Source organism: Arachis hypogaea, chromosome 10 (assembly GCF_003086295.3).
Source record: "Arachis hypogaea cultivar Tifrunner chromosome 10, arahy.Tifrunner.gnm2.J5K5, whole genome shotgun sequence".
Classification (NCBI taxonomy): domain Eukaryota; kingdom Viridiplantae; phylum Streptophyta; class Magnoliopsida; order Fabales; family Fabaceae; genus Arachis; species Arachis hypogaea.
Genome location: NC_092045.1, coordinates 25,934,760 through 26,078,938, shown reverse-complemented (window position 1 = coordinate 26,078,938; position 144,179 = coordinate 25,934,760). Strand labels below are relative to the sequence as shown.

The 144,179-nt window shown below is 37.6% G+C and overlaps 3 protein-coding genes and 1 non-coding gene across 4 annotated transcripts; 2 read left to right on the top strand and 2 right to left on the bottom strand.

The window, feature by feature from the left end:
- The first annotated feature begins 3,624 nt into the window (after window positions 1-3,624).
- Window positions 3,625-9,331, top strand: LOC140175614 (uncharacterized). The gene is made up of 3 exons (XM_072204140.1): window positions 3,625-3,745; window positions 8,466-9,214; window positions 9,323-9,331. Exons 1-3 carry the CDS (start codon window positions 3,625-3,627, stop codon window positions 9,329-9,331), a joined length of 879 nt encoding a protein of 292 aa, XP_072060241.1.
- Window positions 9,332-10,134: 803 nt separating this feature from the next.
- On the bottom strand, window positions 10,135-14,170 carry LOC112715418 (probable aquaporin PIP-type 7a). Its single transcript, XM_025767186.2, has 4 exons — window positions 13,095-14,170; window positions 11,237-11,535; window positions 10,852-10,992; window positions 10,135-10,528 (listed from the first exon to the last, which is right to left on the bottom strand). The coding sequence occupies exons 1-4, from the start codon at window positions 13,429-13,431 to the stop codon at window positions 10,436-10,438; spliced, it is 870 nt and encodes a 289-aa protein (XP_025622971.1). The 5' UTR covers window positions 13,432-14,170; the 3' UTR covers window positions 10,135-10,435.
- A 57,605-nt stretch (window positions 14,171-71,775) lies between these two features.
- LOC140175613 (uncharacterized) lies at window positions 71,776-133,001 on the bottom strand. The gene is made up of 5 exons (XM_072204139.1): window positions 132,866-133,001; window positions 132,467-132,738; window positions 131,154-132,047; window positions 72,570-72,810; window positions 71,776-72,293 (listed from the first exon to the last, which is right to left on the bottom strand). The coding sequence occupies exons 1-5, from the start codon at window positions 132,999-133,001 to the stop codon at window positions 71,776-71,778; spliced, it is 2,061 nt and encodes a 686-aa protein (XP_072060240.1).
- Window positions 81,011-81,118, top strand: LOC112718593 (small nucleolar RNA R71). The gene has a single exon (XR_003160926.1). It is a non-coding gene; the product is annotated as a small nucleolar RNA R71 (small nucleolar RNA).
- Window positions 133,002-144,179: the final 11,178 nt, after the last annotated feature.

Genomic DNA, 144,179 nt, shown 5'->3' with positions numbered 1-144,179 from the left:
GGAGCGCCGTCACAAGCGCCAATTTAAATACCTCAAGGAGCTGATTATTGGCAACCACCCACCCACAGAAGAACCAGACTCTCAGGACTCCACTTCAACTACCAGCACCGGGAGCCCAGACGCACCCGACTGTGGAGATGCTATTATCAACCCCCCTTTGTTCCTGACTGATGGCACCGAGGACGGTGCCAAGCTTTAAGTGTAGGGAGATCGGTTAGTACTTGACTTTCGGAGGTAACTTCTCTTTCTCCTAGCATCAGTAGATAAATTTTTTTTTGTTTAGATAGAATAGACTGTATAGTAATAATTAGTTGCATGTATACTCTGCTTGGTTGAAAAATAATAAGTTCTTTTCAAAGACCCTATTTTTGAAAAATTTCACTATTTCAAACCAAAATTCTATGTTAAACTTGTTTGAAGATTGTAATTTGGAACATGGTTTTAGAGCTAGAATACACAACCCAGTGAGATTTTGAGCCTAATTGTATGGTTACATTATTTGACCATGATTTTTATTCTTGTGTGTTTTCTCTCCTCTATGATTGCAATCTATGGTTTGTTCCATTCTATATATCCATTATTTAATGTATTCATGCACATGTATGATTGATGCTATCATTTGTTATTAGCTCATTATCCTACATGGCCCACCATTCTAATTATCCCTTATTTGCCACTTTGAGCCTGTTAATCCCCATTTGTTCTATATTTTACCACATCACTAGTCTTAAACAGAAAAACAAATTAATTACCCCCAAGTTGAATCTTTGGTTAGCTTAAGATAGAGATTGTGTGAAAACTAAATGTGGGGAAACTATGAAAACTCGGGTTAATAAGAATGTATATTAATTGATAAATATCTAAGGTCTGAATGCTACTCATGTGAAATTATGAAAACCAAATGCATTGATGCTATGATGCTTTCAAAAAAAATATATTTTTGCATGTTTCAAGTTTAAGTTTAGGGGAATGAAAGCATCCCAAATGATAAGTTTAATAAAAAAAATCAATGCATATGAGGTGAAATAAAAAGAACATTTAAATACATGAGTAGGTGCAACATACAAAGTGAGATTATGAGTATTTAGGCATGATTTGAGAAGCATAGGGAACGTGTGTGTGTGTGTGTGTTAGGTGAGAACTTAGGATAATCAAGGATTCAATTTTCAGCTCACTTAGCCATATATGTGTCCTCACCCTTACCTAAGCCCCATTACAACCTTAAGAAAGACCTCATAATGTTTGCATGTGTGCATTAAATATTTGTTGATTGGTTAGATGAAGAACAAATTTTAGAAAGCATGAATGGAGGAGACTAGAGTGGATTACCCTATACACCTGAGTGACTAGAGTGCATACACGCTCCTAGTGAGGGTTCAAGCTTGACTCTATGTTCCCAGCTTTCATGAGCTATCTCCTTACAAGTTTACTATTCTCTTATTGTGTGATTTGAATTAGTGGAATTTGATTTCTGTTTGTCTTGAAGAACTTGTTTTGTTTCTTAACCAAGTAGGTATAGACATTTCCTCATATAGTTGCATTCATATGTATAGGTTACATTGCATTGCATGAGTCCTACTATCCCTATTTATTCATTTTGATCTCTTAGAGCTTAGCATGAGGACATGCTAATGTGTAAGTGTGGGGAGGTTGATAAACCGTTATTTTATGATTTATCTTGTGTTGAATTGAGTGGTTTTTATCACCTTTCTCTTACACCTGCTCATGTAATTAGTATGTTATACGTTTGCCTTCATGATTTAATACTATGATTAAAAACTTGCTTCCAGAGCCTTTAAATTGTAGATTTTTATCCATCTCAATACCATTCGATACCGTGATCTGTGTGTTAAGTGTTTTTAGGCTTTACAGGGCAGGAATGGCTTGGAGAATGGAAAGGAAGCTTGCAAAAATAGAAGGAACACAAAGACACGATGGAGCTGACTAGCAAGACATGACGAGCACGCATTGCCGACGCGTGCGCGTGAATTGGAGCATTTCATAGCGACATGCACGCGCACTTGACGCACACGCATGATTAGCACAGAGGACGAGCGATGCGTACGCTTAACTGACGCATACGCGTGACAAGGAGTTTTTGCAAACGACGTGCACGCGTGATTGATGCGTGACATGCGCAACGTACAGCAATTGCAGAAAATCATTGGGGGCAATTTTGGGCCAGTTTTAGACCCAGTTTTTGGCCTAGAAGCACAGACTAGAGCTAGGAATAGCAGAGACTCAAAGCACATTCTCATTCTGCATATTTTTAGTTTAGTTTTTGGAATCTAGAGAGAGATTGCCACTGCTTCCTCTAGGTTTTCTTCACATTCATAATTCTTAGAATTTTATTGCTTTTTGCTATTGATTGAGATATTGAGAAGAGTTGTTACCTCCATTGAAGTTTTATTTATTCTAGTTTGTTTTCTTTGTCCCTTACTCTTCCATATCCTTAATCCTTATTCAAAGTTACAATTGAATTGTTTTCGAAATTTATTAATGCAAAGAACTATTTTTACTTTTAATTGATTTTCAGTTATTGTTCATCATGTCTCACTTTTATTCCTCTCTTAATTCTGTGAAAATTATATTCATTTCAATGGAGTAGAACTCCTACTTGACTTGGTGGTGATTAAGAGAAGACCTTTGAGTTGGAATGCTCAAGCGATTAGTTAATTTGGAAGTTATTGGATAATTCTCTATTTACTAATGCTAATTCTTCCCAAGGGAGAGGATTAGGACTTACAAATAAGAATTAGCTCAATCACTTGACTTTCCTTTATTTAGTAAGGGTTAACTAAGTGAAAATAACAACCTCTTGAAACTACACTTGAGAAATTCCAACAAGGATAGAACTTCCAATTAATCTACCCCCGGTCAACGCTTTTTATTTGATTATATAAATTCTCAACCACTTATCTCTCTGTTCTTTAACTCTTAAAAATCCTTGGAAAACCTCTGATCAATAAAATAGCACTCTTTTGTCAGCTCATTGGGAGACAACCTGGGATTCATACTCCCAGTATTTTATTTCCAAATTTTGTGACAACTCTTTTAAATTGATACGCGGTATCTTCATTAGTTAAGAGCTATACTTGCAACGTTGTTCTCTTTATAAACTCTTGATCGGTGATTTTTCGTTCGTCAAGGCTACATTGCACTTAGCAGCTGAACCACGATACTTTTTGGTGTGATTCTCTCTTTCTCTTCTACTCCATTTCTGATTCTGTTGCACAGGAGACAAGATTGAAAATTATCTCCTCATTGGTTACGAGACAAAAAGAAAACGTCTCTTGACTAGTGACGAGACAAAAAGCAGAAATATCTCCTAAAGTATTCTAAATGGGCAAAAAGTGTTACTCAGAAAAAAGGGGCTAAGATTCAACCCCCCTTCTCTTAGCCACTGATAACCATCAGAAATCAAGAAGAAATTAAACTAACACGACATGAAAATTACATTGCAATAATGGAATTTTATTGTATCAAAAACTAGAAGAAAATATAGTAGAAAATTCAAATACTCACCATTGGTGTTGGTTTGAAGAGAAGAAAAAGTCACCGAAGAATGATTAGGGTTTGTACTCGTAAAAGAGTGGAAGAGAAAGGACGACACGAAAAACAGCAATGATTGATGACGACGAGAGTGATGAAAGTCCCAAAGGTGTTGATGATGGTAATTGTGGCAATGATGATTCAGATGAAGATTGGGGGAAGAATACGGTGGATGAAGGCACTGAGGAGAAAGGTTTAGAGTGTGAATAGAGCTAGACGTCGAGAAAGATGATTGTGAAGCTCGTTTGGAATGTGGAGCTCGAGAGGGTATGGGTAGAGTTAGGTTTAACTCAATATTTTTTATGGAATATTTTAAATTATAGACATATTTTTTGTCTGTAATAATTTAATAAAATGCAGCATTTTATTCATTTAATTACAAACGGATTTTTTGTTGGTAACTATTTCCTACGAAAAAATTAATTTTTCCGACTGAATTATCAACGAATTTTCTTTTCCATCTGCAATTTATTTTCATTCATTTTCTTACGTTTCTGACAAAAAATTCCTCGCAAATTCTGTCTGTATTTTTGTGGTAAAATCTGTCGAAAATATCCGTTTATAATAGCTAGTTTTCTAGTAGTGTAAATTTTCACGCAACATTTAATATTATCTACAAGAAACCAAAACTATACCTTGGCCGATTCTCCTCTAAGCCACAAAGCACTACAAAACCTCTTGTCCACAAGCTTCCAAGTCCCCAAATCAACTCAACAAGCTTCAACTACCAGAATTTTGTCCCAGTTCACCAATTTGACTCCAAAGCAATATGAAATTCAATCTAATTTCATACAATTTTACTATAATTTATACAAGGGTTCAACAGTTCACTAATTAACAAAAATTTAGTGGTTTCTTACCTTACCCACTGAACACTTAGATGAATAAGGAAAAAGAGAAGACTGAGTTAATCATATATATGTTGAGTCTTGGGCCGAATATGGATCTAGTTCAATCGATTCGGCCTGTTAACCTAATTTTAAACTAAAATTTTTAAAATTAGTATTTTAATACGCATTCTAAATATTTTACTTTTCTAAAATATAAAATTTAATTTTTAAATTTCTTTAGTTCATAATTAATTTATTAGTCCTATCCGTTTGGTTATCCATGTTTATCATAATAATTTATTCTGCTTTTCTTTTTAGTTTTTATTTTCCTACTGCAATGTAAGTAGAGAAAAATGTGACACAAAACAAATGTAACTATGCAAGTAGGTATTCCGCATGAGCAGTCACGCCACTACGTGCTATTTTTTTTTTTTACCAAAGATAGGAGATTCAAATCTGTAATTTTTTAATTAAATATGGAGAGATTATGTCATTTGAGCTATACTCATTGGGTACACCACTACTTACTATTTGATAATACTTATCCTTAATTTATTATTTATAAACTAGTGCATATTATTTTTATAAAAATAAATTAAAAAATCAGTTACCGATGATTTTGAACTCCAAATGTTATATACGCTTACAGAGTTACCAGCTGACCCACGCTGTTTATTATCCGAAGGTCTGATTTATTATTTAAAATAAAAAAGTAAAATAAAATTTATACAAAAAAATATATTAATCTACTTAATATACTAAAACTAAGTTTTTTCCCAATTACTAAAGGTGACGTGTCGATCTCTCATGCCTCCATTTTTCCTCCAAAACGAATAAATTTTTTTTCTATTCTAAATTATTTTATTGTAATTATATTATAATTAATACTAAATGAATAATATATAATTATACTAATTTAGTAACATATCTTCATTATAATTATATCAAATCAATATTTAATGCACTATTAAATTACTTATCAATTATCAATTAAAAATACTTTTAATAATTTTAATGATAATAATAATATCAATAATAGTAATAATAATAATAATAAATCTTTGTTACCTGATTCACGTATATAAAATAATTTTTCTAAATTATTTTATAAAAAATATCTTTAATATAATTATATTGTAATTAATATTTAATGAATAATATATAATTATACTAATTTAGAAACATATATTCATTATAATTGTATCAAATCAAAATTTAATGCATTATTAAAATATTACCTTAATAATAGGTAATTTACATATTTATTTTTGTTTTACTAAAGTCTATATATAGTGTTTTCCTGTGGTACATGAATCTAAATTTGAGAGTCAATTCATAATTTTATATTTAGTATTTTTTTACTACTTCATAGAATAAGAATGTATTCTTCGTTTTTTATTGAAGTTGGTCCTTTTAAGGTACAATTTATAATTTTTTTATAATATTTTTCATATACTCATTCTATTATATTATTCTTTTGATAATTTTTTATTTGTTGTTACTCTAAGTTATTCTTATCGTCTAATATTCCAGTTTGATTGTCTTTTGCCACAATCATTTACAATGCATCACATCCATAAAATACCTCATCGAGTTGTCTTCACTGATTCGGGTTCCAACTACATGGATGTAAGCGTTCAAAGAAGAGGCAATAGTCTCTACTTTACCGAAGGATGGTTGGATCTACTCACCTATTATGACCAACCCAATGGAATGTGGTTAAAGTTAGATTTCTTAGGAGGAGCTTGATTTTTGATTGAGGAATTGTATCCACGGAACTTTGTAGGGCAAGTTCAAGTTCCATCCCCTCCATACTTTTTACGTCTGCCCGAAAATCTTCGAAGTGGAGCACATAATGAAATTGTATTCCCTCAGTTTCAGTTCAGTTTTGCTAAATTCATGGCAAATTCAGATATGCAATTTCAACGATTGGTAATATATTTAAATTTTCTTAGTTTAAGCTGTTCATTATTAGAATAATTTTTTAACATATTTTGATTTTTTTTCAAAAATTACCAGTTTTCTTTTGCATGCATGCAATGCCATTGAGGGGAATAAGAGTTAGTTTGGTTTCTCGGTGTGGCAATTCTATACCTTGCCGCATTGCATGGATAGCGGATGATGAAGCTTATCTAACAAGAGATGGTCTGATTTTGCACGAATTCTAAATATTGAAACTTACGATGTTATTTCAGTTGGTTGTCGTTACAAGAATGATTCTATACTATACGTGACTAAGGACTAAAATAGGTTCAATATTGTTTAGGTAATTTAGTTTTACTATTAGTATTTGATTAAATTATAATTATAGAATTTTAAATTATTGCCTCAATTTATATATTACAATTATTTTTTTGTGGATGTGCTATTTTTAAATAATTTAATAAAATGAAGTAGTATCAGATATTATTAAGTTTATTTTTATCCTTTATTTCTTTATTTATATTTTCATTATATTTGACAAAAAATGAACCTACACATATATTAAATCGTTGACCTAAAGACAATTTATTTGCCAATAAAAACAGATTTTATTTATAATTGAAATAAAATTTATTTGCCAATAATCGATGGATAAAATTAAAATTACACCCGTGTCGTATAATTATAATTGATTAATTGGTATAAAATGAAATTATACCCGTGCCATGAGTAATAATCTAAATAATTATATCTTAACAAAATATAATTTGAAATAATTTATAAACAATTATCTTAACAAAAATAATTATTAATAATAGTATTATTAACTGGATAAATAATATAATTTCAAATTATTACTTGAAATATAAATAATATATGAAAATCTATTGAGTAAATCAATTATTTTGCACCTTAATAATTTGATAATTATTACTCAATTAACCAGTTAATTGAATTAGTAATAACAATTTTCAATTTCAAATTTTCTATATTAAGTAGTTATTAAAAACTGGGTAATAACGATTTACATGAAAAAATTATTGATAAATTTAATTAACCATATAGAAGATAATATACTAACAGTTTTAGTATATTATTTATGGCAAGCGAAATTATTTCCTCAGATTTTTTATTAAAATTGAAATTAGTAATAGTTTAAAAAAAGATTTATTAATAAAATTACTAATAGTCACATTTTTATACACATGATATATGTTTTCTATATATTATTTAAAAAATATAATAAAACATGAATAATGAATGAGTATGTTATTTCTTCGACTAGCTAATTAATGCAAAATTGAGTACCCTTTTTTATTCGATTGAGGTCATATTCTGTTTGTAAAAGTTTCAATCACCTTAATTAAATCCTGTATTTGTGTCTTAACTTATACAGGTAGTAATATGCTACATATTATTTAGTATATCTAAGTAGTTATTTCTCATAGCGGAGATGTAAAAAATCATATTAAGGTTTATTGCCAAATAATTAGTGGATAAATAATAGTAGATTATATTATTTTGGGAAAGTATTTTCATTATAATTATATCAAATCAATATTTAATTATGATAAAATATATTAATTATAATGATATCATAGAATTATAATAATTACGATATTTATGTTATATATTTTAATCATTTATATACGTAAATAATTAAAAATCAATCAAATCAAATTATCACGGTAAATAATATGTTGTATATTATTACGAGAAATAATCCGTAGATAAAATTGAAATTACACCCGTGTCATATAATTATAATTGATTAATTTGTATAAAATGAAATTATACTCGTATCATGAGTAATAATCTAAATAATTATATCTTAACAAAATATAATTTGAAATAATTTATAAACAATTATCTTAACAAAAATAATTATTTAATAATTAATTTAAAAATCAATGCAAAAAATAAATTTTAATAATAGTATTATTAACTAGGTAAATAATATAATTTCAAATTATTACTTGAAATATAAATAATATATGGAAATCAATTGAGTAAATCAATGATTTTGCACCTTAATAATTTGACAATTATTACTCAATTAATCAGTTAATTGAATTAGTAATAACAATTTCCAATTTCAAATTTTGTATATTAAGTAATGGCTACTCAAAATTTGTGATGGTTTGGCTGGTGATACAACAGATGGTGAATCGATCGTTCATATACAATATGATATTTTGATTAAGAACTCTGAGACAGCTTTGGATGACCTCATTGATTTCGTGTATCCAGATATGTTATCCAATTTATCCGTTGAAAATTATTTCAAGGATAGAGCAATTCTTGCACCAACTTTGGATTGTGTCACTGATGTCAACAACAAGATGACTGCAGGGTTACCTGGACAAGAAAGAGTCTACTTAAGTTCAGACCCTGTGTGTGCTGAAGAGGAAAATATGGAATTTGAGTTAGATGCTTTCTCGCCGAAGATTCTAAATGGAATAAATTGTTCAGGTCTACCACCACACAAGTTGGTTCTGAAGGTTGGCGCTCCTGTTATGTTGCTGCGGAATATAGATCAAACTAATAGTTTGTGTAATGGAACGAGGATGCAAGTTAGAAGAATGGGAAATCATGTGATAGAATGCAAGACTTTAACTGGTAACAAAGTTGGAAGTATTGTTCCTATCCCAAGACTGAATCTAATTCCAAATAATGAAACATTGTCGGTCAGGTTTCAAAGAAGACAATTCCCAATTATCATGTCATTTGCAATGACAATAAATAAGTTCCAGGGACAAACTCTATCGAAAGTTGGAATTTACCTTCCAAGGCCAGTTTTCACCCATGGTCAATTGTATGTTGCGTTATCAAGGGTAACGAGTAAAGATGGTCTGCGAGTGCTGTTGCAAGATCATGGACACTTAGAAGATAACTACACGATGAATGTGGTATATAGAGAAGTTTTTGAGAGTTTATAATAAAAAGGTAATAACAAAATGTCTTACTAAATCTATTTATTTATTAAAATTTATTACTATCACTTAAAAAAAATTTAGAAATTCTAGGAACTAATAGATGAATTATTATTCTACATTAATAGTTTGAGAATATTAAAATTATCATAAAAATTCGTATAATTTTATTCTATTGACAAATAATTTTATAATTACGTTAATCATATAATTTTATATACAAACATTGATACAATGTTGTTTCATGTATATATTTTGCAGGTATCAAAGAATAGCATTGAATTGTTATTCAGTAGGTTTAAATTATTTATTGTTTATTACAAAATTTTCTGTATTAGGATTCTTTATTATTTGTTCTTCATTTTGAGCTGATTTTGATATTTTTTTACTTTACAGTAAACCAACATATAAAACTTTGTTGGTAGATTTAAGTATTATTAGATTATTTATGGTCATATTGAGTATATATGTCTAATTTATTGAAAAAATAGATTAAATAACTATTTTATAGTTAATACAATTAACACTATATTAAGAAAAGAAAAATAACACATACAAATTATTTTTTTATTAATTAAATTATTATAATTAAAACGAAATTTAACATAACAACTTAAAATTATAATTTCAATCTTATCACATGCATGACACGGATGATTAAACTTGTTAATTATAATATTGGATTACACACCATTTTTTCCGTTACTAAAAAAATGAGCCGCTGGCCCAGCGTTACAATTCGTAAGTCCGAAGTCAGAAGTCCGAAGTCCGAAGTTCATCCCAAATTCCCAATAGAATATTCAATTAGATCACAGGCGTGCTAACCGTGGATATTCTTTTATATTGAATAGTCAAAAAATATAACAGTAAGGACAATGTTCTATATAAATTAAAGATTAAAGAGGGAAGCATACTATTTTTTTGATTTAATTTGATAAAGTAGTGCACACAGCGCAACCAAAGTCCAAAGGGATACATCACATGATGAGCTGGGTCATCTTCCAACTTAAAAGTATAGGAAAATTGGCCCCATTACACATAACACAACATGCAACAACCACCTCTAAATGATGATATTTCATTACATCATACATAATATACATACATTCAAAATAGAAACAGAAAAATAGAAAAATAGAAAAAGCTTAATTGAAAAGGAGGGAAAAAACGATGAGAGCCGTTGGATCCATTCAGTGCTTAGCTAGATTTGAAAGGCATGGCCCTGATCACAACTTGGTGATAGAGAGCCGCAAGAGCTGCTCCAATGAAAGGACCCACCCAGAAAATCCACTGCACATATATATATATATATATATATATATATATATATATATATATATATATATATATAATAAATTAAAAACTTTAATATTAATATACTCCTTTTTAAAAAAATTAACCGTTTGTTTTAATTTTTAGATTTATTAAAAATTAATGTTTCTAAATTATTTTTGAATAAATTAAAAATAGAAAAATTAATTTAAGTATTAGTTTTTTTTTGTAATTATGGGTTTAAATATTAGATGATTGTGTAAAATTTTGTTTGTAATAATAAGGTGGGGGAAGTTTTTAAATTAATTTAAAAATAAATTAATAATAATAAAAACACTTACATGGTCATTCCAACCGAGGTCTTTGTTGAAGATGATCGCAGCACCAAGACTCCGAGCAGGGTTGATACCGGTTCCGGTGATGGGAATAGTAGCCAAGTGAACCAAGAACACAGCGAACCCAATTGGCAATGGTGCCAAAAGCTAATCATTTTAATTTATACAAAAAAAAACAAAATTGACAATTAGTAATTACACAATTATATTATTAATTTTAATTTTTTAAAATTATTTATGTTATAAATTTATTTTTTAAAAAAATTTAAATTGATAAAAAAATTTTTAATAATATATCATAAAATTAATTTTTTCAAAAATTTAGGTTAATAAAAAAATCTCATAAATAATTATATACGTAAAGAGAGATATAAATAGATATATTGCTTACTGGAACGTGAGAATCTCGTGCGTTGCGCTTGGCATCGGTGGCAGAGAAGACGGTGTAGACAAGAATAAAGGTACCAACAATCTCAGCGCCAAGACCGTCGCCTTTGGTGTAACCAGGGGCGACGAAGTTGGCACCGCCATTGTGGCTGCCGTAGAAGGTTTTGCCCTCGAAGCCCTTAACAACTCCAGCACCGCAAATTGCTCCAAGGCACTGCATTACCATATAGAATACTGCCCTCGTCAAAGACAACTTCCTCGCCAAGAACAAACCAAATGTCACTGCCGGGTTAATATGACCACCTACATTCCACAAATTCAATTAAATTATTAAATAATAAATATCATGACCTTGTAACAAAATTATTACCCACATAAGGGTGATAATACTATCCGACCCACAAAAACTTCCAGGTATTCGCTCCTATTTAGTTAGGGAGGGTAATTATTTGATCTAGTGTGGAGGCAGATTTTGACAGAAGGGAGCAGAGTTGGGTTTAATATATGGTGTTTGCGCCTAAAAGATTGTCTAATTATTAAAATAGGTAAAATAATTAATTCTAAATTTAAAAGTATAAAAGTTAAAAAATTTTAAATATTTTAAAATTACTATTAAAGATAATTTAGACAAAAATTAAATATCAAACAAAAGGCATCATAGAATTGTCCTTAATATATATATATATATATAATTTTAACATATAATATATTTAATATATGTAAAAAATAATAAAATTATTAATAATATTATTTGATATTATATTATTTTTATTTTTTTGTTTAATTTATAATATATTAATTTTTTTGGATAATTATAATTATATATATAATTATAGTTATATAAATATTAAAATTTAATTTAATTTATTAAATTTAATAATGGACATAAATAAATTAAGGTATGAATTTTTACTATCTGCAAAAATAGAAGTAGAATAAGTTTTATACAGACTATTATAAGACAAGATAAGATCGGATAGTATAAAAACCCCTCTCTATCCACACCCATTATCACCCTTACACATATATGACCAAATTATTTCCTTTTCTTTTCGAAAGGAAAATTAAACTTGAATCACACCGATATGAGTACCTATTGAAATTCTAGTGGATTTTAATTTTAGTCAAGTTGAGAAGAGAACATAGTTCCATACAGTTTTGCTCTAATAATAGTAACATTAATTTTTCTACCAAAACCTTAAAATTAAAATCTGAGCTGAAAGTATTGAAACTCCTTAATAATCTTTTATATTTTTCTAGATCAAACTTCATAATCTAACCAAGCGTTAGAACTGGCTCTAACATAATTAAAGAGACGGACCATTATAGTAGTGATAACTCATCAAGATACTCGAGATAAGGTATTTATACATATCATGGCTATTAAAAATTAAAGATAACTATTATTTTTAACCATGAAAAAATTTGAACGAAGACAATTTTAACTAATAACCATAAAAAATATAAATTAATTTAATATCCAACAAAAATTAGATTAGTATGATAAATTATCTAAATGTTCAATAAAACTATCTAGTAAACTATTGAATTTAGATAATTTTATCGAACAAATCTAATTTTTATAAATATTATGTTAACTTACATATTTATAGCTAAAATTGCCAATATTTAAATTTTTTATAGTTAGAAATTAAATAGTAAGAAAAGGATACAAATATATAGAGTTTTAGGTAGCTATAAATAACGTTGAGAGAGAAAAACAAAATAATACAAATGTCTCCATCCATATATTACTAACTTAGCCTGTAATGAAGAAAAACATGGAAGATATAAAGTTTGTTAACGAAGAAAAATGAAGAATTATTATTATTATTATTATTATTATTATTATTATTATTTACCAGAAATGCCAGCGGTGCAGTAAACAAGGGCAAAGATCATGCCACCAAAGGACCAAGCAATTCCTTGAATACCAACAGTGGCGCACTTGGAAGAAGACCTATTCACTCCCATAACCGTCAAGATTGTGATATATAGAAAGAGGAAAGTGGCCACGAACTCCGCTATTCCGGCCCTGTAGAACGACCACGAGGTCAGTTCTGAAGGCTCAAATAGCGGAGCTGGTGGTGGCTCCTTGTAGTCCTTCCCATCGTCTTGGCTCTGCGCCGCCGTCCCGATCGGCTGTCTCTCTGGGAACTTGTTAGCTCCCAATGACACATCTTGTTCCTTTCCCTCCATTAATTATTTTTTTTTGTTATAATTTCTCTTTTAATTTGTTGAATGAAGTTCAATTCACACTCTCTTTAGAGTGGAGCTGAATGAATAATAATGAAGTGATGGTGATGAGAATGTGGTGAACTGGGGATTGGTTTATATAGACTTAGTTAAAAATGTAGAAAATAGGAGTTGTTGGGTCCTTTTAATATAACGGAAATGTTTGCTCCTCTTGTAATTGTATAGTTATGAACATTCATTTAAGATTTTGTCTATTTAAAATTTGGAAACAACATAACTAATGGTGTACTTTAATTTTGAATCCCCTAGTAAGCTAATGGAGTATTTATACAATATGTATAGTAAGTTATTTATTTGGTCTAATATAAATTAAAAAATGAATATTCAGAATAAAATATTACTAATTTTTTAAACACAATACATATTCTTAAACTTCTATTGTACATATTGTACAGATACTCCCAATACTTCCTCTAATTTATTACAAATAATCGAAAGTTATGTATCCATTCAATATATAAAAACAAAATATTTTGCACCATATACTAATTATTATTATTACTAAAGTGAATTCTAAGTTAAAGTGGAATATTTTTTATCATTAAATAATATAATTCTTTCATGAAAAATAACATTCTGATATAAGTTTTATTTAATTATAAAATAATACTTCCCTTATTATTTTTCTTTTTGATTAAGAACACCATCGTTAATCATACAACTTAAAATACCATTTCTGAATTGCAATTACCTATTATTGAACGCTTAATTAGTAGGTTGTATATGGTTTTTGTGGGGTATTGAATAATTTGTATGTTATTATCTTTCTGGCCGACCAATCATTTTTATGGTTCATTCATGAATCTGAATGACAGGCAAAGAGTTGGAAGGATGTGATTGGAACAACAAGAAATGGAACCCTAGTCCTATCTGGCATGGGTCTACACCACTCATTTGATTGGCCCACCATGTTCTGTGCGCACCACACTAATTAAACAAATATGAAATTATTGGAACACTAGCCATACATACTGAGATTATATTGGATTTGGTGAAGTACTGATCATGGTGTAAAATTCAATGTCTTAGATAAGTTACGTTACATAAATAAGTTCTATTTCATGAATAAGTTCTGTTAGGGAATAGGGATAACAGCGGCTATACGTGACTTATGGGCGGCGGTGCACATTGTCAACATAATCAGTAGTCTATATCATCAATGTATATTAAAATCGCGTTGAACTCGAGCCTTGGTAAACTTGACCCTGTGGGTGTCCTATTCTAGAAATTGCGTTAGCTAGCTATTTAATTTGGATTATGACTATCCTAATTATTAAAGTGTGCGATTGCTTGTTGGGGTTGAAGACTTAAAGTTAAAACCAAATTAGTTAAAGGTCTTAAAAGTAATTTCCTCATTTACGTATGCTATATATACAAACATTTTTTATATATAAGTTCATACAAGTTAACTCTAACTCAATAGAATTATTCACATACATAATACGCGCGTAAAATCACGTTATTTTTTCTCTAATGTTTGTATTCCGCATTCCTCCTCTTCCTTCTTCTTCTTCCTCTCCTTCTTCGAGTAAATATCCATAGTAGTCTTGAGATTCACGCAATTACTCATAGTAATCCCTAAAATCCCGATTTTCTTATTGTAGTCCTCCAGATAAAGCTCCGAACACTCAAACTAGTCCCTGGCCATATTTCAGGTGATGACTCATCACCGGAGCGCTGACGTGACCTCGGATTGTCACGCTGAAGGGCTCCTAACAGCTAGCTGAGCTGGCTAAGTTCTAATTTTTACCCAGATTGATCCCCCTATTATATGTAACCCTAAATCCCCAAATTTTCATACACTTTCCCTCTTCGTCTTGTTCATCTCTTCTTCTTCTTCTTCCATAACTTCTTCCTAAACACTGATGAAACATGATGTAGTAGCCCAAAAAAATACACATCATGTATCCAAGTACTTCCGAGTCTAAAAACACATGGATAAAACATGAGGATCAAAATTATGCCGTTGTTAAACACTAGCTCAGTGGGTTTCAATGAAATTTTTCCAGTTTCACTTCTAAAGATGTAAAATCAAAATTTAAAGCATTACAGCTAGGTGTTTCACTTCCAATGATCTTGTCTCCATCAACCAACTAGAAAAAATAATAAGAAAACAATAGCAATTGAAAAAGAAATCAATGGATACCTTTCATCTTTTTCCTTCATCATTTGTTGAGTGGCAATTGCAATTAATTGTGATATCCATTTATTCACTACATCAATTCAAATATCATAGTTTTCAAAATAATAAGAAAATAATAGCAGCGACAACAATGATAATTTAAATACATAAATTAAACCTTTTAAAAGAAGAAATTGAAGGTCAAGTATACATTTCTGAAATGAAAAATGGCTTCTAGGTCTAGAACATTGTTAAATCAAAAGAAATATTAAGCAAATAAATTAGAACAGATTTTCCGCTTAGGATTTAGGAAACAAACTCAGTTACTGATAACACTTATAATAAACAGGCCTTGTTATTCGGAGAATATATCATAATCCCTTCTGAATTTTTTTTGAAGTCACCCCCATAATGAAATATGATGTCTAACTTCTCCTCTATCTGCAAGAAATTTAAAATGTTTACAATATACATGGAGAATTTGAAAGTCTACTCATGCATTAAAAAGGAAAAATAATCACCACAAAAAACATATTTTTCCAAACCTCCATACATCTCCCTGTTTCATTCCTGTTTCATTCAGGTATTACACTAACCCCACAAACTCCAACCAAGATTCAAACCCTAGACACTACAATGACACCAAAACTCCAGAACTTCAACTACACTGACCAATGCTATCATCAACCAACACTGTATTCAAAATGCAGAGTAAAAAAAAATAAAGGTTACCTTGAGTCCGATCACAACATCAGAATCTCGTGTTTGTGGTGAAGGAAGGGAAGGGAAGAGCGATAACAACTTTTGATCAGATGAATTCTTCTCTCAAATTTTCGTAAACCCATCAAATACAACCCTAACGTTACGCCATTGATGGGGAGATGAAGAAGAAGTCAGAGGATGGAAGAAGAAGAGACGAAGTGTTTATGTTGGGGGAGAAAACTATTTTTCATACTAAGTAACAACTATATGGTGTTGTTTTTGGCTTTCAAGGGCACCAAATCCAAAACGACGTCGTTTTGGACACGTCCCACGTGGCAATCCGAGGCCACGTCAGCACTCTGGTGATGAGTCATCACCTGATATATGGTCAGGGACTAGTTTGAGTGCTCGGAGCTCTATCTGGAGGACTATAATAGGGAAATCGGGATCTTAGGGTTTACTATGGGTAATTGCGTGAATCTCAGAGACTACTATGGGTATTTACTCCTCCTTCTTCTTTACGTTTCTCTTCCTTTTCTTTGCGTGTTTCATCCTCTTCGTTGTTCTTTTTATTACTGTTGTTGTTATTACATTTTTTTCCTCCTCCTCTTTCTATTTTTTTTTGCAACATTATATAATTTTTTCTTCTCTATTTGATTTTTTCCTCCGAAGAAGAATTATAAGAATATGAAATAAGAAAATGACGAAGAAGCAGTTGTAGAAGATGACGAGGAGGAAGAGAAAGAGTTTTGAATTATGCAAAACTTATCAGAATAAAAATACACCAAAATATTTTCAAAATACACCGCAAGATTTTTAAAATACACTGAAATGAGAATATAACAGATTCATCACAATAATAATTCAGATTCAAAATTCCTACATCGAAATTTTGCTACAAATGTACAAAAATATTTTTCTTTAATGCATTTTTTGTCTTATTTTTGTCTTTATTTCTTTCTTTCTTTTAGTTGAATGAATGTGGGTTCATCCTCTTTCAAATAATTTTACAACACAATGTATTTCTTCTTCTTTTTTATTTGGTTTTTTTTTGTTTTTATTCTTGTTAAGAGAGTAAAATAAGAAGAAACTTGAGAAGGTAAAATAAGAAGAAAAAGATGAATAAGAAAAAATAAGACAAAGATGATGATGATGATAATGATAATAACGAAAAAGAAGAAACAACAGCAGTAAAAGATGAGGAGGAGGAAGAGAAAGAAGAAGAATTTTGAAATTTGTAGAACTTATCAGAATAAAAATATACCGAAATATTTATAAAATACACTGCAAGATTTTTAAAATACACCGCAAGTTTTTCAAAATATACCGAAACAAGAATGGAAGAAATTCATCACATATAATAACAACTCATATTTAGAATTCCTACATCAAAATTTAGCTGCAAATGCACAAAAATATTTTTAATGCATTTTTCTTCTTATTTTGTCTTATTTTTTTCTTTCTTTTAGTTGAATGAATGTAGTTTCATCCTCTTCCAAGTAATTTTATAGCATTATGTGTTTCTTCTTCTTCTTTGTTTGATTTTTTTTATTTTTGTTAAGAGAGTAAAATAAGAAGAAACTTGAGAAAGTAAAACAAGAAGTAAAAGATGAATAAGAAAAAAAAAAGAAGACGATGACGGTGAAAAAGAAGAAGAAGTAGAAACAGAAGATGAGGAAAAGGAAGAATTTTGAATTATGCAGAACTTATCAGAATTACAATACACCAAAAATAGTTTTAAAATATACTGAAAGTTTTTCAAAATACACCGAAACGAGAATGAAATAGATTCATCACAATAATAATTCAGATTTAGAACTCTTACATCAAAATTTTGCTACAAATGCACAAAAATATTTTTTTTCATAATTTTTTTTCTTTTTTTTTTCTTATTTCTTTCTTTCTTTTAGTTGAATGAATGTAGATTCATCCTTTTCCAAGTAATTTTGTAGTATTGTGTATTTTTTCTTCTTATTTGTTTAATTTTTTTATTTTTATCTTCTTAAGAGAGTAAAACAAGAAGAAACTTGAGAAGGTAAAACAAGAAAGAAAAGATGAATAAGAAAAAAAAGAAGAAGATGATGATGATGATGATGAAAAAGAAGAAGAAGTAGCAGCAGAAGATGAAAAGGAAGAAGAGAAAGAGTTTTGAAGTATGCAGAACTTATCAGAATAAAAATACACTGAAATAATTTTAAAATACACTGAAAGTTTTTCAAAATGCACTGAAACAAGAATGGAATATATTCATCACAATAACAATTCAGATTCAGAATTCTTACATCAAATTTTTGCTACAAATGTACAAAAATATTTTCTTTAATGGTTTTTTCTTTTTTTATTTCTTTCTTTCTTTTAGTTGAATAAATGTAGGTTCATCCTCTTCCAAATAATTTTGCAGCATGTGTTTTTTCTTCTTCTTTGTTTGATTTTTTCGTTTTTATTTTTGTTAAGAGAGTAAAATGAAAAAAAAAACTTGAGAAGGTAAAACAAGAAAAAAAATGAATAAGAAAAAAAAGAGTATATACCTATTTTGGTCTTCAAAAAATTTTAAATTGGACACTTTAGTCCTCAACTAAAATTAATTACTTGATTAGTCCCTAACAATTAATTCTGTCAGTCACTTAGGTCCTTTACTCTGTTAGCTCTAACGGAGGACAAAATAGTCCCTGACAACTCTAACAAGGGACAAAATGATCCCTAACCCCTTTATTCGAAAACGACACTGTTCTTCCCCAATTTTTATCATATCTCGCATAACCCTAACATTCATACTCTCCTTCTTCACCTTCATAGTCTTCTTTTCCATCTTTTCCTTCTTCCTCTTTAGCTCCAAAATTAAGTCATGGTGAAATTATCACACGTGTCGCACCTACCTCAACATGTCATGGACCACACACTTTCTAAATTTTTGTGACTGGTACATCTACCTCCTTTGCACTTCACCCACAAAAGCATCCACTTCCACCTCTTCGATAACATCACCTCCAACCCCAACACATCCACGACATCATCATGACCAAGTTCCACAACTACTCCAAGGGCACGCCGTTCTCCACTCTCCGGCAAGCAATATAGATTGTTGGACATTAGGATATCATGAGAAGATTCTCCTTCGATATCATATGCAAATTCTCATTTGAAATAGATACCGAGTGCTTCATTCCTTCTTTTTCAGAGTCCAAGTTGGCAGATAGCTTCGACCTCGCATCCAAGCTATCAGTACAACGAACAATGTCATTATTGCTGCTCATATAGAAACTGAAGCGACTACTGAATATTGGTTCAGAGAAGAAGCTGAAGGAAGTGATCGAAGTGGTGGACAATATGATCATGGAGATGATAGGGTATTAGAGGAGGAGGGAGATGGCAACGATGACGACGGATCTTAACAAATCAGACTTGCTGTCTAAATTCATGGGATCCATCGAAGGTAATAACTAGTTGAGACACATATGCATTAGTTTCCTGAGTATGAATTGGTTGAGAAAAAGTTGAAAATTTTTTTTCTTGTGAACATTAAATTTATAGAGTGTGCATTGTGTAGTTTGAAGTTATAGTGTTAGATTGCTAGCGTTATGCAAGATATGATGGAAATTGGGAGAGAATTGTGTTGTTTCTGAACAGAGAAGATCAGGGACCATTTTGTCCCCTGTTAGAGTTGTTAGGGACTATTTTGTCCTCCGTCAGAGTTAATGGAGTAAAGGACCTAAGTGACTAACAAAATTAATTGTTAAGGACCAATCGAGTAATTAATTTTAGTTAGGGACTAAAATGTCCAGTCTAAAATTCTTTGAGGACCAAAATGGGTATATACTCGAAAAAAAAAGATGATGATGATAATGAAAAAGAAAAAGTAGCAGCAGAAAATAAGGAGGAGGAAGAGAAAGAGTTTTGAATTATGCAGAACTTATCAGAATAAAAATACATTGAAATATTTCCAAAATACACCACAATATTTTCAAAAATACACTGCAAATTTTTCAAAATACATCGAAATGAGAATGGAACAGATTCATCACAATAACAATTCAGATTCAGAACTCCTACATCAAAATTTTGCTATAGATACAAAAAAATATTTTCTTTAATTTTGAATCAGGCAATGCCATCAATATGCTAAAAATTTTACGATAACGATAACGACGATACGTATAAGAAGAAGAAGACGACGATGATGATCATGATGATGAAGATGATGGAGGAGAAGGAGAAAAAGGAAAGAGGAGAAGAAATTCTAATAAAAAAAAGAAGAGAAGAAGGAGGAGGAGTTGGTGGTTGATGTGTGGAAAACGATCCAACACAAAACTCACCGGCAAGTGTACCGGGTCGCATCAAGTAATAATAACTCACATGAGTGAGGTCGATCCCACAGGGATTGAAGGATTGAGCAATTTTAGTTTAGTGGTTGATTTAGTCAAGCGAATCAAGTTTTGGTTGAGTGATTTGTGTTTAACAGGAAGTAAATGACAGTAAATGTAAAGGGGGAAGGGAAAAGTGCAGTAAAGTAAAGAACAGGAAAGTAAATTTGCAGAATCTTAAAGAACAAGAAAGTAAATGACTGAAACTTAAAGTGCAAGAAATGTAAATTGCAGTAACTTAAATGGCAAGAAAGATAAATGGCTTGAATATAAAAGGGAATTGAGGACTGGGATTGCACAACATAAACAAAGAAGAATTGAATTGACACAATTAACAGAACAGGAATTGAATTAGAAGCAATGAGAGCTTAAACAGAAATTAAAGTAAAATGCAGCAAGGTTCACAGAAGAACCCAAGTAAATTGTGATCTCAGGACTCAAGAGCTTAGGTAGCAGAGCCTAAAACCCAATTTCCTTCCCAGATCCAAGTTATCAAAGCAATTGACAGAAAATTTAAGAAGAAGTAGTAGAAGAACAGAAATCAAATTCAATTATGCAGAAAAGGGTTTAAAGAGACTTTAGATGGGAATTGAGACAGAATTTCCTCAATTTCACACACCCAAAACTCAGAAACAGAAGAGTAGAATTGCCCGAGTAAGAATGAGGAAGGAGATCAGTCAATTCTCCCTTAATCCTCTAAGCTCTCGGTCAAGTCTCTCAAGAACAATTACAAGAAATTCAAAGCTCAAAGAAATTGCAAAATTTAAAAGCAAAGCCAAAGGTAAGTCTAAAAGTTTCTTAATTACATCAAACTAGCTTCTATTTATACACTTTCTATTCTTGGATTTTGGGATTTGGATGGGCTTTTTATTTGGTGAAAAAATGAATTAAAATGGGATTTTAATTTGAATTTTTGGCCCATGAAAAGTTGCTTCCAGGAGGCTGCCCTGCCCTTGTGGAGGGCAGGGCAGGATTTGGTGCGTTGTGGTGCGGGCGTGGTGCAAGCTGGTGCGGCCTTGGTGCGTGAAATGCTGCCCTGCCCGCGCCAAGGGCAGGGCAGGAAAAGTTGGTGCGCCAGAACGTGCCACGGTGCTGCCAGAATCAAGAATTGGTGCGCCAGACTCAGAAATTGGTGCGCCAGAAATTTTTCTTGGTGCATGGGATGCTGCCCTGCCCTCGCGGAGGGCAGGGCAGGAAATTTTGGTGCTGCCAGGGTCGAGCTTCGATGCACGCTGGTGCTGCCAGGAGAGAATTGGTGCGCCAGATTTGTGTGTGGTGCGCCAGATTTGTGCACCAATCCAAATTCTGCCCTGCCCTCGCGGAGGGCAGGGCAGTGTTTCCACTTTGCTGTCCCGTGTTCGAAACACGGCTGTGGCACACGTTCTATTAATTTGCTTGGTTTCTTGGCATGGCACTCAACCTTAGTTCTTGGCTTCTTCCTTGGTCCGTGTTCGAGTCTTGTGGCATGCATGGGTGACATTTTTCCTTTGAATTTCTTCCTTGGTGAGCCCGATACTGCCCTTGTGGAGGGCAGGGCAAGGTTCTCTCCTTCTTGATTCCAAGGCACATTTTTGTGCTCTGCCCTTGTAGTGGGCAGGGCAGAGTTGCCTTCCTTGGTTGGTTCCTTTATGTTGCCCTCCTAGAGGGCAGTCTGCCCTTGTGGAGGGCAATGTTTGCCTCCCCCTTGCATGCGGCACGCTTCCTATTGCTTTGGCCACGCTTTCCTTTCCTTAGGCTACACTTCTTAGGCCACGCTTTTCCTTTTCTTTTCTTTTCTTCACCTACAATAAACCAAAACAACCACTCCAAGTATCACTAAATTCAAGAGGCTTATAAATCAATTAAAATTCAATTAAAATTAGCTTAAACCTCATGGATTAACATTAATTTCATGGTGGTTGCTTGATTTAAAGAAGTTATGCATTTTCACTCCAAATCACTTACTTAAGAAGCAAGAAAGTGCATAAATGCTAACAAAACAAATGAAATTAGCTTGAAAAATGGGTATATGATGACTTGTCATCACAACACCAAACTTAAATCTTGCTTGTCCCCAAGCAAGCATCAAAACCAAGAGAAATTGAAATGAATAAGAAAAGAATACATATCCTTATTATGCAGATAGCAGAACTTAATCTATGGGGTCATTATGCAGACAATGATAACTCAATTATTGTTGCTGTTACATGATATACATTTTGCATCAAAGGTTTGCTAAACTTGCTGTTATAAGACTCACTCTTTGATTCCTCCCTTGCTAACTTTTCTTGGCTTACAATGCTTAACAAGCTTATTATTCTTTTGGAGGTTTGGTGTCAAATGTTGCAGTAATAGCCTTTGGCTTTATTTGTTTCTTTCTTTTACTCAACATCTCTCCACCACAGACACTTGACTTACTAATTCTTCCTAGGATCATTGATGCCCAGCATCCCTTTGGATAACTAAATGTTCTGTATCTAAGTTGCTCTTTATTGTGGATTTTCAATTGGCCATCCCAAATCAGTTGATCTAAGTGACCGGGTTTTGAAATACCCCTTAGAATTTACTCATCCAAGCAGATCTTAGTACAAGAACATCACAGGCATATGTCCTAAGGTTCAAGCTATTGGTGTCCAACCTTTATTCTTTGTTTTTCTTGCCATTTTGGCTTTTTCTTTCCCTTTTCTTTCTGTTTTTGTTACCAAGGGCTTTTTCATTATTGATAAGAGTCTTTGTAACAGCAAGCTAACTCACAATTGGATGAGAATGATATTATGCAACAATTATTTCATGAGTCATGCATTTAATCAAACACATATACCACCACCAACTTCCATTCATACTTATGCAACATTGGATATTTCACTTTTCAATTCAAACCAAACTCTTTTATTTAAGCATATGGGAAACAAAGCAATTTTCAAGCTACGTGATGGATACAAGCATTGTGCAGACTTATCATTTTTAGCAAACAATTTCACTTGCAACTAGATAAACACTTTAGCAAGACATGCAATGGTTTCCAAATTCAAAATATCACACAGCAGCAAGGATTAAGTTCAGATACAGCCTTTGAAGTTGCAGCCCTTTGATTCTTCCTTCTGTTGTGTTCTCTTTGAGTTAAGATGCATAGTGTCTTCAATTGTTGACTCATGTCCTGCATAATCCTCAAAGTTGCTTGCTTCTCAAGCCCTTAATTATATGGTTAGTATGCATAGTGTGGCTCCTGGATTTACTTTGGTGTGGGAACACCAAACTTAATTGTTTGCCACTGCCTCAGATGCAACAAGTCAACCATATTTGAAACCATGTATCCTTGCTAAAGGTTAATGAAATTAAAGCTAGAAAACAATTCAACAGTTGAATAATGTGGTTGATTGCTTGGAGCTAGAATCATGCAAGAGGTGAGAGTGTGTTTCTAAATGATATTTTTGGTGGAACACCAAACTTAGAAGTTTTCATTCTCCCTCAAATTGTTTTAGTGTGCAACACCAAACTTAGCTCCCTGCAATCCACACCAATTACTCAACATTTTTATTGGAAAAGCTATGAAAAGAAACTACCTCAGGTTGGGTTGCCTCCCAACAAGCGCTCTTTTATTGTCACTAGCTTGACACTGACCTCCCTTTAGGGTGGTTGATGTTGGTGATGTCTCAACTTGTCACCTCTCACTGTCAGCTTTCTCTGTGTGCCTTGATGCTCAATTTCCATATGCTCAAGAGAAAGTATTTGGTTGACAGTGTAATAATCTTCTGCTCCTTGCTGTTGATACACTAGTTGCACCTTGTCACCTTTGGCAAATCCTTCTGTTGGGATTTTCTTATTCTTCCACCCTTTGTGAGCCTTTTTCTTGCTCTTCATCTTTTTCTTTCTTGTTGATCTTTCTTTCTTGACAGTTACTTGAGTTGTGATACCTTCCTTCTTGCTTATCACCCCTGCTTCCTTGTGAACCCCTTTTTCTTCTTGCATCTGTTTGTTTTTCTGTTCTACTTCCTTGTCAGTTGATTGCTTTGGAAGGAGATCATCACTCATTTTGCTTGTTTCTTCATCCCTTTGTAATTCTGGAAAGACTTTCAGGGTGATGCTCTCCTCATGCATCCTGAGGGTTAACTCTCCTTGCTCTACATCCACAATGGCTCTAGCAGTGGCCAAAAATGGTCGACCAAGTATTATGGAGTCATTTCCATGTTCTGAAGAATCCAGGATCACAAAATCTGCTGGATAGATAAACCTGTCAACCTTAACTAAAAGGTTCTCAATCAGCCCTTTAGGATATACTATTGATTGGTCCACCAATTCCAAGGACATCCGTGTTGGTATCACTTCCTCTATGCCAAGCTTTTTCACTAAAGAGTATGGGATTAGATTTATGCTTGCTCCTAAATCGCACATCCCCTTGTTGATGAATAGGTTTCCAATAGTGCATGGTAAGAAGAAACCTCCAGGGTCTTCAAGCTTGGGAGGGAGTCCCTTTTTAATGAGTGCACTGCATTCTTCACTGAGCATTACATTCTCCTTTTCATTCCACTGTCTCTTCTTATTAATGAGCTCCTTTAAGAACTTGGCATATAAAGGCATTTGCTCCAAAGCCTCTGCCAAAGGTATGTTGATTTCCAATTTCTTGAAAGTCTCAAGGAATTTGTGGAAGTGCTGATCCTTTGTTTCTTTGTGAAATCTCTGTGGATAAGGCAGTGGTGGTGTTGGGCTCTTCTCCACTTGATGTTGTCTTGGGGTTGGTTCTTCCATGATTTGCTTTCCTTTCTTCAAATTCTGTGGTTTGTTGTTCTCTTCTGTGAGTTCTCCTGGGACATTCTTGGTCATCATGTCCTTGTTGATGGATTCATCATTCTTTGTTGGCTCAGTGTCATTATGCTTGGTTGCTCCTTGGTTACCCTCTGTTAACACTTTTCCACTTCTTAGTTGCACGACTTTGCATTCTTCCTTTGGGTTGGGAATGGTATCACTAGGTAGTGAACTTGATGGCTTCTCAACAGAAATCTGTTTGGAGATTTATCCAATCTGCCTCTCTAGGTTCTTCATGGAGGCTTCTTGGTTCTTTGTTGTCAATTCTTGGTTCTTCATCAGTTTCTCCATGAGCAGCTCTAGATTGGTAATCCTCTGGGATTCTTGTGTAATTGGTTGATTTTGGGGTGTTGATGGATGATGATAGGTGTTTTGATTTGTTGGGTGGTTGTTGGGTGGATAATGGTTAGAGTTGGGGTAGTTATTTTGTGGTTTTCTATATGTATTTTGGTTAGTGTTTGGCTGGGGGTTATGGTTTGTGTTCTTCCAATTGTTCTGGCCTGTGTTTTTTTGCCATGGTTGTTGGTTTTGATTATGGTTGTCTCCCCATCTGAGGTTGGGATGGTTCTTCCAAGATGGATTGTAAGTATCCCCATAGACTTCATTTGTTCCAGGATTTTGGTTGTGCATGTATTGGACTTGCTCTTGCTGTTGCTCCTCTTGAGTTTCTTCATTTTGCACCCAAGTGGTTGGTGGTTGGCTTGTGGTGCTCACTGCTGCCACTTGCAAGCCATCAATTCTTTTGGCCATTTGCTCAAACTGTTGTTGAATCTGCTGCTGCATCATCTTGTTTTGAGCTAAAATTGAATCCACTCCTTCCAACTCCATTACTCCTCTTCTCTGTGATGGTTGGCGTTGTCTTTGATGAGCAAAGAAATATTGGTTGTTGGCCACCATATCAATGAGGTTTTGAGCTTCCTCTGTGGTCTTCATGAGTTGTAATGAGCCTCCGGCAGAATGATCAAGAGCTTCTTGAGCTTTAAGAGTGAGTCCCTCATAGAAGTTCTATAACTTGTCCCACTCAGTGAACATCTCTGGTGGACATTTCCTCAATAAAGCCTTATATCTTTCCCATGCTTCATATAAGTTCTCAGCCTCCAATTGAGTGAACGTTTGAACATCAGTCTTCAACCTTAGGATTCTTTGAGGGGGATAAAATTTGGCAAGAAACTTGCTCACCAAGTCATCCCAAGTGTTGATGCTTTCTTTTGGAAAGGTCTCTAGCCATTGAGTGGCTTTATCTCTAAGAGAAAATGGGAAGAGCAGCAACTTGTAGCTATCAGGAGGTACACCATTGGTTTTCACCGTGTCACAGATTCTCAAGAAGGTGGACAGATGTTGATTTGGATCCTCCAAAGGCCCTCCTCCAAAAGAACAATTGTTTTGAACCAGAGTGATGAGTTGTGGCTTGAGTTCAAAATTGTTTGCATTGACATTGGGAGGAAGAATGCTACTCCCACAATGCCTAGCATTTGCAAACGTGTATGAAGCCAAGACTCTTCTCTGTTGTTGATTATTGTTGGCTCCTTCTCCTGGTTGATTGGTATCTCCTTCCATCTCTTGGAATTCCTCCTCAGATTCTTCTTCTCCAACAACGTTCTTCCCTCTTTCAGCTCTTCTTATTCTCCGAAGAGTCCTTTGATCAATTTCAGAGATGATAGGGGAAGATCTTCCTGTACCTGACATACAAACACACAACAATAAACACACAAACTCAGAAAGCCAATGAAACTTCAATCTATAGCTAGAATGAAGTTTTAGTTATTTTAAGCAAAAATTCAAACAGTTAGTGTGTTAGTAGGAATTAGAATAACAGAAAAGAAAAAGTGCTTAATCTAGACCTCCACTTCACTTAATCATTGTCAATCTATTTCAATCCCCGGCAACGGCGCCAAAAACTTGATGTGTGGAAAACGATCCAACACAAAACTCACCGGCAAGTGTACCGGGTCGCATCAAGTAATAATAACTCACATGAGTGAGGTCGATCCCACAGGGATTGAAGGATTGAGCAATTTTAGTTTAGTGGTTGATTTAGTCAAGCGAATCAAGTTTTGGTTGAGTGATTTGTGTTTAACAGGAAGTAAATGACAGTAAATGTAAAGGGGGAAGGGAAAAGTGCAGTAAAGTAAAGAACAGGAAAGTAAATTTGCAGAATCTTAAAGAACAAGAAAGCAAATGACTGAAACTTAAAGTGCAAGAAATGTAAATTGCAGTAACTTAAATGGCAAGAAAGATAAATGGCTTGAATATAAAAGGGAATTGAGGACTGGGATTGCACAACATAAACAAAGAAGAATTGAATTGACATAATTAACAGAACAGGAATTGAATTAGAAGCAATGAGAGCTTAAACAGAAATTAAAGTAAAATGCAGCAAGGTTCACAGAAGAACCCAAGTAAATTGTGATCTCAGGACTCAAGAGCTTAGGTAGCAGAGCCTAAAACCCAATTTCCTTCCCAGATCCAAGTTATCAAAGCAATTGACAGAAAATTTAAGAAGAAGCAGTAGAAGAACAGAAATCAAATTCAATTATGCAGAAAAGGGTTTAAAGAGACTTTAGATGGGAATTGAGACAGAATTTCCTCAATTTCACACACCCAAAACTCAGAAACAGAAGAGTAGAATTGCCCGAGTAAGAATGAGGAAGGAGATCAGTCAATTCTCCCTTAATCCTCTAAGCTCTCGGTCAAGTCTCTCAAGAACAATTACAAGAAATTCAAAGCTCAAAGAAAGTGCAAAATTTAAAAGCAAAGCCAAAGGTAAGTCTAAAAGTTTCTTAATTACATCAAACTAGCTTCTATTTATACACTTTCTATTCTTGGATTTTGGGATTTGGATGGGCTTTTTATTTGGTGAAAAAATGAATTAAAATGGGGTTTTAATTTGAATTTTTGGCCCATGAAAAGTTGCTTCCAGGAGGCTGCCCTGCCCTTGTGGAGGGCAGGGCAGGATTTGGTGCGTTGTGGTGCGGGCGTGGTGCAAGCTGGTGCGGCCTTGGTGTGTGAAATGCTGCCCTGCCCGCGCCAAGGGCAGGGCAGGAAAAGTTGGTGCGCCAGAACGTGCCACGGTGCTGCCAGAATCAAGAATTGGTGCGCCAGACTCAGAAATTGGTGCGCCAGAAATTTTCCTTGGTGCATGGGATGCTGCCCTGCCCTCGCGGAGGGCAGGGCAGGAAATTTTGGTGCTGCCAGGGTCGAGCTTCGATGCACGCTGGTGCTGCCAGGAGAGAATTGGTGCGCCAGATTTGTGTGTGGTGCGCCAGATTTGTGCACCAATCCAAATTCTGCCCTGCCCTCGCGGAGGGCAGGGCAGTGTTTCCACTTTGCTGTCCCGTGTTCGAAACACGGCTGTGGCACACGTTCTATTAATTTGCTTGGTTTCTTGGCATGGCACTCAACCTTAGTTCTTGGCTTCTTCCTTGGTCCGTGTTCGAGTCTTGTGGCATGCATGGGTGACATTTTTCCTTTGAATTTCTTCCTTGGTGAGCCCGATACTGCCCTTGTGGAGGGCAGGGCAAGGTTCTCTCCTTCTTGATTCCAAGGCACATTTTTGTGCTCTGCCCTTGTAGTGGGCAGGGCAGAGTTGCCTTCCTTGGTTGGTTCCTTTATGTTGCCCTCCTAGAGGGCAGTCTGCCCTTGTGGAGGGCAATGTTTGCCTCCCCCTTGCATGCGGCACGCTTCCTATTGCTTTGGCCACGCTTTCCTTTCCTTGAGCTACACTTCTTAGGCCACGCTTTTCCTTTTCTTTTCTTTTCTTCACCTACAATCAACCAAAACAACCACTCCAAGTATCACTAAATTCAAGAGGCTTATAAATCAATTAAAATTCAATTAAAATTAGCTTAAACCTCATGGATTAACATTAATTTCATGGTGGTTGCTTGATTTAAAGAAGTTATGCATTTTCACTCCAAATCACTTACTTAAGAAGCAAGAAAGTGCATAAATGCTAACAAAACAAATGAAATTAGCTTGAAAAATGGGTATATGATGACTTGTCATCAGTGGTGTTGATGACGATGACAACGAAATAGAAAAATAACGAAAAACATGCAGCAGTGGTAAAAAAAGAATGTACGCGCGTAATGTAAATGATTTATATAAACTTCTATCAAAAAAGATTTATATAGGGAGAATAATTATTCCTTTTTAAAGAATAAAGGTTACGATCTTTCACAACTTGAAAATTTTTAATCAGTCATTTTTAATTATTTAAGTAATTGACCTATATTATTCTTATAAATAATAATCTGCTGATGTGATAATAATCTGCTGATGTGTTATTAATTATATAGATCTACAACTAAATCTGCTTAGATCAATTACCTAAATAATTATAGACCAATTAAAAATTTCGAATAGTAAAGAATTACTTTATTTTTTTGAATAAGTAATTAAGAACAAAAAGAAGTATTTATTTTTTTATGCACTAATTACTTTTACAATTAAGCTATAAATTCATTCTAAGAATTAACTTAATTTTAATTATTTAAAAAAATATATAAACAATACACTAATTTAATATTTTATTTTTAATATAAAATAAATATTTTTTATTTTTGACTATTTATTCGAAAAATAATATATCTTTTCCAATTTAAAATTTTTTAACCATTCTTTAACTATTTAAATAATTAATTTAAATAATTTTTATTATTAGACTAAGCAATTTTCTGTTACAAGATTAAGCAGTCTTTAATATATCAACAGATTAAACAAATTACTTAAATTATTGAAGATCAATTAAAATATTATAAATTATAAAAAATACTTTATCTTTCGAACAAATACTTAATGACAAAAAATTTATTCTTTAATATATAATGGGTTGTGCCTTTTATCCTGGATTTAAGATATGTGAACAAATACGCATATGAACTTGCAATAAGTGGTGATCTAAGTAATCTTTTTGTTAGTGCAAGAAATGAATTTTTCCGACAAGAAGGCATTTTTGAATGCCAATGATTTTGACTGCCAATAATTTTGACTACAAAAGCAGTGTTTCGACTATAAAAGTAGAGAAGGATAAGCTAAAGTTGAAGAAAGTCAAAGTCGAAAGGTAATTATTGTCTTTTCTTGAGCATCAAGTCTTGCTACTCAACCTCAAGTTTAGTGGAGGACATGAGTGCGAAATTTGAGGAGCAAGTTGAAGAAACGTGAGACTTAAAGATCAAGAAAGACATGTGTGTCAAAACTTAGGAATCAAGATTCTTCATGGTCAAGATAAGATCATGGCTGAATAAAAGGAAGAATTAAGATCATATAGGCCAAGATTCTAGGACTTTTTTTAAAAATACTAAATCATCACAGATAAGTCTCTACCAAAATTTCCAGTCCAGTGATGCAACGGAAGATCATGAAGTATAAGTGCATGTGAGTGTTGGAAGTCAACTTTTATTTATTTTTTTTTATTTTATTTTTTCTTTTCTTTTTATTTATTTTTTTCTTTTCATTATTTGCTTTACGTATTTTATTTTTACTTTTGTTCTTCAAACCAATTTTGCTTTCTTTCAATTTCAATTTGAAAGTTTCATCTGTCTTATTGCAATTTTTTATTATTTGCCGTAATAATTCAAGCATATCATACAATTCGACACGAGCGCTAAGTAATTTTCAGGTTGAACCCACTCTTTTTCTGAAAAGTTGTATCTATTCCGAGGGACAAACCCAAGTTTAGGAGGAAGGGGTACTTGCTCCCACTATAAATTTAAGAAAAAAAAGTAATGATTCTATATAAATCAATATATTTGCCCCAATATAATTATATATTTGTCGACAAAAATTTATAAAATTTTATTTTAAGATTCATGTTAAAATAATTTTTTTATTAAATTTAACGTGTAACAATATTTATTTTATTAAATTTGATTTAATATAAAACTAAAAAATAAGTAAATAAATTAACTCAATAAAAAAAATTAATAAACACTGATAATATAATTTTTTAAATTTAATCAACTAATTAATTACCAAACTAAATCTCATTTTTTTAAATATAAATAAAATTATCAAAATTTTTACTATTTAAATAGTTAGTTTAAATAATTTTTATTATTGGAGTAAGCAACTTTTTGTCATTAAACTAAGAAGTTTTAGATATATCAATTAGGGATGACAGTGGGCGGATAGGGGTGGATTTTTGTCATATCCGATCTCGTCCTGCCGTCCTTACACTCCACTACTACCCACCCCATACCTACTTGTGGGTTGGGTAGTAGGCTGCTCTACCATAATCCGTCCCGCCCCTACCCGTCCCGCTCCTACCCTTCTCTAAAAAAGTTAGAGTAAATACCCTTCTTGTCCCCTATCCTTTTTGAAAATTGACAAGTCGCCCCTCAACATTTAAAAAATGATAAATCAGCCCCTGTCTATTTCTTCTGTTAGACACATCGACCTTTTCGTTAGACAAGTCGGCCCTTGTCAATTTCTTCCGTTAGACACATCAACCCCTGTATATTGGCCACAGAAGGGTCGATATGTCAAACGGAAGAAATAGATTGGGGCCGATTTGTCATTTTTTAAAGGTTATGGGATGTCTTATCAATTTTCAAAAAGGACGGGAGCTGAAAAAGGTATTTACTCTAAAAATTAAATAACATTTTAATTTTTACATATTCATATATAAATTAAGATAAAAACTTAAAATTTATAACTAAATTAAAATACAAATATAAGATTCATACAATGTCAAATAACTTGAAATTAAAAAAATTAATGTTTAATCACTACAAATTTAACAGCATAATAAAGAAATTACATCAAAAGAGTCTTCAATCATTATTTTTGTTCTTCCACCATTTAACAAACTTATATTGAAAACACAGCATATAAACTAGTTAAGTTCAGCATTATGATTAGTAAACACAAAGTTTTACCAAATAACTTGGCACCATTTTTCAAAAAAAAAAGGTAAAATAATTTTTTAGAAGTAACAACAATACCATTGAGAAGAAAGCAACACCAAATTAAAATTCCAAAGCAAAGATAAACAAAAATAGAAGCAACCAACACTTATTTTAGAATTGAACAATTTGCATAGGTATAGTTTTCATGGTCAACCAATAAAATAACTCTAATGATGATGTAGTTAAAAATCACTATATAATTATAGAGAAATATTTATTCTAACTCTAACTCTGTAAAATAATAAATAAAAAAATCAATCTTAGTAATGCCTTATGCTAAGAATATATAAAAAAATGAGTCCTATTAACCAATTTCACCGCTCTTTACCTATTAACCACAACTAATCAAGTGTTAACCCAACAAAAATTTCTCAATTATACTGAAAGACTAAGTGCAAACTCTACAAAACTGGTTCCAAGTTCCAAGTTCCTAGTCAATCTTTTTAAAAGTAAAGCCAAAAACAAATTAGGGTGGTTGTTCATTCTTGTTTAACTAATTTGCTAGTTAGTTGTTAAGGAACGTGGTCTAAACTAAATTAAAAATTGAAATTAGAGTTGGTCCACGGCAGCCGGAAACTTCAGCCATTCATCAAAGGAGGGACTTATCTTAGTCAATATAAATCTCTAGGGGCTGACATGTGAGTTTGAGCGAAATCACTGTAAGGCAACTTGGAAGTGAGTCATTCATCACATCATCAATTCATTATCATTCATTCATGGTGCTACTATATCTATTTGTATGCACAACAAAATTATTTTTGCAAGATAACAAATAATATTAATTTAATATTAATAAAAATGGGGGCACACCACCTTTTTTTTGAAGTGTGGTTTCAAGTAACATTTCTTAAGAAATTGAAAAAAGAGTTTAGCACGAATGCATCATATATTTTGCTTTATTCATTTATAACTGAACAGTAGCATAATTCAAAGCTGCAGGTTGCATTTAAATAAAAAGAAAAATATTGCAGATGAAATAAATGTTTTGCTTGTTTGAATAAATAATATTATGAGTCTAGTTTAACAAAATTAAAGCATCAACAATACAAAATAAAAAATTAGAATGCACACAATCAAAACATCAACAACACAAAATCAAAAATCAAAGTATCAACAATTAACATCCCAAAATCAACCATCAACAACACAAAATTAGATTATCAACCATCAACAACAATCATAAGTAATATTATGAATTTAGTTTAACTATTTTAACATAAAAAATAAATCATACAAAATTAACTTAAAATAAAAACTGAAGAAGCGAACTAGAGAGGAGTCCTTACCAGTTAGCAGAGAGACGATGAGGGAGAGGTGAGCCAGCGAGGACAGTGATGGTGAGGAGAGAAGTGAGAGCGATGTCAACGTGAGCTCAGTGACGGACAGCGGCGAAGTGACCAAAGCAGTTGAGTAGAGGTTGTGGTTCTTGGAGACGAGTTGAAGAGGTGAGCTCGGTGGTTGTGACGACGCCGACCGATTGCAGGGACGGGCGAGCTGTGACGGATGGTCTAGTGCAGCTGAGTAAAAGCGGTTGTCCTTAGAGGCTTAGAGAAGAACTGAAGAGCGAAGTTGAGGGTCTGGAATTTAGGAACTAAAGTGTGAGTGACGGTGACATCTGAACCCTAATGACCTATGTAACACCCTAATATTCAAATCCTTATACTCGAGTCATAAGTCAATGTTAATAAGGTGGTACGACTCTCAAGGAGAATTTTTAATACATAATTACAAATAGAATTGAAAGGAGTATTAATCGAGAAACCTAAAAAGAGTAAAAATAAAATCGCGAAGTCGTATCACTCATGCATCGACAACTAGAAGACAAAGCGTGAAGTCGAAAGCGATATACAGAAAAGGCCATAGGGAGAATAAGAGAAAGACATTATATAGATATATAACTGGTGCACGAAATTGTGATCTCAATAGCGCCATCAACTTGGTACGCACAATTGTAATCTCAACTCTTTTTCACAACTTCGCACAAATAACCAGCAAGTGCACTGGGTCGTCCAAGTAATAAACCTTACGTGAGTAAGGGTCGATCCCACGGAGATTGTCGTCTTGAAGCAAGCTATGGTCACCTTGTAAATATCAGTCAGGTGAATTCAAATGGTTTTGGAGTTTTGATAATTAAAAGATAAATACACATAAAATAAAGATAGAGATACTTATGTAATTCATTGGTGGGAATTTCAGATAAGCGTATGGAGATGCGTTATTCCTTCTGAATCTCTACTTTCCTACTGCCTTCATCCAATCCTTCATACTCCTTTCTATGGCAAGTTGTATGTTGGGTGTCACCGTTGTCAATGGCTACTTCCCGTCCTCTCAGTGAAAATGGTTCTCTACGGTTTCTGTACGGCTAATCAACTGTCGGATTTCTCGTCTCGGATGAAAAATACCATGCACAGATATCGTATGGATAATCAGTTGTTGGTCCTTGATCATGTAGGAATAGGATTTACTATCCTTTTGCGTCTGTCACCACGCCCTACAGTCGCGAGTTTGAAGCTCGTCACAGTCAGCCCATCCTAGATCCTACTCAGAATACCACAGACAAGGTTTAGACTTTCCGGATCTCGAGAATGCTACCAATGGTTTCTAGCCTATACCACGAAGATTCTAATCTTGGATTCAGATGCCCCATTGTCAGAGGGGAGTCGATGTGAATCATTGATTAGAAATCCAAGAGATATACCTTCAAGCTTATTTTCATGTAGAACGGAAGTGGTTGTCAATCATGCGTTCATAAGTGAGAATGGTGATGAGTGTCACATAAACATCACATTAATCATGTTCTTGTGTACGAATGAATATATTAGAATAAGAATAAGCATGAATTGAATAGAAGAACAATAGTACTTTGCATTAATACTCGAGGAACAGTAGAGCTCCACACCTTAATCTATGGTGTGTAGAAACTCCACCGTTGAAAATACATAAGTGAAAATAGGGTAGGCATGGCCGAATGGCCATCCTCCCAAAACATGAACAATGGTCCAAAGATGTTCCAAAAGCTCGTCCAAATATCCGAGTACAATAGTAAGAAGTTCTATTTATACTAAACTAGTTACTAGGGTTACAGAAATAAGTAAATGATGCAGAAATCCACTTCCGGGCCTACTTGGTGTGTGCTTGGGCAGAGTATTAAAGCTTTCATGTATAGAGGTCTTCCTTGGAGTTAAATGCCAGTTTGTAACTTGTTTCTGGCGTTTGACTCTAGCTTGCAACTTGTTTCTGGCGTTTAACGCCAGAATAGGACAGAAAGCTGGCGTTGAATGCCAGTTTGCATCGTCTAAACTCGGGAAAAGTATGAACTATTATATATTGCTGGAAAGCCCTGGATGTCTAATTTCCAACGTAGTTAAGATCGTCCCATTTGGATTTCTGTAACTTCAAAAAATCCATTTCGAGTGCAGGGAGGTCAGAATCCATTAGCATCAGCAGTCCTTTGTCAGCCTCTGATTCAGATTTTTGCTCAGGTCCCTCAATTTCAGCCAGAAAATATGTGAAATCATAGAAAAACTCACAAACTCATAGTAAAGTCCAGAAATGTGAATTTTGCTTAAAAACTAATAAAAATATACTAAAAAGTGAATAAAATATACTAAAAATTATATAAAAACAAAATCAAAAAGCGTATAAATTATCCGCTCATCACAACACCAAACTTAAATTGTTGCTTGTTCCTAAGAAACTGAAAACAAAATAGGATAAAAAGAAGAGAATATACAATAAATTTCACAATATCATTGAAGCTTAGTCCTAATTAGATGAGTGGGGCTAGTAGCTTTTTGCCTCTGAATAGTTTTGGCATCTCACTTTATCCTTTGAAATTCAGAATGATTGGCATCTATAGGAACTCAGAATTTTTGATAGTATTATTGATTCTCCTAGTTCAGTATGTTGATTCTTGAACACAGTTACTTTATGAGTCTTGGCCGTGGCCCTAAGCACTTTGTTTTCCAGTATTACCACCGGATACATAAATGTCACAGACACATAACTGGGTGAACCTTTTCAGATTGTGACTCAGCTTTGCTAAAGTCCCCAGTTAGAGGTGTTCAGAGTTCTTAAGCACACTCTTTTTGCTTTGGATTACGACTTTAACCACTCAGTCTCAAGCTTTTCACTTGGACCTTCATGACACAAGCACATGGTTAGGAACAGCTTGATTTAGCCGCTTAGGCCTGGATTTTATTTCCTTGGGCCCTCCTATCCATTAATGCTCAAAGCCTTGGATCCTTTTTACCCTTGCCTTTTGGTTTAAAGAGCTATTGGCTTTTTCTGCTTGCTTTTTCTTTTTCTTTCTTTCTCTTTTTTTTGCCATTTTTTTCGCAAGCTTTGTTATTCACTGCTTTTTCTTGCTTCAAGAATCAATTTCATGATTTTTCAGATTATCAATAACATTTCTCTTTGTTCATCATTCTTTCAAGAGCTAACAATTTTAACATTCATAAACTTCACTATAAAAAATATGCACTGTTCAAGCATTCATTCAAAAAACAAAAAGTATTGCCACCACATAAAAATAATTAAACTAATTTCAAGATAAAATTTGAAATCCAAGTACTTCTTGTTCTTTTGTAATTAAGCACATTTTTCATTTAAGAGAGGTGAAGGATTCATGGAGTTATTCATAGCTTTAAGACATAGACACTAGACACTGATGATCATGTAATAAAGACACAAACATGGATAAACATAAAGCATCAAATTCAAAAAACAAAAAAAAAAAAGAACAAGGAAATTAAAGAACGGGTCCATCTTAGTGATGGCGGCTAGTTCTTCCTCTTGAAGATCCTGTGGAGTGCTTGAGCTCTTCTATGTCTCTTCCTTGCTTTTGTTGCTTCATCCTTAGTGCTTTTGGTGCTCCTATCCTTAATTGCTCCCAATAGTTGTGTGGAGGAAAATGTATCTCTTGAGGTATCTCAGGGATTTCTTGATAAGGGAATTACTCATACTCTTGTTGAGGTCCGTGAGTGGGCTCTCTTGTTTGCTCCATCCTTTTCTTAGTGCTTGTCCTCTTCAATGAGGATATCTTCCTCTATGACAATTCTAGCTGAATTGCATAGGGATCACCTTTTTCTTGGCCACAACTTCCTAGAAGTGGTCTTGATGGACCTTTGAGATGAATCTCTCCATCTCCTATGACTCGGAGGTGGAAGCTTTTGCCTTCTCTTTCCTCTTTCTAGAGGTTTCTCCGGCCTTAGGTGCCATAAATGGTTATGAAAAAATAAAAAGCAACGCTTTTACCACACCAAACTTAAAAGGTTTGCTCATCCTCGAGCAAAAGAAGAAGGAAAGAAGGGGAAGAAGAAGAAAATGGAGGAGATGGAGGGTGGAATGTAGTTCGGCCAAGGGGTAGAAGTAGTGTTTGTGATGTGTGAAAGTGAAGTAGGTGGGGGTTTTTGGGGAAGAGATATGGAGGTGATTGGTGAAGAGAATATAGGGAAGAGGATATGATTTGATTGGTGAGTGGTGTTTTGGATGGAATGTTATAGAGATGTGTGAGGTGAAGAGAGAGAGAGGTGGGGTAGGTGGAGATCCTGTGGGGTCCACAGATCCTGAGGGATCAAGAATTTCTCATCCATGCTCCTTTTAGGCGTGTAAACGCCCTTAGTGTGCAATCCTGGCGTTTAACGCCAGACTGCTGCTTGTTTCTGGCGTTAAACTCCAGCTTTTATTCCTTTCTTGGCGTTAAACGCCAGTCTGCAATCTGTTTCTGGCGTTTAACGCCAGTTTGTTGCTTCTTTCTGGTGTTTAACACCAGTCTGGTGCTTCTTTCTGTCGTTTAACGCCCAGAATGGTGCCAGACTGGGCGTTAAACGCCCATTCTGCTACCCTTACTGGCGTTTAAACGCAGTAAGTTTCTCCTCCAGGGTGTGCTGTTTTTAATGCTGTTTTTGATTTTTCTTTAATTTTTGCAGTTTTCTTTGTGACTCCACATGATCATCAACCTAAAAAAAAAAGAAAATAAGAAATAACATAGATAAATAAAATTGGGTTGCCTCCCAATAAGCGCTTCTTTAATGTCAATAGCTTGACAATGAGCTCTCATGGAGCTTCACAGATGTTCAGAGCATTGTTGGGGCCTCCCAACACCAGACTTAGAGTTTGAATATGGGGGTTTCAGCAGCAAACTTAGAGTTTGGTTGTGGCCTCCCAACACCAAACTTAGAGTTTGACTGTGGGGGCTTTGTTTGACTCTGCATTGAGAGAAGCTTTTCTTGCTTCCTCTCCATGGTTACAGAGGGAGATCCTTGAGTTTTAAACATAAGGTAGTCCTCATTCAATTGAAGGATCAACTTTCCTCTGTCCACATCAATCACAACTTTTGCTGTGGCTAGGAAGGGTCTTCCAAGGATGATGGATTCATCTTCATCCTTCCTAGTGTCTAGGATTATAAAATCAGCAGGGATGTAAAGGCCTTTGACCTTTACTAGCACGTCCTCTACCTGTTCATAAGCCCTTTTCATGGATTTGTCTGCCATTTCTAATGAGAATTTGGCAGCCTGTACCTCAAAGATTCCCAATTTTTCCATTATAGAGAGTGGCATTAAGTTTATGCTTGACCCCAGGTCACACAGAGCCTTCTTAAAGGTCATGGTGCCTATGGTACAAGGAATTAAGAATCTTCCGGGATCCTGTTTCTTTTGAGGTAATGTCTGCCTAGCCAAGTCATTCAGTTCATTGGTGAGCAAGGGGGGTTCATCCACCCAAGTCTTATTACCAAATAACTTGGGATTCAGCTTCATGATTGCTCCAAGGTACTTAGCAACTTGCTCTTCAGTAATATCTTCATCCTCCTCAGAGGAAGAATATTCATCAGAGCTCATGAATGGCAGAAGTAGGTTCAATGAAATCTCTATGGTCTCTAGATGAGCCTCAAATTCCTTAGGTTCCTCAAATGGGAACTCCTTTGTGTCTATAGGACGTCCCATGAGGTCTTTCTCACTGGGATTCATGTCCTCCTCCTCCTCTCTAGGTTCGGCCACACCAAGCAAGGTTATGGCCTTGCACTCTCTTTTTGGATTCTCTTCTGTATTGCTTGGGAGAGTACTAGGAGGAGTTTCAGTGACTCTTTTACTCAGCTAGCCCACTTGTGCTTCCAACTTTCTAATGGAGGACCTTGTTTCATTCATGAAACTTAGAGTGGCCTTAGATAGATCAGAGACTATGTTTGCTAAGCTAGATGGGTTCTGCTCAGAATTCTCTGTCTGTTGCTGACAAACCCCAATTTGACGATTTGTTGTGTATTGAATTTAGAGTATTTTGATAACCTTTTATCACATTTAGCCTATGAATTAGCATGGTTTTGTTATCTCTCCCATATTTGTGCTTAAGTGTAAAAACATGCTTTTTAAGCCTTATCTTGATGAATTCTAATTTCTCTTTGATTCCATAAGATGCCTTGATGTGTTTGCTAGTAATCTCAGGATGAAATAGGCTAGACATGGATCAAAGGAAGCAAGGAAGAAAGCATGCAAGTGGAGAGAAGCACTAAAAGCCAAAGAACTAATCCAGGCCATGCACGCGTACGCGCACTAAGCGCTCGCGCGCACATTGCGAAACAGGCCATCGACGCGCACGCGCACCATGCGCGCACGCGCCGATGATGGCACATGACTTCACTTATGTAGCACGTGCCTGGCGATTTTGGAGAGGTTTCAGCAACCAACTTTGGCGCCAAAATGCACATAAAAGCCAAGGATTGAAGGGGATTGACAACACACTAACACTAATACACACACACTCACTAGGATTAGTTTTAGTTTAGTTTTCTAGAGAGAGAAGCTCTCACTTCTCTCTAGAATTAGGATTAGGATTAGGTTTAGGTTAATCTTTCTTCTTAGATCTAGATTTAATTCATGCTTTGATCCAATTTTCCTTTGTCAATTCTCAATCTTCTCATCTCTCTCTTTCTAGTTTTGTGCTTTGATAATTGTAATTCTTCATCTTGTTTTGGATAGATTGTTGTTCTTTAGTTTCCTTTTAATAATGCAATTTGAGGTAATTCATGATAATTGTGATTTCCTTGATTGTTGTTGATTAATTCTTTCAATAATTGTTGTTAGATTTTGTTCTTGTTGTTGATTTACTATGCTTTTCTTTTATGCCTTCCAAGTGTTTGATGAAATGCTTGGTTGGATTTTAGTGTAGATTTTGTCCCTCTTGGCCTAGGTAGAGTAATTAGTGACTCTTGAGTTATCTAATTCCTTTGTTGATTGATACTTAGAAGTTGCTAATTGATTTGAATGCCTCTAAAGCTAGTCTTTCCTTTAGGAAATGATTAGGACTTGAGGAATCAAATTGATTCATCCACTTGACTTTCCTCCATGATTAGAGGTTAACTAAGTGGGAGTAATGGATAATTCTCATCACAATTGAGAAGGATAACTAGGATAGGACTTCTAGTTCTCATATCTTACCAAGAGCTTTTATAGTTGTTAGTTTACTTTCTTGCCATTTACTTTTCATGCTTCTTATCAAAAACCCCAAAATAACTCACAACCAATAACAAGACACTTCATTGTAATCCTAGGGAGAACGACCCGAGGTTTAAATACTTCGGTTTATAAATTTTAGGGGTTTGTACTAGTGACAAACAACTTTTTGTACGAAAGGATTATTGTTTGGTTTAGAAACTATACTTTACAACGAGAATTTATTTGAGAAATTCTAAACCGTCAAAAATCCAATCGTCAAAATGGCGCCGTTGCCGGGGAGTGCAATGGTGTTGTGTTATTGGTTGTTGTATATATGTGAATAGTGTAAATATCTTGCTTTTTGCTTCATTTGCTAGTGTAGAATTTTATTTTCCTTTCCCACCATGAATTCTCACTTTGGCTATGAGTTTGGTTCCAATTGTGTTGTAGGTAATGAGAGCTTCAATGAGGAGGTGTATCAAGGATGGAACAATCAAAGGTGGGAGGAGCCATATGCATATGATCAATCTTCATGGCAACAACCTTCACCAATGCACTATGAAGAAGAGCCATCCTATGATGCATACCAACCCAATGGCTATGGTGAACCACCTTGTGATTTTCAAGAACCACCACCATATGCCTATGAACCATATCCTCAACATGAGCCGCAACCATTCTCACAAGCCTCTCCATACCAAGCACCTTCCTATGATCCATATCCATCATATGACCAATCATCCATACCATATTTTTATGACCATTATGAACACGAACCTTTTGAACCACCACAACCCTATCAAGATCACTACAAAGAACCACCTCAATACACACCATCTCCACAACCTTACCAAGAAGAACCACCTTCCTATTATGAACCCTCTCTCCAAAATGATGACCCTTCTTACCCACCACAAGCGCCAATAAACGATTCTCTCACTTTGTTACTTCAAGGACAAGAAGCCATGAAGCGGGATACACTTGAGTTTGTGACCAACTTGACCAAGGTAGTGTCCACCTTAGCCTACCGATGTTTGAACGCTCAAGGTACTCCCATGATCCCATGCGAGAAGTCAAAAGAAGAACAAAGCATGAAGGAGAAATTGGAAGATTTGGTGGGGGATGGAGGATACCATTTTGTGTTGGAACAATTGGAGGAGCCTATGATCATTGAAGAAAAGGAAGAAGTGGTTGAAGACCTAGGAGATGTTGAAAGTCCATGGGAATGTAGCGTCATGGAGCATTTTTCCAAGAAGCTTGAAATTGATGTTGAGGAGGGTGCGCAACCTCCAAGGCATACCATCATTGAAGACTTGGAAGAAGCTTATCAAGAAATGGATTCAATCATGGATGAATTCCTATCTACACTCGAATCCTCTCCCATTGGACATAAAGTTGAAGCCATAGAAGAGTGTGTACAACCCCCCACGGAAAACGAAAATGGCATGGTGTATATTGAAATTGAAGAATATGAAGAGGTAGATCAAGAGATGAATTCATTCATTGATGAATTCCTATCCAAAGTTGAATCACCTCCCATCCAACAATATGTCAACACCACGCCAAGTGAAAAAGGGGATAAGGTTGAACTTGAAGAAGTTTGTGAAGAGGTGGAAACAACCAAAGATGAGCACAAAGAGGTAGATCTTGCATTGTCCAATTGTGGGGAAGCCCTCTTCCCCAAGCCACCATCCAACACAACATTTAAGTGGGTAAAGTCTCTATCCCTAAGCTTTAATTTTTCACTTGAATATGGTTTGATTGAAAATGATGGTCAACTTAGAACTCTTTGTGGAATTAAAAGTAAGAATGAGTTGTGTAGTGGTTGGAAAAGAGGTGTTAAGTTCATTAAGGTCAAGACCTCAAGGTATAGGGATGATGTTGGGAAAAAGATCACCTTATATGGATCTAGGAGGAAGCATTGTTGGAGTAAAGAGAATTCCGTGTACCCACCACATTTATATCAACCACCCATCCGACAAAATCATGGAACTCAACTAACGGACGGATGCGAAAATAAGATATGGGATCCCGGTTCGATATATGAAGATCAAATATGGGGACTCGTATTTTGGGTAGAAATCTGCCCAAGCTTAATAAAAATGGTTGGAAATTCTGTCAACCAATTGAGGAGCATGGATCCTTGGAGATTCAAGGATGAATACAAACATAAGCCACCATGACAAAGAGCTTCTCAAATGTCCAACTTAAGGACTTAAACTAAAAGTGCTAGGTGGGAGACACCCCACCATGGTAAACTCTTTCCAATCTTTTACATTTACTTAATAAGTGATTTGAGTTACCATTGTAGGTAGATGTTTCATACAAATTTGTTTGTACAATCTCATTGTTAGCTTAGTCATATACATGTTGTGTTTAGTAGTAGATGAATAATATCAAGTACATGGACGCGAGCGCACCATGTCCGCGCACGCGTCCCTGTAAGGATGCACCACGAGCCAACAGTCCAGAGAGTTGGGCCTCCCTTGGGCAAATATCATGCCTCCAGCCCAGCTCGACCCACGCGGACGCGCACAACGTGCGTGCGCGCCGTTTTTAAGAACATAAACATGCACGCGGACGCGCACATGCCGCGTCCGCGCCGATTCGCTGCTGCAGGTCTTTGAGCCAAACTCCAGAGAGTTGAGCCGGCTCTGGGCTAGCTTTAGGCCCCAGGCTCAACTCAACCTGTGCGGGCGCGCACATCGCGCCAACGCGCCATCTCACACCTTAGCAATGTACGCGGACGCGTCCCTGCCGCGCGCGCGTCCGTGAGTGCTGCCACCAATCTAGGCCACAGACCCGAGAGTTGGGCGTGCCTCGAGCCCACTCCAAGCCTCAGGCCCAACTCGATTTGCGCGAGCGCGCACATCGCGCCAACGCGCCGATTCAAACCTCAACAATGTACGCGGACGCGTGCGTGCCGCATGCGCGCCGATCTGAATGCGCAATTTCCGGGCCATTCTCCAGAGAGTTAGGCCTGCTTTGGGCCAACTCTATGCCTCTAGCCCAACCTCATGCACGCGTGTGCACGCTGTACGCGCACGCGTGTGCACGCTGTACGCGCACGCGTCCCTTTCCATATTTCTCATCCACGCGTAAGCGCAATGTACGCGCACGCGTAGGTTCCAAGTTCCATCAAGGGACGCGGACGCGCAAGGTGCGCGCTCGCGTCGATTCAAAATTAGGATAACCCTAATACGCGATGCGCACTGCGCAGTCGCGCACACCATCACCCATCACCATCTTCTTCCTCCTCTCAACCTCCTAAACCCATAACCACCACCATCTCATCCCTCCGGCCTCACCTCCGGCCAACGCAAACACCCTCTCAACTCACCACCGCCTATTCCCATTCTCTCTTTCTTCCTCCACTCACCTCCCTCTCCTTCCCTCTGTCGCCCCGCTCACCGCCGTCCTAACTCCGGCAGTTTCTGCCGCCACCCAGTCTTCACCGCCGGCAGTCCATCCATCTCTCTCTCTCGCCCCGTCCTTGCTCACTCGCTCTCTCTCATCCACTTCCCTCTCCCCTTTTCCCGGGGCAGAACCACCATCCACCGCCGCTGCTCGACTTTTCGGCCACCGTTCACGGCGGCGCAGTACTTGCTTAGCCTTATTTCTTCCCCATTCTCCTTTCCATTACTGAGTTCTCTGCTCCCAGGTTCCTGCTCCGCTTATGCATTTTCTCTGTTTTCTTTTGTTGCTCATGTATATTAGTTAGTTCAATTACATGTTAGTTAGTTGAATTCATATTTTACATGTTAGGTTAGATAGATATATCTGCGGTTAGGTAGCTAGGGCTGGATAGAGGATTCTAGGCCTGATAAGTGCCCCGTTCGTGCTTCATTTGATGTTTGCTATGTGGATGTTGCATGTTGCTTTTGGACTATTTTTGTGTCCTTCTTGCTGCCTGAATCCCATTTTAGTGGTGCTGTACTATTTGATGTTGTTTGCTATGCTAACTGTAATCATTTGCTATTCGGGAACGTCCTGTTTTAAGCCGGAATGCTGCCCGATTTTCAAGAAAATTGGTTTTATTTTGGTCTTTAATTCAATTTTGGGCAACATTCCGTTTACCTTTTGACTTCCCGGATTTGCATCTTATTTGTGAACATGAACCACAACTCTCCCGTTCACTATGCATAAATCTCATCATATTACTAATCCATTTTCTTTAACCTACTACTTTCTTTAACTTTCTAACTTCCGCTCACTTTAACCCTCTTTAACAATTCTTTCCAAAATATGATGATTTTCTCGCATTTTGAATATGAGTGGTCAATTTTAAAGAAATTTGCTTTCTTGGTTCATTTGTTCACTTTTGCACATTCATTGCAACATCAAAGATTGTCTCTTTTTGCTATTTGCCTCCTGAACATGCTTTATTTGTTAAATGCTAAATGTCTTATATATCCTATCATACTTTTCAGGATGACTGACAAAGGCAAAGCCATAGCCACTACCTCCAAAAAGAGAAAACACTCTACCCCTTCTCTTCCTTCCACTTATAAGAATTATGCCAAGAATCCATTGAATGATGTGGACAAAGAAAATCAACAGTTACCTTCCACCAATCCTGAAAAATTCCCTAATCTCTACTGTGAGCTCCGGTTTTCTAAGTATCGGACTACAAAGCTCAACATTGAGAAGTAGCTACTTCTCCCAATGGATGTGAGACGTTCTATTTCCGGTCAGATCATTGATTTGGGCATTGACTTTGTTGACCGAGATTTGGGGGATGTTAATGTTTCTTGGGTGAAGGAATTCTACTGTAACTTCTTCCGTCCCACATTGGATTCGGTTCAGGTGAGGGGTAGGGAGATTATGATCACTGAGACTGCCATTGAGGAGGCACTACAGTGCAGACATGTCCCTGATGAGCTGTGTGCCCATCAGCAGGCTGAATTAGCCATACACAGTATGACCTTCGATTATGAGGCACTCAGGACTGTTATTGGGATACCAGAGGCTACTTGGGTTATGGATGCCAACAATACCAAGCCGAAAGGGATGATGTTTTCTCACTTGACTAGGGAGGCCAAGACTTGGCAGATGATCTTTGCGTGCTATGTCCTTCCCACCACCCACTTTGCGTGCTATGTACTTATTGGGTGTGTGATGGAGGGAAAGGAAGTCTCTTTCCCTAGGCTGATCAGGCAGTGTATGTGGCGGGCGCATATTCGTGGCCTACTCCCTTTTCCTACATTGGTCACGAGTATGGCGGCCCTAGCTGAGGTTCCTTGGTTGGATGATGATGTGCGACCCCCGCCCCCTGATGATGATGATAAGGAGGTTACTATTCCTTGGGGTGGTTGGGTGCACGAGAGGCCAGTTGCTAGACGCCGTTCTCGGGCCAGAGCTCCCGTGGGGACACCTTCTCCTTCAGACCCTACAGCTGCCCCATCATCCTCTACTGCTGCAGCTCCTTCCTCATCTACTGATCCACCAGCAGCACCTGAGCCTACATATCTCCTAGTCCAGCGCCTTTTCCGGTTTTTAGAGCGCGAAAAGCGCCATATCCGACGCCGCCTGGATAGGATAGATCAGATGTTTGTGGCACAGGGCCTTGAGTTACCTCCGCTTCCCGACTCTCCGGCCTCCGATGATCAGGATCATCAGGAGGAGGTTGCGGAGGCGCCGGTTCAGCAGCATTCCCCTGCCACTACAGAGCCACTAGAGATTCATGAGGAGCTGGTTCCACAGACAGAGCCTGAGCCTATCGTTGTACCTCCCACTGATCCTCCGGTTTAGCATCGAGGACGATGCTTGGTTTTAAGTGTGGGGAGGGCACCGGTAGCATTATTTGGGAACCGGTGAACTTTTCAGCTTTTCAGCCTAGCTATCCTATTTTGCACATTTTGTATATATTTGGATGCATTTTTAGTTTACTTTAGATACTTTTATTGCTCATTTTGGATTTTAGTTACTTTGATGACTTTGATGCTTGTGGATATTTTTAGATATTTTGGATACTTTTAGATTTCGTACTTTAGTTGGATTTTCTTTATACATTTTGTTTATTTTTACTTTTAGTTGTAGTTGTGATTAGAAATCATATTTTGGATTGCAAATATTTAGTTACCCTTTTTACATGAAAAATTGATTTTAAATGAGAAAAAGGAAAAGGGTGAACTAAGAAAATTTTTGAATTTTTCAATCACAACAATACTTGGTCAAACATTGAAAGTTTCCAAGAAGTTTAAATATAGGGCATCAACCCAATTGATTGAAAAGAAAATTTTTGGTAAAACCTGCTTGAATTTCATACTTTGTGAAGCATGTATTGAACCAAGAACACAAGCTTGTGAGACTTGAGCCTATTGATGTGGTTATATTTTATAACCACTTATTTTCCATTCTTGTGTGAAATTGCTCTCTTTCTATGATTGTAATCCTTGATTTGCTTGATTCTATATGTCCATTTATTTCTTGTATTTATGCATTTATATGATTGAGGCCATTACTTCATTAGCCACTTACCCAAATAGCCAACCTTTTATTCTCCATTGTTAGCCAATTTTGAGCCTATACTCAACCAACTCATTTTCAATTTAGCTCATTACAAGCCTAAGGCGGAAAACCAATGAAAAGTCCTTGTTTGGATCTTTGATTAGCCTAGGCTAGTGAGAGTGTTTATTATTCAAAGTTGGTGAGGCTTGGGAACATTGGAGGGGATAAAAAGGGTAGTTTTGTATTATTATTGAAAATATTGGAAATTGGGTACATGCTCATGAATTGATCAAATGTATAGACCTTATGCATTGATGCTCTTGTATATAGAAAAAAAAATGAGAAAAATAAAAGAAAAAAAAAAAGAAAAAGAAAAAGAAAAAAAAATAGAAAAAGAAAGAAAAAGAAGAAAAAGAAAGAAAAGAGCAATAAAGGGGACAAAATGCCCCAAAGTGAAGTCAATAAAAAGAAATCAATGCATAGGTGTTATGAATCAAATAAGGATACATGAATATGTAAGAAAAAGTGAAGAATGGGTAGTTAGAGTAGTTTGAGTTTGTATAGGTCATCACATAGGTTAGGTGGGGAAGTCTATGCTAATCAAAGATTCAAATCCGAGTCCACTTAACCATAAATGATCCTACCTTGACCCTAACCCCATTACAACCAAAATGAAAGACCTCATGATGAATGTATGCATGCATTGAATAAATGTTGATTGTTAGAAGGAAATCAAATTTTGGAAAGCTTGATTAGAAGAGAATTGAGTGATTAACCCTTAAACACTTGAGTGAATAGAGCGGATACACATATCCGGTGAGGGTTCAAAAGTTCAATTACATGCATTCATCCATATTATCTATATTCTTGCAAGTTTATGCTCTTTTGGATAATTCAATACAATTGTGGTTTGGAATTAATTCCTATTACCTAGCCCTTGTGCTTATACATGCTCTCTTGGCAATTTGAGATGTTTGAATTAAGCATTTGCATTTACTTTAGGTAGTTGCATTTAGATAGGACTCATATAGTTTAGTTGCATTCATTAAATGTCATCACCTTTAATTCCCTCTTATTTTAGCATGAGGACATGCTAAGGTTTAAGTGTGGGGAGGTTGACAAACCCCAATTTGACGATTTGTTGTGTATTGAATTTAGAGTATTTTGATAACCTTTTATCACATTTAGCCTATGAATTAGCATGGTTTTGTTATCTCTCCCATATTTGTGCTTAAGTGTAAAAACATGCTTTTTAAGCCTTATCTTGATGAATTCTAATTTCTCTTTGATTCCATAAGATGCCTTGATGTGTTTGCTAGTAATCTCAGGATGAAATAGGCTAGACATGGATCAAAGGAAGCAAGGAAGAAAGCATGCAAGTGGAGAGAAGCACTAAAAGCCAAAGAACTAATCCAGGCCATGCACGCGTACGCGCACTAAGCGCTCGCGCGCACATTGCGAAACAGGCCATCGACGCGCACGCGCACCATGCGCGCACGCGCCGATGATGGCACATGACTTCACTTATGTAGCACGTGCCTGGCGATTTTGGAGAGGTTTCAGCAACCAACTTTGGCGCCAAAATGCACATAAAAGCCAAGGATTGAAGGGGATTGACAACACACTAACACTAATACACACACACTCACTAGGATTAGTTTTAGTTTAGTTTTCTAGAGAGAGAAGCTCTCACTTCTCTCTAGAATTAGGATTAGGATTAGGTTTAGGTTAATCTTTCTTCTTAGATCTAGATTTAATTCATGCTTTGATCCAATTTTCCTTTGTCAATTCTCAATCCTCTCATCTCTCTCTTTCTAGTTTTGTGCTTTGATAATTGTAATTCTTCATCTTGTTTTGGATAGATTGTTGTTCTTTAGTTTCCTTTTAATAATGCAATTTGAGGTAATTCATGATAATTGTGATTTCCTTGATTGTTGTTGATTAATTCTTTCAATAATTGTTGTTAGATTTTGTTCTTGTTGTTGATTTACTATGCTTTTCTTTTATGCCTTCCAAGTGTTTGATGAAATGCTTGGTTGGATTTTAGTGTAGATTTTGTCCCTCTTGGCCTAGGTAGAGTAATTAGTGACTCTTGAGTTATCTAATTCCTTTGTTGATTGATACTTAGAAGTTGCTAATTGATTTGAATGCCTCTAAAGCTAGTCTTTCCTTTAGGAAATGATTAGGACTTGAGGAATCAAATTGATTCATCCACTTGACTTTCCTCCATGATTAGAGGTTAACTAAGTGGGAGTAATGGATAATTCTCATCACAATTGAGAAGGATAACTAGGATAGGACTTCTAGTTCTCATATCTTACCAAGAGCTTTTATAGTTGTTAGTTTACTTTCTTGCCATTTACTTTTCATGCTTCTTATCAAAAACCCCAAAATAACTCACAACCAATAACAAGACACTTCATTGTAATCCTAGGGAGAACGACCCGAGGTTTAAATACTTCGGTTTATAAATTTTAGGGGTTTGTACTAGTGACAAACAACTTTTTGTACGAAAGGATTATTGTTTGGTTTAGAAACTATACTTTACAACGAGAATTTATTTGAGAAATTCTAAACCGTCAAAAATCCAATCGTCAGTTGCTGAGAGGATGATGGAAAAAGCTTGCTATTGCTAAACCTGTTTCTTCCACCATTATCAAAGCCTTGTTGAGGCTTTTGTTGATCCTTCCATGAGAAATTTGGATGATTTATCCATGAGGGATTATAGGTGTTTCCATAGGCTTCACCCATGTAATTCACCTATGCCATTGCAGGGTTCTCAGGATCATAAGTTTCTTCTTCAGAAGATGCTTCTTTAGTACTGTTAGATGCATTCTGTAATCCATTCAGACTGAGAAATCATATTGACTTGCTGAGTCAACATTTTGTTCTGAGCCAATATGACATTCAGAGCATCAATTTCAAGAACTCCCTTCCTTTGAGGCATCCCATTACTCACAGGATTTCTTTCAGAGGTGTACATAAACTGGTTATTTGCAACTATTTCAATGATTTCCTGAGCTTCTGCAGGCATTTTCTTTAGGTGAATAGATCCACCTACAGAATGGTCCAATGACATCTTAGATAATTCAAACAAACCGTCATAGAATATATCCAGGATGGTCCATTCTGAAAGCATGTCAGAATGACACTTTTTAGTCAGTTGCTTGTATCTTTCCCAAGCTTTATAGAGGGATTTACCTTCTTTCTGCCTGAAGGTTTGAACATCCACTCTAAGCTTGCTCAACTTTTGAGGAAGAAAGAACTTGGCTAAGAAAGCTGTGACCAGCTTATCCCAAGAGTTCAGGCTATCTTTAGGTTGAGAGTCCAACTATGTTCTAGCTCTGTCTCTTACAGCAAAAGGGAAAAGTATAAGCCTGTAGACCTCGGGATCAACTCTATTGGTCTTAACAGTATCACAGATCTACAAGAACTCAGTTAAGAACTGAAAATGATCTTCTGATGGAAGTCTATGAAACTTGCAATTCTGTTGCATTAGAGAAACTAATTGAGGCTTTAGCTCAAAATTGTTTACTCCAATGGCAGGGATTGAGATGCTTCTTCCATGGAAGTTGGAATTTGGTGCAGTAAAGTCACCAAGCATCTTTCTTGCATTGTTGTTGGGTTCGGCCATGTCTCCTTTTTTTTTCGAGATTTTCTGTAAGGTTTTCTCTGTATTGTTGTGCTTTAGCTTCTCTTAGCTTCTTCTTCAGAGTCCTTTCAGGTTCAGGATCTACTTCAACAAGAATGTCTTTGTCCTTGCTCCTGCTCATATAAAAAAGAAGAGAACAGAAAAGAAGAAGACTCCTCTATGTCACAGTATAGAGATTCCTTTATGTGAGTAGAAGAATAAGAATGAAAGAAGAAGAAGAAAAATTTGAACACAGAGAAGGGAGGGGTTCAAATTTTGAGAAGAGAAGTGTTAGTGAGTAAATAAAATAAATAGAAAGAGAGAGAGAGAAATTCAAAAATTAGAAGAAAATAAAAGAAAAATATTTTTGTTTTTATTTTAAAATTTTGTTGGAATTCAAAAATTAAGAGAAGAAATAAAATTAAAATTAAAATTTGAAACAATTAGTTAATTAAAAGAATTTTGAAAAAGAGATAGGTGATTTTCGAAAATTAGAGAGAGAAAAGTAGTTAGGTGGTTTTGAAAAAGATAAGTAATAGTAAAACAAACAAAAAGTCAATTAGTTAGTTGAAAAAGATTTGAAAATGAATTTTGAAAAGATAAGAAGTTAGAAAAGATTTTGAAATTGATTTTGAAGAAGATATGATTGAAAAGATATGATTGAAATTTATTTTTGAAAAAGATTTGAAAAGGAAATTAAAAAGATTTGATTTTTAAAATTAAAATTGATTACTTGACTAACAAGAAACTAAAAGATATGATCCTAGAATTTAAAGATTGAACCTTTCTTAACAAGAAAGTAACAAACTTCAAATTTTTGAATCAATCACATTAGTTGTTAGTAAAGTTTTTGAAAATTATGAAATAAAATTAAGAAAAAAATTTTGAAATCACTTTAAAAAAATTTTTCAAAAATATAAAAGAAAAATGAAAAAGATTTGATTTTTTTGAAAAAGTTTTGAAAAGATAAGATTTTTAAAATTGAAATCTTGACTTGACTAACAAGAAACAACTTATTTTAAAAATTTTTGACTAAGTCAACCCAAAGATTTCAAAAATTATGAGTAAAATAAGGAAAAAATATTTTTTTATTTTTGAATTTTAATGAGGAGAGAGAAAAACAACTAAAATTATGACTCAAAACATGAAAATTTTGGATCAAAACCAATGATGCATGCAAGAACACTATGAATGTCAAGATGAACACCAAGAACACTTTAAAGATCATGATGAACATCAAAAACTTATTTTTGAAAAATTTTCAAGAAAAGAAAAACATGCAAGACACCAAACTTAGAGATTTTTCATGTTTAGACACTATGAATGCAAAAATGCATGAAAAACAACAAAAGACACAAAACAAGAAAATATGAAGATCAAACAAGAAGACTTATTAAGAACAACTTGAAGATCATGAAGAACACCATGCATGAGTTTTCAAAAATTTTTAGAAAATTAAAAAGATGCAATTGACACCAAACTTAAAAATTAACACTAACTCAAACAAGAAACACAAAATATTTTTGATTTTTTTATTTTATAATTTTTTTGGATTTTTTCGAAAATTATTTTTAGAAAAACGAAAAGGAAGAAAAAATTTTTTTTGAAAGATTTTTGAAACTTTTTAAAAATAAAATAATGGTTAAAACAAGAAGAAAATTACCTAATTTGAGCAACAAGATGAAACGTCAATTGTCCAAACTCGAACAATCCCTGGCAACGGCGCCAAAAACTTGGTGCACAAAATTGTGATCTCAATGGCACCAACAACTTGGTACGCACAATTGTAATCTCAACTCTTTTTCACAACTTCACACAACTAACCAGCAAGTGCACTGGGTCGTCCAAGTAATAAACCTTACGTGAGTAAGGGTCGATCCCACAGAGATTGTCGGCTTGAAGCAACCTATGGTCACCTTGTAAATCTCAGTCAGGCGGATTCAAATGGTTATGGAGTTTCGATAATTAAAAGATAAATAAACATAAAATAAAGATAGAGATACTTATGTAATTCATTGGTGGAAATTTCAGATAAGCGTATGGAGATGCGTTGTTCCTTCTGAATCTCTGCTTTCCTACTGCCTTCAGCCAATCCTTCATACTCCTTTCTATGGCAACCTGTATGTTGAGTGTCACCATTGTCAATGGATAGTTCCCGTCCTCTCAGTGAAAATGGTCCTCTACGGTTTCTGTACGGCTAATCAACTGTCGGATTTTTCGTCTCGGATGAAAAATACCATGCACAGATATCGTATGGCTAATTAGCTGTTGGTTCTCGATCGTGTAGGAATAGGATTTACTATCCTTTTGCATCTATCACCATGCCCTACAGTCGCGATTTTGAAGCTTGTCACAGTCATCCCTTCCCAGAGCCTACTCGGAATACCACAGACAAGGTTTAGACTTTCCGGATCTTGGGAATGCTGCCAATGGTTTCTAGCCTATACCACGAAGATTCTAATCTCAGATTCAGATGCCCCATTGTCAGAGGGGAGTCGATGTGAATCGTTGATTAGAAACCCAAGAGATATACCTTCAAGCTTATTTTCATGTAGAACGGAAGTGGTTGTCAATCATGTGTTCATATGTGAGAATGGTGATGAGTGTCACATAATCATCACATTCAACATGTTCTTGTGTGTGAATGAATATCTTAGAATAAGAATAAACATGAATTGAATAGAAGAACAATAGTACTTTGCATTAATACTTGAGGAACAGTAGAGCTCCACACCTTAATCTATGGTGTGTAGAAACTCCACCGTTGAAAAAACATAAATGAAAATAGGGTAGGCATGGCCGAATGGCCAGCCTCCCAAAATGTGAACAATGGTCTAAAGATGTTCCAAAAGCTCGTCCAAAGATCCGAGTACAATAGTAAGAAGTTCTATTTATACTAAACTAGTTACTAGGGTTACAGAAATAAGTAAATGATGCAGAAATCCACTCCCGGGCCCACTTGGTGTGTGCTTGGGCTGAGCATTGAAGCTTTCACGTGTAGAGGTCTTCCTTGGAGTTAAATGCCAGTTTGTAACTTGTTTCTGGCATTTCACTCTAGCTTGCAACTTGTTTCTGGCGTTTAACGCCAGAATAGGGCAGAAAGCTGGCGTTGAACGCCAGTTTGCGTCGTCTAAACTCGGGCAAAATATGGACTATTATATATTTTCGGAAAGCCCTGGATGTCTACTTTCCAACTCAGTTGAGAGCGTACCATTTGGATTTCTGTAGCTCTAAAAAATCAATTTCGAGTGTAGGAAGGTCAGAATCCATTAGCATCAGCAGTCCTTTGTCAGCCTCTGATTCAGATTTTTGCTTAGGTCCCTCAATTTCAGCTAGAAAATACCTGAAATCATAGAAAAACACAAAAACTCATAGTAAAGTCCAGAAATGTGAATTTTGCTTAAAAATGAATAAAAATTTACTAAAAAGTGAATAAAACATACTAAAAATTATATAAAAACAATGCCAAAAAGCGTATAAATTATCCGCTCATCAATAACATAAGGAATTAGCCACTAGTCGCGACCCATGAAGTTTTGGCTGGCTAAGGTACAGTATAAAAGCAGTTTGACAACCATATCTCCTAATCTCTCCTTAATAATACACAAGGGCCTCTATAGGCAAGTTCATAAGAGTTCAATACATAATATAAGCTTTTCAAAATAAAGATGGAGAGATTCTAAGCAAAATATAAAGTAGAGAATATAAAGATCTTCGCCATCTCTCAGATGAACCATAGCTCACCTATGAGCACCTGGAACTGTATCTGAAAAATAAGAGATATATACAGAATGAGAACCCCCGACCCATGGGTTCCCAGTACGGTAAAAGTGCCAAATAAATACAATGTATTGTAATAAAAACTCACTAATCATCCTAAACTTCCTTTCACCCAATATTCATTCTATATTCTTACTAATCCATAAATAGGCAACTGTCATAAGGGAATGCTAAATCTAATTCATCTTCCTCATGCTTCCTAACTTTCTAACTCTCCAACGAATCAGAATCAGATTCATAAACAAAACCAGCACCAGTTATTCTGTCTCAGCAATTCTATATCAATACTTCATATCCTCACTTGGAGCAAGTGAAAATCACTTCACTGCGTCTACCCAGGGAGTTCAAATTATTTTATTTTCTACATGGAGCAGTGAAATCACTCTGCTGCGTCTACCTGGGGAAGTTAAATCACTTCATTCAATAAGCATCATTTTAAATTAATCATATCATCATTCCATTTCAACAAGAACATCCCTACGTCAATTGACACCAGCATGAGGGACATCTCAGTTGTACAAACACAAGCAATACAGGCAAGTAATACACAATAAGGTACAAGTAGAATAAGTAGCACATAATCAGGTAACATAGCATATATGATATAGCAATCCAAAACAAACAGGCAAATCCAAACAATTCAAGCATATGCAAATAATGTATGCCTGCCCTATGGCTGATGATATCATCTATCAGTTATCAAGCCAACCCGACGTGTCCGGTAGCTAACCCGGCCCTCTCTGTTGCACATTAATATCATTAGAGGGAATACGTGCCCTGTCACCATTAGAGGGTATATGTGCCCTGTCACCATTAGAGGGTATATGTGCCCTATCACCTATAGAGGGTATCTGTGCCCTGTCACCATTAGAGGGTATATGTGCCCTGTCACCATTAGAGGGTATCTGTGTCCTATCACCATTAGAGGGTATCGGTGCCCTGTCACCCTTACAATCAGAGAGAAAACACAAGCATACTCACATTCAACATTTTCCATCATTATTCATTTACCACATTCATTCATATTCACTCTTTATTATTACCAATTCTCCCAGAGCAAGCAGGATGAACTATGACCCTTGCTACTACCCAGGTATCACAAATATACATTCATCCAAAACTCCATAATTAAACTCATTCATCATAATTCTCCTTCTCCATCTCATACCCGAAGTAGGTGGACAGCGCCACTGCCTACTACCTGGGGTCACGCGTCACATTCATTTTCAAACCATCATTTCTGCACTTCTTCAATCACAATTCATTACTCCAAGTCTTTCTTCATCATCAAGTTATCACATTTCCTAACTTCTTCTCATTAATAGGCATGCTATAAAAATTTAGGATTTAAAGGATGAAGATGGAGGCTTAGAAGTCTGAAATTTGGCTTTAAAAACTCAAAAATCATTTTTTGTTGAAAACGGGATCACGCGTGTGCGTCGCCCACACGCACGCATGGGAAGCAGAGAAAAGCGGGAGATGCGTAAGCGTCGCTCATGCGCATGCGTGGAAAGTAAAGAGGTAAGGTGACGCGTACGCGTCAGCCATGCGTACGCGTGGATGTGTTTTGTGCTCCTCGCACAAAACCATCACGCTACCATCACAACTCTCTGGAATTTATACCACGCACCTGCATCAATACAGCTGCGACGCGTTGGCTAGACGCACACATGAGAGAGTAAAAATCGTGAGTGATGCGTGTGCGTCAGAGTACGTTTTACCAAAAATTTTACAAAGTTTGCAGGAATACATTTTCAAACCCCAAACTTCCGACGGGCATAACTTTTTCGTTTCAAATCATTTTCTACCCGTTCTTCGATTGGCATAAACATCTTGGATCCAATTTTATTTCTAAACAAGTTTGATACAAATCAAGATTTTGGAGACCAAGTTATGCTCCGTCAAAGTAGACCAAAAATAACAACTTTCATAAAAGCCAACAAAACTAAATTTTCAACACAAACCAATTTCAATCCTTTTCAAAACCAACCAAAACTTACGAAAATCAACCTCAAGCCTCCTCAACTCATATTTTCAACATTCTCATTAAATTCACAATCCACCAATCCACCATTTTGACCAATCTCAATCAAATAACTCAATTTCAAATAAAATACCATATCTTATATTTCATCCCACATCTCACGTTCCAATAATACCAATTCCATCAACTCTCAATACATATAAAATCATTTCATCATATACAACTCGCATGCATTTTCAACAAAGACATCAATTCCTCCCTCAAAACCAATAACCACATAATCCATATAATCCATTGTAACCAAATAACAACAATCACAATTCCATTCAATCTCATATGACATCACACAATACACACATCACTTACCTTCCTTACCTCTTTCAGGCCTCCGACCCAAATTCACAATTTAAATGTATATACCACAAACTAATATTCATTATCAATTCATCAAATTCTCAACACACCAAACATACAAATTCACACAATTCTCAACCCAATCATTAATTTACATTATATTATCAACTATACATATTAGTACGAACCATTTACACAATCCAAATTTAATCCTAAGGGCATCTAGCCTAGGAATTCTCATCACACCACACGGTACTTAAATGAAACTTAAACCGCACCTTAATGATGGCAGTTCACACCCAAACTTGAATTCTCTTCTCCAAGGTCCACAAGGTTAAACCTCCATACCAAAGTTTCACAAGCAAATTGAATCTTTCCATTGTGCACCAAAATCACCAAATACACTAATATAACCAATTTCACATATATACATTAACCTAGGGTTCATGAAAATGATAAATCAAAAGGGTTGGAGGGTTTCTCATCTTAACCCACTATATTTTATGATGAATATCAGCAATGGCTCATACTAGAGCACCCCTAAATAACCAAAATCACAAGATTTTCTCAAAACCCAAACTAAATTCGAATTTAAAGAGAAAAACAAAAACTGAGCAGAGGAAAGTGGAATACTCACCACAAAACATAAATAGAATTTTAGAGGATGAGAAAGAGCGACGCGTGGCCACAAACGACTTGTCAATCGGAGTTCTAGAACAAAAGTTATGGTGATTTGAAGTTTGGAAAACTAGATTTTCTTTCTCTCTTCTCTCTATCCGCCCCACACCCTCTCTTTAGGGTTAATGAGCTGAAATGCTCATAACTAATGTTTATATATGTTGGGTCTTGGGCCCACTTGGGCCCAGTTTACTTGTTTTAGTCCGTTGGCTCAATTTTGGGATAAAACCTTTAAGATTAGAGTTTTAAATCATATTTTAAATATTTCTAGCTAACTAAATTATAATTTCTCATTTCTTAACCTCTTTCACTTATAATTAATTTATTCAGCTGCAGTACCGGATAGATCTCAGCCAGTATTGCCGGTCAAATTTTCAGTGTGTATTTTTACGCATAAAATTATGTTTTCCGACTCAGAAAAATTCACTTAGTCCAAATATCATATTTAAATCATCAAATTCTGATTGCTAAATTTTCTAACCATATTTGCTCCTATTTAATTTATTATTTAAAAAGCTGCAGGAATACATTTTCAAATCACAAACTTTTGACGGGCATAACTTTTTCGTTTCAAATGATTTTCCACCTGTTCTTCGAACGACATAAACATCTTGGATCCAATTTTATTTCTAAATAAGTTTGATATAAATCGAGGATTAAGAGACCAAGTTATGCTCCGTCAAAGTAGACCAAAAATCACAACTTTCATAAAAACCAACAAAACTAAATTTTCAACACAAACCAATTTTAAACCTTTTCAAAACCAACCAAAACTTACCAAAATCAACCTCAAGCCTCCTCAACTCATATTTCCAACATTCTCATTAAATTCACAATCTACCAATCCACCATTTTGATCAATCTGAATCAAATAACTCAATTTCAAACAAAATACCATATCATATATTTCATCCCACATCTCACGTTCCAACAATACCAATTCAATCAACCCCTAATACATATAAATACATATCATCATATACAACTCACATGCATTATCAATAAAAACATCAATTCTTCCCTTAAAACCAATAACCACATAATCCTTACAATCCATTGTAACCAAATAACAACAATCACAATTTCATTCAATCTCATGTGACATCACACAATACACACATCACTTACCTTTCTTACCTCTTTTCGGCCTACGACCCAAGATTCACGGCCTCCGGTCCAAATTCACAATTTAAATGTATATACCACAAACTATATTCATTATCTAATTCATTAAATTCTCAACACACCAAACATACAAATTCACACAATTCTCAACCCAATCATTAATTTACATTACATATCAACTATACATATTAGTACCAACTATTTACACAATCCAAACTTAATCTTAGGGCATTTAGCCTAGGAATCCTCATCACACCACACGGTACTTAAATGAAACTTAAACCGTACCTTAATGACGGTAGTTCACACCCAAACTTGAATTCTCTTATCCAAGGCCTACAAGCTTAAACCTCCACACCAAAGTTCCACAAGCAAATTGAAATTTTCCATTGTGCACTAAAATCACCAAAAATACTAACATAACCAATTTCACATATATACATTAACCTAGGGTTCTTACCTAAGGTTCATGAAAATGATAAATCACAAGGGTTGGAAGATTTCTCACCTTAACTCACTATATTTTATGATGAATATCACCAATGACTCATATTAGAGCACCCCTAAATAACCAAAATCACAAGATTTCCTCAAAATCCAAACGAAATTTGAATTTAAAGAGAAAAATAAAAACTGGGTAGAGAAAAGTGAAATACTCACCACAAAACTTAGATAGAATTGTATAATATGATAAGAGCGATGCGTGGCCACAAACGGCTCGTCAATCGGAGTTCCGGATCAAAAGTTATGGTGATTTGAAGTTTGGAAAACTAGGTTTTCTTTCTCTCTTCTCTCTATCCGCACCACCCCCTTTCTTTAGGATTAATGAGCTGAAATGCTCATAATTAATGGTTATATATGTTGGGTCTTAGGTCCACTTGGACCCGGTTCACTTGTTTTAATCCGTTGGCCCAACTTTGGGCCAAAACCTTTAAGATTAGAGTTTTAAATCGTATTTTAAATATTTCTAACTTCCCAAATTATAATTTCTCATTTCTTAACCTCTTTCACTTATAATTAATTTATTCAGCTGCAGTACCGGATAGATCTCAGGCGGTATTGCCGGTCAAATTTCCAGTGTGCATTTTTACTCAAAAAATTATGTTTTTCGACTCAGAAAAATTCATTGAGTCCAAATATCATATTTAAATTATCAATTGCTAAATTTTATAACCATATTCGCTCCTATTTAATTTATTATTTAATTAATTACGATTTGACTGGATTTTACAACCTAATCATCCAACAATTATATATATATATATATATATATATATATATATATATATATATATATATATATATATATATATATATATATATGCACTTCAGGGCGGGCAGGGGCAGGTTTATCCTGAACCCGATCCCCCCTTCCGCTCTCCGGTCTGACGCCGCCTTGCTCTAGGACGAATTTAAACCCGCCCCGACCGGAGTAGGGGTGGGTCGGGTACCCGCGGGTACGCGTACTACTGTCACCCTTTTATTAATAGATCACAATTTATAAGAATTATTTAAACTAATCACTTAAATGATTGAGAACCAATTAAATTTATAAAATATAAAAAATACTTTATCTTTGAACAAACACTCAATGACAAAAAAATTATTCTTTAATATATAATGAGTTGTGCCTTTTAGTCTGGATTGAAGATATGTGAACAAGTGCGTAGATGAACTTGCAATGAGTGGTGATCTAAGTAACTTTTCTGTTGGTACAAAAGATTAATTTATTTTTACAAGAGGGCGTTTTTTATTGCTAATGGATTCGACTACAAAAGTAGTGCTTCGACTACAGAAGCAGAAACGAATAAGATGAAGTTGAAGAAAGATGGTATAAAGAAAGTCAAAGTTGAAAGGTAATTATTATCTTTTCTAAAATTTATACAAGTGTATGTGGGTGTTGGAAGTCAACTTTAATTTATTTTTTTTTTATTTTTTTATTTATTTGGTTTCTTTTCATTATTTATTTACGCATTTTATTTTTACTTATGTTCTTTAAAGCATTTTTACCTTTTTTTTTTCAATTTTAATTTAAAAGTTTCATCTATCTTATTACAATTCTTTACTATTTGTCAAAATAATTCAAGCATCTTATACATTTTGACACGAGCGCTAAGTAATTCTCGGATCAAACCCACTCCTTTTTAGAAGAGTCGTATCTATTCTCAGAGGCGAACCCAAGTTTAGAATGAAAAAGGCACTTGCCCCCACTAAATTTAAAAAAAAAAGTAATAATTCTATATAAATCAATATATTTGTCCCAATGTAATTATATTTTTGTTCACAAAAATTTACAAAATTTTATTTTGAAATTCATGTTAAAAATATTTTTTTAATTTAATTTAACGTGTAACAGTATTTATTTTTTAAAATTTGATTTAATACCAAAATTAAAAATAAGTAAATAAATTAAATCAATAAAAAATTAATAAACAGTGATACTATAATTTTTTAAATCTAATCAACTAGTTAATTACTAAACTAAATCTCAATTTTTTAAATATAAGTAAAATTATTAGAATTTTTTATGTTAAAAAATTAGTTGAAATAAGAAAAAATAATATTTATCTATTAATTAATATTCTTTATTTTAAAATTATATAATACTTCTTAATTTTATTTCTTAAATAATCTTGCTTGTAATAACTATTTTAGATTAAAAAGTAATTTATATATGAATATTATAACAAATAAACTTTCTAATTAAATGTGAGGTAATTAATATTTAAAAATTATAATGAGTAGTAGAATAATTATTTTAAAGCATAGAAATTAATTTTGATATATTAAAATATGTATATTTTTTTACATAGTCATTTGATTATATTTATTCTTTTAGATAATTATTTACATGATGAATGTAAAATATATTTTTTAATTACAATACATAATTAAATAGATGTATAAATTCTTTAATTTAACCATATATCAAAATTAAATTAAAATATAAAAAAATTCATTATTTAAAAAAAGAGAAAAAAATTGTAAATTAAATTTTATTATTTGATATAAACATGGTTTATTTTTTTATGATATTTATATATAATTATAGTTTCAAATTATAAATGCTAGTGTATAAATAAGTACTAATGTGTCAATTGATTCAATCTTTTATTATTAAATATATATAAAAATAAATAAAACATAATTAGTTAGAATGACAAATTATCTATAATTTAATTAAAATATTTTAAATTTAAATTTTAAAAATAAAAAATATTTTTTATAAATTATATATAATAAATAATATTTAAAAAATAAAAATATTTACTAACTTTTTTTAATTTTTATATTTTTATTATATTTTTAATATAATTAATAATATTTAATAAAATTTATTTTAGGATATGTAGTTTTGCCCATATTCTTAAAATCTTTTAGATTCGTCATTGTCTATCTCTCAATATTTAAGATCTTATACATACAAATTTAATTTGACATCCTATCAAAAACTGTCAAAGTTAGCAAAAATAAAGTGAAACATTTCCATTCTATAGTGAGGGGTTTCACTGTTTCAGCCAGATGAGGTTGAAGCCTTAATTCCTATAGCTATAATAGGATATAGCCTAGTTTTTACGTTTTGTCTCTTTTTCATGCCTTTTTTTTTTTTGCCTACCAAAAAATTCTTAAATAAGTAATCTATCCATTCTCAACCACGGACTTTTTGTCCATGGTCGGCACATGGCAGCATCAGCACTTAACTTATCTCTCGTCCACTGCATTTATTTTAAACTTAATTCCCAATTAGAATAATCAAAATGGCAAACCCTACCCCCCTCCAAAAGAAATGACACATATCCAATTATTATATCTTAAACTAAATAAGCACAACTGCCTTTTATATTTTTTGTTTCTGTATGAGTAGACGGGACAATATAATCATATAATGATTTGAGAAACGTTAACAGATGATAAGAATTAATTCAATTCGTTATATACTTATATAGCCGAATTTTATTAAAAAATTTATTATTGATTAATAAATTATTATATACAAGAAATAAATTTCGATATTTTTTAATCATATAAATGAATTATTAATTCAAGAGTATTTACCCGTTTTGATTTTTAAAAAATTTTGAATTAGACATTTTAGTCTCCAATTAAAATTAATTACTGAATTAGTCCCTAACAATTAACTCTATCAGTCACGTAGGTCCTTTGTTCCATCAACTCTAACCGAAGACAAAATAATTCCTGACAATTCTAACAAGGGACAAAATAGTCCCTGACCTCCTCTATTCAGAAACGACATTGTTCTCTCCCAATTTCCATATATCTCGCATAACACTAACAATCTAACACTAACACTGTAACTTCAAGCTACACAATGCACATTCTGCAACTTCAATGTTCATAAGAAAAAAAATTTTTAACTTGTTTTCAACCAATTCATACTCAGGAAACTAATGACTATGTCTCTCAAGTACTTGTTGTCTTCAATGGATCTCATGAATCTAGACAGCAAGTTTGATTTGTTAAGACCTGTCGTTGTCATCGTCATCTCCCTCCTCCTCTATCGTATCATCTCCATCACCACATTGTCCACCACTCCGATCGCTTCCTTCAGCTTCTTCTCTGAACCATTGTTCAGTAATCGCTTTAGTTTCCATATGAGCGGCAACGACGACATTACTCGTTGTACTGATAGTTTGGATGCGAGATTGAAACTGTCTGCTAACTTGGACTCTGGAAAAGAAGGAATGAAGCACTTAAGGTCCATTTCAAAAGAGAATTTGCATATGATGTAGAAAGAGAATCTTCTCATAATGTCCTAATGTTCAACAATCTATATTTCTTGTCAGAGAGTGGAGCATGCCGTTAGGATAGTTGTGGAACTTAGTCTTCAAGATGTGGTGGACGTTGTCGAGATTGAAAGTGATATTGTTATCGAGGACACGCGTGGAAGTGGATGCTTCTGGTGGGTGAAGTGTGGAGGAGGTGGGTATACCAGTCACATATATTTAGGAAGTGTGTGGTTCATGATATGTTGGGGTAGGTGTGATACGTGTGGCAGTTACACCATAGCTTGTTCTTGGAGTTGAAGAAAAGGAAGGAAAAGATGGAAAAGAAGACTGTGAAGGTGAAAAATGAGCGTATGAATGTTAGGGTTATGCAAGATATAACGAAAATTAGGGAAGAACAATATTGTTTTCAAACAAAGGGGTCGAGGATTAAGTTGTCCCCTATTAGAGTTGTCAGGGACAATTTTGTCTTCCATTAAAATTGACGGACCTAAAAACCTAAGTGACTGATGGAATTAATTGTTAGAGACTAATCCAGTAATTAATTTTAGTTGGAAACTAAAGTATTTGGTTCAAAATTCTTTAAATACCAAAATGGGTAAATACTCCTAACTCATCAATTAACTCATTAATTTGATACAATGACAATTTTCTTTCCGTTATGAAAACAACGATTATATGAGGGAGAGATTATTTTAGTAATATTACCTGATATCCATATGATTTAAGCTTATTGGTTACTCTAAATTAAATGACTTGTCCAGATAATATTAATAATACTAGCAAATCGTTTTCATGGTCATTTTTGAATTGATGTAAAGCAAATATTTTTGGGGGGAATATAATCTTTTATATCTTCATAATCATGCTGCTCTGGCTAGAATGAGCATCACTAACGTCCAGCTCTTAGTAGGGTGGCATGGCCATGGCCCTACTACTCTTTCTATTCATTTTTAAAATGGTTTATATGTGGTTTTAAATGAAGAAAATGGTCAATATAACTTTTGGTTATTAGCATTATGCTTTTCCTTAGATGGAGGGGACAACAATTCCACTCATATGGTTCAAAATTTGTCCGGTGTATTCGCATACAAAGGGGAAAAGGCTTAAAAAACTTGCATTTCAAAGGTTTAAGTATTATTATAATTTTTATAATTTTATCAAAATTTTTAATTAATTTTTACAGTTTAAAAATTTATAATTAAATTTTTATAGATAAAAAATTGAAACTGGATCCTTGCTAGTTATTTTTAAGAAAAAATTAATAATTCTAAAATATTTATTTTAAAAATATTTCATAATCCATCCTAGATTAAACATAAAAATAAATATTCTAAAAATGATGTTTTATCTATTTTTAGCAAAGACAAAAAAAAAGATTTATACTTTCAATTTGAAGTTCTTAATAGAGAGAGAAAGAAAGAGAGTTAGTTATAAACTCTAGTATTAGCAGATTCTGATTTTTCTAGACTCTTCTAACCTATTTTAGAATTATCCTCCAACAAACTCTACTAGGCACTCTAGGACAAAAATAAACTATATTTCATCACTATGTATACATCTAAAATAATAATAATAATAACAATAATAATAATAATATGTTTTTTATCTTCAATATATTTATTTCAATGTTTTATCAGATTTGATTCGTCCATCCATACATTACAAAAAAATATTGAGTACTAACAAATTAGCATTGGTTATTAGCGACGAATTTATTGTTAGAATTACCGATGGATCAGACAATAAATTCGTCCAGTAAAGATATTATCATCAGATTAGATTTTCTGCTAGTAAATACATTGGTAATATTTAGAGGCACGAGAAGGATTTGACGCGTTCCATAATTCGGTGGTAAATATTACTTAATGAAATGCTGAAATTTGTCATGCGCGATCAAGTTACCGATAGACTAATTTATCGGTAAATCTGACGGTAAATTGGCCCTAAATTGGAAAAGCACGCTTTCTCGACCTCATTTTGGAAGACAGCTCTCTCTCTCTCTCTCTCTCTCTCTCTCTCTCTCTCTCTCTCTCTCTCTCTCTCTCTCTCTCTCTCTCTCTCTCTCTCTCTCTCTCTCTCTCTCTCTCCAAACCACTCCCGGCAACCCATCTGCCATCCGGCCACCACCACCAGCCTCCGAAGACTACGTGTACTGGTCGTTGCCATCACCAACTTGCGTCTCGTGAAATGCTGCCGTGCCACCGCCGATTTCATTGTTGCCGTCACTGCTCGCCGGAGTTGCCTCATTCCTCTATCTGAGTAGGTTGTTGTCTTACCTCTTCATATTATATCATCTTTTACATTTATATTTTTTTAGCTAAAATCCTAAATACAATCCTCTAAGTTGGTTACCGCCACTGCCATTGCGTCGTACATGCTAAGTTTGTAACAATCTTAATTTTTTACATTAACGCGCGATTTTTTCAAAAATAATATTTTAAAGCGATTAGTTTTATTTTGACGAGTCGACTTCAAATCTCGAAGTAAAATAAATGGTAATATAATTATATTATTATGTTATTTATTTATTTTACTTGCTCTAATTATAATAGAGCGTATATAAGTAATTATTGGTATTTCTTGATGAGTTTAGAGTTGCTAATGCTTCATAAAATATCTTTTATTCTTATGTTACTAATGTCATTTATATTAGTAACTCATATATATATATTTACCCTCATATATATATATATATATATATATATATATATATATATATATTATTTGTATTTTAATATATCCAATTTTTATAATTATCCAACATATAAATAAATCTTGTAGATTGGTCGCGGCTTTGTACCAAAAGCTTCCTGAACTGAAAAGAAATTCTGTAGGGGAGTGAGAACATCGTCCTCGAAAGGGTTCTTAGTAGAGGGTTTAAGAATTGTTATAAAAAGATACGTATAAAGGGAAAAATTAATTTCAAGACAGTAATTATTGTTCGTCCTATGAATCGTTTTAAAAAAAACAATGGCTAATCGTCCAAAACATTTTCAAAGAAACAATATTTACTTTTCCAGAAATCCAAAACCTTTGTTTTCTTATAAAAAATTCTTAATCAGTTTCCTAAACTGTATGAATGACTAACATGTTCCAAGCATAGGTTCATTAAGTCTATCTTGAACCAGCTTGATTTTTTATATTTTTCTAATAACTCAATTAGAAATCAATCACAGCCTTCAGCTCATCACATAATCAATGAACACAATCATCATCTTATCACCAATAATCTCAAAAGTACCATATTAGAACAAACACAGGTAAATCAGACAAGGAAATCACAGGTATAGATAGCAGTTAATAACAGTTTAGTAATAGGCAAACCAAAACAAATTTAAACTCAAGCAAAGCATACTAATGCATATGATGCATGGCTGTCCTATGGCTAATGAGCTCATATGTTGGTTATACAGCCAACCTGGCATGTCCTGGTCGCTAATCATGGGCAGAACACTAAACATGGAACAAGTGGGACAATGTTACAACACTTGCATCTTACCCGTGTACTCGGAGCAGGGGACAACTTCAACCTACCCCTTACTGATGAGAGAATTTTTATGCCGGTATAGAATTAGGAATAAATCCAATCGTGAGTATAGTCTAACCGACATGCAATTTCACATCAAACAAATCTATAATCAATAACCGAGAGTATTAGTCCCGAGTCGTCCTCCCTAGGAATTGCCTTAGAATGCACATTATTGGTTAGGAAGTCTTTTGTGGTTTGGAGTTTAGTATAAGAATTCAAGCTAACAAAAGTGGACAACAATCAACCAAGGTAAAAGCCTTAGCTAAGGGTGAGTATTGGAAATTCCATCATTATAGCTTCCATCAATTGTGACAACAATTGATTATTGCTTCACTTAGTTAACCTCTAACTATGGAGGAAAGTCAAGTGAAAATAATCAACTTGAGTCACACGTTCTAGTCTAACCCTAGAGAAGACTAGCTTTAGTGGCATTCAAGTCAATTAGCAATCTCCAATTGGTAATCAACAATTTATATTAACTATTCAAGTGTCTCCAACAATTCAACCCCTAAGCCAAGAAAGAGGAATCTACTTCATAGCTAAGGTTGTCATTTCCTCAAATAATTGGTGAGCAATAGTGAGAGACATTATGAAATTAAGAAAAAGAATTGAATTTAAGCTATCTAACTCAAGAAAGCATCAACAATCAAACAATTGAATGAAATTTCTCAATTCATTAATCAAAATCAAAGTAACAAAGTCCAAATCTAAGATCCAAAGTGAATGAATAAAAAAGAGCACTAATTGAAAGTAGGAGAATTAGATCTACAACTTGAATCAAAGTAAAAATGAATTAGCAATTGATCTCACCAAAGAAATTCAAGAGAAATTAAAGTGGAGAGAACAAAATTCTAGAGAGAAATTGGAGTTTCTCTCTCTACAAAATGTAACTAACTAGAAAAATATCTAGAAATGTGTGTAAAATGAGTAAATGCATGTGGATCCTTTCAATCCTTGGTCTTCTTATTCCTTTCGCCACTAGAATTCTACTCCAAACAGGGTCTGTAACTGTCTTAAAATCGCCAGTCACGTTTTCTCTTTAAAAATCACGTGCGGGCATTGACGCGTACACGCACAACACACATACGCGTCCCTGGAGCTTTACGATCCACGTGCATGCGTGAAGCACGGGCGTGCATCCATGAGGTTCTGGCTTAGCCATGCAAAGGCGCCGACTTCTGGCTCTGGGTTCTTTGCACCGATCTTGGTAGCACGCATCCACGCGTACGCGCAAGGCACGCGTATGCGTCGCTGCTCAAACTTCAAAGCTCCACTTTTCTATGCTCCTTCCCTTTATGCATGCTTCCTTCCTCTCTTCTACACCATCCCTGCCCTATAACTTCTGAAATCACTTAACAAACGGATCATGACATCGAATGGTAATAGAGGATGATTCAAATATAACATAATTAATGTAAAAGAGGCATGTCTTCATCCATGAAGCAAAATTAGGAAAGGAACAAAAAATCATGCATTTTTATATGAATAAGTGTGAAAGATCATTGATAAAACCCTCAAAATCTATACAAGATAAACCCTAAAAATAGAGTTTATCAACCTCTCGACACTTAGACCAAGCATGTCCTCATGCTTAAAAGAAGGCCAAAGACCAAAGAATCTCAAAGGGATGGGATGTATGTGATGCAATCTTCCTATATGGATGCAACTAAAATGAGTGCTACCACCTACTTGATCAAAAGCAAATCAATCTTCCAAGAACACATATAAGCACGTAGAGCAAAATAATAAATAATATATGAACTCTACCAATTCCAATAATCAAAGTGAAGTGAGCATAGCTTACGTGGAGAACGCCCGTGAGAGCCGGGGACAAGGAATTGAATGTCGAACCCTCACCAGAAGTGTTTGCACTCTATTCGCTCGGTGTATAGGGTTAACCACTCAATTCTCCTCTATTTTATGCTTTTCCAAAATTTGTTCTTCCTCTAACAATCAACAATTATTCTATGCATGCATACATACATCATGAGGTCTTTTCTCCGGTTGTAATGGGGGTAGGGTCAAGGTATGGTTATATTTGGCCAAGTGGACTAAAATTTGAATCCTTTGATTAACCTAAGCTTCCCACTTAGCCTATATAATATTCTATACAATTATGTACTAGTCTAACTACCCATTCCTCACTTTTTCACTTACTCATGCATTCACTTTTGATCACTACACATACGCATTGATTGTTATTGAGTCTTACTTTTGGGCATTTTGTCCCCTTTTTATTTCTTTCTCTTTCTTTTTCTTTTCTTTTTCTTTTTCTTTTTTTTCTTTCTACCTCTTTTTTTTCTTTTTTCATTATTCATTTTTCTTTTTTTTTGTTTTTCTCTTCTTTTGTTTCTTCCTATCAATGCATATGGTCTACATATTTAGTCAACACATGAGTATGTACCCACTTCTCAATATTTTCAACAAAAACACCAACATGCTCTTACCTCAACCAATGTCCCCCGTTTTTCCACACTTAAATGACACACACATATTAGTCTAAGCTAATCAAAGATTTAAATAAGGACATTTATGGTTCTCTGCTTTTGGCTTGTAATGTGCTAAAATTAAGAACAAGTGGGTTAATCGTAGGCTCAAAATTGGTTATAAAGGTTGTTATAACGTAAGGCCATTTGGGTGAGTGGCTAAGTGAAATGATGGCCTCAATCACATACATGAATTCATACACACAATATTGGACATATAGAGTCAAACAAACCAAGGATTACAATCATAGAAGGAGAACAATGCACACAAGAAGGAAGATAAGTGGTTATAAGATGTAACCACACAATTGGCTCAAAACTCACTTGCTTGTGTTCTCAACTCAAAAACTATGTTCCAAAATACATTCCTCAAGCAAGCTTAGTATCAAGTTTTTCAAAATTGGTAGGGTTGCCCTAAAAGTCTAGTTCCTTGGAAAAGAAGTCATTACCATAACCAAGTAGACCTAACTAGAAGTAATTATCATGCAAATGGTGTCAAAAACCAAAAAAAAACTAATCATGCAATCTATCCTAATTAACAAAAGAGATTCAAAGTTTATTCGGGTGTTACCTATGGAGATCGGTCGACCGACCTCCCCACACTTAAAAGTTAGCACGGTCCTCCGTGCTATGAGTGAGGCACAGTGGGCGATCGGCTCCAGAATGTCCATCATCTCCTTCATCATTGCTATCTTCATTTGAGGTTGCGGTAGATGTGGAGATCTCTGGTTCCTCCATAGGTGGGGTCACACAACTCAAAAGCTTCTTCACATAAGTAAACCGGCGTTGGTTCCACCGTTCATATCGATCCATCTTCTTGTGGAGATCCTCAAGGCGTTGATGGAATGATCTTGGTGGTGCGGATGAGGTAGTGAGGATGCTTGCGGGAATAGCTATGTCAAGGCTATCGGTTTCTACTGGAGGCTTGAGGTATCTACCAGTTGGGACGACGTTGCCCTCTACCGGGATCATTGCCTTCCGATCCTTAGTCTTCCGGGGAACACCGGCTGCAGCAACTAACTCGGTCACCAAAGCGGGGAAGGATAAGTTTCCCTTAGCGTGGATACGCCCTATGGCTTGTCGGATGATAGATGGGATGTTGACCGGTTTCTCTGTAAGGATGCACCAAACCAATAAAGATAGCTCGATGGTGATAGATGACTTGTGGGTGCTTGGATGCACATAGTGGGATAAGATTTGGGCCCATGCTTGAGCCTTCACAGTGAGATAACGCGCATCAATGCCCTTGGGCCGGGGTCTTACCCTCCCTCGGATCCAAGACGCCTCTGGGATGGCAATAACCCGGAGAATGACATCCCAATCGAAGACAAACTCAAAGTCATCACGCTGGCGCAAGAGCTTTTTGTAACCATCCATATCCTCCGGTACGAGCAGAACATTAAGCACTTGCCGAATAGCCTCTTCTAAAACCTGGACTTGCTTTCGGCATACATATACCGATTGAAGAGAAGGAAGGTGGTAGTTGGTGTAAAACTCCACCACCCAAGATAAGTTGGCCTCCTGCGGTTTTCTCATGAGAAACCCCCACTGTCGCCGCTCGATGCAGGGTAGCACAAAGGGAACAACATGAGCTGGAGGGGCAAGAAGAGGCTTTGCGTGATAGTTCCTTTCAATTATCATGGGGTATATAAGCTCACAGTATCGGTTGGGGAACTTAGTTGGATCCCTCACAGGGTTATCCTTCTCTAGTGCATCAATATTGATGATGCTCCTTGCCTTCTTGAGGAGGGGCTTAGCCGTTGGTGCTTGGTGCGCTTTGTTGGTGGATCTTTGAGGTGCCTTTTTAGTAGGCATTTTCTTCGGTGCCTTTTCCTTATCCTTTTTTATGACCATCCATGGTGGGGTGTCTTCCACCTAGAACTTTTGTTTAACGTCCTTAAGTTGGACGGTCATGAGCTCAATTCTTGTTGCCATGAGGTGCATCTTCCAAAAGGAATACCTCAATCTCCTTGTTTCTTTTCATCTTTTCACCATGATACAACTTTAGATGATGCCTATTAACCTTGAAGATGTCGGGACTTGAGGGATGGCACAAATAATAGACCCTGTACGGCTCTGCCCTCTCTACTTGATAGGTTCCTTCCCATCTTGAGCTTAGTTTTTCGGGCAACAATCTTAATCTTGAATTGTAGAGGAGGACGAGGTCGCTGGCTCTAAATTCTCTTCTTTTTATGTTCTCATGCACGACCTTCATCCTCTACTTGTAAAGTCTAGAGTTCTCATAGGCTTCTAACCTCAAACACTCCAATTCCACTAATTGTAGCTTTCTCTCAATTCTGGCACCTCCCAAACTTGGATTGCACTCCTTGATGGCCCAATATACTTTATGCTCTACCTCCACCAGTAAGTGGCAAGCTTTGCCATATACCAACCGAAAGGGGCTCATGCCAATTGGCATCTTGTACACCGTTCGGTAGGCCCATAGTGCGTCGGTAAGCTTAGCACTCCAATCTTTTCTATTGGGCTTCACAACCTTTTCCAATACGTGCTTGATCTCTCGGTTGGAAACCTCGGCTTGGCCGTTCGTTTGTGGGTGATAGGCCGTGGATACTTTATGTATGATGCCATATTTCTTCATGAGTCCTTCCATTCTTTTATTGGAAAAATGTGAACCTTGGTCACTCACGATTGCCCGTGGTGATCCAAAGCGACAAATTATGTTATTCCTCACAAAATAAAGGACTACATTAGCATCGTCCGTCCGGGTGGGTATCGCTTCCACCCATTTAGACACATAATCAACGGCAAGTAGAATGTAGAGAAAACCATTAGAATTTGAAAATGGCCCCATGAAGTCAATACCACACACATCAAAGATCTCACAAAATAACATGGTTTGTTGGAGTATTTCATCTTTCTTGGAGATATTACCAAATTTAAGACATTGAGAACAATATTTACAAAAGAGAGAAGAGTCTTTGAAAAGGGTTAGCCACCAAAATCCACAATCTAGGATCTTTCTTGCGGTCCTTTGAGGTCCATAATGTCCACCTCCCTCGGAGAAGTGGCAAGCTTCCAATATTGATTGGAATTTGGTTTGTGGAATGCACCTCCGAATTACTTGATTCGCTCCACATCTCCAAAGGTATGGGTCATCCCATACATAATATTTGGATTTGATTTTTAGCTTATCCTTTTGATGCTTGGAGAGATTAGGAGGAAAGGTGCGGGATACCAAGTAATTGGCTATTGGTTCATACCAAAGAATGACTTCTGAGATTCCTTGCAAGCCCTGAAAGGGAAAAGAATCATTAATAGAAGTGGAATTGCCTCTGGTGTGCTCAAGGTGACTTAAGTGATCCGTTACTAGGTTTTGCGAACCACTCCTATCTTTGATTTTCAAATCAAATTCTTGTCATAATAAAACCCATCTAATCAATCTTGGTTTAGATTCTTTTTTAGCCAACAAATATTTTAACACCGCATGATCCGAGTACACTACCACCTTGGAGCCAAAAAGATAAGCTCGGAATTTATCTAAAGCGAAAACAATATCCAATACCTCTTTCTCGGTGGTAGTGTAATTGGATCGGGCTCCATCCAATGTTTTTGATGCATAGGCTATGTGATGAGTGGATATTTTATACACTTTTTGGTGGTATTTTCATGTAGTTTTTAGTAAGCTTTAGTCACTTTTTAGTATATTTTTATTAGTTTTTATGCAAAAATCACATTTCTGGACTTTACTATGAGTTTGTGTATTTTTCTATGATTTCAGGTATTTATTGGCTGAAATTGAGGGACCTGAGCAAAAATCTGATTCAGAGGCTGAGAAAAGACTGCAGATGCTGTTGGATTCTGACCTCCCTGCACTCAGAATAAATTTTCTAGAGCTACAGAAGTCTAATTGACGCGCTTCTAATTGCGTTGGAAATTAGACATCTTGGGCTTTCCAGAAATATATAATAGTCCATACTTTGCCCGAGATTTGATAGCGCAAACTGGCATTTAAATGCCAGCTTTTTACCCTTTTCTGGCGTTAAACGCCAGAACTAGAATAAAAGTTAGAGTTAAACGCCGAAACTGGCACCAAAGCTGGCGTTTAATGCCAGGAATAGCCTATGCACGTGAAAGCTTCAATGCTCAGCCTAAACACACACCAAGTGGGCCCCAGAAGTGGATCTCTGCACTATCTATCTTAGTTTACCCATTTTTGTAAACCTAGGCTACTAGTTTAGTATAAAAACTACTTTTAGTGATTTATTTTGTACCTTATGACATTTTACATCTGAATTTTGTACCTTCTACGGCATGAGTCTCCAAACTCCATGATTAGGGGTGAGGAGCTCTGCTGTGTCTCAATGGATTAATGCAATTACTACTGTTTTTTCATTCAATCACGCTTGTTTCTATTCTAAGATATTCATTCGCATTTCAACATGATGAATATGATGATCCGTGACACTCATCACCATTCTTAACCTATGAACGCGTGCCTGACAACCAATTCCATTCTACCTTAGATTGAGTGGGTATCTCTTGGGCTCCTGTTTATGAGTTTGATTGAATTTCCTGACAACAGAGTATTCAAATTCGTTAGATCAGAGTCTTCATGGTATAAGCTAGAATCAATTGGCAGGATTCCTGAGATCTGGAAAGTCTAAACTTTGTCTATGGTATTCCGAGTAGGATCTGGGAAGGGATGACTGTGATGAGCTTCAAACTCATAAATGTTGGGCACAATGACAGTGTGCAAAAGGGTCAACTGATTCTATTCCAACACAAATGAGAACCGATAGATGATTAGCCATGTACATGGACCATTTTCACTGAGAGGATGGTGAGTAGCCATTGGCTACGGTGATCCACCAGCATACAGCTTGCTATGGAAGGAGCCTTGTGTGCGTAAAGAAGAAGATAGTAGGAAAGCAAAAATTTAGAAGACAGAGCATCTCTAAAACCCCAATTTGATCTCCATTACTGCATAATAAGTACTCATTATTTCATGTTCTTTTACTTTCTGCAATTAAAACTAAGAATAATTATTGATATCCTGACTAAGAGTTACAAGATAACCATAGCTTGCTTCAAGCCGACAATCTCTGTGGGATCAACGCTTACTCACGTAAGGTATTACTTGGACGACTGGTGCGCGAAATTGTGATCAATATTTTTCACAACTCAAATAATCCCCGGTAATGAATCCAAAAAAACTTGGTGTTCAATACCATGGCATAAACACAACTTCGCACAACTAACTAGTAAGTGTACTTGGTCGTCCAAGTAATAAACCTTACGCGAGTAAGGGTCGATCCCACAGAGATTGTTGGTATGAAGCAAGCTATGGTCACCTTGTAAATCTTAGTCAGGCAAACTCAAATGGGTATGGTGATATACGAATAAAACATAAAGATAAAGATAGAGATACTTATGTAATTCATTGGTAGGAATTTCAGATAAGAGTATGAAGATGCTGGTTCCTTCCGTCTCTCTGCTTTCCTACTGTCTTCATCCAATCCTTCTTACTCCTTTCCATGGCAAGCTCAAGCAAGGGTTTCACCGTTGTCAATGGCTACCTCCCATCCTCTCAGTGGAAATGTTCAACGCACCCTGTCACGGCACGGCTATCCATCTGTCGGTTCTCGATCAGGCCGGAATAGAATCCAGTGATTCTTTTGCGTCTGTCACTAACGCCCCGCCCTCATAAGTTTGAAGCACGTCACAGTCATTCAATCATTGAATCCTACTCAGAATACCACAGACAAGGTTAGACCTTCCGGATTCTCTTGAATGCCGCCATCAGTTCTAGCCTATACCACGAAGACTCTGATCTCACGGAATGGCTGGCTCGGTTGTCAGGCGAGCACTCGGTTGTCAGGCGATCAACCATGCATCGTGTATCAGGAATTCAAGAGATATTCACCCAATCGAAGGTAGAACGGAGGTGGTTGTCAGTCACACGTTCATAGGTGAGAATGATGATGAGTGTCACGGTTCATCACATTCATCAAGTTGAAGAACAAGTGATATCTTAGAACAAGAATAAGCGGAATTGAATAGAAGAACAATAGTAATTGCATTAATACTCGAGGTACAGCAGAGCTCCACACCTTAATCTATGGTGTGTAGAAACTCCACCGTTGAAAATACATAAGAACAAGGTCTAGGCATGGCCGAATGGCCAGCCTCCCAATGATCTAAGATCTAAAGAAAGAGATTCCAAAGATCCGAAGATTTTAAAATACAATAGCAAAAGGTCCTACTTATAGAGAACTAGTAGCCTAGGGTTTACAGAGATGAGTAAATGACATAAAAATCCACTTCCGGGCCCACTTGGTGTGTGCTTGGGCTGAGCAATGAAGCATTTTCGTGTAGAGACTCTTCTTGGAGTTAAACGCCAGCTTTGGTGCCAGTTTGGGTGTTTAACTCCCATTCTTGTGCCAGTTCCGGCGTTTAACGCTGGGAATTCTGAGGGTGACTTTGAACGCCGGTTTGGGCCATCAAATCTTGGGTAAAGTATTGACTATCATATATTGCTGGAAAGCCCAGAATGTCTACTTTCCAACGCCGTTGAGAGCGCGCCAATTGGGCTTCTGTAGCTCCAGAAAATCCACTTTGAGTGCAGGGAGGTTAGAATCCAACAGCATCTGCAGTCCTTTTCAGCCTCTGAATCAGATTTTTGCTCAGGTCCCTCAATTTCAGCCAGAAAATACCTGAAATCACAGAAAAACACACAAACTCATAGTAAAGTCCAGAAAAGTGAATTTTAAATAAAAACTAATAAAAATATACTAAAAACTAACTAGATCATACTAAAAACATACTAAAAACAATGCCAAAAAGCGTACAAATTATCCGCTCATCACAACACCAAACTTAAATTGTTGCTTGTCCTCAAGCAACTGAAAATCAAATAAGATAAAAAGGAGAGAATATGCAATGAATTCCAAAAACATCTATGAAGATCAGTATTAATTAGATGAGCGGGGCTTTTAGCTTTTTGCCTCTGAACAGTTTTGGCATCTCACTCTATCCTTTGAAATTCAGAATGATTGGCTTCTTTAGGAACTCAGAATCCAGATAGTGTCATTGATTCTCCTAGTTAAGTATGATGATTCTTGAACATAGCTACTTATTGAGTCTTGGCTGTGGCCCAAAGCACTCTGTCTTCCAGTATTACCACCGGATACATACATGCCACAGACACATAATTGGGTGAACCTTTTCAGATTGTGACTCAGCTTTGCTAGAGTCCCCAATTAGAGGTGTCCAGGGTTCTTAGGCACACTCTTTTTGCCTTGGATCACAACTTTATTTCTTTCTTTTTTTTTCTTTCTTTTTCTCTCTTTTTTTTTCGATTTTTTTTCGAAATTTTTTTCTTTTCTTTTTTTTTGTATTCACTGCTTTTTCTTGCTTCAAGAATCATTTTTATGATTTTTCAGATCCTCAGTAACATGTCTCCTTTTTCATCATTCTTTCAAGAGCCAACATTCATGAACCACAAATTCAAAAGACATATGCACTGTTCAAGCATACATTCAGAAAACAAAAGTATTGCCACCACATCAAAATAATTAAACTGTTATAAAATTCAAAATTCATGCAATTCTTTTCTTTTTCAATTAAGAACATTTTTCATTCAAGAAAGGTGATGGATTCATAGGACATTCATAACTTTAAGGCATAGACACTAAGACACTAATGATCACAAGACACAAACATAGATAATCATAAGCACTAAAATTCGAAAAAATCAGAAAAATAAAGAACAAGGAAATTAAAGAACGGGTCCACCTTAGTGATGGCGGCTTGTTCTTCTTCTTGAAGATCCTATGGAGTGCTTGAGCTCCTCAATGTCTCTTCCTTGTCTTTGTTGCTCCTCTCTCATGATTCTTTGATCTTCTCTAATTTCATAGAGGATGATGGAGTGTTCTTGATGCTCCACCCTTAGTTGTCCCATGTTGGAACTCAATTCTCCTAGGGAGGTGTTTAGTTGCTCCCAATAGTTTTGTGGAGGAAAGTGCATCCCTTGAGGCATCTCAGGGATCTCATGATGAGTGGGGTCTCTTGTGTGCTCCATCCTCTTCTTAGTGATGGGCTTGTCCTTATCAATGGGAATGTCTCCCTCTATGTCAACTCCAACTGAATAACAGAGGTGACAAATGAGATGAGGAAAGGCTAACCTTGCCAAGGTAGAAGACTTGTCCGCCACCTTATACAGTTCTTGGGATATAACCTCATGAAATTCTATTTCTTCTCCAATCATGATGCTATGAATCATGATAGCCCGGTCTATGGTAACTTCGGACCGGTTGCTAGTGGGAATGATTGAGCGTTGGATAAACTCCAATCATCCCCTAGCCACGGGTTTGAGGTCATGCCTTCTCAATTGAACCGGCTTCCCTCTTGAATCTCTCTTCCATTGGGCGCCCTCTTCACATATGATTGTGAGGACTTGGTCCAACCTTTGATCAAAGTTGACCCTTCTAGTGTAAGGATGTTCATCTCCTTGCATCATGGGCAAGTTGAATGCCAACCTTACATTTTCCAGACTAAAATCCAAGTATTTCCCCCGAACCATAGTAAGATAATTCTTTGGATCTGGGTTCATACTTTGATCAAGGTTCTTGGTGATCCATGCATTGGCATAGAACTCTTGAACCATTAAGATTCCGACTTGTTGAATGGGGTTGGTAAGAATTTCCCAACCTCTTCTTCGGATCTCATGTCGGATCTCCGGATATTCACTCTTTTTGAGTGAAAAAGGGACCTCGGGGATCACCTTCTTCAAGGCCACAACTTCATAGAAGTGGTCTTGATGCACCCTTGAGATGAATCTCTCCATCTCCCATGACTCGGAGATGGAAGCTTTTGCCTTCCCTTTCCTCTTTCTAGAGGTTTCTCCGGCCTTGGATGCCATAAATGGTTATGGAAAAACAAAAAGCAATGCTTTTACCACACCAAACTTAAAGGGTTTGCTCGTCCTCGAGAAAAATAAGAAAGAAGAGAGTAGAAGAAGAAGAAATGAGAAAGAAGGGAATGGCTTTTGTGTTCGGCCAAGAAAGGGGAGAAGTAGTGTTTAGGTTGTGTGAAAATGAAGGAGTGAAGATGGGTTTATATAGGAGAGGGGGAAGGGTGATGTTCGGCCATGTATGGGTGGGTTTGGGTGGAAAAGTGGTTTGAATTTGAATGGTGAGGTAGGTGGGGTATTATGAAGGATGGATGTGAGTGGTGAAGAGACAGATGGGATTTGATAGGTGAAGGGTTTTTTGGGGAAGAGGTGTTGAGGTGATTGGTGAATGGGTGAAGAAGAGAGAGAGAGTGGTAGGGTAGGTGGGGATACTGTGGGGTCCACAGATCCTGAGGTGTCAAGGAAAAGTCATCCCTGCACCAAATGGCATGCAAAAATGCGTTTTTAGCCATTTCTGGCGTTAAACGCCGGGCTGGTGCCCATTTCTGGCGTTTAACGCCAGCTTCTTGCCCTTTTCTGGCGTTTAACGCCAGTCTGGTGCCCCTTTCTGGCGTTAAACGCCCAGAATGGTGCCAGACTGGGCGTTAAACGCCCAACAGCTAGCCTTACTGGCGTTTAAACGCCAGCACGCTCTCGTCCAGGGTGTGCTGTTTTTCTTTCTACTTTTTATTCTGTTTTTGCTTTTTTTCATTAATTTTGTGACTTCTCATGATCATCAACCTACAAAAAATATAAAATAACAGAGAAAAAATATATAAAATATAACATTGGGTTGCCTCCCAACAAGCGCTTCTTTAATGTCAGTAGCTTGACAGAGGACTCTCATGGAGCCTCACGGATACTCAGAGCAATGTTGGAACCTCCCAACACCAAACTTAGAGTTTGAATGTGGGGGTTCAACACCAAACTTAGAAGTTGGTTGTGGCCTCCCAACACCAAACTTAGAGTTTAACTGTGGGGGCTCTGTTTGGCTCTGTTTTGAGAGAAGCTCTTCATGCTTCCTCTCCATGGTGACAGAGGGATATCCTTGAGCCTTAAACACCAAGGATTCTTCATTCACTTGAATGATCAATTCTCCTCTATCAACATCAATCACAGCCTTTGCTGTGGCTAGGAAGGGTCTGCCAAGGATGATGGATTCATCCATGCACTTCCCAGTCTCTAGGACTATGAAGTCAGCAGGGATGTAATGGTTTTTAACTTTTACCAAAACATCCTCTACAAGTCCATAAGCTTGTTTTCTTGAATTGTCTGCCATCTCTAGTGAGATTTTTGCAGCTTGCACCTCAAAGATCCCTAGCTTCTCCATTATAGAGAGAGGCATGAGGTTTACACTTGACCCTAAGTTACACAAGGCCTTTTTAAAGGTCATGGTGCCTATGGTACAAGGTATTGAAAACTTCCCAGGATCCTGTCTCTTTTGAGGCAGTTTCTGCCTAGACAAGCCATCCAGTTCTTTGGTGAGCAAAGGGGGTTCATCCTCCCAAGTCTCATTTCCAAATAACTTGTCATTCAACTTCATGATTGCTCCAAGGTATTTAGCAACTTGCTCTTCAGTGACATACTCATCCTCTTCAGAGGAAGAATACTCATCAGAGCTCATGAATGGCAGAAGTAAGTCCAATGGAATCTCTATGGTCTCATTTTGAGCCTCAGATTCCCATGGTTCCTCGTTGGGGAACTCATTGGAAGTCAGTGGACGTCCATTGAGGTCTTCCTCAGTGGCGTTCACTGCCTCTTCCTCCTCTCCAAATTCGGCCATGTTGATGGCTTTGCACTCTCCTTTTGGATTTTCTTCTGTATTGCTTGGGAGAGTACTAGGAGGGAGTTCAGTAATTTTCTTGCTCAGCTGACCCACTTGTGCCTCCAAGTTTCTAATGGAGGACCTTGTTTCAGTCATGAAACTTTGAGTGGTTTTGATTAGATCAGAGACCATGGTTGCTAAGTCAGAGTTACTCTGCTTAGAACTCTCTGTCTGTTGCTGAGAAGATGATGGAAAAGGCTTGCTATTGCTAAACCTGTTTCTTCCACCATTATTGTTGTTGAAACCTTGTTGAGGTCTCTGTTGATCCTTCCATGAGAGATTTGGATGATTTCTCCATGAAGGATTATAGGTGTTTCCATAGGGTTCTCCCATGTAATTCACCTCTTCCATTGAAGGGTTCTTAGGATCATAAGCTTCTTCTTCAGATGAAGCTTCCTTAGTACTGCTTGGTGCATTTTGCATTCTAGACAGACTTTGAGAAATCATATTGACTTGTTGAGTTAATATTTTGTTCTGAGCCAATATGGCATTCAGAGTGTCAATCTCAAGAACTCCTTTCTTCTGACTAGTCCCATTGTGCACAGGATTCCTTTCAGAAGTGTACATGAATTGGTTATTTGCAACCATTTCAATCAGCTCTTGAGCTTCTGTAGGCGTCTTCTTCAGATGAAGAGATCCTCCAGCAGAGCTATCCAAAGACATCTTGGATAGTTCAGAGAGACCATCATAGAAAATACCTATGATGCTCCATTCAGAAAGCATATCAGAGGGACACTTTCTGATTAATTGTTTGTATCTTTCCCAAGCTTCATAGAGGGATTCTCCTTCCTTCTGTCTGAAGGTTTGGACTTCCACTCTAAGCTTACTCAATTTTTGAGGTGGAAAGAACTTTGCCAAGAAGGCATTGACTAGCTTTTCCCAAGAGTCCAGGCTTTCTTTAGGTTGAGAGTCCAACCATGTCCTAGCTCTGTCTCTTACAGCAAAAAGGAATAGCATAAGTCTGTAGACCTCAGGGTCAACCCCATTAGTCTTGACAGTGTCACAAATTTGCAAGAATTCAGCTAAGAACTGATGAGGATCTTCCAAGGGAAGTCCATGGAACTTGCAATTCTGTTGCATTAGAGAAACTAATTGAGGCTTAAGCTCAAAGTTGTTTGCTCCAATGGCAGGGATAGAGATGCTTCTCCCATAGAAATCGGGAGTAGGTGCAATAAAGTCACCCAGCACCTTCCTTGCATTGTTGGCATTGTTGTTGTTTTCGGCTGCCATGTGTTCTTCTTCTTTGAAGATTTCTGTTAGGTCCTCTACAAAGAGTTGTGCCTTGGCTTCTCTTAGCTTTCGCTTCAAGGTCCTTTCAGGTTCAGGGTCAGCCTCAACAAGAATGCTTTTGTCTTTGCTCCTGCTCATATGAAAGAGAAGAGAACAAGGAAATGTGGAATCCTCTATGTCACAGTATAGAGATTCCTTGAGGTGTCAGAGGAAAAGAAAAATGGAAGACAGAGGTAGAAAATTCGAACTTATCAAGAAAGATGAAGTTCAAATTTTGCATTAAGGAATAGTGTTAGTCCATAGATAGAAGGATGTGAGAAGAAGGGAAGTAATTTTCGAAAATTAAGTAAAAAATTTTTGAAAACATTTTTGAAAAACACTAATTGATTTTCGAAAATCAAGAGTGGGAAAGAGATCAAGTGATTTTTGAAAAAGATTTTGAAATTAGAAATAAAAAAGATTTGATTGAGAACTATTTTGAAAAAGATGTGATTGAGAAGATATGATTAGTTTTAAAAAGATGTGATTGAGAAGATATGATTTGAAAAACATAAAAAAAATTTGATTTTGAAAATCAATGACTTGGCTATCAAGAAAAAATATGATTCAAACATTAAACCTTTCTCAACAGAAAAGGCAACATACTTGATATGTTGAATCAAATCATTAATTAATAGCAAGTATCTTTGAAAATGGAAAGAAATTGATTTTGAAATAGACTTGATTGAAAAGATTTGATTTGGAAAAAGATTTGATTTTGAAAAATTTTGAAAACTTGAAAAAAATTGCATTAAAAACAGAATCTTCCCTCTTGTGCCATCCTGGCGTTAAACGCCCAGAATGGTGCACATTCTGGCGTTTAACGCCCAAATCTCTACCCTTTTGGGCGTCAAACGCCCAGCCAGGCACCCTGGCTGGCGTTTAAACGCCAGTCTGTCCTTCTTCACTGGGCGTTTTGAACGCCCAGCTTTTTCTGTGCAATTCCTCTGCTGTATGTTCTGAATCTTCAATTCTCTGTTTTATTGACTTGAAAAGACACAAATTAAAAATATTTTTGGATTTTTAATAGTAAGGAATAATCAAAATGCTACTAAAATCAAATAACAATGCATGCAAGACACCAAACTTAGCAGTTTGTATACTACTGACACTAATGAGAATGCATATGAGACACATAAACACTCAAGTCAAGAGAATTTAAAGATCAAAGTAAGAAATCATCAAGAATTACTTGAAGATCCTTAAGACACATGAATGAATGCATGCAATTGACACCAAACTTAACATGAGACACTAGACTCAAACAAGAAATATTTTTGGATTTTATGATTTTGTAAATTTTTTTTTTTGTTTTTTTTTCGAAAATTAAGTGGAAAAGAAAACAAAAATATCAAAGTTCTTGATGAGAATTCCAGGAATCAGTGCAATGCTAGTCTAAGACTCCGGTCCAGGAATTAGACATGGCTTCACAGCCAGCCAAACTTTCAAAGAAAGCTTCGGTCCAAAACACTAGACATGGCCAAAGGCCAGCCAAGCCTTAGCAGATCACTGCTCCAAAAGCAAGATTGATAGAAATCAACAAGCTCTTGTGATGATAAGTTGAAACCTCGGTCCAATGAAATTAGACATGGCTTCACAGCTGAAAAACCCCAATGTGACGGTTTATCTTGTATTGATTTTAGGGGATTTTATAACCTTTTGCCCACATTTATTCAATGAAATAGTATGGTTTTGTATATTCTCCTTTAATTGTGCTTAAGAGTGAAAACATGCTTTTTAGGCCTTAAAATAGCTAAATCTAATTCACCTTGATTCTATTAGATGCCTTGATATGTTTGTTAAGTGATTTAAGGTTTAGGAGGCAAAGATTGGATCAAGGGAATGAAGAAAGAAAGCATGAAAAGTTGGAGAACTCATGAAGAAATGAAAGAACCGGAAAGCTGTCAAGTCGACCTCTTCGCACTTAAACGACCATAACTTGAGCTACAGAGGTCCAAATGATGCGGTTCCAGTTGGGTTAGAAAGCTAACATCCGGGGCTTCGAAACGATATAAGATTTGCCATAGTTTCTATACGTATGGTGGCGCGCACGTGCAAAGTACGCGTACGCGCCGTTGGTGCACGTGATCACTTCATGCAAACTCGTGGCTAGCGAATTTACAAGCCTTGTGGGCCCAATCCAACTCATTTCTAATGCTATTTAAGCCAAGGATTGAAGGGGGAATGAACATACTTTACCACAAGTTAGTTACCATTAGTTTAGTTTAGTAGTTAGAATTAGTTTCTAGAGAGAGAAGCTCTCACTTCTCTCTAGAATTAGGATTAGGATTAGGATTAGTTCTTAGATCTAGGTTTTAATCTTTGCTTTCTTCTACTTCTACCTTTCAATTCCTTGTTTTTAGATTCATTCTTCTTCCATTCTTTTATTGTAATTTCCTTTATGTTGTTCTTATACTTTGTTGTAGATCTACTATTGTTCCTTCCATTTTCTTCCAATTCAATAAGAGGTAATTCATAATAATTGTTCTTCTTTGCTTTTCTATTGTTGATCTCTTGTTTTTGTAGTTGTAGATTCCTTTAATTCTTGCATTTAATAATGTTTACTTCTATTGCACTTTATGTGTTTGTTGAAATGCCTCTTCTAGATATAGTGTAGATTTTGTTCCTCTTGGCCTAGGTAGAGTAATTAGTGACACTTGAGTTATCTAATTCCTTTGTTGATTGATAATTGGAGAGATTGCTAATTGGTTTGGAGTGCACTAAAGCTAGTCTTTCCTTGGGAGTTGGCTAGGACTTGTGGCTCAAGTCAATTCATCCACTTGACTTTCCTTTCTTTAGTAAGAGTTAACTAAGTGGTAGCAATGAACAATACTCATCACAATTGAGAAGGATAACTAGGATAGAACTTCTAGTTCTCATATCTTGCCAAGAGCTTTATAGTTGTTAGTTTAATTTCATTGCCATTTACTTTCATGTCTCTTATCCAAAACCCCAAAACACATCACAACCAATAACAAGACACTTCATTACAATTCCTAGGGAGAACGACCCGAGGTTTGAATACTTCGGTTTATAAATTTAGGGGTTTGTTACTTGTGACAAACAATCTTTTGTATGAATGGATTTTTGATTGGTTTAGAAACTATACTTGCAACGAGACTTCAATAGTGAAATTCTATACCGTCAAACATCCATTCGTCAAAATGGCGCCGTTGCCGGGGAATTGCAATGGTGTTGTGTTATTGGTTATTGTATATATGTGAATATTGTGAATAGCTTGATTTTTGGATTGCTTGCTAGTTTTTGCTAGTCTTAGTATTTTGTTTCATTATTTCTTATTAGTTTTTGTTCCTTATTTTCTCTTTCCATTATGAATTCTCATTTTGGCTATGAGTGTGATTACAATTATGTTGTAGGTGATGAGGACTATAATGAAGATGTGTATCAAGGATGGGATAACCAAAGGTGGGAGGAGCCATATGCTTATGATCAATCCTCATGGCAACAACCCCCACCAATGCACTATGAAGAAGAACCATTCTATGATGCATACCAATCCAATGGCTATGGTGAATCTTCTTGTGATTTTCAAGAACCACCACCATATGCCTATGAGTCATATCCTCAACATGAACTTCAACCACACTCACAAGCCTATTTTCAACAAACACTTCCCTATGACCATGATCCTTATCCATCACACCAACCAACTTTTGAACCATATGAGCCATACATGGAACCACAATTCCAAGATTACTACTCCCAAGAACCACCTCAATACACACCACCACCTTACCAAGAAGAACCACCTTCCTATAATGAACCCTTTCTCCAAAATGATGAACCCTCCCATCCACCCCAATCTCTAATGGATGAAACCCTCGGTGTTCTTCTTCAAGGACAAGAGGAGATGACAAGGGATGTGCAACAATTCATGACCGCCTTGGATGAGGTGGTAAACCGGCTAGCATCCCAACTTTTGGACACTCAAGAAACTCCCATAGCTACATGTGGAGAATCTAAAGAGGAGCATAGCTTAAAGGAGAGATTGGAAACTTCGGTGGAAAAGGAGGAATGCTACTTTGTGTTAGAACAATTGGAGGAACCTATGACCATTGAAGAAAAGGAAAAAGTGGTTGAAGACTTAGGAGATGCGGAACTTCCATGGGAACCTAGAGTTATAGAAAACCCCTCCAAGAAGATTGAAGTTGATGTTGAGGAGGAATGTGCACAACCTCCAAGGCATATCCCATATGAAGACTTGGAAGGAGTAAAGCAAGAATTGAGTTCCCTTGGTGATGAAGATCATGCATCCAATCTTCTTGGTGAAGAATCCTTTGAATTTGAAGAACCTTCTCCCAATGAATTTGAAAGTGATATGGAGGTAGATTTCTCTCGTCCTCCCATTTATGACTTGAGTGATGGAGAAGAGTTAGATGAAGTTGATGAACAAAGGATTGAGAATGAAGAAGTTTATGAAGAGGTGGAGATTGACAAGGAAGCAAACAAGGGAGTAGAGCTTGCAAGCACATTGGAAATACCTCTCCCCAAGCCACCACCATCCATTCCCTCATTCAAGTGGGTAAATTCCTTATACTCAAGCTTTATTATTTCCCTTGAATATGGTTTGCTTGAAACAGATGGTCAACTTAGATATATTTGTGGCTTTAAGAGTAAAAAGGAGATGGTTAGTGGTTGGAAATTCCATCCTAGGTTCACCATGGCTACATGTCCAAAGCTTGATAGCAAAGGTTGGTGTATAACTAGAATACATGGGCCTAGAAGGATGTTTGGTCACGTTGTTGAGAATTCACCTTGCTCACCACCCACATGGATTAATGATAATCAACTTGGAGATGGGTGTGAAGACAAAATATGGGATCCGGGAACACATGAGGATCAACATTGGGAGCCCATGGTTTGTGAAGAACTCCATCAAAGCTTGGAGATATTAATCTTGAATAATGGAGCTTCTTGGAAGTCCAAGCATTGGTGGAAGTTCCAAGATGAATACAAGCACAAGCCACCTTGATGAGGAGCTCCCCATAAGTCCAACTTAAGGACAATAAACAAAAGTGCTAGGTGGGAGACAACCCACCATGGTAACTTCTTTTCATTTTCCTTTTTGTACACATTGGTAAAAGTAGTTTAAATTCATGCTTTGATTAGTTTGTTGAGTTTAATTAGCATTTTATCATGTTAAATAAGGTTTTATGGTGTTTTGGTAGTAGCTTGGAGGTTTGGAATGCTTGGATTGGTGTAAAAACATACCAAAAATTTTTGAAAAACAGAGCACCATCCACGCGTACGCGCACCTCATGCGTACGCGCACATCATGCATTTTGGACCATCCACGCGCACGCGCCATGCGTGCGTACGCGTGGATTGAGAAGTTCCACATTCCATACATTTTCCAGAGAGTTAGGCCCGCACTGTGCGCGCGTTGTGCCTTTGGCACAACCCCACTTGCGCGTACGCGCACATGACGCGTACGCGCCACTCTCGAAATAAACCATCCGCGCGCGCGCGGCATGCGCGCGTACGCGTGAATTTCCTTCCTTCACCGCATTTCTTTTCTTCTCCTTTTTCTATTTCTTTCCTTCTCCTTTCTTCTTTCCTTCTTCTACCCCTCATCCAACACTTCCAAACACCATGGATAACCATTTATTTTAGTTAGTTAATTAGTTAGTTAATTTGTTAGTTAGTTAGTTTGTTAGTTGGTTTTAGTTTAGTTTTCATTTTATTTTCTCTCTTTTCATCATAAGTGTTGGATTATTGACTTTGTTTACTATGCATTGCTTCCCCCTTATTGCCTAAATGCTACTTTAGCATGAATGTTTTTCGATAATCTTTGTTGGACTATTTAATTGAGGTTATATTTTGCTACTTGGTTTTGAGTTTTTCATGCTTATCTTTTGAAAAATACCAAGTGATGAGAATTGCCTTCGAGCTTGTAACTCTTCTTGAATTACATGATTTGGCCACCATGTGATTTGAGCCTTATTTTGTGATTAGGTAACCTCTTGATGGATGATGTTATGCATTTACCTTAATGCATTATATTTCATGATCATATGCATCCATATGTGTTTGACTTGAATGCTTTCATGCTTCTTTAATGCTTGTTTTACCTTACAAGTTTACTTAAAGCATCTCAAGCATACTAGAATGAGTACAGTGCATGCCTCTTTTGTGACATAACTTTAATGCCAATGTGTGTTCTAAACCGCGCAATTTAGAATTCACACACCTATTTGTCATTAATGTCACACTAATTCGCTCACTCAATTCTAGTGATTAGTACCTCATTCCAACAATGTATGCTTCCTTGTTTTTATATCTTCTCATCTTATGGTGTTATATTTTTGTTTTTCATGAACAATTCACCACAAGCAAACATGGAAGCAAGACTAAGAACACATAGCAATCCGGTGAGTCGCCGTACCCCCTTGCTCATCTTTGAGTGCACCGAGGACGGTGCAAACTTTTAAGTGTGGGGAGGTCGTCCGACCGTTCGGCGATTTTGGGTGACAAATTTCTAATCCCAACACTTTTGCATTTCATTTTAGGTTTTTAGGATTTTTACTTGCATTTTCTTAATTTTTGCATATATATACACAATAAGCCTAGTCAAAATAATGAAAATTTTCAAGATTTCTATCTATAGGGCACACCAATTGATTTGAGTGAAAACTTTTCATAGAACTTGCTTGAAATATATATATTGTGGATCATATTTTTGAGCTAAGAACACAAGCAAGTGAGATTTGAGCCTAATGGTGTGGTTACATCCTACAACCATTTATTTTCCTTCTTGTGTGCATTATTCTCTTTCTATGAATGTAATCTTTGATTTGTTTGATTCTTTATGTCCATTATTTTGTGTATTCATGCATCTATATGATTGAGGCCATCATTTCATTGAGCTCACTTACCCAAAAAGCCTTACCTTTTATCTTCCATTGTTAGCCAAATTTGAGCCTACGATTAACCCACTTTGTTCTTAATTTTAGCACATTACAAGCCTAAAGCGAAAAACAATAAATGTCCTCAATTTGGATCTTTGATTGGCTTAGACTAGTGTGTGTGTGAGTATCATTCAAGTGTGGGAATCTTGGGACATTGGGTGAATAAAAGGGTAGTTTTGTATTGTTATTGAAAATATTGGGAATTGGGTACATGCTCATGTATTGATCAAATGTAAAACCTTATGCATTGAGGTTCTTGTATATAGAAAGAAAAAAATGATAAAAACAAAAGAAAAAGAAAAGAAAAATAATATGGAAAAGGAAAAGAAAAAAATAGAAAAAGAAAGAAAAAAGAAGAAAAAGAAAGAAATAAAAAGGGGACAAAATGCCCCAAATCAAAGTATAGTCCAATAAAATCAATGCATAGGTGTTGTGAAATTAAAAAGGAATACATGAGTATGTGAAAAAGTGAGGAATGGGTAGTTAGATTAGAACTTAATTGTATAGGATGTCATAGGTTAGGTGGGAAGTTTAAGCTTATCAAAGATTCAAATTTCAAGCTCACTTAACCAAATATGCATCCTACCTTGACCCTAGCCCCATTACAACCTAAAGAAAAGACCTCATTATACTTGTATGCATGCATGAAATATATGCCGATTGTTAGAAGAAAAACAAATCTTAGAAAGCATGATTAGGAGAGAATTGAGGGAATCAACCCTAAACACTTGAGCGAATAGAGTGCAAATACATCCGGTGAGGGTTTGATGCTCAATTACATGTTTCCACCTATGATCATCTCTTCTCATGCAAGTTTGTAAAAATATTTAATAACTCAATTCAATTGTGGTTTGGCATGGTTGTTAATACCTTTTGCCCTTGTGCTTATATATGCTTCTTGGAAATTAATTTATTTTGACCAAGCAATTGCATTCATGTAGATAGTTGCATATAGGTAGATTGCATTTAGTTAGTTTTCATTAAATAAATGTTGATCCCTTTGCTTTCTCTTGGTTTAAGCATGAGGACATGCTTGGTTTAAGTGTGGGGAGGTTGAAAAACCCCAATGTGACGGTTTATCTTGTATTGATTTTAGGGGATTTTATAACCTTTTGCCCACATTTATTCAATGAAATAGCATGGTTTTGTATATTCTCCTTTAATTGTGCTTAAGAGTGAAAACATGCTTTTTAGGCCTTAAAATAGCTAAATCTAATTCACCTTGATTCCATTAGATGCCTTGATATGTTTGTTAAGTGATTTAAGGTTTAGGAGGCAAAGATTGGATCAAGGGAATGAAGAAAGAAAGCATGAAAAGTTGGAGAACTCATGAAGAAATGAAAGAACCGGAAAGCTGTCAAGTCGACCTCTTCGCACTTAAACGACCATAACTTGAGCTACAGAGGTCCAAATGATGCGGTTCCAGTTGGGTTAGAAAGCTAACATCCGGGGCTTCGAAACGATATAAGATTTGCCATAATTTCTATACGTATGGTGGCGCGCACGCGCAAAGTACGCGTACGCGCCGTTGGTGCACGTGATCACTTCATGCAAACTCGTGGCTAGCGAATTTACAAGCCTTGTGGGCCCAATCCAACTCATTTCTAATGCTATTTAAGCCAAGGATTGAAGGGGGAATGAACATACTTTACCACAAGTTAGTTACCATTAGTTTAGTTTAGTAGTTAGAATTAGTTTCTAGAGAGAGAAGCTCTCACTTCTCTCTAGAATTAGGATTAGGATTAGGATTAGTTCTTAGATCTAGGTTTTAATCTTTGCTTTCTTCTACTTCTACCTTTCAATTCCTTATTTTTAGATTCATTCTTCTTCCATTCTTTTATTGTAATTTCCTTTATGTTGTTCTTATACTTTGTTGTAGATCTACTATTGTTCCTTCCATTTTCTTCCAATTCAATAAGAGGTAATTCATAATAATTGTTCTTCTTTGCTTTTCTATTGTTGATCTCTTGTTTTTGTAGTTGTAGATTCCTTTAATTCTTGCATTTAATGATGTTTACTTCTATTGCACTTTATGTGTTTGTTGAAATGCCTCTTCTAGATATAGTGTAGATTTTGTTCCTCTTGGCCTAGGTAGAGTAATTAGTGACACTTGAGTTATCTAATTCCTTTGTTGATTGATAATTGAAGAGATTGCTAATTGGTTTGGAGTGCACTAAAGCTAGTCTTTCCTTGGGAGTTGGCTAGGACTTGTGGCTCAAGTCAATTCATCCACTTGACTTTCCTTTCTTTAGTAAGAGTTAACTAAGTGGTAGCAATGAACAATACTCATCACAATTGAGAAGGATAACTAGGATAGAACTTCTAGTTCTCATATCTTGCCAAGAGCTTTATAGTTGTTAGTTTAATTTCATTGCCATTTACTTTCATGTCTCTTATCCAAAACCCCAAAACACATCACAACCAATAACAAGACACTTCATTACAATTCCTAGGGAGAACGACCCGAGGTTTGAATACTTCGGTTTATAAATTTAGGGGTTTGTTACTTGTGACAAACAATCTTTTGTATGAATGGATTTTTGATTGGTTTAGAAACTATACTTGCAACGAGACTTCAATAGTAAAATTCTATACCGTCAAAAATCCATTCGTCAAAATGGCGCCGTTGCCGGGGAATTGCAATGGTGTTGTGTTATTGGTTATTGTATATATGTGAATATTGTGAATAGCTTGATTTTTGGATTGCTTGCTAGTTTTTGCTAGTCTTAGTATTTTGTTTCATTATTTTTTATTAGTTTTTGTTCCTTATTTTCTCTTTCCATTATGAATTCTCATTTTGGCTATGAGTGTGATTACAATTATGTTGTAGGTGATGAGGACTATAATGAAGATGTGTATCAAGGATGGGATAACCAAAGGTGGGAGGAGCCATTTGCTTATGATCAATCCTCATGGCAACAACCCCCACCAATGCACTATGAAGAAGAACCATTCTATGATGCATACCAATCCAATGGCTATGGTGAATCTCCTTGTGATTTTCAAGAACCACCACCATATGCCTATGAGTCATATCCTCAACATGAACTTCAACCACACTCACAAGCCTATTTTCAACAAACACTTCCCTATGACCATGATCCTTATCCATCACACCAACCAACTTTTGAACCATATGAGCCATACATGGAACCACAATTCCAAGATTACTACTCCCAAGAACCACCTCAATACACACCACCACCTTACCAAGAAGAACCACCTTCCTATAATGAACCCTTTCTCCAAAATGATGAACCCTCCCATCCACCCCAATCTCTAATGGATGAAACCCTCGGTGTTCTTCTTCAAGGACAAGAGGAGATGACAAGGGATGTGCAACAATTCATGACCGCCTTGGATGAGGTGGTAAACCGGCTAGCATCCCAACTTTTGGACACTCAAGAAACTCCCATAGCTACATGTGGAGAATCTAAAGAGGAGCATAGCTTAAAGGAGAGATTGGAAACTTCGGTGGAAAAGGAGGAATGCTACTTTGTGTTAGAACAATTGGAGGAACCTATGACCATTGAAGAAAAGGAAAAAGTGGTTGAAGACTTAGGAGATGCGGAACTTCCATGGGAACCTAGAGTTATAGAAAACCCCTCCAAGAAGATTGAAGTTGATGTTGAGGAGGAATGTGCACAACCTCCAAGGCATATCCCATATGAAGACTTGGAAGGAGTAAAGCAAGAATTGAGTTCCCTTGGTGATGAAGATCATGCATCCAATCTTCTTGGTGAAGAATCCTTTGAATTTGAAGAACCTTCTCCCAATGAATTTGAAAGTGATATGGAGGTAGATTTCTCTCGTCCTCCCATTTATGACTTGAGTGATGGAGAAGAGTTAGATGAAGTTGATGAACAAAGGATTGAGAATGAAGAAGTTTATGAAGAGGTGGAGATTGACAAGGAAGCAAACAAGGGAGTAGAGCTTGCAAGCACATTGGAAATACCTCTCCCCAAGCCACCACCATCCATTCCCTCATTCAAGTGGGTAAATTCCTTATACTCAAGCTTTATTATTTCCCTTGAATATGGTTTGCTTGAAACAGATGGTCAACTTAGATATATTTGTGGCTTTAAGAGTAAAAAGGAGATGGTTAGTTGTTGGAAATTCCATCCTAGGTTCACCATGGCTACATGTCCAAAGCTTGATAGCAAAGGTTGGTGTATAACTAGAATACATGGGCCTAGAAGGATGTTTGGTCACGTTGTTGAGAATTCACCTTGCTCACCACCCACATGGATTAATGATAATCAACTTGGAGATGGGTGTGAAGACAAAATATGGGATCCGGGAACACATGAGGATCAACATTGGGAGCCCATGGTTTGTGAAGAACTCCATCAAAGCTTGGAGATATTAATCTTGAATAATGGAGCTTCTTGGAAGTCCAAGCATTGGTGGAAGTTCCAAGATGAATACAAGCACAAGCCACCTTGATGAGGAGCTCCCCATAAGTCCAATTTAAGGACAATAAACAAAAGTGCTAGGTGGGAGACAACCCACCATGGTAACTTCTTTTCATTTTCCTTTTTGTACACATTGGTAAAAGTAGTTTAAATTCATGCTTTGATTAGTTTGTTGAGTTTAATTAGCATTTTATCATGTTAAATAAGGTTTTATGGTGTTTTGGTAGTAGCTTGGAGGTTTGGAATGCTTGGATTGGTGTAAAAACATACCAAAAATTTTTGAAAAACAGAGCACCATCCACGCGTACGCGCACCTCATGCGTACGCGCACATCATGCATTTTGGACCATCCACGCGCGCGCGCCATGCGTGCGTACGCGTGGATTGAGAAGTTCCACATTCCATACATTTTCCAGAGAGTTAGGCCCGCACTGTGCGCGCGTTGTGCCTTTGGCACAACCCCACTTGCGCGTACGCGCACATGACGCGTACGCGCCACTCTCGAAATAAACCATCCGCGCGCGCGGGGCATGCGCGCGTACGCGTGAATTTCCTTCCTTCACCGCATTTCTTTTCTTCTCCTTTTTCTATTTCTTTCCTTCTCCTTTCTTCTTTCCTTCTTCTACCCCTCATCCAACACTTCCAAAAACCATGGATAACCATTTATTTTAGTTAGTTAATTAGTTAGTTAATTTGTTAGTTAGTTAGTTTGTTAGTTGGTTTTAGTTTAGTTTTCATTTTATTTTCTCTCTTTTCATCATAAGTGTTGGATTATTGACTTTGTTTACTATGCATTGCTTCCCCCTTATTGCCTAAATGCTACTTTAGCATGAATGTTTTTCGATAATCTTTGTTGGACTATTTAATTGAGGTTATATTTTGCTACTTGGTTTTGAGTTTTTCATGCTTATCTTTTGAAAAATACCAAGTGATGAGAATTGCCTTCGAGCTTGTAACTCTTCTTGAATTACATGATTTGGCCACCATGTGATTTGAGCCTTATTTTGTGATTAGGTAACCTCTTGATGGATGATGTTATGCATTTACCTTAATGCATTGTATTTCATGATCATATGCATCCATATGTGTTTGACTTGAATGCTTTCATGCTTCTTTAATGCTTGTTTTACCTTACAAGTTTACTTAAAGCATCTCAAGCATACTAGAATGAGTACAGTGCATGCCTCTTTTGTGACATAACTTTAATGCCAATGTGTGTTCTAAACCGCGCAATTTAGAATTCACACACCTATTTGTCATTAATGTCACACTAATTCGCTCACTCAATTCTAGTGATTAGTACCTCATTCCAACAATGTATGCTTCCTTGTTTTTATATCTTCTCATCTTATGGTGTTATATTTTTGTTTTTCATGAACAATTCACCACAAGCAAACATGGAAGCAAGACTAAGAACACATAGCAATCCGGTGAGTCGCCGTACCCCCTTGCTCATCTTTGAGTGCACCGAGGACGGTGCAAACTTTTAAGTGTGGGGAGGTCGTCCGACCGTTCGGCGATTTTGGGTGACAAATTTCTAATCCCAACACTTTTGCATTTCATTTTAGGTTTTTAGGATTTTTACTTGCATTTTCTTAATTTTTGCATATATATACACAATAAGCCTAGTCAAAATAATGAAAATTTTCAAGATTTCTATCTATAGGGCACACCAATTGATTTGAGTGAAAACTTTTCATAGAACTTGCTTGAAATATATATATTGTGGATCATATTTTTGAGCTAAGAACACAAGCAAGTGAGATTTGAGCCTAATGGTGTGGTTACATCCTACAACCATTTATTTTCCTTCTTGTGTGCATTATTCTCTTTCTATGAATGTAATCTTTGATTTGTTTGATTCTTTATGTCCATTATTTTGTGTATTCATGCATCTATATGATTGAGGCCATCATTTCATTGAGCTCACTTACCCAAAAAGCCTTACCTTTTATCTTCCATTGTTAGCCAAATTTGAGCCTACGATTAACCCACTTTGTTCTTAATTTTAGCACATTACAAGCCTAAAGCGAAAAACAATAAATGTCCTCAATTTGGATCTTTGATTGGCTTAGACTAGTGTGTGTGTGAGTATCATTCAAGTGTGGGAATCTTGGGACATTGGGTGAATAAAAGGGTAGTTTTGTATTGTTATTGAAAATATTGGGAATTGGGTACATGCTCATGTATTGATCAAATGTAAAACCTTATGCATTGAGGTTCTTGTATATAGAAAGAAAAAAATGATAAAAACAAAAGAAAAAGAAAAGAAAAATAATATGGAAAAGGAAAAGAAAAAATAGAAAAAGAAAGAAAAAAGAAGAAAAAGAAAGAAATAAAAAGGGGACAAAATGCCCCAAATCAAAGTATAGTCCAATAAAATCAATGCATAGGTGTTGTGAAATTAAAAAGGAATACATGAGTATGTGAAAAAGTGAGGAATGGGTAGTTAGATTAGAACTTAATTGTATAGGATGTCATAGGTTAGGTGGGAAGTTTAAGCTTATCAAAGATTCAAATTTCAAGCTCACTTAACCAAATATGCATCCTACCTTGACCCTAGCCCCATTACAACCTAAAGAAAAGACCTCATGATACTTGTATGCATGCATGAAATATATGCCGATTGTTAGAAGAAAAACAAATCTTAGAAAGCATGATTAGGAGAGAATTGAGAGAATCAACCCTAAACACTTGAGCGAATAGAGTGCAAATACATCCGGTGAGGGTTTGATGCTCAATTACATGTTTCCACCTATGATCATCTCTTCTCATGCAAGTTTGTAAAAATATTTAATAACTCAATTCAATTGTGGTTTGGCATGGTTGTTAATACCTTTTGCCCTTGTGCTTATATATGCTTCTTGGAAATTAATTTATTTTGACCAAGCAATTGCATTCATGTAGATAGTTGCATATAGGTAGATTGCATTTAGTTAGTTTTCATTAAATAAATGTTGATCCCTTTGCTTTCTCTTGGTTTAAGCATGAGGACATGCTTGGTTTAAGTGTGGGGAGGTTGAAAAACCCCAATGTGACGGTTTATCTTGTATTGATTTTAGGGGATTTTATAACCTTTTGCCCACATTTATTCAATGAAATAGCATGGTTTTGTATATTCTCCTTTAATTGTGCTTAAGAGTGAAAACATGCTTTTTAGGCCTTAAAATAGCTAAATCTAATTCACCTTGATTCCATTAGATGCCTTGATATGTTTGTTAAGTGATTTAAGGTTTAGGAGGCAAAGATTGGATCAAGGGAATGAAGAAAGAAAGCATGAAAAGTTGGAGAACTCATGAAGAAATGAAAGAACCGGAAAGCTGTCAAGTCGACCTCTTCGCACTTAAACGACCATAACTTGAGCTACAGAGGTCCAAATGATGCGGTTTCAGTTGGGTTAGAAAGCTAACATCCGGGGCTTCGAAACGATATAGGATTTGCCATAGTTTCTATACGTATGGTGGCGCGCACGCGCAAAGTACGCGTACGCGCCGTTGGTGCACGTTATCACTTCATGCAAACTCGTGGCTAGCGAATTTACAAGCCTTGTGGGCCCAATCCAACTCATTTCTAATGCTATTTAAGCCAAGGATTGAAGGGGGAATGAACATACTTTACCACAAGTTAGTTACCATTAGTTTAGTTTAGTAGTTAGAATTAGTTTCTAGAGAGAGAAGCTCTCACTTCTCTCTAGAATTAGGATTAGGATTAGGATTAGTTCTTAGATCTAGGTTTTAATCTTTGCTTTCTTCTACTTCTACCTTTCAATTCCTTATTTTTAGATTCATTCTTCTTCCATTCTTTTATTGTAATTTCCTTTATGTTGTTCTTATACTTTGTTGTAGATCTACTATTGTTCCTTCCATTTTCTTCCAATTCAATAAGAGGTAATTCATAATAATTGTTCTTCTTTGCTTTTCTATTGTTGATCTCTTGTTTTTGTAGTTGTAGATTCCTTTAATTCTTGCATTTAATAATGTTTACTTCTATTGCACTTTATGTGTTTGTTGAAATGCCTCTTCTAGATATAGTGTAGATTTTGTTCCTCTTGGCCTAGGTAGAGTAATTAGTGACACTTGAGTTATCTAATTCCTTTGTTGATTGATAATTGAAGAGATTGCTAATTGGTTTGGAGTGCACTAAAGCTAGTCTTTCCTTGGGAGTTGGCTAGGACTTGTGGCTCAAGTCAATTCATCCACTTGACTTTCCTTTCTTTAGTAAGAGTTAACTAAGTGGTAGCAATGAACAATACTCATCACAATTGAGAAGGATAACTAGGATAGAACTTCTAGTTCTCATATCTTGCCAAGAGCTTTATAGTTGTTAGTTTAATTTCATTGCCATTTACTTTCATGTCTCTTATCCAAAACCCCAAAACACATCACAACCAATAACAAGACACTTCATTACAATTCCTAGGGAGAAAGACCCGAGGTTTGAATACTTCGGTTTATAAATTTAGGGGTTTGTTACTTGTGACAAATAATCTTTTGTATGAATGGATTTTTGATTGGTTTAGAAACTATACTTGCAACGAGACTTCAATAGTGAAATTCTATACCGTCAAAAATCCATTCGTCAACAGCCAGCCAGATTTCAACAGATCATCATGAAACTCTAGAATTCATTCTTAAGAACTCTGAAAAAAAAATACCTAATCTAAGCAACAAGATGAACCGTAAGTTGTCCAAACTCAACAATCCCCGGCAACGGCGCCAAAAACTTGGTGCGCAAAATTGTGATCAATATTTTTCACAACTCAAATAATCCCCGGTAATGAATCCAAAAAAACTTGGTGTTCAATACCATGGCATAAACACAACTTCGCACAACTAACCAGCAAGTGTACTGGGTCGTCCAAGTAATAAACCTTAAGCGAGTAAGGGTCGATCCCACAGAGATTGTTGGTATGAAGCAAGCTATGGTCACCTTGTAAATCTTAGTCAGGCAAACTCAAATCGGTATGGTGATATACGAATAAAACATAAAGATAAAGATAGAGATACTTATGTAATTCATTAGTAGGAATTTCAGATAAGAGTATGAAGATGCTGGTTCCTTCCGTCTCTCTGCTTTCCTACTGTCTTCATCCAATCCTTCTTACTCCTTTCCATGGCAAGCTCAAGCAAGGGTTTCACCGTTGTCAATGGCTACCTCCCATCCTCTCAGTGGAAATGTTCAACGCACCCTGTCACGGCACGGCTATCCATCTGTCGGTTCTCGATCAGGCCGGAATAGAATCCAGTGATTCTTTTGCGTCTGTCACTAACGCCCTGCCCTCAGAAGTTTGAAGCACGTCACAGTCATTCAATCATTGAATCCTACTCAGAATACCACAGACAAGGTTAGACCTTCCGGATTCTCTTGAATGCCGCCATCAGTTCTAGCCTATACCACGAAGACTCTGATCTCATGAAATGGCTGGCTCGGTTGTCAGGCGAGCACTCGGTTGTCAGGCGATCAACCATGCATCGTGTATCAGGAATCCAAGAGATATTCACCCAATCGAAGGTAGAACAGAGGTGGTTGTCAGTCACACGTTCATAGGTGAGAATGATGATGAGTGTCACGGTTCATCACATTCATCAAGTTGAAGAACAAGTGATATCTTAGAACAAGAACAAGCGGAATTGAATAGAAGAACAATAGTAATTGCATTAATACTCGAGGTACAGCAGAGCTCCACACCTTAATCTATGGTGTGTAGAAACTCCACTGTTGAAAATACATAAGAACAAGGTCTAGGCATGGCCGAATGGCCAGCCTCCCAATGATCTAAGATCTAAAGAAAGAGATTCTAAAGATCCGAAGATTTTAAAATACAATAGCAAAAGGTCCTACTTATAGAGAACTAGTAGCCTAGGGTTTACAGAGATGAGTAAATGACATAAAAATCCACTTCCGGGCCCACTTGGTGTGTGCTTGGGCTGAGCAATGAAGCATTTTCGTGTAGAGACTCCTCTTGGAGTTAAACGCCAGCTTTGGTGCCAGTTTGGGCGTTTAACTCCCATTCTTGTGCCAGTTCCGGTGTTTAACGCTGGGAATTCTGAGGGTGACTTTGAACGCCGGTTTGGGCCATCAAATCTTGGGTAAAGTATGGACTATCATATATTGCTGGAAAGCCCAGAATGTCTACTTTCCAACGCCGTTGAGAGCGCGCCAATTGGGCTTCTGTAGCTCCAGAAAAATCCAACAGCATCTGCAGTCCTTTTCAGCCTTTGAATCAGATTTTTGCTCAGGTCCCTCAATTTCAGCCAGAAAATACTTGAAATCACAGAAAAACACACAAACTCATAGTAAAGTCCAGAAAAGTGAATTTTAAATAAAAACTAATAAAAATATACTAAAAACTAACTAGATCATACTAAAAACATACTAAAAACAATGCCAAAAAGCGTACAAATTATCCGCTCATCAACGACCCAGTGCACTTGTTGGTTAGTTTTGCAGAATTGCAAAAGTGTGATTGTAATTTTGTGCACCAAGTTTTTGCGCCGTTGCCGGGGATTGTTCGAGTTTGGACAACTGACGGTTTATCTTGTTGCTTAGATTAGGAAATTTTTTTTTCTTTCTGGTTTATAGTCACTAAATTTGAGTATTTTATTTTCTTCTCAAAAATTTTTCAAAAATCTAATTTTTTTATCAAATTTTTATTTTTTTCTTTGAGTTTAGTTTCATGTTCTAAGTTTGGTGTCTTTTGTTGCTTTTTATCTTATACATTTTCGAATTATTAGTGTCCAGGGTATATGTTCATACCTTGACCGGGCTCCTCCAACTCGGCGAAATCCATGAAAGGTCCGACCTCGTCCCAAGGCCCACGCCTGAGGTCGGACCTCAGACAATAAAGCTAAGAAGGCCCATCAAAAGGAACACAGCCCAAAATCTAAAGGCCGAAAAGGCCTAGGAAAGGCGGTTCCACAAAGATAGAGATAAAACTCCCAAAAGATAAGATAAGATAAGAATATCTTATCCAGGGAAGACCACGGCCAACTACTATAAATACACTGGAGCACCCAGGTATGACACACATTCCACATTCTACACATATCTGCTTGAACCCATGCTAACTTAAGCATCGGAGTGTCATTGCAGGTACAACCACCAACCACTCCACATATCAAGCGCGGGTCCCTGACCCCCACCTCGGGCCTCTCCAAGACGACCGAGCTACACGTTTCAGGTAACCCTCGGAACATTGGCGCCGTTGCCGGGGACCTGGAAGTCATCCCTCTACTATGGCGGACGACCCCTCCAACAATGACCACGCTGCATCAGAACAAGAGGATGAAGTTGACACCGGAGAACGACCGGACAGCCCTCTATCACCACGCACTCCAGGAGGAAACAAACAGAATCGCCCAAAGACATCACTCCCAAACAAAGATCCACAAAATCCCGAGAATGAAAAGAGCTCGGAAATTCTAGAAGCAGTCCGAGCACAACAAAATCGACTGAAACAACTCGAAGAGGACATAAAGAAGCAGAGAGAAACTGAACAAGATCTGAGAAGGGAGGCTCGCAAGCGCAGAGAATTAGAAGAAAAACTACGGAAAATAGAGGCCAACCTAAAAAACCGGACAGAACGCGACACCACCCCCGAAGGCAACCATGATCCCTTCACACAAGAGATCATGAAGGAGAAGGTACCGCGAAACTTCAAACCACCCGATATGGATCTCTACGACGGCACCACCGATCCGAGTCACCACCTCAGCAACTTCAGAAGCAGAATGTACCTGGTCGACGCCTCCGACGCAATTCGATGCAAAGCCTTCCCCACCACTCTCACCAAGTCGGCCATGAAGTGGTTCGACAACCTGCCACCAAGATCAATCACCAGCTTCGAAGACCTAACCAAAAAATTCCTAACAAGGTTCTCTATTCAAAAGGACAAGACAAAACATGCCCCCAGTCTACTCGGAATCAAACAAGGTAACCAAGAAACTCTCCGAGAGTACATGGAGCGATTCAACAGAGCCTGCCTGGACATACAACACTTGCCCACTGAAGCAGCCATCATGGGACTAGCAAACGGCCTGAAGGAGGGACCGTTTAGCCAATCCCTATCCAAACGATACCCGACCTCCCTATACGAGGTGCAGGAGCGAGCAGAAAAATATATCAACATGGAGGAAACCTCCCAGTTAAGAGACTCTTCTAGGAAGGAATCAACCTACCCACTCCGAGATCGAGATCGGGAATAGAGAAAGAAAGAAGAAACCAACTCGGACAAGCCACGGAAATACCACAGTTACACCCCCCTCCGAGTCTCCTTGGTAGACATCTACAGAGAAGTATGCCACACCGAAAAGATCCCACCACCTCGACCGCTAAAATACAAGAGAGCGGGGAGAGATCGGTCCGAATACTGTGAATACCACAAGCTCTACGGTCATTCTACTAACGACTGCTACGACCTAAAAAATGTTATAGAAAAGCTAGCCAGAGAAGGGAAACTCGACAGATACATAGCAGAGAAAGGAGAAGAGACCAGGAAGAGAAGGCGGGGAGATAACGAAGAACGGGCCGAACAAATCCCGCGAACCCCTGAAAGGCACGTTCACATGATAAATGGAGGTTTTGCAGGCGGAGGAACATCCAGATCCTCGCGAAAAAGACACCTCAAAGAAGTCTACCACGTCCGAGAAGACAGTCCCCTGCCCGAACTACCTACTATCTCGTTTACCCGAGAAGATGCTCAAGGGATAATACCCGGGCACAACGATCCAATGGTAATCACCATTATCCTCGCAAACGCCAACTTACATCGAACCCTGATTGACCAGGGGAGCTCAGCAGATATCCTGTTCAAAACGGCCTTCGACAAGCTCGGACTTGAAGAAAAAGAACTAAAGGCCTATCCCACCGACCTATTTGGGCTAGGAGATACCCCGATCCATCCCTTAGGATACATCTCGCTACACACTACCTTCGGAAAAGGCAAGCAATCTAAAACATTAAGCATCGACTACATTATAGTCGACGTCACTTCAGCATACAATGCCCTCATTGGGCGACCAACACTAAACAGACTGGCAGCTATAGTCTCGACCCCACACCTCTGTATGAAGTTCCCTACCGCAAAGGGAATCGCTACCCTAAAAGGTGACCAAAAACTGGCGCGGCGATGCTACAACGAAAGCCTGAGCTTAAAAGGAAAAGAGATCAACACAATAGAACTCGGGCGAGTTCAAGCCCGAGAAGATCTTCGGCCACAACCAGAGGGAGAAACCGAAAAAGTCCAAATCGGGAACACATCTGAAAAAGTAACAAACATAGGAGCAAACCTCGAAGCAGGCCTAAAAGAGGAACTCATAACCCTCTTAAAAGAAAATTCCGACCTCTTCGCCTGGAAAGCCTCCGACATGCCAGGCATAAGCCCCGACTTGATGTGCCACAAGCTATCAGTGTACCCGGGATCCCGACCTGTCCAACAAAGACGCAGGAAGCTCGGACCCGAACGCATGCAAGCAATAGAAGAACAAGTACAAGCACTACTAGATGCAGGGTTCATTAGGGAAGTAAAATACCCCCTATGGCTCGCAAACGTGGTCCTGGTAAAAAAGCCCAATGGAGAATGGAGGATGTGCGTCGATTACACGGATCTCAACAAAGCCTGCCCCAAAGACCCATATCCACTACCAAACATCGACGCCTTAGTAGACGCAGCCTCAGGCTATAGATATCTCTCCTTCATGGACGCATACTCGGGATACAATCAAATCCCGATGTACGGACCTGACCAAGAAAAGACCTCGTTCATAACCCCAAGGGCAAACTACTGCTACGTAGTAATGCCCTTCGGGCTGAAGAACGCAGGGGCAACCTACCAGAGGCTAATGAACAAAGTGTTCTCAGAGCACATCGGACTACAACTAGAGGTGTACGTCGACGACATGCTGGTAAAGACACAAGAAGACAGAAACTTGCTGACCGACCTCACCAGTGTCTTCGGCACCCTCAGAAAACACAACATGAGACTTAACCCGACGAAGTGCACCTTCGCCGCAGAAGCCGGAAAGTTCTTAGGCTTCATGCTGACTCAAAGGGGCATCGAAGCAAACCCGGATAAATGCCAAGCGATACTCAATATAAAGAGCCCGACGTGTGTCAAAGAAGTACAACAACTGAATGGAAGGCTGGCCGCCCTATCAAGATTCTTGGCAGGATCGGCGATAAAATCACTACCTCTCTACTCACTCCTAAAGAAAGGGAAACCCTTCTCATGGACCCCGGAGTGCGAAAAAGCCTTTCAAGAATTCAAGGAATTCCTCGGGCGACCACCAATCTTAACCCGACCTTTAAAAGGGGAAGAGCTCGTACTATACCTCTCGGTCGGACATCAAGCAATCGCTTCAGCGTTAATACGAGAAAATGACCAAGGACAACACCCCATATACTTTGTAAGCAAGGCACTGCAAGGGGCCGAATTAAACTATCAGAAAATAGAAAAATTCGCCTACGCCCTAGTGTTCACAGCTCGGAGGCTCCGTCCCTACTTTCAAGCCCACACCATCAAAGTCCGGACAAACCAACCCATGAGACACATCCTACAAAAAACAGACCTGGCAGGACGAATCCTACAATGGGCGGTGGAACTGTCCGAGTTCGACCTCCACTATGAAGCCCAGACTGCCATAAAATCTCAGTATCTAGCCGACTTCATCGCAGAATACACTGAGACCCCTGAAAACCCACTCTCGTGGAACCTATATGTCGACGGGTCCTCAAACAAAACAGGAAGCGGAGCCGGTGTTATACTCGAAAGCGACCAAGGAACGCGGATAGAACTATCCCTAAAATTCGAGTTCCAGGCTTCGAACAACCAAGCCGAATACGAGGCCCTACTAGCAGGTCTAAAGCTAGCCGAAGAGGTCGGAGCCCGGAAAATCACGATCTTCAGCGACTCTCAGGTCGTCACATCACAAGTAAATGGAAGCTACCAGGCCAAAGACCCCACCATGAAAAAATACCTGGACCAAACACAGGCACAACTGCGCCACTTTTCAGAGATACAGATTCAGCACATACCTCGGGAACAAAACGCCCGGGCAGACGCCCTCTCAAAGCTCGCCAGCACCAAGCCCGGAGGCAACAACAGAAGTCTCCTCCAGGAAACCTTACAATCCCCCTCCGTGCTAAGAGAGGAAGAAACGCTGAATATATCCAACCCTAAAAAGCTTGCAAAGGACGCCCAGAATTATACACTAATCCACGACGTGTTATACAGAAGAGGATTCTCAAACCCCCTCCTTAGGTGCGTTCCGACCTCAGAAACAAAGAGCGTCCTTGAGGAAGTCCACGGAGGTATGTGTGGGAACCATCTCGGAGCTCGGGCATTATCCAAAAAAATAGTCCGAGCCGGGTTCTACTGGCCGACCTTGCAAAGAGATGCAACGGAATTTGTGAAAATATGCCCCCCCTGCCAAAAACACGCCAATTTCCACAAAGCACCACCAGAAGACCTTATCAGCATCACCGCACCATGGCCCTTCGCAAAATGGGGACTTGACCTACTCGGCCCGTTCCCCCAAGGACCGGGGCAAGTCAAATACCTCATAGTAGGGGTCGACTACTTCACAAAGTGGATCGAAGCTGAACCCTTAGCCACCATTACGGCTCAGAAAAGCCGCAAATTCCTATACAAAAACATTGTCACAAGGTTCGGAGTCCCCTACTCCATCACAACGGACAATGGAACACAGTTCACGGACACAAGTTTTCAGAACTTAGTAGCCGAACTAAAAATCAAACAGCAATTCACCTCAGTCGAGCACCCACAAGCCAATGGACAAGCAGAGGCTGCAAATAAAGTCATCTTGGCAGGGTTAAAACGAAGACTCCAAGAGGCCAAAGGGGCATGGGCCGAGGAGCTCCCCCAGGTACTATGGGCATATCGGACAACCCCACACTCTACAACGGGAGAATCACCGTTCCGACTAGCTTACGGGATGGAGGCAATGATTCCTATCGAAATAGATGAAGGGTCACCCAGAGTCATCTTCTACAACGAAGAAGGCAACCCACAGGCACAAAAGGAAGAACTCGACCTCCTCCCCGAGGTCCGAGAAAGAGCCCGAATCCGAGAAGAAGCCTTAAAACGACAAACGGCCCTCAGATACAATCAGAAAGTAATAAAGCGAAGCTTCTCCATTCACGACCTGATTCTAATCCGAAATGACATCGGAACACAAAAGTCGGGAGAAGGAAAGCTAGCCGCAAATTGGAAAGGGCCCTACAAGGTAACAGAAGTCTTAGGGACAGGCTATTACAAAGTATCCGACCTAGAAGGCAATGAGCTGCCCAGGGCCTGGCACGCCTGTAATCTAAGACGGTACTACAGCTAGAAAAACTTAACCCGAGGTGTACTCTTTTTCCCTACAAGGGTTTTTTAATGAGACACCCGGTTAAGTAAGACACCCGACTTAGCCAAGGGTAAACACTCTGTAAATATTCTTTCTTTTTTAATACTAATCAAATTTTTCTATTTTTTCCTCATGATGAAACAAATCCTAGAAAGTACCCCGCCAAGGCGCATTAATTTATGCTCGGCAAAACGCAAAAAATCATTTGCCAAGAGACCACACAAGGTCGGCAAAGATAAAGCGACGAGGTTCAAGTTAATGTGAGAAGTTATAAAGTAACTCTGAAAAGGCTCGGAAAAGCCAAATAAAAAGAGATTACAAAAATAACTTAAAAAGGCCGACCAACAACAAGGTTGGACCCAACAAAAGGAGGTACTCGAAATGCCCGAGGTTCGAGAAAGAGCCCGGATCCAACGAAAGAAGCCTTAAAACGGCGAAAACAAAGATTTCGGAAACGCTTACTAGAAAGTTGCTATACAACTAAAAAGTACAAGCGAAAAAACGAAAACAAAGATTTCGAAAACGCTTACTAAAAAGTTGCTATACAACTAAAAAGTACAAAAAACGAAATCAAAAGAAAGGGTACAGCAAAAGTTCCAAGCGCTAGCTAAAAAGTTGTTATCCAAAAACAACTAAAAAGCATAAAAGCGGAACAAAAAGCCAAAACGCGAACAAAAACACCGCATAAATAAGCTAAAAAGTTACTACAAGTAGCTAAAAAGCAAAAAGGTGTCCAAAGCGTTCACAGCAACCATCCAAAAACAAAAGAGCCCACAGGTCGGGCAAAACACCAAAAATAAAAGATTACAGAGGATCAAGGTCCTTTCCAGACTCCACATCAACAGAAGGCTGTGGAGGAAACATAGATATCGGGACCGCATCAACAGCAACGTCATCCCGGTTTGAAACCTCCACACCAGATCCATCCCCGGCCAAAGGTGAAGTCGGGTTCTCCACCGGAACTTTGGGGTCGGACACCGGAACCTCATCCTCGTTGGGAGCAGGAACAATCTTTCCCTCCACAACAACGTTATCCGTACTGAATAAGCTCAGATCCAGGTCAGGAGCAAGAACTCGGACCTGAGCCTTCAAATTCTCAAACATAGCATCCATACCCTTGGCCACATGACCTTCTAGCTCGTAAAAATCATCCCGAGTAGATTGCAACTTCTCCTTTGTCTCCACAAGCTCGGCACATATCCGATTATAATTCTCCGTCGCCGCCCTCGCCATCTCCTCAGATGTCTTCGCTGCCGCCACAGCCGCGTTAGCTTTAGTTTTCTCTTTCTCCAAAGAGGCCTCCAGCTCAGTAATCCTGGCAGCCTTCAGTTGACTAATCCTATCAAACTCGGACTGAGCCTTCTCAAGTCGGGAGCTGGTCGCCCCAAGGGGGGATTTCTTGAACTCCCGGGCAATAGCGGCATGAAGACTAGCCATCCGGACACAGCTCCGCGCCATATACTGAAAATGATGCTCCATAGACACATCATCAGTAGAAATAAAGGTCTGAGGGAGAATATGCTGTTCAATCCAACCAAGAGCATCAAAGTCCTTATCGTTGAAACCGGCAAGCTCTTGAGAGGTCTTCTGCTTCTTGGGAGGAGGACCCGAGGACGGAGGAGGAGAAGAAGTAGCAGGCCCAGAGGTCGGAGGATCCTAACTTATAGCTCGGAACTAGGGAGTCGGAATAGTCTTCGACCGAGTCTGAACACCCACAGTAGTCTTCTGCGGAGAAGATCGGGCAGAAGCCTCCCCGGCCTCGATATTCCGAGCAGCCACAGACTTCTTCGTCCGACGAAGGAACTTCATGGAATCCACCTGAGAAGACATCTCTGCAAGAAATAAAGAAAAGGATTACCACAACAGAAACTCCACCAAAAACAAGCAAAACCAAAATACTAAAAAAGATGAATCTCGGAAGAGGTCGGGAACTACCTAACTCGGAACGGAGAAGGCTTGGATCTCCCAACATTTTCTTCATGTCCAAGTGAGGTGCCCGACCCCATAAACTGCTCACCACACCCACAAAAGCCTGCTCCACCTCATCTAGACTCTCAAAGGTATACTTAGCAGACACTACATTCTCCTGCCAACAAAGAGGAAAAGAAGGCTCCCCACTCTCATCTAGAAAGAAAGGTCGGACGTCTCCAGTAGCCCGGACCTTGAAATAAAAGTTCTTAAAATCGTGAAAGGACTCATCATACAGGGTACAAAACTTTCTTCCCTGGTTAGCCCTAAAAGAGACCCAAGATACCTTTCCTCCACCTGACCCCGGCTTCGTCAACACAAACAAGTAAGAAAAAAGAGAAATAGAGGGAGCAACGCCCAAAAACTGACACAAAAGTTGAAACAGCTTTAAAAATGCCCAAGAATTTGGATGGAGCTGCGTAGGGGCAAGGTTACAAGACCATAACACCTCGGACTCCAGGTCGGTAAAAGGAAGTCGGACACTCAGCTTAGAGAAAAAACAATCATAAGCGTAAAAGAAGAGCTTCTCGGAACTATCTAAAGGCGAGAAGCAAACTCTCTCCTCGGAATCCGGGGCTACTAATTCATAATCCCTCTCAGACTCTCTATCTTCACATATGCTACATTGCCTACGAAACCTAGCTAAATACTCAGAATCTACCACAGAAGGGACTCTTAGAGGAACAGGATCTACCCAACCAAGACCACTTGGAATCTTGGTCGACATCGCTTGAAGAACCTTTCGAGACATAAAATTCTTGCCTACAAAGAAGAATACAACAGCAAGCAAAAATCACATAAAAGCAGACAGCGAGAACCCATTCAACAAAGCAAGAAACAAAAGATCTTTTAGAAGAAAATACAGCAACCCGGAGCAAAATACCAGAGAACAAAAAAGAGTCCCCCCCATGTACAAACAACTGGCGGCGCCTCTTTTCGGGGCAACCCAGGCATAGGGAAAAAGAAACAAACAAAGAGCCACACAAAAGAAACAGAAGCATATGTGCACAAGAAAAGAGATGGGAACAAACCTGGAAGAAAGAAACGAGGACGACGAGCTCCGAAGCAAGGAGAACGGAACGGCAGCGCAGAGGAAACCCCGGAAAGACACGCGGAAAGATTCGGGGAAGAAAAACAAAAGAAAAAGGAAGCGGTGCTCAAAAAAGGAGATGGCGAAAACTCAGAAAACAGGAAAGGAACAGAATAAACGAAGAAAAGGACGAAAGGGGAAAATAAATAAATGCCTTCACAAAGCCCGAACGGAAATCGAGGAGAAACGGTAAAATGCAATAAATGCAGGAACGGCCATTTTTGAATTTTGAAAAACTACTATGCCCGAGCTCGACCTCCCAAAAAGGACGAACTCGGGCAGGGGCACTGTTCATACCTTGACCGGGCTCCTCCAACTCGGCGAAATCCATGAAAGGTCCGACCTCGTCCCAAGGCCCACGCCTGAGGTCGGACCTCGGACAATAAAGCTAAGAAGGCCCATCAAAAGGAACACAGCCCAAAATCTAAAGGCCGAAAAGGCCTAGGAAAGGCGGTTCCACAAAGATAGAGATAAAACTCCCAAAAGATAAGATAAGATAAGAATATCTTATCCAGGGAAGACCACGGCCAACTACTATAAATACACTGGAGCACCCAGGTATGACACACATTCCACATTCTACACATATCTGCTTGAACCCATGCTAACTTAAGCATCGGAGTGTCATTGCAGGTACAACCACCAACCACTCCACATATCAAGCGCGGGTCCCTGACCCCCACCTCGGGCCTCTCCAAGACGACCGAGCTACACGTTTCAGGTAACCCTCGGAACAGTATAAAAAATTTTAAGTTTGCTGTCCTTTGTGTTTTTATTTTTTGTAAAAATTTTCAAAATTTGTTCTTGGTGTTCATCTTGACATTCAAAGTGTTCTTGGTGTTCATCTTTGTTTTAATTTAAAAATTTTAAGTATAGTGTCACTTTATTATTTTTCTCTTTCCTCATTAAATTCAAAAAATAAAAAATTCTATCTTTTTAAATCTTTTCCAAAACAATTTCTTTTTCAAATTTCTTTTTATATTTTTCTTTTTTTTCTTTTTGAAAATCTTTTATAAAATTTTTCAAAATCTTTTTAATTAATTAATTATTTTAGTTTTCAAATTTTCTTTTATTTATTTTACTTTTCTAATTTTTGAAACTTCTTTTTAATTTTTCAATTATTCTATTTAGTTTTATTTTTATTTTTGGTCAACATCATCTCCCTTTCTCCATCATTGACCTAAGTGGAAATGAACAGTCTAGAAGGACTCTGGGGTCATATGCTAATCCCATTGCTGTTTCATATGAGGATAGTATCTGTATACCCCCATTAAAGCTAGCAACTTTGAGCTAAACCCTCAGCTCATTATCATGGTGCAGCAAAATTACTAGTATTCCAGTCTTCTACAGGAAGAACCTACTGAGTTTCTGACACAGTTCTTACAAATTGCTGACACAGTACGTGATAAAGAAGTAGATCAGAATGTCTACAGACTATTACTGTTTCCATTTGCTTTGAAAGATCAAGCTAAGAGGTGGTTAAACAACCAACCCACAGCAAGCATAAGGATGTGGAAATAGCTATTAGACAAATTTCTGAATCAATATTTCCCTTCAAAAAGGATGACACAGCTAAGGCTGGAGATCTAAGGCTTTAAACAAGAGGATAATGAATCTCTTTATGATGTCTGGGAGAGGTACAGAGAGATGCTAAGGAAATGCCTCTTTGAAATATTTTCAGAAAGGGTACAGTTAGACATCTTCTACTACGGGCTTACAGATAAGTCCCAGATATCTTTAGACCACTCAGATGGTGGATCTATACACATGAGAAAGACAATTGATGAGGCTTAAGAGCTCATTGATACAGTTACTAGAAATCAGCATCTGTACTTAAGTAGTGAGTCCTCCATGAAAGAAGAGGATGAGGCAGTATCCACTGAACTTAGTCCTCCAGAATAAGTTGCTGAACTCAATCAGCAATTATGTTATCTAACAAAACAGCTATCAAAATTTAAGGAAATGCTACAAGAAACCGAGGATGCTAACCAAAATATGAAAAAATAGCAGTTATCTAGACAAATAATAGAAGAATGCCAAGCTGTTCAATTAAGGAGTGGGAAGACATTAAATGTCTCAAATCAAGGCAACAGAAAGCCAAGGAAGGTACAACTGACAGAGGATGAGCAAACCACTTCCCAAAATCCCTCTGAGGACAGTAAGAGGCCAGAGAGGAATAATTCTGGCGTCCAAATGCCAGAAAAGGGTGAAAAATTGGCGTTAAACACCCAGTGGATACCCACTTCTAGCGTTCAAACGCCAGAAAAGGGTGAAAAACTGGCGTTAAATGCCCATTCCATATCCAGTTCTGGCGTTCAAACACCAGAAAAGGGTGGAAATCTGGCGTTAAATGCCCATCCATCCCCAAATCCTGGCGTTCAAATGCTAATAAGGAATTAGACACCTGCAAATGCTGATAATAACTCCCTCAAGCAGGCTTCTCCAACCACTTCTGTAGAAAATAAACCTGCAGCAGCTAAGGTTGAAGAATATAAAGCCAAAATACCTTATCCTCAAAAACTCCGCCAAGCAAAACAGGATAAACAATTTGCCCGCTTTGCAAACTAACTCAGGACTCTTGAAATAAAGATTTCATTTGCAGAGGCACTTGAGCAAATACCCTCTTATGCTAAGTTCATAAAAGAGATCTTAAGTCATAAGAAGGATTGGAGAGAAACTGAAAAAGTTTTCCTCACTGAAGAATGCAGTACAGTCATTCTAAAAAGTTTACCAGAGAAGCTTAAGGACCCTGGAAGCTTTATGATACCATGCACATTAGAGGGCGCTTGTACCAAGACAGCTTTATGCGATCTTGGGGCAAGTATCAACCTAATACCTGTATTCACTATCAGAAAGCTTGGTTTGATTGAAGAAGTCAGACCAACCCGAATATGCCTCCAACTTGCTGATGGATCCATTAAATTTCTATCAGGTGTAATTGAGGATATGATTATCAAGGTTGGGCCATTCGCCTTTCCCACTGACTTTGTAGTGTTAGAAATGGAGGAGCACAAGAGTGCAATTCTCATTCTAGGAAGACCTTTCCTAGCAACTAGACGAACCCTCATTGATGTCCAAAAAGGGGAGGTAACCCTGAGAGTCAATGAGGATGAGTTTAAGTTGAATGCTGTCAAAGCTATGTAGCATCCAGACACCTCAAAAGACTACATGAGTCTCGATATTATTGACTCCCTGGTAGAGGAGATTAATATGGCTGAGAGTCTCGAATCAGAGCTAGAGGACATCTTTAAAGTTGTTTAGCCTGATCTGGAGGAACCAGAGGAAACAAAAAAGCCTCTGAAAACTCCTCAGGAAGAGGATAAGCCCCCTAAACTCGAGCTCAAACCACTACCACCATCCCTAAAATATGCATTTTTGGGAGAGGATGGCACTTTTCCTGTGATCATAAGCTCTGCCTTAGAGCCACAGGAAGAGAAAGCACTACTTCAGGTGCTAAGGACACACAAGATAGCTCTTGGGTGGTCTATAAGTGACCTTAAGGGAATTAGCCCAGCCAGATGCATGCACAAGATCCTATTGGAGAATGATGCTAAGCCAGTGGTCCAACCACAAAGGCGGCTGAATCCAGCCATGAAGGAGGTGGTGCAGAAAGAGGTCACTAAATTACTAGAGACTGGGATTATTTATCCTATTTTTGATAGCCCCTGGGTGAGCCCTGTCCAAGTTGTACCCAAAAAGGGAGGCATGACAGTGGTTCATAATGAAAAGAACGAACTGGTTCCTACAAGAATAATTACAGGGTGGCGTATGTGTATTGACTACAGAAGGCTCAATACAGCCACCAGAAAGGATTATTTTTCTTTACCATTCATAGACCAGATGCTAGAAAGACTAGTAGGTCATGGCTATTACTGCTTTTTGGATGGCTATTCAGGTTATAACCAAATTACAGTAGATCTTCAGGATCAAGAGAAAATAGTATTCACATGTCCAACTGGAGTATTTGCCTACAGAAAGATGTCATTTGGTTTGTGCAATGCACCTGCAACCTTTCAGAGATGCATGCTCTCTATTTTCTCTGATATAGTGGAAAAATTTCTGGAAGTCTTCATGGATGACTTCTTAGTATTTGGAGACTCATTCAGCTCCTGTCTCAATCATCTAGCACTTGTTCTGAAAAGGTGCCAAGAGACTAACCTGGTTTTAAACTGGGAAAAATATCACTTTATGGTGACTGAAGGAATTGTCCTTGGGCATAAAATTTCGAACAAAAAAATAGAGGTGGATCAAGCTAAGGTAGAGGTAATTGAAAAATTACCACCACCCACCAATGTTAAGGCAATCAGAAGCTTTCTGGGATATGCAGGATTCTACAGGAGGTTTATAAAAGATTTTTCAAAAATCACAAAACCTCTGAGTAATCTGCTTACTGTTGATACACCATTTGTCTTTGACACAGAGTGTTTGCAGGCCTTTGAGACTCTGAAGGCTAAGTTGGTTACAGCACCTGTCATTTCTGCACCAAACTGGACATTACCATTCGAATTAATGTGTGATGCCAGTGACCATGCTATTGGTGCAGTATTAGGACAAAGGCATAACAAGCTTCTGCACGTCATTTACTATGCCAGCCGTGTTCTAAATGATGCACATAGGAATTACACAACCACAGAAAAAGAGATACCTGCAGTGGTTTATGCCATTGAAAAGTTTAGATCCTATTTAGTAGGATCAAAAGTGATTGTGTACACTGACCATGCTGCTCTCAAATATCTACTCACAAAGCAGGATTCAAAACCCAGGCTCATAAGATGGGTGTTGCTTCTGCAAGAGTTTGATATAGAAATAAGAGACAGAAAAGGGACAGAGAACCAAGTAGCTGATCACATGTCCCGAATAGAACTAGTAACAGGGGCGTCTCTTCCCCTGACTGAGATTTCTGAAACCTTTCTGGATGAGCAACTCTTTGCCATTTAGGAAATACCATGGTTTGTAGACATTGCAAACTATAAGGCTGTGAGATTCATACCCAAAGAGTACAGTAGACAACAAACAAACAAAATTAATTTATGATACAAAGTACTACCTGTGGGATGAACCATATCTCTTTAAGAGATGTGTTGAAATGATTTGCAGATGCGTGCTGGTGCACGAAATTGCAATCACACTTTTGCAACTCCGCACAACTAACCAGCAAGTGTACTGGGTCGTCCAAGTAATACCTTGCGTGAGCAAGGGTCGATCCCACAGAGATTGTCGGCTTGAAGCAAGCTATGGTTATCTTGTAAATCTTAGTCAGGATATCAGAAATTATCAGGATTGATTGTGAAAAGCAAAAGAACATGAAATGATTACTTGTTTTGCAGTAATGGAGAATAGGTTGAGGTTTGGAGATGCTCCATCTTCTGAATCTCTGCTTTCCCACTGTCTTCTTCTTCAAACACGCAAGTCTCCTTCCATGGCAAGCTGTATGCAGGGTTTCACCGTTGTCAATGGCTACCTCCCATCCTCTCAGTGAAAGCGATTGCATATGCTCTGTCACAGCATAGCGGAATTCATCTGTCGGTTCTCAATCAGGCCGGAATAGAATCCAGTGATTCTTTTGCGTCTGTCACTAACGCCCCGCCTTCAGGAGTTTGAAGCACGTCACAGTCATTCAGTCATTGAATCCTACTCAGAATACCACAGACAAGGTTTAGACCTTCCGGATTCTCTTGAATGCCGCCATCAGTCTAGCTTATACCACGAAGATTCCGGTTAAAGAACCCAAGAGATAACTACTTAATCTAAGGTAGAATGGAGGTGGTTGTCAAGCACGCGTTCATGGTTGAGAATGATGATGATTGTCACGGATCATCACATTCATCCGGATTAAGAACAAGTATTATCTTAGAATGGAAGCAAGCATGATTGAATGAGAAACAGTAGTAATTGCATTAATCCATCAAGACACAGCAGAGCTCCTCACCCCCAACCATGGGGTTTAGAGACTCATGCCGTGGAAAGTACACAAAGAAAGGTGTAAAGTGTCATGAGGTCATAGGTACTGATACAATGTCAAAAGATCCTATTAATAGTAAACTAGTAGCCTAGGGTGTACAGAAATGAGTAAATGACGTAAAAATCCACTTCTGGGTCCACTTGGTGTGTGCTTGGGCTGAGCATTGAAGCTTTTATGTGTAGAGACGTTTTCTGGAGTTAAACGCCAGTTCTCATGCCAGTTTGGGCGTTTAACTCCAAGTTTTATGCCAGTTCCGGCGTTTAACGCTGGAATTTCTGAGGGTGACTTTGAGCGCCGGTTTGGGCCATCAAATCTTGGGCAAAGTATGGACTATCATATATTGCTGGAAAGCCCAGGAAGTCTACTTTCCAATGCCGTTGAGAGCGCGCCAATTGGGCTTCTGTAGCTCCAGAAAATCCACTTCGAGTGCAGGGAGGTCAGAATCCAACAGCATCTGCAGTCCTTTTTGGTCTCGGAATCAGATTTTTGCTCAGGACCCTCAATTTCAGCCAGAAAATACCTGAAATCACAGAAAAACACACAAACTCATAGTGAAATCCAGAAAACTGAATTTTAGCTAAAAACTAATAAAAATATACTAAAAACTAACTAAATCATACTAAAAACATACTAAAAACAATGCCAAAAAGCGTATAAATTATCCGCTCATCACAACACCAAACTTAAATTGTTGCTTGTCCCCAAGCAACTGAAAATCAAAATAGGATAAAAAGAAGAGAATATACTATAGACTCCAAAATATCAAGGAAACATAGCTCCAATTAGATGAGCGGGACTAGTAGCTTTTTGCCTCCGAACAGTTTTGGCATCTCACTCTATCCTTTGAAGTTCAGAATGATTGGCATCTATAAGAACTCAGAACTCAGATAGTGTTATTGATTCTCCTAGTTAAGCATAATGATTCTTGAACATAGCCAGTGTATGAGTCTTGGCTGTGGCCCAAAGCACTCTGTCTTCCAGTATTACCACCGGATACATACATGCCACAGACACATAATTGGGTGAACCTTTTCAGATTGTGACTTAGCTTTGCTAAAGTCCCCAATTAGAGGTGTCCAGGGTTCTTAAGCACACTCTTGTTGCCTTGAATCACAACTTTATTTCTTTCTTTTTCTTTTTCTTTTCTTCTTCTCTTTTCTTTTTTTTTCGAAATTTTTTTTTTTGTATCCACTGCTTTTTCTTGCTTCAAGAATCAGTCTAATGATTTTTAGATCCTCAATAACAGTTCTCTTTTTCCATCATTCTTTCAAGAGCCAATAATTTTTAACATTCTTAAAACAACAAATTCAAGAGACATATGCACTGTTCAAGCATTCATTCAGAAAACACAAAGTATTGTCACCACATCAAACTAATTCAACTAGTTTCATTGATAAATTTTGAAATCCTGTACTTCTTGTTCTTTTGTGATTAAAGCATTTTTTCATTTAAGAGAGGTGATGGATTCATAGGACATTCATATCTTTAAGGCATAAAATTTCAATTTTATTAATTATGAATTAAAATAAGACTCAAAAATAGATATAAAATGAAACTAAAAGAAAACGAAAAATAAAAACAAAACAAAGGAAAAAAAAACGCAAACATAGGCTCCTAATGATAGAGGTTTTCACAGAGTTAGGACTCAACAACCTTGATTTTGAGAAGTGGATGCTCCCTCAGCTTGAGAGGAGAACTTTTGGCGTTTCAATTCTTGGAGTTCACGCCCCTGCTTCTCTTGTTCCTTTAACAATTTGCAGAGCATGCAGTTCTGATTCTGCTGTTCTTCCTTCAGTTGCTCCATAGTCTCTTGCAGCTTGGAGATAGATGCTTCTAGGCTGGTCCAGTAGTCAATTCTTGGGAATTCAGGGAGGAATTCCTGCGCCCTCCTCTTGATAGAGTTGTCTTGCACTTGTCCTTCCATTGACTTCTTGGTGATTGGGTGTTCAATGGGTATGAACTCATCTACTCCCATCTTCACCCCAGCCTCTTTACAGAGCAAGGAGATCAAGCTTGGGTAAGCCAGTTTGGCTTCAGTGGAATTCTTATTTGCAATTGTGTAGATCTCACAAGCAATCACATGATGAACCTCCACTTCTTTTCCAAGCATAATGCAATGAATCATCACTGCCCTCTTGATGGTGACCTCAGAACGGTTGCTAGTGGGCAATATGGAACGCCCAATAAAGTCTAGCCAACCTCTTGCAATTGGCTTGAGGTCTCCCCTCTTGAGTTGGTTTGGGACACCCTTTGAATTGGTTATCCACTTAGTCCCAGGGAGGCATATGTCCTCTAGAACTTGATCCAACCCTTTATCTACTCTCACCATCCTCCTATTGAAGGAGTCAGGATCATCTTGCAGTTGAGGTAGTTTGAAAATTTCTCTTATTTTGTCCAGATGGAAGTACATAACTTTCCCTCTGACCATGGTTCTGTAGGTATGGTAAGCAGTTCCAGTCATTCTCTGCTTATCTGTTAGCCACAGATTAGAGTAGAATTCCTGAACCATGTTCCTTCCAACCTTTATTTCAGGATTGGTTAGAACTTCCCATCCTCTGTTTCGAATTTGCTCTTGGATCTCCGGATATTCATCTTCTTTCAGATCAAATTTAACTTCCGGGATCACTGACCTCAGACCCATTATTTTGTGATAATGGTCCTCATGTTCTTTGGTTAAGAACTTCTCTTGATTCCAAAGATTCTTTGGAGTAGTCTTTTTCCTTCCTCTTGAATTGGTTTGTTTTCCCTTAGGAGCCATGATCTTGATGAATCTTGGCTTAGTGATCACGGAAAAGCACACCAAACTTAGAGGTTTTGCTTGTCCTCAAGCAAAAAGAGAAGAAAGAAGAGAAGAGAGAGAGAAGAGGAAGAGGAAATTCGAATGGTGTGGTGGAAAGAGGAAGCCAAACACGAATTTATAAGGTGAGGGGGAGAGTTTTTTCGAAAAAAAAGAGAGATTAGAAAGGAGATTTGAGAAGATATGGAAAGAAATTGAGAAAAGGGTGAGTTTTTGAAGAAGATTTGGGATTAATTTGAAATAGATTTGAAGAATGGTTTTGATTTGTGAAGATTTGAAGGTGAATGATGAAAGGCTGAAGTGCATTTATGTAGAAGAGTATGGGTAAAAAGAGGAAAGTTTGAAAAAATTTGAGTTGAAAACAAAAATGTGGTCCCCCCACCTTTCTGGCATTAAACGCCCAGAATGGCACTCATTCTGGCGTTTAACGCCCATATGGCACCCCTTTTGGGCGTTTAACGCCCAGCCAGGTGCCCTGGCTGGCGTTAAACGCCAGAAAGCCTTTATCACTGGGCGTTTTTCAAAACGCCCAGGATGCTGCACACCTGGCGTTAAACGCCCAGAATGGTGCCCATTCTGGCGTTTAACGCCCAAAATGGCACCATTCCTGGCGTTAAACGCCCAGAATGGTACCCATTCTGGCGTTTAACGCCCAAAATGCCCCTTACTGGCGTTTTTTCGCCAGTAAGCTCATTTTCTCTGCTTTTTGAGCTGAATCCTTCTGTAACTCTGTGAACTCCTTCATTTTTGATATTTGCCTCTGTAAGAACTAATCATATAACCTCCTAATGACTGGGTTGCCTCCCAGCAAGCGCTTCTTTACTGTCTTTAGCTGGACTTTCATTGAGAATCACTCAAGCCTCAGTTTTGAGCACTCCTGCTCAAAGTTTCCTTCAAGATAATGCTTGATTCTCTGTCCATTAACAATGAACTTCTTGCCAGAATCAATAAACGGAAGCTCAACATATCCATATGGTGACACTCCTGTAATCACATACGGACCCCTCCAACGGGATTTGAGTTTTCCTGGAAACAGTCTGAGCCTAGAGTTGAAGAGCAGAACCTTTTGTCCTGGCTCAAAGACTCTGGTTGACAACTTCTTGTCATGCCATTTCTTTGCCTTTTCCTTATAAATTTTTGTATTTTCAAAGGCATTGAGTCTGAACTCCTCTAGCTCATTTAACTGGAGTAATCTTTTTTCACCAGCCAACTGTGCATCCATGTTTAGGAATCTGGTTGCCCAGTAGGCTTTATGTTCCAGTTCCACAGGCAAATGACAGGCCTTCCCATACACCAGTTGGTATGGGGAGGTTCCTATAGGAGTCTTGAATGCTGTTCTGTATGCCCACAGAGCATCATCCAAGCTCTTTGCCCAATCCTTTCTTCGGGCTATCACAGTCCGTTCCAGGATTCTTTTTAGCTCTCTGTTAGAGACCTCAGCTTGTCCATTTGTCTGTGGATGATACGGAGTTGCCACTTTGTGGCTAATTCCATACCTAACCATAGCAAGGTGTAGCTGTTTATTGCAGAAATGAGTGCCCCCGTCACTGATTAGCACTCTGGGAACGCCAAACCTGCTGAAAATGTTTTTCTGGAGGAATTTCAATACGGTCTTTGTATCATTAGTGGGTGTAGCAATTGCTTCTACCCACTTAGATACATAGTCCACTGCCACCAGAATGTAAGTGTTTGAGTATGATGGTGGGAATGGCCCCATGAAGTCAATCCCCCATACATCAAACAGTTCTATCTCTAATATCCCTTGTTGAGGCATGGCATATCCGTGAGGCAGGTTACCAGCTCTTTGGCAGCTGTCACAGTTACGCACAAACTCTCGGGAATCTTTATAGAGAGTAGGCCAGTAGAAGCCACATTGGAGGACTTTAGTGGCTGTTCGCTCACTTCCAAAATGTCCTCCATACTGTGATCCATGGCAATGCCATAGGATCATTTGTGCTTCTTCTCTGGGTACACACCTGCGGATCACTCCGTCAGCACATCTCTTAAAGAGATATGGTTCATCCCAGAGGTAGTACTTGGCATCTGAAATTAATTTCTTTCTCTGCACGTGGCTGTACTCCTTGGGAATGAACCTCACAGCTTTAAAATTTGCAATATCTGCAAACCATGGAGCTTCCTGAATGGCAAATAGTTGCTCATCTGGGAAAGTCTCAGAAATCTCAGTAGAAGGGAGGGACGCCCCAGCTACTGGTTCTATTCGGGACAGATGATCAGCTACTTGGTTCTCTGTCCCTTTTCTGTCTCTTATTTCTATATCAAACTCTTGCAGAAGCAACACCCATCTGATGAGCCTGGGTTTTGAATCATGCTTTGTGAGTAGATATTTAAGAGCAGCATGGTCAGTGTACACAACCACTTTGGATCCCACTAGATAGGATCTAAACTTGTCAATGGCATAGACCACTGCAAGTAACTCTTTTTCTGTGGTTGTGTAGTTCTTCTGTGCGTCATTTAGAACACGGCTGGCATAGTAAATGACGTGCAGAAGCTTGTTATGCCTCTGTCCCAACACTGCACCAATGGCATGGTCACTGGCATCACACATTAATTCAAATGGCAATGTCCAATCTGGTGCAGAGATGACTGGTGCTGTGACCAGCTTAGCTTTCAGGGTCTCAAATGCCTGCAGACACTGTGTGTCAAACACAAATGGTGTGTCAGCAGCTAACAGGTTACTCAGAGGTTTTGCAATTTTTGAAAAATCCTTTATAAACCTTCTGTAGAACCCTGCATGCCCCAGAAAGCTTCTGATTGCCTTAACATTGGCAGGTGGTGGTAATTTTTCAATTACCTCTACCTTTGCCTTATCCACCTCTATTCCCCTGCTTGAAATTTTGTGCCCAAGGACAATTCCTTCAGTCACCATAAAGTGACATTTCTCCCAGTTTAAAACCAGGTTAGTCTCTTGGCACCTTTTCAAGACAAGTGCTAGGTGGTTAAGACAGGAGCTAAATGAGTCTCCATATACTGAAAAGTCATCCATGAAGACTTCCAGAAATTTCTCTACCATATCTGAGAAGATAGAGAGCATGCATCTCTGAAAGGTTGCAGGTGCATTGCACAGACCAAAAGGCATCCTCCTATAGGCAAACACGCCAGAAGGGCAAGTGAATGCTGTTTTCTCTTGGTCCTGAGGATCTACTGCAATTTGGTTGTAGCCTGAATAGCCATCCAAAAAGCAGTAATAATCATGGCCAGCTAGTCTTTCTAGCATTTGGTCTATGAATGGTAAAGGAAAATGATCCTTTCTGGTGGCTGTATTGAGCCTTCTGTAGTCAATACACATGCGCCACCCTGTGACTGTCCTTGTAGGAACCAGTTCATTTTTTTCATTATGAACCACTGTCATGCCTCCCTTTTTGGGAACAACTTGGACAGGGCTCACCCAGGGGCTATCAGAAATAGGATAAATAATCCCAGCCTCCAGTAATTTAGTGACCTCTTTCTGCACCACCTCCTTCATGGTAGGATTTAGCCTCCTCTGTGGTTGGACCACTGGTTTGGCATTATCCTCCAACAGGATCTTGTGCATGCATCTAGCTGGGCTAATACCCTTAAGATCACTTATGGACCACCCAAGAGCTGTCTTGTGTGTCCTTAGCACCTGAATCAGTGCTTCCTCTTCCTGTGAATTTAAAGCAGAGCTTATAATCACTGGAAAAGTGTCACCCTCTCCCAGAAATGCATATTTCAGGGATGGTGGTAGTGGTTTGAGTTCAGGCTTGGGATGCTTATCCTCCTCCTGAGGAATTTTCGAAAATTCCTTTGCCTCCTCTAGTTCTTCTTGATCAGGCTGAGCATCTTTGAAGATGTCCTCAAGCTCTGATTCTAGGCTCTCAGCCATATTGATCTCTTCTACCAGAGAGTCAATAATGTCAGCGCCCATGCAGTCATTTGGTGTGTCTGGATGCTGCATGGCTTTTACAGCATTCAACTTGAACTCATCCTCATTGACCCTCAAGGTTACTTCTCCTTTTTGTACATCAATGAGAGTTCGTCCAGTTGCTAGGAAGGGTCTTCCTAGAATGAGAGTTGCACTCTTGTGCTCCTCCATTTCCAGCACCACAAAGTCAGTTGGAAAGGCAAATGGCCCAACCTTGACAATCATGTCCTCAATTATGCCTGATGGGTATTTAATGGAGCCATCAGCAAGTTGGAGGCATATCCGGGTTGGTTTGACTTCTCCAGTCAACCCAAGCTTTCTGATAGTGGATGCAGGTATTAGATTGATGCTTGCTCCAAGATCACATAAAGCTGTCTTGGTGCAAGCACCTTCTAATGTGCATGGTATCATAAAGCTCCCTGGATCTTGAAGCTTTTCTGGTAAGCTTTTTAATATGACTGCACTGCATTCTTCAGTGAGAAACACTTTTTCAGTTTCTCTCCAATCCTTCTTATGACTTAAGATTTCTTTCATAAACTTAGCATAAGAAGGTATTTGCTCAAGTGCCTCTGCAAACGGAATCTTTATTTCAAGAGTCCTTAGATAATCTGCAAAGCGGGCAAATTGCTTATCCTGCTCCGCTTGGCGGAGTTTTTGAGGATAAGGCATCTTGGCTTTATATTCTTCAACCTTAGATGCTGCAGGTTTATTCCTCACAGAAGTGGTTGAAGAAGCCTTGTTAGGGGGGTTACTGTCAGCACTCTCAGGTGTCTGATTCTCCCTAGGCGTTTGAACGCCAGGATTGGGAGGAAATTGGGCGTTTAACGCCAACTTTTCCCCCTTTTCTGGCGTTTGAATGCCAGAACTGGGCAAGGAATGGGCGTTTAACGCCAGCTTTCCTTCCCTTTCTGGCGTTTGAACGCCAATGACATTCCTCTCTGGGCTCTTACTGTCCTCAGAGGGATTTTGAACAGTGGTTTGGTTGTCCTCTGTCAATTGTTCCTTGTTTGGCTTTTTACTCTTTTGAACAGTGTTATTCAGGGTCTTCCCACTCCTCAATTGAACTGCTTGACATTTCTCTGTTATCTGTTTAGATATTTGCTGTTTTGCTTGATTCAACTGCAGTTCTATGCTCTTGTTAGCAACTTTAGTTTCATAGAGCATCTCTTTAAAGTCTGCTAACTGTTCTGTCATCAGGAGCAATTGTTGATTAAGCTCAATTATTTGTTCTTGAGGACTAGGGTCAGTGACTACTGCCATGACTTCCTCTTTTGGAGAGAACTCATTGCTAGAGTACAAATATTGGTTTCTAGCAACAGTGTCTATAAGTTCTTGAGCTTCTTCAATTGTCTTCCTCATGTGTATAGATCCACCAGCTGAGTGGTCTAAAGACATCTGAGCTTTTTCTGTAAGCCCATAGTAGAAAATGTCTAACTGTACCCATTCTGAAAACATTTCAGAGGGACATTTCCTTAGCATACCTCTATACCTCTCCCAGGCATTATAAAGGGATTCAGTATCCTCTTGTTTAAAGCCTTGGATGTCCAGCCTTAGCTGTGTCATCCTCTTAGGAGGGTAAAAATGATTCAGGAATTTGTCTGACAACTGTTTCCATGTCTTTATGCTTGCTGTAGGTTGGTTATTCAACCACCTTTTAGCTTGATCTTTTACAGCAAATGGAAACAGTAATAGTCTGTAGACATCCTGATCTACCTCTTTATCATGTACTGTGTCAGCAATTTGTAAAAACTGTGCCAGAAACTCAGTAGGTTCTTCCTGTGGAAGACCGGAATACTGGCAATTTTGCTGCACTATGATAATGAGTTGAGGATTTAATTCAAAGCTGCTTGCTTTGATGGGAGGTGTACAGATGCTACTCCCATATGCAACTGTAATGGGGTTAGCATATGACCCCAGAGTCCTTTTGGACTGATTAATCCCACTTAAGTCCATAATGGACAAAAGGGAAATGATAATGATAGCAAGGAGATAATTTTTTTTTTCTTATTGAATTAACAAAAAAATAGAATAAAACAAAATAAAATTAAAATAAGAATTCGAAAATCAAAAAGAAAATAAGATCAAAGCAAATTGAAGACTGAATCAATTAGTTAATTAAAAAGATTTTGAAAATAGCAATTAGAAAGATATGATTGAAAATTTTTTTTGAAAAAGATTTGATTTTTGAAAAGAGGAAAGAGAAAAACACAAAAAGACACCAAACTTAAAATTTTTAGAAAATCAAACACTAAGTTTTCGAAAATTTTTAAGGGAAAAACACAAAGAGGACACCAAACTTAGAATTTTTATGAATCAAAAGGGACTAAGAACATGCAAATTCGAAAATTAAAAGAAAAACAAAAGCATGCAATTGACACCAAACTTAAAATATGAAACTAGACTCAACTAAAAGACTCTAAACCAACAAAAATAAAAAAAGTCCTAATCTAAGCAACAAGACAAGCCGTCAGTTGTCCAAACTCAACAATCCCCGGCAACGGCGCCAAAAACTTGGTGCACGAAATTGCAATCACACTTTTGCAACTCCGCACAACTAACCAGCAAGTGTACTGGGTCGTCCAAGTAATACCTTGCGTGAGCAAGGGTCGATCCCACAGAGATTGTCGGCTTGAAGCAAGCTATGGTTATCTTGTAAATCTTAGTCAGGATATCAGAAATTATCAGGATTGATTGTGAAAAGCAAAAGAACATGAAATGATTACTTGTTTTGCAGTAATGGAGAATAGGTTGAGGTTTGGAGATGCTCCATCTTCTGAATCTCTGCTTTCCCACTGTTTTCTTCTTCAAACACGCAAGTCTCCTTCCATGGCAAGCTGTATGCAGGGTTTCACCGTTGTCAATGGCTACCTCCCATCCTCTCAGTGAAAGCGATTGCATATGCTCTGTCACAGCATAGCGGAATTCATCTGTCGGTTCTCAATCAGGCCGGAATAGAATCCAGTGATTCTTTTGCGTCTGTCACTAACGCCCCGCCTTCAGGAGTTTGAAGCACGTCACAGTCATTCAGTCATTGAATCCTACTCAGAATACCACAGACAAGGTTTAGACCTTCCGGATTCTCTTGAATGCCGCCATCAGTCTAGCTTATACCACGAAGATTCCGGTTAAAGAACCCAAGAGATAACTACTTAATCTAAGGTAGAACGGAGGTGGTTGTCAAGCACGCGTTCATGGTTGAGAATGATGATGATTGTCACGGATCATCACATTCATCCGGATTAAGAACAAGTATTATCTTAGAATGGAAGCAAGCATGATTGAATGAGAAACAGTAGTAATTGCATTAATCCATCAAGACACAGCAGAGCTCCTCACCCCCAACCATGGGGTTTAGAGACTCATGCCGTGGAAAGTACACAAAGAAAGGTGTAAAGTGTCATGAGGTCATAGGTACTAATACAATGTCAAAAGATCCTATTAATAGTAAACTAGTAGCCTAGGGTGTACAGAAATGAGTAAATGACGTAAAAATCCACTTCTGGGTCCACTTGGTGTGTGCTTGGGCTGAGCATTGAAGCTTTTATGTGTAGAGACGTTTTCTGGAGTTAAACGCCAGTTCTCATGCCAGTTTGGGCGTTTAACTCCAAGTTTTATGCCAGTTCCGGCGTTTAACGCTGGAATTTCTGAGGGTGACTTTGAGCGCCGGTTTGGGCCATCAAATCTTGGGCAAAGTATGGACTATCATATATTGCTGGAAAGCCCAGGAAGTCTACTTTCCAATGCCGTTGAGAGCGCGCCAATTGGGCTTCTGTAGCTCCAGAAAATCCACTTCGAGTTCAGGGAGGTCAGAATCCAACAGCATCTGCAGTCCTTTTTGGTCTCGGAATCAGATTTTTGCTCAGGACCCTCAATTTCAGCCAGAAAATACCTGAAATCACAGAAAAACACACAAACTCATAGTGAAATCCAGAAAAGTGAATTTTAGCTAAAAACTAATAAAAATATACTAAAAACTAACTAAATCATACTAAAAACATACTAAAAACAATGCCAAAAAGCGTATAAATTATCCGCTCATCACGTGCCTAGAGAAGAAGCACAGAAGATCTTTTGGCATTGCCATGGATCACAATATGGAGGACATTTCGGAGGTGAGTGAACAGCCACAAAAGTTCTCCAATGCGGCTTCTACTGGCCTACCCTCTATAGAGACTCCCGAGAGTTTGTATGTAACTGTGACAGTTGCCAGAGAGCTGGTAATCTTCCTCATGGTTATTCCATGCCTCATCAAGGGATCTTAGAGATTGAGTTATTTGATGTATGGGGTATTGACTTCATGGGGCCTTTCCCACCATCATACTCAAACACTTACATTCTGGTGGCAGTAGATTATGTATCTAAATGGGTAGAGGCAATTGCCATACCCACTAATGATACTAAGACAGTGTTGAAGTTCCTCCAGAAGCATATCTTCAGCAGATTTGGTGTCCCTAGAATACTAATCAGTGATGGAGGAACTCATTTCTGCAATAAACAGCATGACTCTGCTCTGATCCGATATGGAATTAACCACAAAGTGGCAACTCTATATCATCCACAGATAAATGGGCAGGCTGAAGTCTCAAATAGAGAACTAAAACGAATCCTGAAACGGACTGTAAGTACTCGTAGAAAGGATTGGACAAGGAGTCTGGATGATGCTCTATGGGCATATAGAACTGCATTCAAAACTCCTATAGGGACCTCTCCATACCAGCTTATGTATGGAAAAGCCTGTCACCTGCTAGTGGAACTGGAACACAAGGCCTACTGGGCAACTAGATTCCTAAACCTTGATGCCAAGTTAGATGGAGAGAAAAGATTGCTCTAGTTGAATGAGCTAGAGGAATTCAGACTCAATGCTTTTGAAAATGCAAAAATTTACAAAGAGAAAGCAAAAAAGTGGCATGACAAGAAACTGTCATCCAGAGTCTTTGAGCCAGGACAGAAGGTTCTGCTATTTAACTCTAGGCTCAAATTGTTTCCTGGGAAATTAAAATCCTGGTGGAGGGGACCATATGTGATCACAAGTGTGTCACCATATGGATATGTAGAGTTTCATGATATTGACTCTAACAAAAAGTTCATTGTTAATGGACAGCGAGTCAAACATTATCTTGAAAGCAATGTTGAGCAAGAATGCTCAAAACTGAGACTAGACTAAAGCTCAGTAAAAGTCCAGCTAAAGACAATAAAGAAGCACTTGTTGGGAGGCAACTCAGTCATTAGCAAGGGTTCTTGTTATTTAAATAATAATTATAGGAGTTTGATATAAATTATCTTTAAGGTTAATTGTTAAATGCAGAAGTTTACAAAGTTACAGAAGGATTCAGAACACAAAGCAAAGAAAAGGAGCTCACTGGCTCGAAAATGCCGGTAAGAGGCATTTTGGGCGTTAAACGCCAGAATGGGTACCATTCTGGGCGTTGGGCATTTAACGCCAGAGTTGCAGCATCCTGGGCGTTCAGAAAAATGCCAGTGACAAGATTCTTGGCATTTAACGCCAGCCAGGGTACCTGGCTGGGCGTTAAACGCCAGAATGGATACCATTCTGGGCGTTTAACGCTAGAACTGACAGGGGGAGGTGATTCTATTTTCACTTCAATTTTTTTCAAATTTTCATGTTTTAATTCATAATTTTCTGCATAAACAATTTTCATCTCTCAAATTCAATTTTCAAAAATTTAATAATCTTCTAAATTCTTTTTAATTTTCTTTCAAAATCCCTTTCAAAGCTTTTTTAAAAACTCATTTATCTTTTCAATTTCTTTCCAAATCTTTTCCAACTGATCATATCATCTTTTAATTCTTAGATGCATCAACGAAAATTCAGATTTAACTTCTTTATATATTTTCCATATCTTTTGAATTTTAAAATCTCATCTTTTTCATATCACGATTCATCTTTTACAAATCATATCTTTCTATCATATCTTTTTCAAAATTTTTGAAACCCACCCCCTCCCTTTTAAATACACGTTCGACCATGCCCATACCTCCACCATTCGAATCTGTCCCCCCTCTATTCCTATCCTTTCCTTTCTTTTGCTTGAGGACAAGCAAACCTCTAAGTTTGATGTGTTTTTCCGTGATCACTGATGGCCCCTAAAGGAAAACAAACCACTTTAAGAGGCAAGAAAGAGAATAATCCAAAACCACTTTGGAATCATGAGAGGTTCTTAACCAAAGAACATGCAGACCATTACCACAAAATAATGGGTTTGAGGTCAGTGATCCCGGAGGATAAGTTTGATCTGAAAGAAGACGAATATCTAGAGATCCAAGAATAGATTCGAAACAGAGGTTGGGAAATCCTAGCTAATCCTGAGACAAAGGTGGGAAGAAACATGGTTCAGGAATTCTACTCAAATCTGTGGCTAACAGATAAACAGAGAATGACGGGAACTACCTTCCTTACCTTTCGAACTATGGTCAGAGGGAAGACTATTTACTTCTACCTTGACAAAATAAGAGAGGTCTTTAAGCTGCCTCAACTACAAGATGATCCAGAATCCTTTAATAGGAGAATGGTGAGAGTAAATAAGCGTTTGGACCAAGTTCTAGAGGACATATGCCTCCCTGAAACTAAGTGGATAACCAACTCAAAAGGTGTCCCAAACCAACTCAAGAGAGGAGATCTCAAACCAGTCGCTAGGGGCTAGTTGGACTTCATTGGGCATTCTATACTGCCCACTAGCAACCGCTCTGAGGTCACTATCAAAAGAGCAGTGATGATTCATTGCATTATGCTGGGAAACGAAGTGGAGATTCATCATCTGATTTCTTGTGAGATTTACACAATTGCAAATAAGAACTCCACTGAAGCCAAATTGGCTTACCAAGCTTAATCTTTCTGCTATGTAAAGATGCTGGGGTAAAGATGGGAGTGGATGAGTTCAACTTAGTCGAGCATCCAATCACTAAAAAGTCAATGGAGGGACAACAAGTGCACGACAACTCCATCAAGAGGAGGGCGCAGGAATTCCTCCCATAAATCCCTCAAATTGACTACTGGGCCCGCTTAGAAGCATCTGTCACCAAGCTACAAGAAGTTATGGATCAACTTAAGGAAGAACAGCAAAATCAAGATAGCATGCTCTGCAAGCTGCTTAAGGAACAAGAAAAGCAAGGGCGTGAGCTATAGGAGCTGAAGCACCAGAAGCTCTCCCTTGAGGGACCAGACACCCCACAGATTGAAGGAGCATCCATCTCCCAAAATAAAGGTTGTTGAGTCATAATCTTAAATCTGTGATAACTTTTATTATTAGAAACCTATCTTAAGAATTACATGAGTATTAGTAATTAGGGTCTTTATTTTTATTTTTATTTTTATTATCTCCAAGTAAGCTATAATTTTTTCTTCTCATCATCACTAAACATAAATAAAATAGTATATTTTCTTTAGAGTAAGGAGGCAATTATTTCAAGTTTTCAATAAGAAAATTTCTAATTATTTTTATGTGGTGGCAACACTTTTTGTCTTTTGAATGAATACTTGAACAATGCATATTTTTTATAGTAAAGTTTATGAATGTTAAAATTATTGGCTCTTGAAAGAATGATGAAAAGAAAGAGAAATGTTATTGATAATATGAAAAATCAAAAAATTGATTCTTGAAGCAAGAAAAAGCAGTGAAAAATACAAAGCTTGCAAAAAAAATGAAAAAAATGAAAATAAAGAAAAAGCAAGCAGAAAAAGCCAATAGCCCTTTAAACCAAAAGGCAAGGGTAAAAAGGATTCAAGACTTTGAGCATTAATGGATAGGAGGGCCCAAGAGAATAAAATCCTAGCCTAAGCGGATAAATCAAGCTGTCCCTAACCATGTGCTTGTGTCATGAAGGACCAAGTGAAACGCTTGAGACTAAGCGGTTAAAGTCGTGATCCAAAGCAAAAGAGTGTGCCTAAGAACTCTGGGCACCTCTAACTGGGAACTTTAGAAAAGCTGAGTCACAATCTGAAAGGTTCACCCAGTTATGTGTTTGTCGCATTTATGTATCCTGTAGTACTACTGGAAAACAAGATGCTTAGGGTCACAGCCAAGACTCATAAAGTAGTTATGTTCAAGAATCAACATATTAAGCTAGGAAAATCAATAACACTATCTGAATTCTGAGTTCCTATGGATGCCAATCATTCTTAACTTCAAAGGATAAATTGAGATGTCAAAACTGTTTAGAAGCAAAAAGCTACTAGTCCCGCTCATCTAATTAGAATCTGAGCTTCACTTAAAACTCTGAGATGTATTGCTTTTTGATTTTCCTTCTACCCCATTTTAATTATCTAGTTGCTTGGGGACAAGCAACAGTTTAAGTTTGATGTTGTGATGAGCGGATATTTTATACGCTTTTTGCTGGTATTTTCAGGTAGTTTTTAGTATACTTTAGTCACTTTTTAGTATATTTTTATTAGTTTTTATGAAAAAATTACATTTCTAGACTTTACTATGAGTTTGTGTGTTTTTCTGTGAATTCAGTTATTTTCTGGATGAAATTGAGGGACTTGAGCAAAAATCTGATTTAGAGGCTGAGAAAGGAATGTAAATGTTGTTGGATTCTGACCTCCCTGCACTCGGAATGGATTTTCTGGAGCTACAGAAGTCCAATTGACGCGATCCCAATTGCGTTGGAAATTAGACATCTTGGGCTTTCCAAAAATATATAATAGTCTATACTTTTCTCGAGATTTGATAGCGCAAACTGGCATTTAAATGTTAGCTTTTTATCCTTTTCTGGCGTTAAACGCCAGAACTGACATAAAAGATGGAGTTAAACACCCAAATTGGCACCAAAGCTGGCGTTTAATGCCAGGAGTAGCCTATGCATGTGAAAGCTTCAATGCTCGGCCCAAACACACACCAAGTGGGCCCCGGAAGTGGATTTCTGCACTATCTATCTTAGTTTACCCATTTTCTGTAAACCTAGGTTACTAGTTTAGTATAAAAAATACTTTTAGAGATTCATTTTGTACCTTATGACATTTTACATTTGAATTTTGTACCTTCTACAGCATGAGTCTCTAAACTCCATGATTGGGGGTGAGGAGCTCTGCTGTGTCTCAATGGATTAATGCAATTAGTATTATTTTTTCATTCAATCATGCTTGTTTCTATTTTAAGATATTCATTCGCATTTCAACATGATGAATGTGATGATCCGTGACACTCATCACCATTCTCAACCTATGAACGTGTGCCTAACAACCACTTCCGTTCTACCTTAGATTGAGTGGGTATTTCTTGGGATCCTGGTTCATGAGTTTGATTGCCTCTCCTGACAACAGAGTATTCAAATCCGTGAGATCCGAGTCTTCGTGGTATAAGCTAGAATCAATTGGCAGCATTCCTGAGATCCAAAAAGTCTAAACCTTGTCTATGGTATTCCGTGTAGGATCTGGTAAGGGATGACTGTGATGAGCTTCAAACTCATAAATATTGGGCGTAGTGACAGTATGCAAAAGTGTCAACGGATTCTATTCCAACACAAATGAGAACCGACAGATGATTAGCCATGTACATGGACCATTTTCACTGAGAGAACGGCGGGTAGCCATTGACAACGTTGATCCACCAGCATACAGTTTGCCATAGTAGGAGCCTTGCGTGCGTGAAGAAGAAGATTGTAGGAAAGCAGAGATTCAGAAGACAAAGTATCTCTAAAACCCCAATCTAATCTCCATTACTGCATAACAAGTACTCTTTATTTCATGTTCTTTTACTTTCTGCAATTAAAACTAAGAATCATTATTGATATCCTGACTAAGAGTTACAAGATAACCATAGCTTGCTTTAAGCCGACAATCTCTGTGGGATCGACCCTTACTCATGTAAGGTATTACTTGGACGACCCAGTGTACTTGCTGGTTAGTTGTGCGGAATTGCAAAAGTGTGATTGTAATTTTGTGCACCAAGTTTTTGGTGCCGTTGCCGGGGATTGTTCGAGTTTGGACAACTGACTGTTTATCTTGTTACTTAAATTTGGAAAAAAATTTTCTTTCTGGTTTATAGTCACTAAATTTGAGTCTTTTATTTTCTTCTCAAAAAATTTTCAAAAATCTTATTTTTCTTTATCAATTTTTTTATTTTTTTTTCTTTGATCGATAAACGGTAGTGGAAAATGATCCTTTCTAGTGGCCGAGTTCAACTGTTGGTAGTCAATGCACACCCGCCATGAGTTTTGCACCCTCGTCGCTATAAGCTCCCCGCTCTCATTCTTTATTGTCGTCACCTCGGACTTCTTTGGTACAACTTGGACATGACTCACCCATTCACTATCGGAAATGGGGTAAATGATGTCCGCCTCTAATAATTGGGTGACCTCCTTCTTCACTACCTCTAGAATGGTAGGATTTAATCTCCTTTGAGATTGCCGAACGGGTCTAGCTCCTTCCTCTAAGAAGATTCGGTGCTCACACACTTGGGGGCTTATCCCCACTAGGTCCTCCAAAATCCACCCTATGGCCCTTTTGTTCTTCCTCAAAACATGAAGCAACTTCTCTTCTTGTTTAGGAGTGAGTTTCCTTGCAACAATCACCGAAAACTTGTGGGCTTCATCAAGGTAGGAATACTTTAGGTGGGGTGGTAGTGGCTTCAATTCTACATTTTGTTCTTGACTTGACACTTGAACTTCCGGTGGTTCCGGATGGGGTGAGGTGTTCTCTTCATTCGGGTCTTCAATCATATTCTTCATATCTAGCTTTGCATAATGCACTTCGGCTACAATGTTGTCAGTTAAGTCACACCAGAATATGGAATGGTTCTCCGGTGGGTGCCTCATCGCTTCATCTAGGCTAAAACTTACGACTCTCCCGTCGATCTCAAAGGAATAAGTTTTCGAATAGACATCCAATTTGAACCTAGAGGTCCTCAAAAATGGCCTCCCAAGTAAGATGGATGATGTCCTTTCGGATTCACTAGGTGGAATATCAATAATATGAAAGTCAATCGGAAATATCAAACCCTTTATGTTTAACAACACATCTTCCACAATACCCGCCACAGTTATTATGCTTTTATCCGCTAAGACAAACCTAGCCGCTGACCGCTTCAACGGTGGGAGCTTCAATATATGATAAACGGAAAGAGATATAATACTAATGCATGCACCAAGATCGCACATACAATCAATGAATTGAACTCCATCTATGGTACTCGAGCTTGAAGCTTGGGGAGTAGAGGTAGAAGGTGGTTCCATGCGGGCTAGAAGAGCTTGGAGAGTAGATGTAAGACCGGTAAGACCGGAGGTAAGTGTAATTTAAAGTTCTTTTTGTCCTTGGAGAATGGAACGGAGTGTATCATCTTGATTGAAAGAAGTGGAGGGATAGGTGATTGGAGGGGCTTGTGATTGATTGGGTTGAGGTGGTTGTCGTTGATGTGGTGATTGGTAGGTTTGGTAGTTTCTTCCTTGGTTTTGTTGAGGGTATGATTGACTTTGTTGGTATGGTTGGTTTTGTGAGTATCGGTTTTGTGAGTTGTTACTGTTCCATCTTTGATTTCCTCCATTGTCCCTACCTCCTTGTTGATAATTGTCCCGCCATCCTTGGTTGGAATTATCTCTCCAACCTTGGTTATAGTTGCTACCCCCTTGATTGTAATTGCCTCCTTGTTGGGGATACCCTTGGTTGAAATTGCCGCCTTGTTGGTAGTATCCTTGATTCGGACGGTCATAGAAATTGTGGGTAGCTGCCAAGGTATTGTCTTCTTGGAGACTTGGACATTCATCCGTTTTGTGAGAGTAGCAAGAGCAAATACTGCACACTCGTTAGGGGACCAATTGTTGACTTTGTTGTTGAGGAGGAGGTGGGGTTGGTTGTTGTTGATGAAATGGAGGTTGTTGTTGATTTATTTGGAGTTGCTTTAGAATGCTTGTCATCTCACCCATGGATTTGGCAAGGGCGGCGGTCTCACTACTAGAGAAAACTTCATTTAAGGTCTTTGGATGGTTAGTTCTCCGTCTAGCATGCTGAGTGGACTCGGCCAAGTCGGTAATGAGTTGCCATGCCTCCTCCGCCATCCTATACTTTGACAAAGAAGCATTGCTTGAAGCATCCAATAGAGTTTTGTCTTGAGGTCTCATTCCTTGGCATACATAGCTAAGCAATACTTGAGTGTCAATCATATGGTTGGGACATGAGTCAAGAAGCTTGCGAAACCGTTCCCAATATTCGTATAGAGTTTCCATCTCACCTTGTACAATGCATTAAATCTCTTTCCTTAGCTTGTCCGTTACTTCCACAGGAAAGGTTTTATCTAGGAACTCCCTTCTAAGCAAGTTCCAATTGGAAACAACTTCACTAGGCAAAGTGTAGAACCACTCTTTGACTCTTCCCTCAAGAGAGAATGGGAAGGCAAACAACCATATAGCAACCTCATTAGAAATTTCCCGCCTAGTTGTTGAGCACACACTTTGAAAGTTCTTGAGGTGTCTAATAGGATCTTGTGCGGGAGGTCCGTAGAACTTAAGTAGACGATTGATCAAAGTGGTCTTAAGCTCAAAGTTTGCATTCAACTTTGGGTGAAGCACATGAAGAGGTTGAAGAACAAAGTCCGGTGCACCCGCTCCTTGAGATTAACTCTCCTTGGAGCGGCCATAGTGTCGGTGCCTAGATTAATAGAAGAACTATTAGTAGTATCAACGGAAGAATAGATGGTGCCTTCTTCGAATGACGATTTGATATCAACTTCGGATATGGTTGGTGAATTAGTGGAAACCTTTTCACCACCTCCAAAGGCTAATCGCCTCCGAGCTTGCCTAATGTGAAGCAAAGTTCTTTCTATTTCCGGATCAAATGCGGCTAAGCTCGCATTTGGTAGTGAATGCGTCATACAATGAAGGAAGTATAGAGCTCATGATAACAAATTGAACTAAGCAAATACTAATCCTAACTAGTAATCAAACAAACAAACAGTCAAGAGAAAATGCAAGTATTCACATATCAACGTATTCACGCTAACCAATAACATGGCACACATATGCAAGTCCCCGGCAATGGCACCATTTTGATGAGAGAATTTTTATGCCGGTATAGAAATTAGCAATAAATTTAATCGTGAGTATAGTCTAGCTTACACGCAATTTCACATCAAACAAATCTATAATCAATAACCGAGAGTATTAGTCCCGAGTCTTCCTCCCTAGGAATTGCCTTAGAATGCACATCATTGGTTAGGAAGACTTTTGTGGTTTGGAGTTTAGTGTAAGAATTCAAGCTAACAAAAGTGGACAACAATCAACCAAGATAAAAGCCTTGGCTAAGGGTGAGTATTAGAAGTTTCATCATTATAGCTTCCATCAATTGTGACAACAATTGATCATTGCTTCACTTAGTTAACCTCTAACTATGGAGGAAAGTCAAGTGAAAATAATAAACTTGAGTCACAAGTGATAGTCTAACCCTAGGGAAGACTAGCTTTAGTGGCATTCAAGTCAATTAGCAATCTCCAATTGGTAATCAACAATTGATATTAACTATTTAAGTGTCTCCAATAATTCAACCCTTAAGCCAAGAAAGAGGAATTTACTCCATAGCTAAGGTTGTCATTTCCTCAAACAATTGGTGAGCAATAGTGAGAGACATTATGAAATTAAGAAAAGGAATTGAATTCAAGCTATCTAACTCAAGCAAGCATCAACAATCAAACAATTGAATGGAATTCCTCAATTCATTAATCAAAATCAAAGTAACAAAGCCCAAATCTAAGATCCAAAGTGAATGAATAAAAAAGAGCACTAATTGAAAGTTGGAGAATTAGATCTACAACTTGAATCAAAGTAAAAGTGAATTAGCAATTGATCTCACCAAAGAAATCCAAGAGAAATTGAAGTGGAGAGAACAAAATCCTAGAGAGAAGTTGGAGTTTCTCTCTCAACAAAATGTAACTAACTAGGAAAATATCTAGAAATTTGTGTAAATTGAGTGAATGCATGTGGATCCTTTCAATCCTTGGTCTTCTTATGCCTTTCCCCACCAGAATTCTGCTCCAAATAGGGTCTGTAATTGCCCTAAAATTGCCAGTCATGTTTCCTCTTAAAAAATCACGTGCGGGCATCGACGCGTACGCGCACAGCACGCGTAAGCGTCCCTGGAGCCTTACGATCCACACGCATGCGTGAAGCACGCGTGCGCGTCTATGAGGTTTTGGCTTAGCCATGCAAAGGCGCCAGCTTCTGGCTCAGTCTTGATGAACCCCTATTTCGTGGTTTATCTTATGCTTATTTTAGGGGATTTATTCACCTTTTCCCAATTTATTCAATAAAATAGCATGGTTTTGTAATTCTCCCTTGAATTGTGCTTAAGTGTAAAAACATGCTTTTTAGGCCCTTAAAATGGTGATTTTAACTCACTTTAATTCCATTCGATGCCTTGATGTGTTTGTTGAGTATTTTCAGGTTCATAAGGCAAGTATTAGATGGAAGAAATGAGGAGAAAAGCATGCAAAGTGGAGAATGCATGAGGAAACAAGAATTAGGAATGCATCAATGGGTGCACGCGCGTACAAGGCGCGCACGCGCAAAAGTGATTTCGCAAAGAGACGCGCACGCGTACATGATGCATCCGTGCGGATGAAGAAATAGCCAATCGACGCGCACACGCACATGGCGCATACGCGCCGATACTCGCACGTGACTCACTTAAAGGCAAAATGCTGGGGGCGATTTCTGAGCAGCCCAGGCCCAATTCCAACCTGTTTCTGAGTGTATTTCATGTAGAATTGAAGCCCAAGCAAAGGGGGAGCAATTGTTTGTAGTTTTGGCATCATGTAGGTTAGTTTCTAGAGAGATAAGCTCCCGCTTCTCTCTAGAATTAGGTTAGGATTAGGTTAATTCCTCTTAGATTCATGTTTAACTCCTTGATTTCATCTTGTTTCCTCAACAATTTCTTGATCTAACACTTCAATTCTCCTTGATTCCCTTGTTAATTTCTCTTTTGAGCATCTTTTTAAGATTGATGAACACTTATTGGATTTGGATTTTTCTTCAATGCAATTGATGTTTGATGTTCTCTTCATTGTTGATTTGAGTTGTTGATCTTGTCTTCTTGAATTGGTAGTTGTTAGATTTTACTATTTCTTGTTACTTATTATGCTTTCCTTTTATGCCTTCCAAGTTTTTGACAAAATGCTTGGTTGGATGTTAGAGTAGATTTTGAGTATTCTTGGCTTGGAAAGAGTAATTAGGCAATCTTGAGTCATAAAAACCCAACTTATGTTGGTGATCTAGAGTTGTTAGCTAGTATGATTTCCATTGACTCTAATCTCTTGCTAATTCAATTAGCTGGGTGATTAGGACTTTTGGATTGAGATTAGCTAGTCTTGTTTGACTTTCTCTCATGGAAGATAACTTACACCTTCTTCCAATGTTGGAGATGACAAAATAAGATAAATTCTTGTTAATTATTGTTATTAGTGACTAGGATGGAAGGCCTATGATCTCAATTCTTGCCATGAATGTCTCTCTTTATTAATTACTTTTCTTTATTACTTGCTTTCTTTAGTTGCTTGCTTGATTTACTCTTATTGTCATTTAAATTCTTGCCCATTTAATTTCTTGTCCCTTTATAAATCAAACCACCATATTCCTTCATAGCCAATAATCATTCACTTCATTGCAATCCTTGTGAGGCGACCCGGAGTCTAAATACTTCGGTTAATTTTTATTGGGGTTTGTACTTGTGACAACTCAAATTTTTTATGTGATATTTTTTTGTTGGTGTAAAGCTATGCTTACAACGAAATTCTTCTTTCTATAAGAGAAATTCCATACCATCATGACAATTATCTCACATCAAAATGGCGCCGTTACTGGGGATTACAATGGTGCTATGTTATTGGCTATTGTATATATTGTGAATAGCTTAGTTTTTAGGTTGTTTGTTAGTTTTTGCTAGTTGTAGGACTTTGTTTTCTTTGATTCTTGTTAGCTTTTGTTTTTATTTTCTCTTGTCACCATGAATTCTCATCCCTTTGGCCATGAGTGTGGTTCAAACTATGTTGTAGGAGATGGAAGCTTAAATGACAACATGCATCAAGGATTTGGAGATCAAAGTTTGGCAAGAGTTATTGGGGACATGACTACTATCCTCACGGAGATGCGCGATGACCAAAGGGCATTTATTGCCACCTGAGCCGTCCGAGCGCCACCCCAATGTGACTACTCTTCAGATTCTTATGGGTATACCCCTTATCCTAATGCATACTAATCTAATGTATGCGATGACCCTTATTGTGATTGTCAACCACAACCATCACATGCATATGAACCCCCTCCTCAATATAGTCTTTCACCATACTCACAAGCCTCATACCACCATTTACTTCCATATGATCCTACCCCACACCCATCATACCAACCACCATATGGACCATATTTAGAGCCACCACCATTCTAACACCAGTACTCCCAAGAGCCACAAATTTTATATACACCACCTCAAGAATTTCACCAATATGAACCACCTTCCAATTACAGCAACCTTCCCTCAAACAATGAACCCTCTCTTCCACCATCGCCTCCCGATAAAGCCTCCATGCTAGAATTAAGAGATCTTGAATCTCATATCTTAAGGCAACACGAGGAGGATGAAAAGAAGTTTGAGGAGTTAAGTGCAAAAATGGCTGTCATGGTAGAAGCCATTGGCAACATAGTCTCATCCTGCCTAAGCCTACACGATCAAGACACTTCCATTGTTGAATGTGGAGAAGCAACCAAGGAGCTTAGTGAGGGAGTGAACCTGAAGCTCCAAGGTGAAGAAGAGGATTTGAAGCAAGAGATGCAACAAGAGAAGGATGTAGAGATTATTGAGCAAGAGGAAGTAGTGGTTGAAGCCTTAGGATATATTGAGTACATAGAGGAATCACAAATTGAAGAGCCTTCTTCCATGGAGTTTGAAGTTGATGTTGAGAAGGAGAGTGCACAAACTCCAAGGCACAATGTGATTGAAGAATTGGAAGAGGTGTCCCAAGTAATAGGCCTTCTTATTTATGATGGTTCCATACCAACATATGATCCTTTTGAGCTTGAAGAATCCTTCCCCACTATGCTCGTAAGTGATGAGGAGGTAGACTTCACTCAACCTCCTATTTATGATTTGAGTGATGGGGAAAATATGGAAGAATTTGGTGAAGAAGAATGTAAACTTGAGGAAGCTTGGCAAGAGGTAGAGCTTGAAGAATCTTGCCAAGTGGTGGACGTCTCTAGAAGAGGATGGACGGGAGTGGAGCATGCTTTGTCAAGACCGTTGGGAACTCATCTACCTAGGTTATCATCTAATCCTTCATTTGAGTGGGTAAAACTTCTAACTCTTAGCTTTATTATCCCACTTGAATTTGGTTTGCTTGAGATGGATGGCCAACTTAGGGCGCTTTGCGGAATTAAGCGTAAGAGGAGGATTTTTAGTGGTTGGCGTTGTAAGTCTAGGCTCATTATGGTTGAAGCTTCAAGGAGCAAAGGTTGGACTAGTGCTCAATTGGATGGGTCTAGGAGGATAGTTTGGTGCTTCCATGAGAATTCATCTCTCTTGCCACCCGGAGGAAATCACTATGATCAATGATGACATGTCATCATATACCTATTTTTCTATGCTTTTTCATACAAGAAATTGATGATTTGTGCTTAAATATTGAATGCTTTTATACTTAATTGGTATATTTCCTTGATCTTTTAATTTTATAAATCTTGTAGGAAATAAGAAGAAAAAGAAGCAAAGAAGCACAAAAAAAAGGAGAAAAAAGAGCTTTGGGGTACACTTTGAAGTTGGGGTACACTTTGGAGCCTTAGGCCACGCTTTTAAAAGCGTGGCCCATGACCAAATCAAAGAAGAAAACAACCAGCACGCACACTGCCCTGCCCTTGCCAAGGGCAGGGCAGAATCATGATGAAACAAAGTGAGGTTGGAGCAAATTTTCGCTAAGTTAAAATCTGGCCGCTCACAGCATGACTATGCCTACTTCAAAGGGCTATAACTTGAGCTACAGACGTTCGATTGATGTGCTTCCAGTTGCGTTGGAAAGCTGACATTCAGAGCTTTCCAACGATATATAGAAATCCATATTTGGCATACAATTGAGGCAGGAACGGAAGGCATCTTTAAGGGCCAAAAATAAGCAAAAATAAACCAAGGAGAAGAAGTAGCGTGTGCATCCACCAAGTCTCGAACGCGGAGCTTCATTTTTGGAAACATTGCCCTGCCCTCCGTAAGGGCAGGGCAGCATTCTGTGGTGCACGGCCAGTGCACCAGATTGGCGCACCAAGGGAGCTTCGGCAGCACCAGCAGCACGCACAGGCACCAAACTGGCGCACCAAAATTTTCTGCCCTGCCCTCCGCGAGGGCAGGGCAGCATCCTGCAGCACACACCAACGCACCACGCTCGCACCAAGGCTGCACACATCAATTTTCTCCCCTACCCTCCACAAGGGCAGGGCAGCCTCCTGGGAACAACATGGGCCAAAATTCAACCAAAATTTCATTTAAATTCAATTCTTCTCCAAATTGAATCAAGGCCAACCAAACCCATTTCTCCTCAAATCCAAAGCAAGAAAAGCCCACATCATCACTCAAAGGCACATGGATCAATTAAATTAGGATTTTTATTTTTGTAATTTGTTTTAATTTCATTTTTTATTTTGTAAAGCCTATATAAAGGCATCAATTAGAGCTCGGAAAGGAGGAGGCTAGCTCCATTAGTGAGTAGTAGTAGTAGATAGCTCTCTCTTTAGTTTTTCTCTTGTTTTGAAATTTTGGATTGAGATTGGAGAAATTCTGTTTCAATTTCGATCTGAGATCTCTCTGTTCTTATTTTGCTGCATAATTCAAGGAACTGTGATTTGAATCAAGGCTCTCTTTACAGTTTCCATCTCTATTTCTTCTTCAAATATTTTCTCTGTTGGATCAAGGAAGGAATTGAGATCTAGACTTGTTTTCTAGTCTCATTGATTCCCTGAGACCCTCACTTGTCTCTTTAAATTTCACAATTGAGCTTAATTACATTCTGCGTTGCTTCTTCAAGCAATTTTCCATTTCTGTTTAAATTTGCTGCACTTATTTCATCTTTTACTCCTCTGCTTGATTGCTCTTTACATTTTCTTGTTGAATTTTAAATTCCTTGCACCCAATCCCCTTTACATTTCATGCAATTTACATTTCGTGCAATTTAAGTTTCAGCTCTTTTACTTTCTTGTTCTTTAAGTTTCCTGAAATTTTATTTTCTGCATCTTTTAAATTCCTTGCAATTTACTTTCTGTTGATCAACTTCACACAATTCACTCAATGTTAGCTTGACTAAAATAACCACCCACTAAAGTTGCTTGATCCATCAATCCCTGTGGGATCGACCTCACTCTAAGTGAGTTATTACTACTTGATGCGACCCGGTATACTTGCCGGTGAGTTTTGTGTTGGATCGTTTTCCACACATCAATCAACTCAAGGACGGGTGTGAAAACAAAGTGTGGGATCCCAGATCGCACAAGGAAGATCAACTTTGGGAGCCTATGGTTTGTGAAGAACTCAATCAAAGCTTGGAGTTATTAACTTTGAATGATAAAGCACAATGGAAGTCCAAGCATTAGTGGATGTTCAAGGATGGATTCAAGCACAAGCCATCTTGATGAAGAGCTCCCCATAAGTCCAACTTAAGGACAATAAACAAAAGTGCTAAGTGGGAGACATCCCACCATGGTAAAATCTTTTCATTTTCTCTTTTGTAAATATTGGTAATTTAGGTTTAATTTCATGTTTTGTTCAGTTAGTTGGGTTTATTTGGGAGTTTAGTGTGTTAAATAAGGTTTTATGATGTTTTGGTAGTTGTTTGGAGGTTTGGAATGCTTGGTTTGGTCCAAAAATATAGAAAAATAAAAAAAAAAACAGAGCACCAACCACGCATACGCGTCACCCACGCGTACGCGCGCCCCAAGCATTTTCAATCATCCACGCGCACGCGTACATGACGCGTACGTGTGGATCTAGAAGTTCCACCCCTCCATACATTCACCCGAGAGTTGTGCCTGAAGTGTGCCAACTTTGTGCCCAAGGCACGTGCACGCGTACCTCACGTGTACGCGTCGCCGCTCCAAATAACTCATCACGCGTACGCGTCGCTACCATTTTATCAATCCACGCTTACGCGTACATGACGCGCATGCGTGGGTTGCCCTGTTTCACCCACCTTCTTTTCTTCTACTCTTTCTATTTCTTTCCTTCTTCTCTTCTCTTTCCATCCTTTAATCATCATCCAACACTACCAAAACACCATCCATAACCATTTTTTTTAGTTAGTTAGTTACTTGTTTATTTAGTTTAATTTTTCATTTCATTTTCTAATTTTCATTATAAGTGTTGGATTATTAATTTTGTTTGCCATTTATTGCTGCTTAGTATTAACTGATGCTATTTTAGCATAGTTTTCTTTGATTGTCATTGTTGGATTTAATTGTTGAGGTTATATTTTGTCACTTGGTTTTGGATTCTTAATGCTTGATGTTTGTGAATAACAAGTGAATGTTACATTGCCTTTAAGCTTCTTAACTCTTTTGAATTGCACATTTTGGCCACCATGCATTCATTATCCATTGTTAGGTAATTGTATATTATCATTGCATTTTTTTAGGTGATGCTTGTTTGTGGTTTACCTTTATGCACATCACTTATTTCATCCATTGAGGTTGTAGAGTTGTGAAATTGGATCGAAAGCTTACCTAGTAACATATTTTTGAGCTTTCTTAGCTTTGTGGACCATTCTTGCTATGTGATGGATTTCCACTTCTATCTTCTTTTTCCTAAGTTCCATAGCACCCATGTGTTTCACCTCTATGTCACTTAGGTGTTGCAACAACTTCAATATATGTCATTGATTGTTGTGTAAGTTTCATATACCATTTTGTTCACTAAGTCTACTTACACGTCAATCAATGTCCATCTGGTGCACGAAATTGTGATCTCAATGGCGCCAACAACTTGGTACGCACAATTGTAATATCACTCTTTTTCACAACTTTGCACAACTAACCAGCAAGTGCACTGGGTCATCCAAGTAATAAACCTTACGTGAGTAAGGGTCGATCCCACGGAGATTGTCGGCTTGAAGCAAGCTATGGTCACCTTGTAAATCTCAGTCAGGCGGATTCAAATGATTATAGAGTTTTGATAATTAAAAGATAAATAAAACATAAAATAAAGATAGAGATACTTATGTAATTCATTGGTGGGAATTTCAGATGAGCGTATAGAGATGCATTGTTCCTTCTGAATCTCTGCATTCCTATTGCTTTCATCCAATCCTTCATACTCCTTTCTATGACAAGTTGTATGTTGGGTGTCACTGTTGTCAATGGCTACTTCCCGTTCTCTCAGTGAAAATGGTCCTCTATGGTTTCCCGCATGGCTAATTAGCTGTTGGTTCTCGATCGTGTAGGAATAGGATTTACTGTTCTTTTGCGTCTGTCACTACGCCCTACAGTCGCGAGTTTGAAGCTCGTCACAGTCATCCCATCCCAGATCCTACTCAGAATACCACAGACAAGGTTTAGACTTTCCAGATCTCAAGAATGCTGCCAATTAATTCTAGCTTATACCACGAAGACTCTGATCTCACGGAATGGAAGGCTCTGCTGTCAGGAGAGGCAACCATGCTCGTGGACCAGGAATCCAAGAGATACACACTCTAGCTTTCGCAGGTAGAACGGAAGTGTTTGTCAGGCACGCGTTCATAAGTGAGAATGGTGATGAGTGTCACGGATCATCACATTCATCAAGTTGAAGTGCGAATGAATATCTTAGAATAAGAATAAGCATGAATTGAATAGAAGAACAATAGTACTTTGCATTAATACTCGAGGAACAGCAGAGCTCCACACCTTAATCTATGGTGTGTAGAAACTCCACCGTTGAAAATACATAAGTAAAAATAAGGTAGGCATGGCCGTGAGGCTAGCCCCCAATGTCTAAGGACTAACAATAATCAAAGATGTTCCAAAAGCTCGTCCAAAGATCCCTAGTTACTAGGGTTTACAAAAATAAGTAAATGATGCAGAAATCCACTTCTAGGCCCACTTGGTGTGTGCTTGGGCTGAGCATTGAAGCTTTCACATGTAGAGGCCTTCTCTAGAGTTAAACGCCAGTTTGTAACTTGTTTCTGGCGTTTGACTCTAGCTTGCAACTTGTTTCTGGCGTTTAACGCCAGAATAGGCCAGAAAGCTGGCGTTGAACGCCAGTTTGCGTCGTCTAAACTCGGGAAAAGTATAAACTATTATATGTTGCTGGAAAGCCCTGGATGTCTACTTTCCAACGCCATTAAGAGCGTGCCATATGGAAATCTTTAGCTCCAAAAAATTAAATTCGAGTGCAGGGAGGTCAGAATCCAACAGCATCACCAGTCCTTTTTTAGCCTCTGAATAAGATTTTTGCTCAGGTCCCTCAATTTCAGCCAAAAAATACCTGAAATCACAGAAAAACACACAAACTCATAGTAAAGTCTAGAAATGTGAATTTTGCTTAAAAACTAATAAAAATATACTAGAAACTAACTAAATCATACTAAAAACTATGTAAAAATAATGCCAAAAAGCATATAAATTATCTGCTCATCACAACACCAAACTTAAATTGTTGTTTGTCCCCAAGCAACCGAAAATAAAATAGGATAAAAAGAAGAGAATATACAATAAATCCCATAATATCAATGAAACTTAGTCCCAATTAGATGAGCGGGGCTAGTAGCTTTTTGCTTCTGAACAGTTTTGGCATCTCACTTTATCCTTTGAAATTTAGAATGATTGGCATCTATAGGAACTCAGAATTTCAGATAGTGTTATTGATTTTCCTAGTTTAGTATGTTGATTCTTGAACATAGCTACTTTATGAGTCTTGGCCGTGGCCCTAAGCACTTTGTTTTCCAGTATTACCACCGGATACATAAATGCCACAAACACATGGCTGGGTGAACCTTTTCAGATTGTGACTCAGCTTTGCTAAAGTCCCCAATTAGAGGTGTCCAGAGCTCTTAAGCACACTCTTTTTGCTTTGGATCACGACTTTAACCACTCAGTCTCAAGCTTTTCACTTGGACCTTCATGACACAAGCACATGGTTAGGGACAACTTGATTTAGACGCTTAGGCCAGGATTTTATTCCTTTAGACTCTCCTATCCATTAATGCTCAAAGCCTTGGATCCTCTTTACCCTTGCCTTTTGGTTTA

Bases quoted from the DNA above. Each gene is read 5' to 3' on its own strand.
- LOC140175614 (XM_072204140.1), top strand. From the start codon at position 3,625: ATGATTGATGACGACGAGAGTGATGAAAGTCCCAAAGGTGTTGATGAT. The intron at 3,746-8,465 runs GTTTAGAGTGTG...GTGATACAACAG, and splicing joins TGAAGGCACTGAGGAGAAAG to ATGGTGAATCGATCGTTCAT.
- LOC112715418 (XM_025767186.2), bottom strand. From the start codon at position 13,431: ATGGAGGGAAAGGAACAAGATGTGTCATTGGGAGCTAACAAGTTCCCA. The intron at 10,993-11,236 runs GTAAGCAATATA...TAAAATGATTAG, and splicing joins CACGAGATTCTCACGTTCCA to CTTTTGGCACCATTGCCAAT. The intron at 10,529-10,851 runs GTAAGTGTTTTT...ATATATGTGCAG, and splicing joins ACCTCGGTTGGAATGACCAT to TGGATTTTCTGGGTGGGTCC.
- LOC140175613 (XM_072204139.1), bottom strand. From the start codon at position 133,001: ATGGCGGAGGAGGCATGGCAACTCATTACCGACTTGGCCGAGTCCACT. The intron at 132,739-132,865 runs GTGAGATGACAA...ACGAGTGTGCAG, and splicing joins CGCCCTTGCCAAATCCATGG to TATTTGCTCTTGCTACTCTC. The intron at 72,294-72,569 runs GTGGACATTATG...AATGGGTGGAAG, and splicing joins TTGCCACTTCTCCGAGGGAG to CGATACCCACCCGGACGGAC.